Genomic DNA, 132,933 nt, shown 5'->3' with positions numbered 1-132,933 from the left:
AACTACGCTCGACCGTAGGGGGGCTGGCCGGGAGGGTAGCCCAATTAGAGTCCGATGTGGGACAACTGCGTACTGGGGGAGGGAGAGGGAGCGGACAGGGGACCCGCTACGTAGCCGCCCCCCCTCCCCGGGCATGTTATATGTGCGACCGCCGAGGGCATCTAGTGAGAGACTGTCCTGAAATCACCCGAGCTAGGCAGACGCGGGGGTTAAACTCCAACGCCCCCTAGAAAGCGGACCAACTAGGGGTGCAATTGACGGGGTCCCGATACAAATAGACGATAATGAGAATAATGGCGAGCGAGTGATCTCCACACAGGTTCCAGCAACAACGCCCACGGAAACGGTGACTCCTGGCGACTGGCTACGGGAGCTGGTGGCGGGGATCACGGGGGCCACGTCGCTGGTGGAAGGGGAGGTAAACGGAGTGCGTACCCGAATCCTGCTGGACACGGGGGCGGTGGCCTCGCTCGTGAGCGCAGCGCACTGCAGCGCGATCGGGGTCGACGTGCGTCACCTGCAGGCACCGGACCGCGCGCTGCACACGGCGAGCGGAGCCGGAATGGGGCTGCTGGGGAGAGCCACCTTAGAGGTCCGCATAGGCAGCCAGGTGTGCACCCAGGAGTTCTACGTGTCGAGTGCGTTGTGTCACGAGTGTATCGCAGGTACCGACCTCTTAGAACAGCTGGGACTCAATGTGCAACCCCGCCAGCGATGCGCCACCATGGAGAGCAACGGCAAGCGGATACCGTTCCTGGGACGAGAACCAACGCGCCCCCGCTTCGCACCTGTGGCCGCTATCCTGGCGATGGCAGTCACCATCGGGCCGCTCACCGAGATGCTGGTGCCGGTGGCAACATCACCCACCGACCCCGCGCTCCGACCATCAGGAGAGGTAATGCTAACTCCTCACCCAGAGTTGGCAAAACGGTATGGGGTCGTGGGATCCGCCACGTTGGTAAACGCAGATGGGGACCGATTGTTTATGCGGATGTTTAACCCCCACAGTACCCCAGCGATACTGCGACGGCGCACCCCGATAGCCACCGTACACCCCCTGCACGCACGCCACTCTAACGACTCGGTGTACGCACTCTGGGCTGAGGACCCCGGTCGTCCTGAGGGTTACCAGGACCTGGCCTGGCGAGTCGGCCCGACTCCCCGAGCCGAGGTCATTCCCCTGCTCGACGCGTTACATGTACCATGGGGGGATTTACCTAAGGGAGAGGCCGATCGGCTGCGCGAGTTACTGCGGGAGTATGCCGACGTATTCAGTGAACGCGACTCGGACGTGGGTCGGACCGATCTTGTTAAGCACCAAATTGACACCGGTGCAGCCCGACCCATCAAACTCCCTGCGTACCGAGTGGGCGCACCCGAATGCGCCCAAATCAAAGAGGCAGTTAAGGACATGCTTCGCGATAACATAATTCAGCCCTCGGCGAGCCCCTGGTCAGCCCCAGTGGTACTAGTAACGAAAAAGGATGGGTCAACCCGGTTCTGCGTCGATTACCGTAAACTAAATGCAGTCACGCTCGGCGATGCCTTCCCCATACCCCGCATCGACGACACCTTCGACAGCCTCGCCGGAGCGCGATATTTTTCCACCCTCGATCTCGCGTCCGGGTACTGGCAGGTGGAGATGGCGGAGGAGGATCGGCCGAAAACCGCATTCACCACCCCGATGGGGCTATTCGAGTTTTGAGTTCTCCCGTTCGGACTCACCAATGCGCCCGCGACGTTCCAGCGGCTGATGGAGTTGGTGATGCGGGGCTTGCAATGGGAACAGTGCCTGATTTACTTGGACGATGTGATAGTGTTCAGTAGATCTTTGTCTGAGCATTGGTCCAGGCTTCGAGAGGTGTTCCAGCGACTGCGAGCGGCTCATCTCAAGCTAAAGCCACGTAAGTGTTACATCGCACAACGCGAGGTGGGGTACCTCGGGCATCGCGTCAGCAAGGCAGGCGTGCACACCGATCCGGGGAAGGTACGCGCCGTAGTGGAGTGGCCACGGCCAAGGATTCTGACGGAGATCAGATCATTTTTGGGGCTCGCCACCTATTATCGTCGATTTGTAAAGGGATTCAGCGAGATTGCACGCCCTCTCACCCAACTCACCTCCCCTAAGCACCCCTATCAGTGGACGGGGGCCTGCCAGACGGCCTTCACCACTCTCAAAGATCACCTCACCCACGCCCCCACCCTCGCTTTCCCCGATTTTACCACCGATTTTATTTTGGACACCGACGCCTGCAGCAGCGGGCTGGGCGCGGTGTTGTCACAGGTACAGGATGGGACGGAACGAGTCATCGCGTACGCCAGCCGGACCTTGAGTGGGGCCGAGTTGAACTATTGCGTGACCCGCCAAGAGTTGTACGCCGTGATTTTCGCATGCAAACAGTTCCGGCCGTATTTGTACGGCAGGAGATGTCGCGTACGCACTGACCATTATGCTCTGCAGTTCCTTCTTACATTCAAGGAGCCGCGGGGGCAGATGGCCCGGTGGTTGGCGCAGTTGCAGGAGTACAACCTGCAAATCGAGTATCGGGCTGGCCGGACGCATGCAAACGTGGACGCCTTGTCGAGGCGACCCACGGTGTACGCCGAGACAAGGGCGGAGGAGGCCTGCCCGTGTTTCACGGGGGGACGCTGCCGGCAGGCAACGGACCCCCGAGAGGCCGCGGCCACTGACCCCCCCCCAGCGAGAGAGAGTGCAGTGTGCACCACAGAGACCCTCACAGGTGGCACCGAGGATCCCGTCGACCGCCCGGCAAGCGCGGGACCCGCGGCTCGGGACCTGATCGGACGGATCCAGGAGGACGTTGGATGCGCCTTCGCGGGCCTAAACGACGAGCAGCTGAGACAGACCCAGCAGCGAGATCCGGATCTGGCGGCAGTGGAGGCGGCACTGCGGGAGGAAAAGAGCACCCTACCAGGACCCTGGAGCGGTTTGTATGCCCGGTTGTGTGTGCAGAACGGAGTGGTACGGGAGTTAACCGAGGCCGGCCAGCCGGGGTGCATCTGTGTTCCTGCCCAGGTGCGACCCCAGCTGCTACAGCTGGTGCATGACCACCCACTCGGGGGCCACGATGGGGAACGACGCACGCGAGAAACCCTGCGTCGCCAGTATCTCTGGCCCAAATTGGCACAAGACGTGGCGGCCTGGGTACAGGGCTGCCGCGCCTGTCAGCAGTGCGGGCCAAAACCGGCACGATACCAGGTACCCCTAAGGCCGTTCCGCGTCAGCCGCACGAATCAGCTGGTCGGGATCGACCTACAGGGGCCATTCCCGCGATCCCATCGAGGCAACCGGTATATCCTGGTCGCAGTAGAGTATTTCACCCGCTACCCCGTGGCAGTGGCCATCCCTGATAAAACGGCCTTGGTGGTGGCCCGGGCATTTGTGGAACATTACGTACTGAAGCACGGGATCCCAGAACGAGTCCTCACTGACCAGGGTAGCGAGTTCGAGGCCGAGCTGTTCCAGGCACTGTGCCGAGAATTCGGAATCCAGAAGGACCGAACCACAGCGTACCACCCCCAAGCGAACGGTATGGTAGAGCGCATGAATCAGACCCTAGCGGGGAAACTTAAACGTATGGCGGCCGCAAATCAACGGGATTGGGACGAACACCTCCCCTATGCCCTTTTCGCCTACGCCACCACCGTACACACGTCGACGGGACAAACCCTGTTTTTAATGATGTTCGGCCGCGAGTCTCGTTTACCCGCAGATCTGCTATTCGGCGTCCCTTCCCCCCAGCCGGAGGAGGGAAGCCGCCCCGTGGAACACCTGTTGGAGACCCTGCGAGAAGCCCGAGGCCGAGCATACCCACAAGGAGAAGCCGCACATCGGCGGCAGGAACAGGGCACCCGACCCCGTATGGAATCCCCCTTATTCCTGACAGGCGCTAAGGTGTGGCTACACACCCCTCGCGTTGGGGCCGGGCAGGTGGGGAAACTGACGACCTACTGGCGGGGACCCTGGACCGTGGTGCGACAGATCTCCCCCTGGACGGTACTAATTTATGGCGGGGAGAGGGATCGAGAGACGGTGGTCAACGTCCGCCGCTTAAAACCGTGGAAAGCGGCCCCGGCGAGAGAGAACCCCGTCACCCGAAGGCCCCGAAATCCCGGAGTACCCGCACCCCTCGTGTTGGGGGGCCTCGCACCCTACATGGGCCTCGCCTGGCCCCCGAGACGCCCCGATCCAGTCAGGAGATGACGCGGACGACGGCCCCTAAACCCTTCCGCTGCTGAGTTTGTGCCCCAGCCCACAGGTGCCGGAGGACGGGGAGAGCCGCTGGAGTGGAGGAGGAGGCCGCCGCAGGAGCTACAGAGGACGGAGCCACCCGCCCCAAGACCAGCCACCAGGTCCGGACGGATCCCCCGGACCCCACAACGTTTCCTCGTGGGCGCGGCCCAAGCAAGGTGCTCCAGTCAACCAGGGACGGGGATTGGCACCTCGGGGGGCTATGTGATGCCGCCACCACGAAGCCGTTCAGCAGGCGCCCCATCTGCGGCCTCGCCACCACCAAGCGACGGAGCCGACCCCACGTCCCCCTCACCTCACCTCACATGAACACACCCGCACGCATCCCCCCCCCCCCCCCCCATAGAGCGGGAAGGGGAGGACACCTGATCGACCGGTTTTTATCCGAGAAACCCTTATCGGGATTAACTCTCACGGTTTCCGGCGATCAGGGAATTGGATGACCTCCCCCGACGCTACGTTGCACCGCGGCGCTGCGACCGCCTTAATATGGTGTGGCCGCGGCGAAGGGCATTCGGCCACCATGGTTGAAACGCATCCCCCACACACACCCCCCCTCCCACGCGTCGACGAGGCCAGCAGGGGAAGGACGGGACAGCATGAGTAGCAGGACCGCAGGGGCTCTTGCGCATAGTCACGGAAGGTTAGGATGGTTGCGCTTGAGCGCGCAGGCACAATTGTTGGGGAGGGTAAATGATTGAGCTGAAGGTATGAATAGATCGGGAGAGGGGAGGCGCGCGGGGAGCCCGTGCACAGATTCCCACGGCGAGCCTTTGTGACGGACGCCGCCGCATGAACTGCAATAATGGGGGGGCCTGCGTGAGAAAGGGATTGATTGGAATTTGCGCCGCGCAGGTTGAGCATTAAGTAGCATATCAAAAGCGCCCGGAACTGCCGTACGCGTGCCAGAGGGTCGCGAGCCTATTGTTCAGAGCCGCATTCCCTTTGAGGTAGGCAGGATAAATAGGGAGCGCAAAGGGGAAATCACTCTCTTCTCTCCAGCGCCAGGCGACAGGACGCTCTGCAGTCCAGCGACCCGAACGTCCGTGAGACGCATCGAGGCACGCTGCGAGTACGGGATCAACGAACCGCCGTGGGCATCTAACAGGGAGTAAGAAGGTGAAGTAGGATAATAGCCGATAGATAAGGAATAGGTACAGGTTTAGTGGAATAGGCCAGCCTCGTCGACTCACTGATTCAACATTAGTTACCAGGTAGCGAATAATAAATCATTAATAGCGAAGCGTGGCCTCGCGTGATCTTGTCGAGCAGTGGGAACGTGTGGGTGCGCGTTGTGTACACAGTGGTTCGCCACGTGAGTGAGCGCTGCGTAGAGCGGCGCACGAGTGGGTGTCGCGTGTGTGCAGGTGTGTGCGCTCGTAGTGTGGGGGAAGGGGTCGGTGCGTCCGCAGGCCCCCGCTCCGTCTGTCGCCGCCGGGACTCGCGCAGTGTGAGGGCAGCGTCGTTCGCCCTCCGACCCCTGACCCCCGTTTAATAGCGCGTGATCCGTGGAGAGACAACGCAGCGTCTGCAGGTGAACGAGGGCGTGCGGCGAGCTATGCCTCTCACACGAGCTCGCGGAGGGACGGACCAGGGAGGGGAGCCGTCGGGCGATGAGCCCAGCGACGGCAGCAGCTGCTCGCAGAGCAGCGAGGGGTCAGCGCACGGCAGAGCCCCTGCCATAGGCACGGAGCAGGGAGGGACTTCGGGGACCAGCGGCCCCAACATCGGCTCCCAGCTCTGCCCTCCGGACGTCCGCGTGACGTGTCCAGACGGGCATAGAGGAAAAGCCACAGGACGCCGAATACTTCGAACCGTGAGTAGCAAGGTGAAAGGGTATCATAAGCAGATAAATCGGGAATAGGCATAAAGGTATCAGCGTAGGCCAGCCTCGTCGATTCAGACTGATTCAACAACAATTTCCAGGTAGCAGACAATAAATCATTAATAGCTGATCGCGGCCTCGTGTGATCTCGTCGAGTGGTGTGAACGTGTGTGGTGCTGTGTACACAGTGGTTCGCCACGTGAGTGAGCGCTGCGCAGAGCTGCGCGTGTGGGTGCGCGTGTGTTCACTACGTGTATGATACAGGTGCGCGATCACAACGTGAGTGCTCAGTGGTGAGTGAGTTCCGCGGGGAGCTGTGTGCGTGAGTGCGCGTACGTTCGCTACGTGTCGGATACGGGTGCGCATGGGTCACGTGGTTATTCGACGTGGAGGCGAGTGCCGCACCGGGCTGTAGACGGGCACACGCTCGCAGCGTGCGAGAGCTGTACGTAGCGGTGTAAAGAGGGGGAGTATGGCGTTTGATTGATGATGCTGTGCGCACGTATGCTCCCAGCGTGGGAGCGCAGCGCGAGGCTGTAACAGTAGGGGCGTCGCGTTCGAATGCCGGCGAAACCTTAGCGGGTAATAGGGAGGTGGGGTAACGTAAACGGAATAGGGGATGATGGCGGGGGGGAACCCGGGGGCCAACGGCCCCCACACATGCAGCAAAGTGGTAGTCACTCCCTGTCCAAGGCTTGCAAAGAACCACCAACTTGTCGGTTCTGCCACCTTGGTTAACACGGACCAGGGCCAACTGTTCATTCGTGTCTGTAACCCCAACGTGAGCGCGGTTAAGTTACACACAGGTACTCACGTGGCAGAGATAAATAACCTATCCCAGGGCCATGATGCAGCTTCGGTCTTTGCCCTGTGGGATGAGAACACCCTGGGGCCTGAAGTGGAGGGAGAGGACCAAACGTGGAGGGTGGACCTCCCTGCACCAGAAAATGAGGTATCCCTGCTTGAGGCTGTCCAGGTGGCATGGGACGGGTTAGAGCCAAGGGAGGAGTCCCAACTACGACAGCTGCTGGAGAGCTACTCCGACGTGTTCAGCCGTCACGATCAAGATGTAGCTCAGACACGCCTCGTCACCCATGACATTGACACAAGTAACGCACGTCCCATTAAATTCCTGGGTATCGAGTGGCGACCCCTGAGCGTAACCGCATAAATGAGGCTGTAGAGGAGCTGCTGCAGCAAGGGGTGATTCAACCCTCTTCAAGCCTGTGGTCCGCGCCGGTGGTACTCGTCACGAAAAAGGATGGGTCCTCCCACTTTGGCATGGACTACCGGAAGCTGAATTCAGTGACGCTGGGGGACGCATTTCCGATCCACTGTATTGACAAGACATTTAATAGCCTGGCAGGGGCTCGGTATTTCTCTACCTTAGATCTAGCCTCAGGTTACTGGCAGGTGGGGATGTCTGAGGCAGACAGGCATAAGACCGCGTTCACAACACCCAGGGGACTGTTTGAGTTCTGAGTCATGCCCTTTGGGTTCATGAACACCCATGCCAGGTTCCAGTGACTCATGGAGCAGGTTCTGAGGGGCCTCTAGTGGGAGCAGTATCTAATCTACCTGGACGATGTGATTGTGTTCAGCAGGACATGGATAGGTTGCGCGCTGTGTTTCAGAGACTGCGAGAGGCCAAGCTCAAGCTAAAGCCCCCGAAGTGCTTCTTGGCACAGGAGGAGGTGGTGTTGTATTTGTCCCTTTTTCCAAAAATTTATATTAAGAATAATTAGGCCAATATATATATATTTTGTTTAATTAACTAATGGAAACAACCGCTACTCCTCACAGGCCACGCCAGGCATCTGGAAAAACGTGGAATGCCATTAAAAACTACAAACGTCAGGACCTCCCCCAGCTACCTTTGTCTTCCAACGGTTCGGCACAAACACATACCAGCCATAAAATCCGGAGAGGGGTCTGGCCTCGGGATGACCCACTCAGGGGGAGGAGGGGTCAAAGGGTCGCGAGGGGGGGTCTGTGCCTGGCATTCCTAGCGTCTGTTTTTTCACGTTTTTGGGTTTTAAACACAAACGCACATCACGCAGTGCAGTCTGGTTCGAGTCACGCTCAGTCTTGTGACTCGGCTTGCGACACGGCGTTGCGAGGGAGGCTCGTAAGGGAGTTGGGGCGGAGGCTTGCCAAGGCATCAACACCAACCATGGGTGCCGTGCCTCGAGGGGAGATGGGACGAGGAGGGGTCGTTAGGGGCTGAGTTCGGTATGAGCCGACAGAGTTGCGCTGATGAGCAATCAGCCGCGAGGAAGGGTAGAAACGCAAAAGTGTCAGCGCCACCGAGCGCCACCGAGCGCCACCGAGCGCCACCGAGCGCCACCGAGCGCCACCGAGCGCCACCGAGCGCCACCGAGCGCCACCGAACGCCACCGAGCGCCACCGAGCGCCACCGACCAAAGGGTGTCAGCCATCAGCGGACAAGTGGCAAGCGTCTTGTCGACCCATCATCCAACAGGGGAAAAAGCCTGATCGGCCGCCCGTGAGGAAGAGGAGAGCGCCATCGAATGCGCCGTGTGTTTAATACACACACACATCGACCAGCACCCGCTGAGAACAGACAAGACGTCCAGCAGTGGAGGAGCTGCGTGCTATCTGATGACGGAATTATCGCGCACCACGACGGCGAGCGTCGTGCCGACGCCACTCATCTAGCAGTGGCGAGAGAGAGTGCACGAGCAGCACCACCCGGGCGCCACCGAGCGTCAAGCGACCGAGCCTCTTCGAGGACATCGTGCCAACGTCGCTCAATCTAGCTGCGGAGAGAGAAAGCCGGCGACGGGCTCGCTGCGGCCACGCCCAAGCGAGAGGGAACCTCTGAAGAGCTGGTTGTATACCCCTCCCCCACCCCACAAGCTCCGACACAGCGCCCTGCCTCTGCTTAAAACAATAATTATCAAGGGAACAATACAACGCACACACAACACGCACACGAAGAATACTATTTCAAAAAGTTATCTTTGTGTTTCGAAAAGGGTTGCCATTTCAAGGTGGTGCGTTCAATATCAACTGATCGTGCAAAGCAGTTGCTGCCGTCGAGTTACATGAATAAGAAGTATTTTAGTCGGTTATTTTCGTTAATTGCATAATCTTGCCGATGAATCTATTGACGTATACGTTTGCCTTTGCATATTAGAGTGTCATATGTTTGTTTAGAATAAAAATTGCTTAACACAAAGTGGTTGAGTGTTTCTTTCCAAGTCCATGCAAAACTCTTATTTATAAGAACTGTATCCTGCATTGAGATATGAATTTGGAGACCTAACATAACACAAACACACTAAGATAATCAATAAATGTTTAATCAAAGATACTCGTTTTATCCTGATTGATACACCTCTGGATAACGAAGCTAAGCCTAATTATCATAACTGCCCACATTAACATAATCGCAAGCATTCGCATAAATTAATATGACTATCTCCGTGATTATCATAATTTATGCAGATACTTATATACATTAGCATAATTTCCGAGATTTACGCATTTTCCCAATTTTTATTAATTTTTATCAAAATTTCATAATCCAACATATACAACAGTGGCCTACCTCAGACATCGGATGCGAGTGTGAATGTCAAAGCAGGTCGATGGACAGTGAAAGAGGCATCGGTGGCAGGCGACTTAGTGGGAGATGTGAACTGTGCCTTCCCAACTTTGACCTTGGAAGAGCTGCGCCAGGAGCAACTCCGGGATCCCGAGCTGGATGCGGTGCTTCAAGCACTGCGCAGAGGGGAGGCCGAAGTTTGGAACCACCCATGGCAGTTCCTGTACTCGCGGATGACACTGGCAGATTGGTTCGCTTGGGAGACACCATCCGAGGCCAGCAGAGCAGTCGCAATATGTGTGCCAGCACAAGTCCGCTCCAAGTTACTGTGGCTGGCCAAAACCGCCTACTGGCGGGGCACGAGAGAGCGAGCGCAGGGCTGCAGCGTCGGCGCGGTGCTGGTAATTTGAGCGTGTGTGTGAGGCGCACGTGTATTAAAACAAACACGGCTGCCAGCGCTCGCGTGTGTTTTCACACGCGTGTGTGAAAAACGAGCGCCTGCAGTGTGCTGCATGACTAATTAGGGCGGGGGCAGGGTGCGATAAACCCGCTCGCCGGCGTTTACACAGCGTGTTTACACAGCGACAATAGCATTAATGGCGAGGCGTGTGCGCATATTCATACCGCCGCCATTCCTTTTTGTTTAGCACTAGCCTTTGTGTGCAACGGATTCAGGCTTAACCACCCGGAGGTGCTTCGCGCATATTAACAGGTCCCTGCGGGGTGGGCTGGTAGGAACGAATAACCAAAGAATATAAACATAATGTATTATTACACTTGTTTAGCCAGGAAAGCCTCACTGAGTGTAAAGGTTTTTGTAGGGTCCTGCTAAGTGTTTGCAGTAGGGGGCGATGTTGCTACACTTAATCTGACGATACGAAGGGAGAGTTTGAGGCCTAGTTCTAGGCTTTAGGCCTAGCTGTAGGCTTTAGGCCGCTGTGAGTTAATTTTTAATTTAAATGTTTTAATTAAAAGCTATCTCAGGGAATTATAAGGGAATGTTACACTTGTTTAGCCAGGAAAGCGTCACTGAGTCTAAAGGTTTTTGTAGGGTCCTGCCAAGTGTTTGCAGTAGGGGACGATGTTGCTACACGGACGGACGGACGATATAATCTATTAGGCTGGTTCACTTCGTTCCTACCAGTAATACCACCGCTAACCTTTGCGCAAAATACGCGCCTGCAGGGGGCGCGCGCGTGCACACCTCCGCGTTCGCTTTTGTGGTGGTGTATGTGGGAGTGTGGGGCCTGGCGAGAGGCGGCCGACGAGGAGGGGAGTCAGAGGCGTAGCTAGGGGGGGGCAGGGGGGTACATATGTCCCCGGGCGCCATGGTAAAGGGGCGCCAAAATGAGGCTTACAACGTTACATTATAACTTATTGCGGCGGGTGCGGCAGCCTGAAACTACTGCACAAATATACACCTCAACCTAAAAGTTTATATATCCCGCCACACACAGCCTACATGTCATGTAATTACATTTTGTTACGCGCGCCTATTAAGAACTTACATGGAAAAACGTCCCAAACAACAGACAGGCGCAGTCTTTCAACCTTAGTCACTGGCCTGTTTTTTGGTGGCGGAAACTACGACGGCCTGAAACACGCTGGAGTGCACGATCAGAAGCTGTTAAAGCTATCTATGAAGGACTGGATGAACTAGTAGGACTGCTAGACACATTATCGAAGGACGTAACTATGACGCCTGAAACCAGAAGTGATGCAGAACAGTTACAGGCATGCGTTTTAAATTTTAACTTCATAGTTTTATTACATTTCTGGAATGTCATTCTTGGAAAAATTGATCGTGTTCAGAAGCGCTTACAGGATCCTACTATAAATTTAAAGGAAGCAGCAACTGATCTTAAATCTTTGGAGCATGAATTTGTCAAGCTTCGTGATGATTTGAGCCAAGTTGCTGTATAAAACGCCAAAACAAGATGCACAGCCTGGGGGATCGATGTGGACAGAAGAATTAGGCGACGTCGGAAGATTCCAGGAGAACTGGCAAGAGATGCAGGATTTTCAGCAGAAGAAGAAATTGTGCGCGTTATGAAGAGCGTATTTTATCGACTTCAACAGGAGATGTCAACACGGTTTTTACGACTAAAAGACCTGAACACAAAATTTGGATTTCTGCTGGACGTCAAAACTCTTCTATCTGACACAGATGTCGATGCAATTCGTCGAAATTGCACAGATTTTGGAAATTTCTATGACACCGACATCAATGGCCACGAACTTTTCACAGAAATTGGAGATTGCAAAATGCTGCTCAGTAACCGGAATGAAGTTCTACCAGAAACTCCTTTGGATTTTCTTGGTTTTATTGTGTTTTATGGAGACGACATATTTCCGAATTTGCGAATTTCACTGCAAATTTTATTAACAATTGCAATTTCAATTGCAATCTGTGAGTGGTCGTTCAGCAAATTGAAACTTATATTGTCGTATGTGCGTGCTTCAATGGGACAAGATCGTCTCAGCGATCTTGCTCTTCTTAGCGTTGAAAGAGAAACATTGGAAAAAACTGAATTTGATTACGTGATTGACCAGTTTGCGACAGTGAAATCAAGAAAAAATAATCGTTTGTAGACTATGTCAACCAGTCTACGACAGTGACTGAGTGAGCCATGTAATACAATTTCTATAAATTTGCTTCTTTAAATACAATGTTTAATACAAATTTTAATTGTTATTCCTTATTCGATGTAATAGGAAAATGTGATTACACGGGGGGAGGGGGGGGCGCCAATATTATAGTTCGTCCCCGGGCGCAAAATATCCTAGCTACGCCTCTGGGGGGAGTGGAGGGGGGAGTGGAGGGGAGTGGAGGGGGGGGAGTGGAGGGGGGGGTGGAGGGGGGGAGCGGAGGGGGGGGGGGGCGGAGGGGGGAGAGCGGAGGGGGAGCGGAGGGGGGGGGAGCGGGGGGGGGCGGAGGGGGGGGCGGAGGGGGGGGGGGCGGAGGGGGGCGGAGGGGGGGAGAGCGGAGGGGGGGGCGGAGGGGGGGGAGCGGAGGGGGGGGCGGAGCGGGGGGAGCGGAGGGGGGGAGCGGAGGGGGGGGACGTCGCGCCCCGACCGCTCACAGGGAGCGGGGAGGCGGATGTCGGCCCCCCCCACAGCCTCAATGCAGAACCCATTGACTACCCGAACGACGACCTGTAGTGCACATAAATGCACGAGATTGCGACTTATCGCCACACCACTAACCCCTCACCCCTAGCATAACCTTAAAAGCCCTAACTCAACCCTAAACCTCACCCATAACCCTACCATCACCACTCGTCCTCCAGAACTCGCAGTTATACAATGCAGTAACTCCGCTGTACAATACGATATATGGATACGTGATGGCCTCTGGCCAGTACTGCAAGCTATACAACACATGGTTGAATGTATTCGAGTGCAGCGTAGTGCGTTTATTTGGGAATTGGCGACAAATGTGTACAGTGCAACACCTGCGACGATTGTGGGCATGAAAAGTGATCGGAAAAACGCGAAGTTCACTCAGTGCGTTACATGACGTGAGCAATACGTCGCAGACAATTGTCACCATGAAACGACATACGACGACGTAATCAAAAAGTCGAGTCGATTCCCCCTGGCAAGCGGGATCGATAGATTCCCACCTCCGAGCACGACGTTGTGTGGTGGAGTCGCCGACCTCTTTACTTGCCGATTCGATCCCCGCCGGCGGCTTCCTGGCGGCGCGGGGCGGGAAAGTTGAGCGCGAGACGCGGCGATGGCGGCGCAGGAGCAGCAGCAGCAGCGGCGGCTGTTTTGCAGCGCCGTGTCGCTCCTGTTGAGGGCCAAGGACTACGACGACAGGTAAGGAGAAGGAGGAAGAATGACCGACAGGTAAGGAGGAGGAGGGGGGAAGAATGACCGACAGGTAAGGAGGAGGAAGAATGACCGACAGTCGATTTTCAACCGTTTCGAAGCACAAACGGGCGGCATGCCGGTGGCGCAGGGCAACACTCGCGCATCTCAGCAAGAAGACGATCGTTGTGTGTTCCCTCCCCCCCTGGTGTGCACGATGCGGGTGGGATTTATTAAACGGAACTGAGTGAACTTGCCGATGTCTGGTTTGGCATCGGCTGCGTAACTCTGCGTTTAAGCTACCTGGCCTGTCGCTCATTACAAAGCTTTGGATTTTCTCGGCAACAGCTGGGCACTCACTTTTCTACTCCTGCGAGACTTGGAGCTGAGTGGGCTTGCCGACACCAGCGGTACCAGCGGTACCAGCGGTACCAGCGGTACCAGCGGTACCAGCGGTACCAGCGGTACCAGCGGTACCAGCGGTACCAGCGGTACCAGCGGTACCAGCGGTACCAGCGGTACCAGCGGTACCAGCGGTACCAGCGGTACCAGCGGTACCAGCGGTACCAGCGGTACCAGCGGTACCAGCGGTACCAGCGGTACCAGCGGTACCAGCGGTACCAGCGGTACCAGCGGTACCAGCGGTACCAAGATCGGCCTCTGTGGAGGAGGAGGAGGCTCGTGAAGGACGCAGCTGCTGCTGCTTGGCGGGTGGAGGCAGCAACAGGGGGGGAAGGGGGCGACGCCAGAGGTCGCAAACGGGTTTTAATTCCTTTACCCGATACCCGGCTACCCTCACAGCGAGTCGAATGGCGGGTGGATGAAATACAGCAAATTGTCACAGTAGGGGGCACAGGTGGTGTTGCATCTACCTGCGTTTAGTTCTCCTCCCCCGGCACCTCCGAGTTGCACAGTTGGTTACGTACTGTGCCTGTCATCTTAGTCAACCCATGCCACCTTGGGTCTGTCCGGTGACCTGTTCGCTAGCCTTCGACACCTGCCGTGGCCCCAAAGTGCGCCTGGCCTGGCACAGGCGCCGTGGTCACGTCACCATCATCACTTCGTGACGAATGGCGGCTGGTTTTTAGTAAATTTTATCTCCCCCTGTTCTGCATGGGTGTGATCAAAATTATCCGGTTTCCTCCAATATCTAAAAAACTATGTAATTGGTATTGTCCAAACAACCAAATGCTGCAAAATGACCTGCAAATTACTGTACTGTGAAAACTCATTAGGCAGAGGACAAGTTTCTTACTAATAACTGAGGTAAATTTAGCAGTAATTATTGGTCTTGGCTCCATTGTTATTGCCATTCGTTTGTTTTGTAATATCAGTGTGATTATGTCAGCCTGTATCTGACGCATCTATACGTTCTTGGCTGATATAGTTATTACAGTATAATAATGTTAGCAAAAGTTTACGTCATTTGTTCTTAATATTAACATGCCATTGATGATGTCATTTTTGTAGTTGATATATTTTCTGATTTATATGTTATGGTTTATATTTAAGTGCAGAAGATTGCGAGTCTTTGGATCTCTGAATATATACCTGAGGCCGTTTGTGATTATATGATGTTACGTTGATTTATATAACAACTAAATGTGACCGCATCTCAAGACTGCACAGAAACACTGAACATATGTATTTTATCTAAATAAGAAGTTAGTCAAATGCAGAGGAGAAGAGTATAACGTCTTCAGCCTGGACTTGAATAGGAGAAAGGGATTCAGGAGCACCTTGCCATCATTGGCAGCATGAGAGTACTGTTACGTTTGTAAGACAACATTGTTGTCTGTTTGGTGTTGCATTCACGGCCCACGTCCGGCATGTGTAGATTTGATTGATTCTCATCACAGGGGTCTCAAGTTCAAATGTAACCTCGTCAACCGTGTGGACGGTGAGCGGTGCAAATAAAACACCCATCAGACACCGCTGTATCACGCCCTACGACCAAATCATGATCCACAACCACTCCTGATGGTCCATTATTCTGCACCATTTTGGATGGAGAATATTTGTTTACAGGTCTAAACCAGGTGTGATGGCAGGGTCAAAGCTAGCTATAGGGCAACCTCTGTTGGAAGTAATATCAATTGTATCGACCCGAAAGTGATAATGGGCTGAGTCAACACCCAACGCTGAACCACCTGGCAGGACCGTGGAGATGGCGACAGCCAGGGGAGGCATTCGTCTAGCAGTGGATTGAGTCTGGCTGATGATGGTGTAATAAAGGTTCAATTATATGTTTGCTTAATTTTCTCGTGTAAACAAAGGAAGCTTTTACTGCTTTTCAAGAACAGTCAAAGTTCTTCTTGGTTCTTTCGGTAAAGTCACGTAGAAGGGAAGTAATACAATTATAAAAATAAAACATAATAAAATAATTCTCACGTTTCGGCCACAACGCAAGCAGCCATCCTCAGGTGAAAACCAGGTCTGTCGTGGAGACAGCGTTTCACCTGGGGACGGCTGCTTGCGTTGTGGCCGAAACGTGAGAATTATTTTATTATGTTTTATTTTTATTATTTTATTACTTCCCTTCTACGTGACTTTACCGAAAGAACCAAGAAGATGAATCCCTGCAGTCACGAAAGCTTTAAATCGAAATTTAACAGTCAAAGTTGTCCAAGTGGTTTAGGAGTGCTGCTTTGCCCCCAGTCATGGCTGTCGACCTTCAATACAATCTGGGGAGCTGCCGCCTTCAGGTTGTGTATTTAAGGAGTACAAGTTGAATGTGTGCACCCATGCAATTAATTTATGGTTTTGATTGTGTGTCCACTTGTGTCGATATGTACGTGTATCATTTGTACAAGTGTGTTCACGCGTGTTGTTGATTCATGTTTTGTGTGTGTGTAGTGGTGATACGCGCTGGTAGTAAGGATCGTGGGGTAGCGCGTGGTGATTGGCTGTGGGTTGGTGACGCGCGCTGACGGTGAGGGATCGTAGGTCAGCGCGGGGTCATGGGTTATGTGATGGTGATTGGCTGTGTGTTGGTGACGCGCGCTGACAGTGATGGATCGTGTGGCAGCGCGTGGGGATTGGTTATGTGCGCTGGCACAAGAAGGGATCGTGTGGCAGCGCGTGATGATTGGTCGGTTAGGGTGGGTGCTCGCATCGCGGTCCGCATAGGCTCCGTCTCCTTGGAGCGGAGGGTTATATAAGGCGGTGCGCGCGGGCGCTCGAGAAGTGGGTGATCAGTGAAGACGGAAGACGGAGGAGGAAGAGATAGGGCCCTGAGACACCTAGTCCCGCTGTCCTTGTAAGGACCGGGGCCCTGTGTGGCTCAGAGGCGGGACCTTGGGACCCGGGGGCCGGACGTCCGTGTGAGGACCGGGCCACGGGACCCAGTGGTCGTGATCCGTACCCAAGCTGGGGTGGGCCTAGAGGTTCCCCCGGATGCTACGGGGCTGGAATGCCCGTGTGTGTGTAGCCGGGTGGAACGTGTAGCGTGAGCAGTAGTTACCACCCGTGTCAGGTGGAACGTGTAGCGTGAGCAGTAATTACCACCCGTGTCAGGTGGAACGTGTAGCGTGAGCAGTAGTTACCACCCGTGTCAGGTGGAACGTGTAGCGTTAGCTGTAGTGTCAACACGTGTTATTGTGACAACCCAAGTGTGAATAAAGTGTGCTACCCGTCAAGTGGTTTCCCGCCGTAGTTTACTATACTTCATGTGGATAATGTCTGTTTTATCTCCTGCATTTTGTGTGTATCGTGTATATCTATTGTGTAACGTTCGCTCTGTCATGTCCATTTCTGTCATTTGCTTTATGTTCACATGGGTGCATGTGCGATTTAGGAGAACAGACATCAGAGTAACAGTTGAGCTGCAGTCCGTTGCCAGCCCAATCATCAAGAAGGTGGGTAGGGGATCTGGACTGTGAATCGTGGTTCGTTTTTTTGTACTGTTTGCTGTAACATGCTGACCAGCCCCTACTGGACATCTGTGAAGAAGAGCTTAATAGCTCTTCGGATTCCTCCAGTCTAAATAAAGATCCTGATTAAGTTTATTTTGTTTAACAGGTTGAGATTTCAATCTAGATAGTCTAATTTGCAAGTGACAATCAGACCAAAAACAACCTAATTAAATCAGAACAAAATATAAATCAGCAGAGCATACATTTTCTGCCACAAAACTTCGTGGACAAATTACTTTGAAAAACCATAGTCAAATGAAGTTATAGAAACATTAAAATGGAAAAAGGGTGATTATTACACTAGCTTGTAAACAGACAAGGACATCTAATGCAACTGCCAAGTGAACGTTACAATTACCCAAGGGGGGACTCAAATCCACAAACCCTGGCATAGGAGGCCTGTACCTTATATTTTAGGCCAATGTGACTTAACACCCTCTGGTCCACAAAGGCCTGTTTTGATGGCCTGTCATTAAACATTTACAGTGACAGAGTGATAATTTTGAAACAAGTTAATTGGTGCACGGTGGTCAGCTAAACATATTTCAGGGTTTATATTGTCCGTCAATTCAGAAAGTTTGGGAACCACTGGTCTTGTCGAATAAACGGTATACTCTGTGTTATGAATCTGCCCCCTCTATGGTTTTCTCCTATAAAATAGAATATATTCTGTGTAAGGTAATATCTCCCCTTGGGACCTTGCATCTTCTATGTAAGAGGGTATCTCCATTTCTGAATCCTGAAGTTATCCCCTTTGTAAAATAGTTAACTCAAAGCAATGTCCTCAAGTTATCTGGATTGCAACTCATTTTATTAACCCCAGAGGGATGATGGGCTGAGTCAACCCCCAACCAGGCTGTGGACTCATAACTTTCTGGTTTTAAGCTGCTTGATCTACCATTGAGCCACCTAGCACAAGAGATTATTCCATAAAAACTTAATTTATTCATAATATTTTACTGCCTTTGTAATTACAGTGCACCAGGTCTCCCCTGAATCTGTCAGCTTAAATCGAGGATGCTGTTTAACAAAAATGTGAAATATTTCGTGTCATGCATCGCTTGTGACCTGATGCGGTTGTGACCTGCACCCTCACAGGATCTCACAGTGAGGCTAACAGATGACACGGACCCCTTCTTCCTCTATAGCCTCCATCTTGGAGATGAAGACTTCCAGAGGTACCTCACCACACACTCTCCTCACCCGATCCCTCACCCCTATCCCTTAACTCCTCACCCCTATCCTCTGTTTGTTGCTCTGGTCTCTATTTGTTCATTGCGATATTTTATGCTATGTTATTACACGATTTCTTTTAACTCACTCTGTATTGTTGTTGTCGTTGTTGTATCCTCAAATCGTGTAACTCAATTTTAACCCACTTCCCAATGTGGTATCAACTGAAAACTTGGTATACTTATGTCATACTGATGACAATACTATATTTTATCATAAAAAAGAAAAAAAATATTTTAAAACATTATTTTTTATATGTTATATTTCGGCTTGGGTCTAATTGTCCACGGTCAACTGACGTTGGCTGTTATTGGCCACGGTCCCTTACGTTATGGCAAGCTTCGGGGCCACTTCCTGGAGTCGTGGAGTTCTTCCATTACTAGTACATTTCATAAAAGCGTGCAAAAAAAGTAAAATATATATTATTTATTTATTTGGTAATTTTGGTCATCCAGGTTCATCTTGCAAATTAGACTATCCTGGTCTCTTGAGTTTTCATCTGGTTTAACAAAATCAACTTGAAACTTAATCCAAAATCAGAATCTATATTTATCCTGGATAATTCCGATTAGATATGAAGCTCTTTTTCACAGATGTCCAGTAGTTGTAGGTCAACAATTTACAAGATACAATACAAAAAACGATAGGAGTGCAAAGTATAGGAAAGGTATGCAAATCACTAAAAATAAATAAATTAGATAAAGTACATAAGTTCAAATTACATAATTACACCAATTCCCAAACTTGGGCAAGGCAGCAATAGAACAGCAAAAATAGTCCCAGACCACACGAAGCCATCATACAGTTTCTCGACAAAATTGCACATCATAATTAAAATGAATAATACTTTTCAAATGCAGTTGTATCCAGCACTAATCTTCTGCTTCAGGATATTTTTTGAAGGAAGATTTACGATGTTAAGGGAAGAAACAAGGTTGTTCAAAAAGTGGGGTAGGAATAGTCTGTGTGCTTTATTATTTTGGTGTGTATTTTTGCCCATTGCGTGTTGGCAGCTCACTGCAGTTGCTAAGCGACAGCCTGGTCACCAATAGCCCAAATCCTTGCCCTTATGAACCTGCCCACACAACCACAACTTTGCTCAGTGATGCATAGTTCACTCCTCAGTTTTTACATGAGCAGGCATCCATTGCACCCGGCTGTGGCTGACCAGCATGGTGAAGTATAAGAATAAAACTCAATGCATTCGTCAACAATACTGCTTGAAAGAGTATATATATTTATTTTCAGGAAGTGTTGTTGAAAAGTGTAATGTTTTATTTGTTGTGCTTGTGTACCACTGTCAGCGCAGCATAATTAAGTAATTTATTTCGTGGTGAAGTGTGGTCAAATAATCCCTATGACCGATATAATATGGGAAGGCCTCCATCCAGCAATAGATTGACAAAGGGATGCAAACTCTAATGACATCAACAGTAAATTTGACTGGCTGGTCCCTGGGCATGCACAGAAAGGACGTGGTGACCATTAGCGTGCAGGACAAAAAGCGGGTTGCCGTCATTTCTGTGTAGTATACTGCATTTTTATTCTCTTTGCGTGTGTGGGGTTTATAGAATTTGTAATTCGCACGTGTTTTGCACAGAGGTTCTGGAAACCACAGACAAGTGAGAAGACAACCAGATCCAGTGCCAATAAATATCCAAGCTCTGTGGTCCTATATTAGGATGTTTGGCCAACTCCATGAAGTAATGTTTATATGCCTTGGAGGAAACCCATGCATGTGAGTGGGGGTAACACTCAATCCCCGTGCAGATGGAAATGAATCCACCTGTTATATTGCCATCGAAAAGAAGTGAGTTTCACAAAATGTGATCCACTAACCCTCGCCTGCAAAATGTTGTACTACAGATGAGTTTGGTGACTTCTCACAGAAAAGTGCCTCCAAACCGCTGCATGGTGTGATGCTGGGCTTTGTGTGTATGTGTATATCCGTGCGGGCATGTGTGAAGCCTAAAGAGCCAGCAGGGTCTGCTCGTGGACTTCACATCCTTCCCGCAGAAGTTCATTGACCTCCTGCAACTCTGCATCCAGGAGCAGGACAAAGATGTGCCTCGGTATGTGGTGATGATGGCATATTGTGTTGATGGTGGGTGGTGGTAGTATATGATGTTGCTGGTGGTACTGATGGTGACGTGGTGGTGGTGTTGAACGATGCTACAGCTCGTGGTAGTGGTGCTCATGGTGGTAGAGATGGCAGTGATCGTCATGGTAAATGGTGGCTTTTTTATTTTAGTATGCATGTTTACCCAGGAAATCTGCATGGTGGTGGTAATGCCAGTGGGTGGTGCTGACAAATCACTAGCAGCAGTGGTGGATATAGCAAGGCTGGTTATGGTGTTGCTGCTGGTGGTAGTACTTGTGAAAGCGTTGACAAACCGTTGTTGTACATGTGGATGTGCTACGCTGGTGACATTACGAAGGCAGCAGTGGTGAATGCAATGGGGCTGGTCGTGACACTAGTGGTTGGTGGCTGTGATTTTCTGGGAGGTGCGTGCGTCTGAGTCAGTGTGTTCACGTATGTGTGTGTTCACATTCACACAGGTTCCTTCTGCAGCTGCAATGCCCAGGTGCAGCAGACCGTGGCAGCACTGCCTGCCTCTCAGTGGTGGAGACGAACCCTTTCAAGCACTTGACGCACCTCTCTCTACGTCTGCTCTCGGCCTCCGACGGCGATCTTAAAAAGTACCTGGCTTCCTGCCTGCGCAGCCTCAAGGTGAGTTGTCTGCAAGCTGGGCAAACCCTTTCACTGGCCAAGCCCCATTGCTACAGCCAGGCCGCTTGGTGGTTTTATAAGCCAAGTGGGTATGTCCATTGAGAGAACCTTAGTGTATTTGTACATACAGTATATACAGCACTCTTTGTCGGAGATAAAGCACCCTGGTGGTTTTAAGCTGGATAGGTACATCCACTGAGCAAGCTTCAGTGATTTCTTTACCAGTTGATACAGCGCTTTGTGGTGGTTTTACAAACTGCATCGGTACATCCACTTAGTGAGCGTCAGTGTTTTTTTTTACCAGTTGGTAAAGCACTGTAAAGTGTGTTTACATGCTAGGTCAAATGACGTATAGTTCACCGACATGGCACCCCCTTCTACCGTGTTGGGCTTCATAAGTGTTTGCTAACAGCACTTGCCCGAACAGTGTGTAAGCTACATGGGAGATATTGGCTTTTGTTTATGAGTGTAGGTGAGGATGTGGGTCTATTTGAGCAAGTGAGAGTGTATATGTGTACATTGGGAGTTATAGTGTAGTGGTTGGCACACTACGTAACGGACTTTGTGACAAGTAGGCAGTTTTGTCCAACCCGAGTTTGATTCCACCTCAACCCACATCGGTGACGAATTTGTGAATCGTTTTTTAACCTTCCCGAGGTTGACTCAGCCTTAAATGAGTACCTGGTGTGGTGTGTGAACATCAGCAATGGGGATACAAAGGTGGCCAAGTGTTGTCTGGCCACACCACCCCCTCGTGTGCTGTGCTAGTCTTAATAGGTGCTCACGAACAGCACGTGCCCCAGCAGTCTGATAATAGTGGGTTTTTGTTGTAAGTATTGGTATATACTCGCAATTACGTTTATTAGACACCCTTGTAAATAAGATGTTTCAACTATGTGTTTGCCAGTGAAACATTGTAAGAATAATGATTTTAACGTGCTTTGTTGCCTTTTAAAAGTTTTAATTATTTATTGTTAAGAATGAGAATGCTGCGCTGGAGACCAGGTTACAGAAAACCGAAGAGGACCTAACAAAGAGACTCGCCTATGCCCAGCAAGTGAGTTCTGTGTGTGTGTGAGGGTATATTGCCTTTCAATAAATAGTTGCTTGCCAATGTGTTTATTATGCTATTTCGAACAACAAATATTTGCGTTTTCATGTATTGGCTATTCACGTTTGTTACTCATAATTGTCTCACTGATTATATTATTAGGACTTTATCAGGAGTTTCCTGCAAAGTTTTCGAAGAAGAGGACAATGTTTCTACGTGTAATTCTAGTTTTATTTGTAAGAAATGTTTCAACCCGCAACGAGCGGAGCACCGAGTAGCTAAAACAAAGTGGCACAGTGGGAAGCACAGGTGGTACATCCGCTAGTCATCCAAGTTAATCAACACATGACACCTGTGTCTGCCCCATGACCCCTGTCAGCGAAGCTTTGACACTTGACGTGGCCTCAAAGTACACCAAGCCTGGCACAAGTGCTGTGTTGACATCACTGCAACTTAATGGAAAAATGGCGGTTGTTTTTGTATGTCACTGTGCACACAGACCCTGGCAGAGCGGAGCCGTGAGCTGGAACGCGTGCGAGCTGAGTGGTCGAGCCAAATGAGCGAGATCTCCTCGCAGCATGGACGCGAGATTGCCACACAGAGAGACAAATTCCAGCAGGTAAGTCCCGGGCAGCACCCTACATCCCCTTGCCTCTACCCATGTTCCTGCCTCTGCCTGTGTAGTACTGAAGGCGATCCGGAGTCTGAGACCAGGAAAGGCACCGGGCAGAGATGATCTCCCAAGCGAAATGCTGAGGGAGGGTGGCGCTTGTGCACAGACTGCCCTATATGACATCATAACAACAGTCTGGACCGCTGGACGGGTACCGCAGGATTGGAAGGATGCCCTGGTGGTCCCCCTTTTTAAGAAGGGGGACCGCACAGACTGCAACAACTACAGGGGCATCTCACTCCTCAGTGTGCCGGGAAAGGTCCTGGCAAGGATTATTCAACATCGCCTTGCTAGGCACGCTGAGGAGAGGCTTGCGGAACCCCAATGCGGTTTCAGGAAAGGGCGGTTCTGTACAGATGCCATATTTTCTGTCTGTCTGCTACAGCAGAGGTGTAGGGAATTCCAACAAGACCTACATCTCTGCTTTATTGACCTGGTCAAGGCCTATGATACCATCAGTAGGCCTGGGCTCTGGGTTGTTCTTCGTGATTTCGGAGTCCCTGACCCTCTGGTCACGATCATTAAGGACCTTCATGATGGTGAGCGGGCCCGGGTAAAACTACGTGGCCGGGAGTCTGAGCCTTTCCCTGTACACCTTGGGGTGCGACAGGGATGTCCTCTGGCTCCCACATTATTTAACATCTATTTCGACTGCGTAGTTCGTGAAGCCTTCAATAGCTGTATTGGGGGAATTTCCATTTGGTACAGATATAATGGGAGGCTGATCGACGCCCGGGTGCGATCAAGGGATGGCTCCCTATTGGTCAACCACGTTATGTATGCCGATGATTTGGTAATAGCTGCTCATTCAGAAGAGGAGACGCTGCTGCTGAGACTGAAGCGTGCCACTAAGAGGTGGGGCCTTACCATCAGCCCCACCAAAACTAAACACCTGCCTGGGTATTTTGTACCATCGGACACTCCACTCCCACAACTCCCAATCGGTGATGGGGCAGTTGTGGAGAGGGTGGAGAGTTTCCCATACCTGGGCAGTGTGCTTATGACCGGCTCCAGTTTATCAGCAGAGATCTCACTCCGAATCAGTCGAGCGGCAATATCTTTTCATCGGTTGCGTAACGCTGTGTGGAAGCTACCTGGTCTGTTGCTCCGCACGAAGCTGCAGGTCTTCTCGGCCACGGTCATTCCCTCCCTTCTCTATGCTTGCGAAACGTGGACCCCCCTAATGGAGCATCTTCATCGGTTGGAAACATTTAGGCTGGCCTGCCTACGATCCATCCTGGGTTTAACCAGGCTGGATTGTGTGAGGAGCTCACACATCCTTGAAAGATCTGGGCAAAGTCCCATCGGTGAGCTCCTCCGGCAGGCAAGGCTGCGTTGGCTGGGTCATGTAGCCCGCATGCCCAGCTACCGCATGCCTAAACAGCTTTTGTTCGGCCGTATTGAGGGGGCTAAACGGGCGCGGCACGGGCTAGAGAAGAGATGGAGTGATGTGGTACAGGAGGACGTGGAGCTGAGTGGACTTGCCGATGACTGGTACCAGCGGTGTCAAGATCGGCCTCAGTGGAGGAGGCTCGTGAAGGACGCTACTGGGCATTTGGAGGCAGTCGCCCTCCAACAACAACGGAGGGCGGAGGAGCGATGCTCACAACAACGAGCGGAGCGCCGGGTGGCTAAAGCACCGCGAGTTGGTACAGTAGGGGGCACAGGTGGTGCATCAGCCAGTCATCTCGGTCATCTCGGTCAGTCGACCCATGGCACCTGCTGGGTCTGCCCCGTGACCTCCTGCCAGCGGGCGTTCGACACTTCACGTGGCCTCAAGGTGCACTTGGCCTGGCACAAGCGTCGTGGTGACGTCGCCGCCACTTAGTGGCGAATGGCGGTTGTTGTTGTTGTAGTGCTAATACTTGATCCAAGGGTAGAAACACTCACGTGATCCAAGGGTACAGTGTCAGGATAATGTCACGAGGAAAGGGGGTGAGAGGTAACGTCACTGGGAAAAGCGGGAGATCGGGACGCTTCTTGGAGAGGAACGGAGGAGGGTGGACGCGTGCGGCGTGGGCCTGCACAGAATAAAGAAAAGTGCCGACTCTCAATCTTCGTCTGGTGGATTCTCTACATCTTTATATTTTGCCCATATGCCTGTATGCCTCTGCATGTGTCTACCTCCCTGCCTATCTCCTTGCTTCTGCCCACCCGCTCATCCAATGTCTTGAGTAACCAAGTAACTGAACTGGCACCCCCACCTCCACCACCTCTCATTGCTAGGTGGAGGAGGAGGGCCGGCGCCGGCACGAGGAGGAGCGGCGCGAACTGGAAGCCGAGCAGCGGCGCTTACGCTCGCAGCTGCAGCAGCGGACGTCGCAGGCTGAGGCCTCTGCACGGGACGCTGTCGAGCGGCACCGAGCAGCTGACACGGCGCTCAGGGATGCACGCACCAGGATCGGTGCCCTCGAGGAGGTGAACACGGGAAGGGCATGGGGGACATGGGGTTGATAAGTGGACCTTTCGTGACACATTGTCATTTTGGTGACTCGGGGGTCACGCTTGCAAATGAGGCTATCCTGGTCTCTTGAGTTCTTACCTGTTTTAATTAAAATACGTTTGAAACTTGGAAACCACACTTGTCGGAGTCTCTAGTCACAGCCCAGACCCTCACCCACGTGTTGTTGGTTGCAGCCGTGACAATGACGACGCTGTCCCATTTTCCTTATTATCGCCGATGCAGGAGAGTGCTCGCGTTCAGCAGGAGGCAGCGTCGCTGCGCCGTGAGTCTGGCGCACGTGAGTCTGAGCGTCGTGACGCCGATGCAGCGTTGGCGGCCCTGCGCTCGCGTGTGAGCTCACTCGAGCAGGAGGCGAGAGACAAAGAGCAGCTGGTGCAACGCATGGGGCAAGCGCTCGACACCACGCGGCAGCAGCAGGTGGCGTCTCACCCACTTTACCTATACACGGCAGGGTGGTGCAGCAAGATGTCTTGGATTCAATTCCCGACTCGGGCGCCTTTCTGCGTGGAATTTGGTTGTACAGGCATACCTCCTATAGCGCTCAGGATGCGCTCTTGGTAAACTGAGCACTATGGGAGGTCATTATAACATTGTTCAAATGGAGATGTTTCTGTCTGCTATTTTTTACCTATGACCGATATGAGGGTAATACAGTATCGGTAATAACCTTAATGATACTGTATTCTTTGGGTATTTCGGTAAAGTCACGTAGATAGGTTAAAAAAAAAATGCAAAAAACTACGACGTTTCTATTGCAACACAAGCGTTCGTCATCAGGAGGAAAAAAGAGAGCAAAGCTGCTGAGGCAGACTGTTTTGCCTCAGCAGCTTTCCTCTCTTTTTTTGTTATTTTCTTTGAACCTATCTACGTAACTTTACCGAAAGACCCAAAGAATACTGTATACATGATATATTAAAGCATTCTATCAATTAAAATAAAAACTTTTCATGATTACATGAAAAAAATACAATAAGTTCTGTACTCGCCAGTGCATTCTATCAGAGCTTGCTTAAGATTAACTACCATCTACCGTAAACAGGTTCTGCGGGAAGCTATACAGGACTAACCAATGGGATTACTAGATCCATGGATCACCAATTAATCGATGCAGTGATTAACACTCGATGAATGGATACTCTAGCGTGGCTTTCGGATCGACAGAATTTACAATAGACACCGATTTAGGTTCCGCAAGACCACATATGGGCAAAAACACATCTACTTTATTCCATATATGGGCTGATCCGCACAGGAATTTTCATCCAGGCCAAAGCGTTGAAGGAAATAGCGTTATAGGAGGCAGCACTATAAGAGGTATGCCTATATGTTCTCCCATTGTCCTCTAGTGAATGTGCGAGTATAAAAGTGTGAGTGGGTCCTTTCTACTGACATTTCCTTTTAAATATTCAAAATGATTTGCTGAAAAAAATATCTGCCCAGATGAACATTTCCACAATCAGCCCTGAGCTAATGGTGGGAATTACATATTTCTATAGCAAGGGTAAGTATCCATGATATAGCAACTTGTTCCAGAGGAGCCCTCAATGTTTTGTGTAACAAGCCTCTCACTCGATAGACAGAGGGAAGGTTATTTGTACTAAACACGTTGTTGTGTCATGCTCAGAAAAAGCTGGAGGAGAGTTTGGATGAGAAGCAGGCGCAGGGGGGAAAGCTTGAGACAACCATCAAATCGCTCTCCGAGGAGCTGCTCAAGGTACCTTCCTGACCCTCTGCTTCTGTTTCCCCTCCCTTATCCAAAAAATGTTCACCCGATCTGCCCACATTGCTCTGTAAAAGGGTTGATATGTAATTTGTGTAGAAATACAATGATAAAAACAGTTGACAAGCCAGCTAATGCGCGTCATGTTGCAGTCTATGACGACGTCACATCCCATGCGCTCCCTATTCACTCACTCACTCGCTCACTCACTCATCCGTTCACACACCCACTCATTCAATCACTCACTCATTTGCCCACTTGTTCGCTCACTGCTCACTCCTTCCCCCAGGCAAATGACATCATCAAGCGTCTACAGGCCGAACTGAAGGCCCAGGCGGGCAAAGTGCGCCTCAAGAACGCCGTCACCACACAGCAGGAGAAGCTGTTGGCGGAGCGTGATGCCGGCCTCCAGCGCGAGCGTCAGGAAACCGCTGAGCTGCGTATCGCGCTGTGCAACAAAGAGGAGCAGGTGCAACCGTGGGGCGGGTGGGTGGTTTTGTGGGAGTGGGGGGCATGGAGGGATGCTGACCAAAGTGTAGGGCACATTGTGAATCAACTACATTCAGCAGGAATGCAGCAACAACTCATGCAGCTCTCACCTCAAGCCATCACGTGGTTTTAAATGTTTTATTAAGTTGCTATTCATTCTGCCATAAGCAAGTGGAATAAGAAGCACAATGGATTGGGCATTGCTGTTACCATTGAGCCAGTTGAGCATAGCCCTGAGCAATGAGTGGCACAGGGTGGTGGCAGTAGTTGGGAAATTTTTAGGCACTGCAGGATCAAGGGGGGCCTTACAATGGGGAGTCTTGGCATATGAGTGGGCGACAATGGCTTGACACTAGGATATTATCAAGGTAGCACATGAGGCATCGCCATTAGGGCAGCACGAGGGAGATAGATGCTCATGAGCTGATGGATGTTTGTGCTGAGGGTCGATGGGGATGATATGTTGTTGACAACCTCTTCCGTGATTGTGTGATTGTTGTTGTTACCCCTGTTCGTGTGTGTGCATGTGCGCTTGTGATTAGGCTGCAAAACTGAGCGAGCAGTTAGAGGCGACAGTGGAGAAGTTGGAGGAAAGTAAACAGCTACTGAAAACCAACGAGAATGGTGAGGAGAGTGCCCCAGACATACCAAAGAAACACGCTGTCGCCTGTCATGTAAAACCCTCGCACACGAGTTTATATATAAAACAAGACCCCCCCCCGTATCGCCTTAACAGACTTTTTGGGCAAGTGCTGCTAGCAAGCACCTAATGAAGGCCAGCACGGCACACGAGGCGGTTGGGTGGCCAGCACCACGCCCCAGTACTGATGTTTACACACCATACCAGATACTAATTTAAGGCTGAGTCGACTTAGGGGAAGCCCAGGATAGATTCAGATAATCGTCACTGTTGATAGCCGAGAGCAGGAATCGAACTTTGGTCCCCGGGTTTGCAGCTCAGCGTGCTAACCGCTATACTACCGCTCCCCACAAGTGGGAGCTGGACTAACGCACACACCATTTACTCACATGCAATTAACCACGCCTTAATACAACAGCCACCGTTCACTAAGTGGCAGTGACATCACCACAGCACTTGTGTCAGGCTGGGGCATTTTGACGTGATTACATGAAGGATTAAAGGCTTGCTGGCAGGTCATGAGACGGACCCAGGTGTTATGGGTTGACTGACTGAGGTGACTGGCAGATGCATCAACTATGCTACCCACTGTGCACCTTGCTCCATTGAAACCACCCAGTGCTCTGCTCGTGAGCATCTCTAACACACACTTGCACAAAATCACACAAGCGCATATGCATGTGTGCTTCGTATCACATTATACATTGATCGGGTGCGTGTGTTTGCAGTCGTGTCGCGGTTAGCGTGCTCTGCTATGAACCCAGCGACCCTAGTTCGATTCTGACTCATGTTCAACACCAGTGACGATTATCTGGAGCAGATCCTGGGCTCCCCTAGTTCAACTCAGCCTCAAATGACTACCTGGTGCAATGTGTCAACATCGCTTCTTTTGAGTAAAAGGCAGCCGGGTGTGGTTTTGGCCATCTGCCTCATGTACTGTCCCAGCCTTCATAAGTGCTCGCTAACAGCACTTGCCTCAAGAGTCTTAAGGCTTTATGGGGGATCTTTTTATTTGTTCCTGCTGAGATTCATGCCCTGTGTCCCCCGGCAGTGATTTCATGGCTCAACAAGCAGCTCAATGAGAACCAGAGCACTGGCGTGGGGGGACGGGCTGGGGCCAGGGAGCGGCAGAGAGACGACGACACTGCCCTGGTGTACCGCCCATGCCACCCAGCTCAGCCCCCGGCCACTTCGGTGAGACAAAAACACATGACGTAAAATCAACCATGTCAAGAGGTGGTCGTGTGGCTGGGAGACTCTTGAGCTGAGCTGGCACTGCTGAGGTCCTGGCTTATACAAAATGCAACAGACTTCCACAAACACCTGGTTTTTATTTCACTGTCAAAATCCTCTGGCGAAGGGTGTGTTTGATGTTTGTTTGGGCAGAACGTGTTCATTATATTATGGTATTAATTAGTATGTCTGATGGGTGCTTGTTCCAACCTCCAACTAATTTTCTTCCTTTGTGAATGTGTCTTTTTATAAAGATGGGGTCTCCACTCACAGGCTTCCAAATGCGGAACTTCACCGTCAAACACAGGGTAAATACTGCCTGCTGCAGCGTGAACCAACTGTGCTAATGACTCCTCCAGCACGATGTTGGTCCTGTCAGTGATGGTAGTAGTTATATTGATACAACTAGTAGGGCTGTGATGCTATTATTGAAAGTAATGGTGATACTTGCTGTGTGTGCAGCCTGGCGCCCAGATGGTCACCACAAGCACACCACTGTTGGAGGCGCCTTCTCACGGAGGCAGTGGGGGGGTACTCCCTCTCACAACGACGGCCCCCCTTTCTGCCTTCCCTAGCCGAAAGTGAGACATTACCCCCATCCAGCCAACCAGTCATTAAATTGAAAAGTCAGTCTGAGGAACCGAAATTATAAAGACAATAACATAAAATAATGTACAATCATGAAATAAATGTATTCAGCAAAAAATCAGCCCAATAGAAATCTGAGCAAAATCAACCAATTAGAAATAGACGACAAAATATAAATTAATATTAAATCAAACACATTTCCTGTAACGAATGTTGACTCAGACAAATAACTAGAAAACCATTTGAAGTAAAATTAAGGGACAGAAACATTTAATGTTATTAGGGTGGTTATTGCACTAGTTTATGAATGTAGAGACAGGTAAAAGTCCAGATGATGAATTGTTTATCCTCATTCCCTATGTTCTCACTCCCCCTTGTCCCATTTTCTCTCTCCACTGCTAAGCCTGAGTGACCCAGTCGGCCTCGATGCCAAGTATCTACAACGACGTGACGGTTCTATTCCTGTGCGGGGGGTGACTGGTGGGTGTCCTCCTCTATTTACCCATCTTTATTTTTTCATATCTCTCTCCACATTAAAGCAATTTTTTAAACACATTTTATACAGTGAGACAATTATGGGAAGGATGCGTATTGCCCATTTATTTTGTTATATTGTCCACAATGACACTCAATGATTATATTGTCATGTATTGTACGGTTTTGCTTCAGACTGGGACACCCATTTACGACAGTGAGGGCCTTTGCCTATATAGTTCACAATTCCTTCAAGAAAACCTGACTGCTTATGAGACACTAAATGTCAAAATCGGTCCAGAGTTTGTCAAATCAATGTTGCTGAAATTGTTGCATTTCTTTCGTACTGTATCTAGCCAACCATGCTAATCGTAGCCAACCGTGCTATGTGGAGAGACTCATATGGGAATTAAACTTATATTCTTTACAAAGATCCTTTTCTCCCTCTGGCCCTTCACCAAGGTAAACCTTTTGAACTTCTCATGTCATCTTTCCCTTTGTTGTGCAGGTTTGGCCATGACCCGTCCAATGGCTCCGAAACCAGGACCTCCTCCACCTTTGTCTTCCTATTTCCCAGCAGCAGCTACCACCACCCAGCAGCAGCAACAGCTACATTTGCAACAGTCAGCATCCTGACATCTCTGTGCCACTGACACATAATTGATGCACAATCTCGCAACTGGGTGCTGTGTTGGCTCGCTCACTCCATCCATTCCACAAGTTGGAGAATCGTCGTCTCTATCGGACACTAATGTGTTGCTGGGAGAATTTTTCCGGTTTTTGTTTTCAGTTGGCTCTGCCAGTTGGTGGTTGTTTATTGGTCGCCCGGAGTGAGACGTCCGTGAAGGAAAGGAATGCCTGAGGAAAGAGCAAGTGTCGGGTTTTCAAGTTGTAGGTTTATTTTGTTTTATCAGGCGATAACTCAAGAGTGACTGATGAAAAGAATTACATAAAAAATACAGCAGAGCAAAAACAACCAAATAGAAATGACAACAAAAACCATGTTGCAGAATAAATCAAACAGTGCACAAACAAAAATTGTTGGATTGGACAAGTTATTTTTTAAAACACTCAAGGTAAAATTGCCCAATGCTGACTTTGTGTACATCCTTAGCTTGGTGAAAATCTGAGCAGTACTGGTTGAAACAAGGAGACACGAACCTTCCTGGGATTGAGAATTCCGGTAGCGGAAGAGGGTGGTGCGTTGCTTAAATTGTGAGTGGATGATTCGTTGACGGGTTTTGTTTTATGTTAAATACCTGGCAGATACAGTATATCCCATAACTACATAGCCATCCTTGCACCACTATTCATGATGTCCACAATTCTAGGCGCGATTATTTTGCCTGCATTTATAATTAAACATAATTTATACAAAGTACACTACTGGGATTCATCTTCTTGGTTCTTTCGGTAAAATCACGTAGAAGGGAAGTAATAAAATAATAAAAATTAAACAAAATAAAAAATGTGCATTCTTCATATGCACATTCTTTTTGTTAAGGCGCTCTTCCACCTCCAACCCAGCTTATATATAAGCTCCTAGCTTGGTAGTGTCTCATTCTTCACCTGAAGACGGCTGCTTGCGTTGTAGCCGAAACGTCGTGAGAATTATTTTATTATGTTTTATTTTTATTATTTTATTACTTCCCTTCTACGTGACTTTACCGAAAGAACCAAGAAGATGAAAGTACACTACTATCAGAATTTATACGGTGTAATGATTATAAAGCCTAAAAGGTAGTAAATTCCTCCTCGCGTGAGCAGAGGCGGTGCGCAACTCCTGTTTCCAGTCCTGAGCAAGCTGTGGAAGTTCCACACTCCTATGGCAAAAGAGATTCCATCTGACAACCACTGTTGCTGTCCCCAAAGAGTGGTACTCATTTTATAGACAACGGAGGGAAGATGCGCGAAGTCAACCACCAACCTGGATTTCCACTCGCAAGCTTCCAATTGCGAACAGCTCTACCACTGAGCTACCTGGCAAGTTATACATAGTATAAAAAATGTTCACGACTATACGTATGTGTGATTTATTTAAAGATCACATCTTTGAGATGCACTGTAGGCATTTTAACAATACTGTACTAAGGTTTTAAATATTTACCCAAGAGAGACGCAAGACTTTTTAATATTCCACTTGTTAGCTTTCTGGTGTTTAGACTTTATATCCGAACACTTTTTATTTTAAGAAAGCTGGTATAGCCTGAGAATACCCACATGTACCAGAGTAGGGCACACTCAATTTGGCTGCCCCAAAATCTGTCATTAACCTGTGTGCTGTATTGCCTCCATCATGCACAATAACAAAAAAAACTAAGTGTACATGAGCATCTCGCCCTCGTTGTGTCCATGTTTTTCACCATGTAATTGTACCGCTTGTGTAATGAATGCACAAGCCGTTCTACTTTTTTTTTTTACAAAAACCCTGCACATTTCACCCGCTGCCATCCTTCAAATAAGATTACGCCTCCACATTTATCCATTATTAGGCTTCAGTTCTGAGCTTTCTTGCATTTTTCAAAGTTGGTAGCTGTAGCTGAAGGAATTAAGCAAAATAGTATTGTCTCCTGGCAATTGGTGTCGACTTGTGTGCTGTATGGAATATCACTTGGCTTGTAACTGCTTTATTTTGAAAATATTTTTTTGTCAATATAAAAGTGTATCGTTTTAATAATAAAGCACAACTGACTTATGAAAACTAAAGTAACCCTGGCTGAATGTTTCAAAAACAGTAAAACTATGAAATCTGTAATGAGTGCCATGAAGAATAATTAATATATCGCAAAAAAACTCGGAAGACAATACGCCTCTTTCCGGTATCCACATAAAAAGTACTATATGGGGCCGACCCAAACAATCGAGCCAATGCCGCCTTCATCTAACGGAGTCTTTACCGATAAACATCTGGCAGTTCAGCATTGGTTCAAAAAAGCCTGAATGCTAATGGGGCACTGAAATATCGAAGCCAGTCCAGAGTTTGTGTTGAAAGAGTGCTGACTAATATTATGCACTCCCAGGCGGCCGTGTCGCCAATGAGTTGTGTAACAAAGAATTGGTTTGTTTTATGCATAGACACATGGGCAAGAGACATTGTCTGCGTATTTATTTTAAAGCCATAAATGCTTTTAAGGCGTGGTGTTGCCATGTGGCTGGCGTGGCGTGTGTTTGTAAAGCAGCTGATCGTGTTCAATGTAAGGCAGGTCTTCGCGTTTCTTTGAACAAGGCGAGAGCACATGGATATGTGAGGTTTATTACCTGTGTTGCAATGGAGATCGGGGAAACCCATAGTTACAGTGAAACTTACAGGCGTAGTGCTGTTGCATTGGGAGGATAAGTAGGCTTAAAGGTTGGATGATAATTCTTGAAGATCGGTCTTCCGGAACGTGTATGCGTCTTCTTTGACAGGTAAATATTTATGTTTTAATTTATTTTACACTGAAGCAACGAGTTAAATGGCATCGAACAATATTATTTCTAGAAAGACTAAAACAAATGACAGAAAACAGAATGCCCATAGGCTATAATGCAAAATAAATGCGCGTAGAACATAATGGACCAAAAAGCATTTCGATATCTCTATTAGAGTCTGTGGACATTCGTTTTTCTGTAAATAGTTTGGTTTTTCCTACGTATTTTAATGGGATTTAATTTGACTAAAAAGCATAGACGATTTTCATTTAAATGTCATTGTGTACATTAACGGCTCTACCCTGGTTAAATGAAAGAAATACGAATGAAAATGTTCGTGAGCTCTCACGTGACAACTGCAAATTAAATTATTTAAGTGTCGGCTATGAATATGATTACGCCCTTATGCAAAGTACATCGGTCAAAACAGACATTAACGGCTCTACCCTGGTTGAAAGACTGTCGGCTTATATTTTTAATATTGGACAACCTTTTTTTATTTAAATTTTTATTTTACCAGGTAAGGCTCACTGAGCTATTTACAGTGATTTTGTACGTTTGCCCACTGACAAAGAAATGATCAGTCTATAATTTTAATGGTAGGTTTATTTGAACAGTGAGAGACAGAATAACAACAAAAAAATCCAGAAAAACGCATGTCAAAAATGTTATAAATTGATTGGCATTTTAATGAGAGAATTAAGTATTTGACCCCCTCTCAAAGATTTCTGGCTCCCAGGTGTCTTTTATACAGGTAACGAGCCGAGAATAGGAGCACAGTCTTAAAGGGAGTGCTCCTAATCTCAGAATTGTTACCTGTATAAAAGACACCTGTTCACAGAAGAAATCCATCAATCAGATTCCAAACTCTCCACCATGGCCAAGACCAAAGAGCTCTCCAAGGATGTCAGGGACAAGATTGTAGACCTACACAAGGCTGGAATGGACTACAAGACCATCGCCAAGCAGCTTGGTGAGAAGGTGACAACAGTTGGTGTGATTATTCGCAAATGGAAGAAACACAAAAGAACTGTCAATCTCCCTCGGCCTGGGGCTCCATGCAAGATCTCACCTCGTGAAGTTGCAATGATCATGAGAACGGTGAGGAATCAGCCCAAAACTACACGGGAGGATATTGTCAATGATCTCAAGGCAGCTGGGACCATAGTCACCAAGAAAACAGTTGGTAACACACTACGCCGTGAAGGACTGAAATCCTGCAGCGCCCGCAAGGTCCCCCTGCTCAAGAAAGCACATATACATGCCCGTCTGAAGTTTGCCAATGAACATCTGAATGATTCAGAGGACAACTGGGTGAAAGTGTTGTGGTCAGATGAGACCAAAATGGAGCTCTTTGGCATCAACTCAACTCGCCGTGTTTGGAGGAGGAGGAATGCTGCCTATGACCCCAAGAACACCATCCCCACCGTCAAACATGGAGGTGGAAACATTATGCTTTGGGGGTGTTTTTCTGCTCAGGGGGCAGGACAACTTCACCGCATCAAAGGGACGATGGACGGGGCCATATACCGTCACATCTTGGGTGAGAACCTCCTTCCCTCAGCCAGGGCATTGAAAATAGGTCGTGGATGGGTATTCCAGCATGACAATGACCCAAAACACACGGCCAAGGCAACAAAGGAGTGGCTCAAGAAGAAGCACATTAAGGTCCTGGAGTGGCCTAGCCAGTCTCCAGACCTTAATCCCATAGAAAATCTGTGGAGGGAGCTGAAGGTGCGAGTTGCCAAACGTCAGCCTCGAAACTTTAATGACTTGGAGAAGATCTGCAAAGAGGAGTGGGACAAAATCCCTCCTGAGATGTGTGCAAACCTGGTGGCCAACTGTTGGGGCCGCTGGTCCCCGAAGTCCCTCCCTGCTCCGTGCCTATGGCAGGGGCTCTGCCGTGCGCCGACCCCTCGCTGCTCTGCGAGCAGCTGCTGCCGTCGCTGGGCTCATCGCCCGACGGCTCCCCTCCCTGGTCCGTCCCTCCGCGAGCTCGTGTGAGAGGCATAGCTCGCCGCACGCCCTCGTTCACCTGCAGACGCTGCGTTGTCTCTCCACGGATCACGCGCTATTAAACGGGGGTCAGGGGTCGGAGGGCGAACGACGCTGCCCTCACACTGCGTGAGTCCCGGCGGCGACAGACGGAGCGGGGGCCTGCGGACGCACCGACCCCTTCCCCCACACTACGAGTGCACACACCTGCACACACGCGACACCCACTCGTGCGCCGCTTTATGCAGCGCTCACTCACGCGGCGAACCACTGTGTACACACGCGCACCCACACGTTCCCACTGCTCGACAAGATCACGCGAGGCCACGCTTCGCTATTAATGATTTATTATTCGCTACCTGGTAACTAATGTTGAATCAGTGAGTCGACGAGGCTGACCTATTCCACTAAACCTGTACCTATTCCTTATCTATCGGCTATTATCCTACTTCACCTTCTTAATCCCTGTTAGATGCCCACGGCGGTTCGTTGATCCCGTACTCGCAGCGTGCCTCGATGCGTCTCACGGACGTTCGGGTCGCTGGACTGGAGAGCGTCCTGTCGCCTGGCGCTGGAGAGAAGAGAGCCCGATCTCTCCTTTGCCCCCCTTTTTTATCCTCCCTACATCAAAGGGATGCGGCTCCGCGCCGGACGGTGGCCCTCAGCTTTTCCTTAACAATGGGTTCGCGTCCTCTAGCACGCGCACCGCGGTTCCGGACGCCTGTGATATGCTAATCAATGTGCGGCGTTCCGCGGCGTAAATTCTAATTAATCCCTTTCCCTCCCTAACAATCGTGCCTGCGCGCTCAAGCGTAATTATCCCAACCATCCGTGACTATGCGCAAGAGCCCCTGCGGTCCCGCTACTCATGCTGTCCCGTCCCTCCCCTGCTTGCCCCGTCGACACGTGGGTGGTGTGTGTGGGGGATGCGCTTCAACCGCGGTGGCCGAATGCTCCTCGCCGCGGCCATGCCATCTTAAGGCAGGTCGCAGCGCCGCGGTGCAACGTAGCGTCGGGGGAGGCCGTCCAATTCCCTGATCGCCGGAAACCGTGAGAGTTAATCCCGATAAGGGTTTCTCGGATAAAAACCGGTCGATCAGGTGACCTTCCCTTCCAGCTCTATGGGGGGGGGGGGGGGGGAAATGCGTGCAGGTGTGTTCATGTGAGGTGAGGTGAGGGGGACGAGGGGTTGGCTCCGTTGCTTGGTGGTGGCGAGGTCGGGGATGGGGCGCCTGCTGAACGGCTTTGTGGTGGCGGCATCACATAGCACCCCGAGGTGCCAGTCCCCGTCCCGGGTTGACTGGAGCACCTTGCTTGGGCCGCGCCCACGAGGAAACGTTGTGGGGTCCGGGGGATCCGTCCGGACCTGGTGGCTGGTCTCGGGGCGGGTGGCTCCGTCCTCTGTAGCTCCTGCGGCGGCCTCCTCCTCCACTCCAGCGGCTCTCCCCGTCCTCCGGCACCTGTGGGCTGGGGCACAAACTCAGCAGCGGAAGGGTTTGGAGGCCATCGTCCGCGACGTCTCCTGACTGGATCGGGGCGTCTCGGGGGCCCGGCGAGGCCCATGTAGGGTGCGAGGCCCCCCAACACGAGGGGTGCGGGTACTCCGGGATTTCAGGGCCTTCGGGTGACGGGGTTCACTCTCGCCGGGGCCGCTTTCCGCGGTTTTAAGCGGCGGACGTTGACCACCGTCTCTCGATCCCTCTCCCCGCCATAAATTAGTACCGTCCAGGGGGAGATCTGTCGCACCACGGTCCAGGGTCCCCGCCAGTAGGTCGTCAGTTTCCCCACCTGCCCGGCCCCGACGCGAGGGGTGTGTAGCCACACCTTAGCGCCTGTCAGGAATAAGGGGGGTTCCATGCGGGGTCGGGTGCCCTGTTCCTGCCGCCGATGCGCGGCTTCCCCTTGTGGGTATGCTCGGCCTCGGGCTTCTCGCAGGGTCTCCAACAGGTGTTCCACGGGGCGGCTTCCCTCCTCCGGCTGGGGGGAAGGGACGCCGAATAGCAGATCTGCGGGTAAACGAGACTCGCGGCCGAACATCATTAAAAACGGGGTTTGTCCCGTCGACGTGTGTACGGTGGTGGCGTAGACGAAAAGGGCGTAGGGGAGGTGTTCGTCCCAATCCCGTTGATTTGCGGCCACCATACGTTTGAGTTTCCCCGCTAGGGTCTGATTCATGCGCTCTACCATACTGTTCGCTTGGGGGTGGTATGCTGTGGTTCGGTCCTTCTGGATTCCGAATTCTCGGCACAGTGCCTGGAACAGCTCGGCCTCGAACTCGCTACCCTGGTCGGTGAGGACTCGTTCTGGGATCCCGTGCTTCAGTACGTAATGTTCCACAAATGCCCGGGCCACCACCAAGGCCGTTTTATCAGGGATGGCCACTGCCACGGGGTAGCGGGTGAAATACTCTACTGCGACCAGGATATACCGGTTGCCTCGATGGGATCGCGGGAATGGCCCCTGTAGGTCGATCCCAACCAGCTGATTCGTGCGGCTGACGCGGAACGGCCTTAGGGGTACCTGGTATCGTGCCGGTTTCGGCCCGCACTGCTGACAGGCGCGGCAGCCCTGTACCCAGGCCGCCACGTCTTGTGCCAATTTGGGCCAGAGATACTGGCGACGCAGGGTCTCTCGCGTGCGTCGTTCCCCATCGTGGCCCCTGAGTGGGTGGTCATGCACCAGCCGTAGCAGCTGGGGTCGCACCTGGGCAGGAACACAGATGCACCCCGGCTGGCCGGCCTCGGTTAACTCCCGTACCACTCCGTTCTGCACACACAACCGGGCATACAAACCGCTCCAGGGTCCTGGTAGGGCACTCTTTTCCTCCCGCAGTGCCGCCTCCACTGCCGCCAGATCCGGATCTCGCTGCTGGGTCTGTCTCAGCTGCTCGTCGTTTAGGCCCGGGAAGGCGCAGCCGACGTCCTCCTGGATCCGTCCGATTGGGTCCCGAGCCGCGGGTCCCGCGCTTGCCGGGCGGTCGACGGGATCCTCGGTGCCACCTGTGAGGGTCTCTGTGGCGCACACTGCACTATCTCTCGCTGGGGGGGGCTCAGTGGCCGCGGCCTCTCGGGGGTCCGTTGCCTGCCGGCAGCGTCCCCCCGTGAAACACGGGCAGGCCTCCTCCGCCCTTGTCTCGGCGTACACCGTGGGTCACCTCGACAAGGCGTCCGCGTTTGCATGCGTCCGGCCAGCCCGATACTCGATTTGCAGGTTGTACTCCTGCAACTGCGCCAACCACCGGGCCATCTGCCCCCGCGGCTCCTTGAATGTAAGAAGGAACTGCAGAGCATAATGGTCAGTGCGTACGCGACATCTCCTGCCATACAAATACGGCCGGAACTGTTTGCATGCGAAAATCACGGCGTACAACTCTTGGCGGGTCACGCAATAGTTCAGCTCGGCCCCACTCAAGGTCCGGCTGGCGTACGCGATGACTCGTTCCGTCCCATCCTGTACCTGTGACAACACCGCACCCAGCCCGCTGCTGCAGGCGTCGGTGTCCAAAATAAAATCGGTGGTAAAATCGGGGAAAGCGAGGATGGGGGCGTGGGTGAGGTGATCTTTGAAAGTGGTGAAGGCCGTCTGGCAGGCCCCCGTCCACTGATAGGGGTGCTTAGGGGAGGTGAGTTGGGTGAGAGGGCGTGCAATCTCGCTGAATCCCTTTACAAATCGACGATAATAGGTGGCGAGCCCCAAAAATGATCTGATCTCCGTTAGATTCCTTGGCCGTGGCCACTCCACTACGGCGCGTACCTTCTCCGGATCGGTGTGCACGCCTGCCTCGCTGACGCGATGCCCGAGGTACCCCACCTCGCATTGTGCGATGTAACACTTACGTGGCTTGAGCTTGAGATGAGCCGCTCGCAGTCGCTGGAACACCTCTCGAAGCCTGGATCAATGCTCAGACAAAGATCTACTGAACACTATCACATCGTCCAAGTAAATCAGGCACTGTTCCCATTGCAAGCCCCGCATCACCAACTCCATCAGCTGCTGAAACGTCTCGGGCGCATTGGTGAGTCCGAACGGGAGTACTCGAAACTCGAATAGCCCCATCGGGGTGGTGAATGCGGTTTTCGGCCGATCCTCCTCCGCCATCTCCACCTGCCAGTACCCGGACGCGAGATCGAGGGTGGAAAAATATCGCGCTCCGGCGAGGCTGTCGAAGGTGTCGTCGATGCGGGGTATGGGGAAGGCATCGCCGAGCGTGACTGCATTTAGTTTACGGTAATCGACGCAGAACCGGGTTGACCCATCCTTTTTCGTTACTAGTACCACTGGGGCTGTCCAGGGGCTCGCCGAGGGCTGAATTATGTTATCGCGAAGCATGTCCCCAACTGCCTCTTTGATTTGGGTGCGTTCGGGTGCGCCCACTCGGTACGCAGGGAGTTTGATGGTTCGGGCTGCACCGGTGTCAATTTGGTGCTTAACAAGATCGGTCCGACCCACGTCCGAGTCGTGTTCACTGAATACGTCGGCATACTCCCGCAGTAACTCGCGCAGCCGATCGGCCTCTCCCTGAGGTAAATCCGCCCATGGTACATGTAACGCGTCGAGCAGGGGAATGACCCTCAGGACGACCGGGGTCCTCAGCCCAGAGTGCGAACACCGAGTCGTTAGAGTGGCGTGCGTGCAGGGGGTGTACGGTGGCTATCGGGGTGCGCCGTCGCAGTATCGCTGGGGTACTGTGGGGGTTAAACATCCGCATAAACAATCGGTCCCCATCTGCGTTTACCAACGTGGCGGATCCCACGACCCCATACCGTTTTGCCAACTCCGGGTGAGGAGTTAGCATTACCTCTCCTGATGGTCGGAGCGCGGGGTCGGTGGGGGATGTTGCCACCGACACCAGCATCTTGGCGAGCGGCCCGATGGTGACTGCCGTCGCCAGGATAGCGGCCACAGGTGCGAAGCGGGGGCGCGTTGGTTCTCGTCCCAGGAACGGTATCCGCTCGCCGTTGCTCTCCATGGTGGCGCATCGCTGGCGGGGTTGCACGTTGAGTCCGAGCTGTTCTAAGAGGTCGGTACCTGCGATACACTCGTGACACAACGCACTCGACACATAGAACTCCTGGGTGCACACCTGGCTGCCTATGCGGACCTCTAAGGTGGCTCTCCCCAGCAGCCCCATTCCGGCTCCGCTCGCCGTGTGCAGCGCGCGGTCCGGTGCCTGCAGGTGACGCACGTCGACCCCGATCGCGCTGCAGTGCGCTGCGCTCACGAGCGAGGCCACCGCCCCCGTGTCCAGCAGGATTCGGGTACGCACTCCGTTTACCTCCCCTTCCACCAGCGACGTGGCCCCCGTGATCCCCGCCACCAGCTCCCGTAGCCAGTCGCCAGGAGTCACCGTTTCCGTGGGCGTTGTTGCTGGAACCTGTGTGGAGATCACTCGCTCGCCATTATTCTCATTATCGTCTATTTGTATCGGGACCGCGTCAATTGCACCCCTAGTTGGTCCGCTTTCTAGGGGGCGTTGGAGTTTTAACCCCCGCGTCTGCCTAGCTCGGGTGATTTCAGGACAGTCTCTCACTAGATGCCCTCGGCGGTCGCACATATAACATGCCCGGGGAGGGGGGGCGGCTCCGTAGCGGGTCCCCTGTCCGCTCCCTCTCCCTCCCCCAGTACGCAGTTGTCCCACATCGGACTCTAATTGGGCTACCCTCCCGGCCAGCCCCCCTACGGTCGAGCGTAGTTCCCCCATCTCAGACTGGAGGGTCTTCATATTTTTAATCGCTTCCTCGCGTACCTGGGTTACCCTCTCACCTACGTGGGTTATCCTCTCCCCTACTTGGGTTACCTTACCGTCCATTCGGTCTACTCGGCCAGCAATATCTCCCATGCCAGTCTGTAACCCAGCTACCCAACCCGGGGTTTGTCTCGCGGGGTCTCTGGGCCTCTCTTGCCCGTCTCCCTATGGGGCTGGCGGGCTCATCCTCATCCTCCTCCTCGTCAGGGATCAGGCTCGCCACGGTGTACTCCTGTCCCGACCCTCGGAGCTGCGCGCGTTCGCTGGAGAGCTCCTTACACTCCAGCGCTTGCTCGACTAGGGTATCGAAAGGGAGGCCTGCGCTACTCTTTTTGGGCTGCCACCACGCGGTGCGAGCTAGGTACCTGAGTAGCTTGTCTGCAGCTAGCGCGTCAATGACCTCCTTCGAGAACTCTGGACGGGCGATCCGGGTTAGTGATCGCACGTCCTCAGCGTAGTTTCGGAAGTCCTCGCCAGTTTGACGTCGGCGCGCCTCTAAGGCCGTCTTCGCCCGTATCGCGTTGCGCGTGCCGAAACGCAGGTCTAATCTACGCATTAGTTCTTCTAGTTGGGTTTGCGCGCTTTCGGGTAGTGCCTCTACAAAGTCGGCTGCCCGCCCATCTAAGTTTAACTTAAGATGTCGCAACGCCTGCGTGTCCGACCAGCCATTAAGCTCTTTAGCCCCTATGATATTACGGGAAAACGCTTTCCATGTAGGGGTCCCCTGGCCGGTGAACACATGCCTTACCTTTGCGTGGAGTAGCGCGCCACCTTCCCGTGAAGATGTGAGGGTTCGTACGACTTCTTACACCATGTTGTTGGGGCCGCTGGTCCCCGAAGTCCCTCCCTGCTCCGTGCCTATGGCAGGGGCTCTGCCGTGCGCCGACCCCTCGCTGCTCTGCGAGCAGCTGCTGCCGTCGCTGGGCTCATCGCCCGACGGCTCCCCTCCCTGGTCCGTCCCCCCGCGAGCTCGTGTGAGAGGCATAGCTCGCCGCACGCCCTCGTTCACCTGCAGACGCTGCGTTGTCTCTCCACGGATCACGCACTATTAAACGGGGATCAGGGGTCGGAGGGTGAACGACGCTGCCCTCACACTGCGCGAGTCCTGGCGACGACAGACGGAGCGGGGGCCTGCGGACGCACCGACCCCTTCCCCCACACTACGAGCGCACACACCTGCACACATGCGACACCCACTCGTGCGCCGCTCTACGCAGCGCTCATTCACGTGGCGAACCACTGTGTACACACGCGCACCCACACGTTCCCACTGCTCGACAAGATCACGCGAGGCCACGCTTCGCTATTAATGATTTATTATTCGCTACCTGGTAACTAATGTTGAATCAGTGAGTCGACGAGGCTGGCCTATTCCACTAAACCTGTACCTATTCCTTATCTATCGTCTATTATCCTACTTCACCTTCTTACTCCCTGTTAGATGCCCACGGCGGTTCGTTGATCCCGTACTCGCAGCGTGCCTCGATGTGTCTCACGGACGTTCGGGTCGCTGGACTGGAGAGCGTCCTGTCGCCTGGCGCTGGAGAGAAGAGAGCCCGATCTCTCCTTTGCCCCCCTTTTTTATCCTCCCTACATCAAAGGGATGCAGCTCCGCGCCGGACGGTGGCCCTCAGCTTTTCCTTAACAATGGGCTCGCGTCCTCTAGCACGCGCACCGCGGTTCCGGACGCCTGTGATATGCTAATCAATGTGCGGCGTTGCACGGCGTTAATTCTAATTAATCCCTTTCCCTCCCTAACAATCATGCCTGCGCGCTCAAGCGTAATTATCCCAACCATCCGTGACTATGCTCAAGAGCCCCTGCGGTCCCGCTACTCATGCTTTGCCGTCCCTCCCCTGCTTGCCCCGTCGACACGTGGGTGGTGTGTGTGGGGGATGCGCTTCAACCGCGGTGGCCGAATGCCCCTCGCCGCGGCCATGCCATCTTAAGGCAGGTCGCAGCGCCGCGGTGCAACGTAGCGTCGGGGGAGGCCGTCCAATTCCCTGATCGCCGGAAACCATGAGAGTTAATCCCGATAAGGGTTTCTCGGATAAAAACCGGTCGATCAGGTGACTTTCCCTTCCAGCTCTATGGGGGGGGGGGGGGGGGGGGGAATGCGTGCAGGTGTGTTCATGTGAGGTGAGGTGAGGGGGACGAGGGGTTGGCTCCGTTGCTTGGTGGTGGCGAGGTCGGGGATGGGGCGCCTGCTGAACGGCTTCGTGGTGGCGGCATCACACAACTACAAGAAACGTCTGACCTCTGTGATTGCAAACAAGGGTTTTGTCCCCAAGTACTAAGTCATGTTTTGCAGAGGGGTCAAATACTTATTTCCCTCATTAAAATGCCAATCAATTTATAACATTTTTGACATGCGTTTGTCTGGATTTTGTTGTTATTCTGTCTCTCACTGTTCAAAACAGGACCCTGCGGGGTGGGCTGGTAGGAATAATACTTAGTACCGGTACAGGGATATCGACCGGGCTGGGTGGGGAGGGGCTGGGTGGGGAGGGGCTGGTCACCCCGTGGTGTCCTTATAAAACTCAACGTTTAACCTACTCACGCCGGCTTGTGCCCGCCCTCACAGTCGGGCATATTTGCGGAATAGACCACGCCGCCGTTGACCCTGGCCATTGACCGAGCAACCCAACGTTCCTACCAGCTCCCTCCGCAGGAATGTGTTCTATGTGCCACTCAGTCCGTATTTAGCCGCCTATTCTGTTGTTCCACTCGGTCGACTGAACGGGTTTAAGGCAGTGACTGGAGAAAATGTGTTGCCCGTAGTGTGCAAAAAACTCATCTTGCTGTGATTTGCTTACTAATGTAAAAGCGGGGGTGCTGCATCATTGTTTTTAATTATAATATCACTCAAATATTGGTGGGGGGAGAGGGCGGGGGGGGGGGGGCAGGGCTGGGTGACGCGTCTTACTTCTCGGTGGTTTTGTTTGTGTGCAGATAATAAATCGCAACAAAATTGAAGCAGAGAAGTGCACCGCCTCCTACACCAGTTGACAGCCCCCCCCCCCAACACCCCCCAACACCACCCTCAACACCACCCCTCCCACCAGCCCTCATCACCCCCCCACCACTCCCCACCACCACCTTCTGCACTAAGCCTCGCGAAGCCTCCCGCACTAGGCCTCGCGAAGCCTGCCGCACTAGGCCTCGCGAAGCCTGCCGCACTAGGCCTCGCGAAGCCTTCTCTGCAGTAGACTTAGCGAAGCCTTCTGCACTAGGCCTCGCGAAGCCTCTGCAGTAGGCCTCGCGAAGCCTTCCCTGCAGTAGGCCTCGCGAAGCCTTCTCTGCAGTAGGCCTCGCGATGCCTTCTCTGCAGTAGGCCTCGCGATGCCTTCTCTGCAGTAGGCCTCGCGAAGCCTGCCGCACTAGGCCTCGCGAAGCCTGCCGCACTAGGCCTCGCAAAGCCTTCTCTGCAGTAGACCTAGCGAAGCCTTCTGCACTAGGCCTCGCGAAGCCTTCTCTGCAGTAGGCCTCGCGAAGACTTCCCTGCAGTAGGCCTCGCGAAGCCTTCTCTGCAGTAGGCCTCGCGAAGCCTTCTCTGTAGTAGGCCTCGCGATGCCTTCTCTGCAGTAGGCCTCGCGAAGCCTGCCGCACTAGGCCTCGCGAAACCTTCTCTGCAGTAGGCCTCGCGAAGCCTTCCCTGCAGTAGGCCTCGCGAAGCCTTCTATGCAGTAGGCCTCGCGATGCCTTTTCCGCAGTAGGCCTCGCGAAGCCTTCCCTACAGTAGGCCTCGCGAAGCCTTCTCTGCAGTAGGCCTCGCGAAGCCTTCTCTGCAGTAGGCCTCGCGATGCCTTCTCTGCAGTAGGCCTCGCGAAGCCTGCCGCACTAGGCCTCGCGAAGCCTTCTCTGCAGTAGGCCTCGCGAAGCCTTCCCTGCAGTAGGCCTCGCGAAGCCTTCTCTGCAGTAGGCCTCGCGATGCCTTTTCCGCAGTAGGCCTCGCAAAGCCTGCCGCACTAGGCCTCGCGAAGCCTGCCGCACTAGGCCTCGCGCCGTGCTTTTCGTGCACAAATAAGGCGATTAAATGTATCTCGTCTCTGTGTTAATAAATGTATCTGTGTTAAAAAAACGTGCTGCGTTTCAGTAAAGTAAATTTGAAGCGAAGTTTAAAAGTTTCGCCGTGAGGCGCCGGAAGCGATGGCCATCTTGTTTAGTTCACATATCGCAGGGGGAGCGGGCGGCCATCTTGTCGGACAGGGTCATGCCAAGTGTTTGCAGTAGGGGGCGATGTTGATACACGGATGGACAGACAGACACATTAATCTATTGGTGGTCTGGTCCACTTCGTTCCTACCAGAATAAACCTACCATTAAAATTATAGACTGATCATTTCTTTGTCAGTGGGCAAACGTACAAAATCAGCAGGGGATCAAATACTTTTTCCCTCACTGTAGCTCTTTTGCAGAAGTGATATGGATATCACAAATTATTAGCTCAACAAAGTGGCGTATCGTGTGAATATTTATAGGGGCCAAACACTATTAAATGCATGGAGGGAAAACCAGGAGGACCCTGAGAACTTAATCCACGAGACCACGGGGAGAACATGTACATTTAAAATACTGGACACTTTACAGAGGCGTCAGGGTCCGGGACACCAGTCGATGGAGTTAACGTCTCGCCACCGCGGCGCCCCACAGTGATGTACTGTCATAAGTTAGCAAGCCACGTTTGTTAACACTCCCCCCCCCCACGGCTTCTCCTCTGTCCACCCAGCAGCAACTATCTAACTGGGTGCACCACAGTTGACAGGCAGGTCGCCTGTGCTGGAGGGGGGAGGTAAAGTGTTGGCCCTCCACGGCGTCCTGTCGGCGTACACGAGTTGGCTAAAATACCCTCCCCGAGTGGGGCTGTCGTTCTCGCCCCGATGGAGCAGCACCAGTGCAGGCCTGCGCCTCGACCTTCATTGCCAAACTCTTTGGTTATTTCGGTAAAGTCACGTAGGTAAAGAACCAAAGAGTATGGATCCCTGCAGTCACGAAAACTTCAAATCTTCATTGCCAAGTCGCGCCTACCCGGGGTGACGTCACTCGCATTTTATGAATTAAACCGTCGTGAAGCTCCGCGTCCTGCGATTGGCCTGTTGTATGTCAGGTGACCTTCATTACATTTCGTAGCGCAGATTAGCCACCGCTGGTGATAAGCATGGCCCCGACGTGTCACGTGATATTCGTTGCAGCCAATCGAGTACGCGCGGGGGACGCCGATACATTGTGGGAAATACAATCCCCTCCTCGCGCCGTTGCCAGGGGCGAGACGTCAAACATGGCGGCGGCGGCGCTGCTGTAATTCGCTTTTCTAACGACGCAGTCGGGGACGTTCAACTTGTCCTGTACCATTACCCGAGATGTTCTAGCGTCGCCGGGAGCGCGGGGTAGGGAGCGCGGGGTAGGCTTCGCGAGTCGCCGCAAGCCAAGCAGACCGCGTGAACCGGTGCGGCCAAGGCGTACCCACAGTTAACGGTTGTCGGATAGGTTTCTTAACCCAGGCAGGGGCGACCTCGGCCGCAGGGAAAAGAAGGCCGCAAGAGAGTCGGTCTTCGGACTCTGAGCTTCACTGACGAGGTCGAGGAAAGGAAGACGACGAGGAGGAGCCATGGCTGATGAAAACGAGCTCATCAGCTCAGCGGAGATCATTAAAGGTGAATTGAGTTGCGCTGCATTGTTTAGAAACGGTCGCAGAGGTTCATGACGTCAAGTGGCCAGCAACAAGCAGCATTATCAATGTTGTAATAGATATTAGTTGACGCGTGTCATGAATTGAGCAAGGCTATTGTAAGAGATTGGGGAAAAGAGATGATAGGATGGAGCATTGCGAAGGACAAAGTGGAAAGAGAAGTGATGTGACTGCAGTGTGATGAGTTCGGTGGGTGAGCGAGTTGTTGTGACCTGCAGTGTGGATGAGATGATGTTGAGCTTCTTTCGCACCGTACGTAGCCAACTGTGCTAATCGGAGGTGCAGCCATTACAACAGTATTCCAACATCGTAATACAGTATAGCCATTGCATTATATGCCGGATGAGATTGTTGTGCAAAGCAGATTGATTTTCTGTATTTAAGAATAGCATTGTTAAATATAACGTGAGGAACTGTGGAATTCCCAATCTTGCGTGATGCTATGTAGGGGCGGTGACATGGTACTGCAGTAGTTCACCGCTTTTTGCAGAGTTTCACAGGTCGATTCCAGTGGCCGCCCTAATAATTAATGTGGGTGTAATAACCATAATGGTACAGGACATAATTTGCAAGAGTAGCCTGTTTTGTGTCGCTGTTTATCAACACGTACCAAATTACCTGCATATTACAGTACTAAGTTACAATTATGCATAGCAATTATTGCTTCCTGCTGGCAGACAAACACCCCTGGTTACTTTTTAAAATGACTATCCTGATATATGATTGTCCTTGTCTCTTGAGTTACCACCTGGGTAAACTTAAGAAATCAACTGATATCATTGGCTGGCGTTTTTTGTATAGAACATGACCAGGATTTATTGTCACCACAGTCAAGTGGTGGTTCACAGTGAACATTCTACATTAATTCAACATGAAGCATGACGTTTACTGTCAACTACAAATGAGTGGGACCATATTTTGAGTGGAAGATAATAATTAATAAACAAGAAATTACGTGCATGGAGGAGAGTGAGGGGAGAGATAGGAGAGCGTATGAAGGGGAGTAGAATGAGATTAGAGGGGGGAGCTCGGAGAGTGCTTGGACGGGTAGAGAGATGCTCGGGGAGAGAGATATGAGAGGGGGAAAGCAGGATAGTACGTGGAGGGTAGTTGAGAGATATGAAGGGAGGGGTAGGAGAGTGAGTTTGCCTGTGTGTGTATAATTTGTGTGCATATGTGTACAATGAGTGTGTGCGTGCGTGCGTGTGTGCGCGCGAGCAGACCGCCTGTACTTCAGCACGCTGCGTAGTAAGCCGCGCAGCACGGCGAACACACACTACTTCAGCACGGACGATGAGCTGGTCTACGAGAAGTGAGTAACTACTACGCCCCGCCCAAGGTGGAGGTGGTGCAATTGCACTGGAGCCCAGGTGCTGGCCTTCGGAGAGAGAGGAGGCAGACAGTGGTGTGGGTGGGGGAAGGGGTGTGGGGGGGCAATAAAAGTTGGGATGACTGAGTGGAGGTAAGGGAGTGAGTGGAGGCTGTAGGTAACAGTGTGTGTTGTTTTTGCAGCTTTTATGCAGATTTTGGGCCCTTGAACCTGGCCATGCTATATCGCTTCTGTTGCAAGCTCAATAAGAAACTCAAGGTATTGACCGGCACCTGTACATACATGTATACACACAGATGCACACACAAAGAAAACAAATATCCTTCTATAGCTTTAAAATACTTTTGGGTGCTGTTTATGAGCACCCATCAAGGCTGGTACTATCTTCTAGATTTGAAGCTTTCGTGACTGCAAGGATTCATACTCTTAGGTTTTTTCCGGTAAAGTCACGTAGGTAAAAATAAAACTAAATAATAAAAATAATATAAATAATAATAGAAATACAATAATAAATCACGACGTTTCGGAGGCAGCACAAGTCTCCGTCATCAGGTGGGACCGTCACAGCTAAATTTACTGTATAAAGTGAGGAACAATCCAAGAGACAAGCTAAGAGTATGCTGGTACTATGCACGAGGGGGTGGGTGGCCAGCACTTTGCCCAAATGAATTGACTTTCTGGATGCCCTGGAATGGTTCAGATATTCATCACGAATGTTGGCCCTGAGCAGGAATCAAACTCGGGTCAGCGGTTTCCCAGCACAAAGTGTTAATCGCTGCGGCACCATTCCCCACTCTCCACATACATGTGTGTGTATATATGTGGGGAGCGGTGACGCAATGATTAGAATGCGCGATGAACCCAGCGACTCGAGTTTTATTCCTGCTTAAGGCTACCATCAACAGTGGCTGTTATCTGAACCAGTCCTGGGCCTCCCCAAGTTTGAATCAGATGCGGTCACACTCCAGCTCTTATGTGTCGTTATGTGCTTGTCTGTGCATGTCTTTGTCTTTTTTGTAGTCCTTCTCTCTGGCACGCAAGAGGATCGTGTACTATACGGGGCCTGACCAACGCAAACGAGCCAATGCTGCTTTCCTCATCGGCTCTTACGCAGTGAGCTTCCCCCCCCACCCACCCCGCAGCACTCTCTAACAATTATATTCCCTCCGGTGGGCGGTGTGACAAGGTGTGACGCAGTGGCTATATGCCTGGTGACGCATTGATTTGGTGATGGAAGTTTGATTCATATACATGTCACATTGAGCGCCTAAAAGTTGGTTATGTGCGATGTATATAGCCGATTCGTTAACGTATGTTTTTACTTAAAATTTTCGTGACTGCAGGAATTAATATTCTTTGGTTCTTTCGGTAAAGTCACGTAGATAGAAAAAAATAATAATAATAAAATAAAGTGAATAATTTTTTTTTAAATAAAATAATAAATACCAAAAAACATTCATGTAGACTGTAGCCTGGTTCTTAATCGGAGTGAGTGTATTGGCAATCTATAATGTAGACTAGCCTGGTTCTTAACCTCGGTGAGTGTACTGGTAGTCTATAATGTAGACTAGCCTGGTTTTTAAGCTGGTGAGCGTATTGGCAGTCTATAATGTAGACTGTAGCAATTGTTATTATACTGAGTGTACTGGCATTCTATAATGTAGACTGTAGCCTGGTTCTTAACCTGAGTGAGTGTACTGGCAGTCTATAATGTAGACTTATTATTGGTTATTTCAGTCATAAAAATAAATATTAAAATAAAACAAAAACCACTACGTTTCGATCGCAACACAAGCGGTCGTCATCAGGAAAAAGGGGGGTTAGCCTCTAAAGGCAAACTGTTTATAAAGGTTTAGAGATGGGCATCTTCCAAGTGTGTCAGCAGCATGGGCAGGGCAGCTAATGCTAATGTAGGAGAAAAGACAAGCTACTACACCAAGCAAAGGGCGGTCCTGGCAATCATTGCACCTCGCTGCACACACCCATACTGCTGACAGTGGAGGTTGACAGGAAAGATGTCATCAAAGTGGTTGATGACATCTTTCCAATGATTGCTGAGGTTATAACCATCCTCTTGGTTGAAATTGTGTCTGTGTCTATATATGGATGGCTTCATGAAGGAATGTTTGTTGATAGCCAGTAGGCTTGCAAAGTACCATCGTCTTCGAGAAATCTATTTCGTGTGAGCCAGCTGCATTAACATAATGATCAGCCACGGCAGAAGTATTGTACCTACCGTGTTTCAAATCTGCCTTGTGCTCACGAACACGGTCCGAGACATGTTTAGTTTCCCCAATGTAACTGCTGCCGCAGGTACAGCTTAATTTGTATGTCAGGAATTTTGTCCTTCACAGATGGGATCAGATCACGAATTTTATGTACTGTAATTCAATTGGACCTGGATCTTGTGTTTGTTCATGATTTTGGAAATCGTTTTGGTTACCCCTGCTATGTATGGCAAGATGATGGTTTTGATTGAGTCCTCAGATGGCTCCTTCCTCACGGTTTTTTATTCACTTTATTTTTTATTATAATTTTTCTATCTACATGACTTTACCGAAGAACCAAAGAAAACGTTGTTTTTGTTTGTGTACACAGGTTATCTACTTGAAGAGGACACCTGAGGAGGCGTACCGCCCTCTAGTGGCTGGTAACACACCCCCTTACCTGCCCTTCAGGTGACAACTTCACCCTGCAACACAGTCTGTCATTGTCTTTGTGTCACCGTGTCACTGTGTGTACCTCTGTATGTTTCTCTGTGCATGTGTAACTGTGTGTGTACCTCTCTATGTATATCTGTATAGTTGTGTTTATCTGTGTGTATTTGTAGTTATCTGTGTGTTTGTGTGGTGTGTGTATCAGGAAATACTTTTTGTGTGAGGTGCTCGCTAACAGGACTTGCCCCAACAGTCTGTTAAAGGCTATACGAGGGATCTTTGTAGTTGTATAAATCTCTGTATCTGTGTGTTTAGCTGTATATGTGTGGAGCTGTGTCTATGTCTAGGTTTATCTACATGTGTATTTCTAAGTCTACATCTGTGTACATCTTGTGTGTATGTTTTATGTGTCTTTTTTTTACTCATCCTTGCTACCATCACCCCCCCCCCCCACCAGAGATGCTTCATTCGGACCATGCAGCTTCAACCTGACCCTCCTTGACTGTCTGCAGGGGGTCGGCAAGGTAAAGACACAGCCTGCAATGGATTGCTTATGCCACTTCTCGCAGAATGGCCTCCACTAGAGTGACCTGTAGAGGATATTTTGGTCAACTCTTCCACGATGACCAAATGTCTTAGAAGAGGTGGGCCTACCTACATTTAACCCCACCATCACAGGCGGCTATTTTTCAGGAGGGTCCTGCTACATTGGGATGTTTGGCCAACGTTGATGGCATTGTATGTTTTTAGCTATGGAGGGATACTGGAGAGATTAACACGTAGGCTTTCGCGACCAATATTATTCATAATCAACGTTTTTGGGTTTAGATCGCGTTATTTATAAATGTGTCGTAACCCTCCACCACCCGACACGGCCAATCAGTAAAAAAGTGTCACGTTGACAAAAGATAAATTAGTTCACTGCTTTAGCCCACCGGTGTGTTGAAGCGCGAAACCACAACATTTACAATTTGAGTACGACGTTTCGCTGGTAATTGCATCCAGCATCATCGGGCAATTCGCCAGAATGGTGAGGCTCTGCTGTGTCTCCCGTTCTTATATAGAGCAGCAGCAGGGTGACGTCATCATTAACTCATTAACTCATCAGGTGCAAAGATTTGAGGGGGGAGTTATTGTAATTATATACTAGATTAGTAATCAGGCTATTGTTACGATGCGAGTTGTAGATTAGTAATCATTTGGAATGTGTTTTATTGTGATTATGCTACATTAGTAATCAGTTAGTGTTTGTTTCCCTTATAAGGAATTGTAATGTATCTTATTTAATAATACGCTTCCAGGCCGCACTAAGCCTGTAGCTGTCTGAGCGATTAAAGTTATTTCTGTTTCTCTCAATTTCAATCGATTCTCTAATTAGTCTTTGCCAGTAGTAACTAGTTTTACACAGCACTTCAACGTTGTCAAAATCAATTGAGTGTCCCTGTTGGCATGCATGTTCTGCCACTGCCGACAGTTGTGTTTGTGATAATTTAATATTTCTCTGGTGTTCTTTTAGTCTTACACTAACGTTACGCCCTGTCTGTACAGAAAGCAAACGCACACTGATGCCTATCTGAATGCAGATTCGCATCATCACCCAGCTCAGAAATCCTCTCTTATCAAGACGCTCATACATCGGGCTAAAACAGTGTCAGATGGTGAAAGTCTAGTGAGAGAGATTAAACATGTTAAAGAAGCACTAAGACAGAATGGCTACAATAATGCTCAAATTAACAGAGCACTAAATGCCAAATCACGATCGCAAAGCAACACTGCTGAAAGCGATCAGATTATTAAAACAATAAAAATACCATTTATCTCAGGAGTAACTGACAAATTAGCCCGTGTTTTGCAAAAGCAAAACATTACAGTAAGATTTGGTACAGTACACAAAATTCAACAAATAGTAACGTGCACTAAAGACGAATTACCTAAATTATCAACAGAAGGTGTATATCGGATTAATTGTGTATGTGGCAGATGCTATATTGGACAGACAGGGCGTAACGTTAGTGTAAGACTAAAAGAACACCAGAGAAATATTAAATTATCACAAACACAACTGTCGGCAGTGGCAGAACATGCATGCCAACAGGGACACTCAATTGATTTTGACAACGTTGAAGTGCTGTGTAAAACTAGTTACTACTGGCAAAGACTAATTAGAGAATCGATTGAAATTGAGAGAAACAGAAATAACTTTAATCGCTCAGACAGCTACAGGCTTAGTGCGGCCTGGAAGCGTATTATTAAATAAGATACATTACAATTCCTTATAAGGGAAACAAACACTAACTGATTACTAATGTAGCATAATCACAATAAAACACATTCCAAATGATTACTAATCTACAACTCGCATCGTAACAATAGCCTGATTACTAATCTAGTATATAATTACAATAACTCCCCCCTCAAATATTTGCACCTGATGAGTTAATGAGTTAATGATGACGTCACGCTGCTGCTGCTCTATATAAGAACGGGAGACACAGCAGAGCCTCACCATTCTGGCGAATTGCCCGATGATGCTGGATGCAATTACCAGCGAAACGTCGTACTCAAATTGTAAATGTTGTGGTTTCGCGCTTCAACACACCGGTGGGCTAAAGCAGTGAACTAATTTGTCTTTTGTCAACGTGACACTTTTTTACTGATTGGCCGTGTCGGGTGGTGGAGGGTTGCGACACATTTATAAATAACGCGATCTAAACCCAAAAACGTTGATTATGAATACTGGAGAGAACCCATGCAGAACCAGCGAGAAAACAAATGCCACAGAAGGAGTCAAGAAACAAACCCAGGCCCTTCTCACTGTGAGGCACAAGTGTTACCACTGTGCAACTGGTAGATCAGTCTGCCAGTATCCGTTATATAACCTGGACATGAAATATTGCCATTGGGATACATGAAACATCATTGCTGCTTTTGAAAGGGTGACCTAGGTGAAGATGAAACAAATACGCATACAATACACCACCTGATTAACATATCTGCCCCTCCATATACACAAATACATTTTTACACATCCCATCAGCCACATGGACTTATGAGAGCATTTTACCAGCAGCACTGGTTCAACACAAATAAAACTCTGGACTGGTTTCACATTGAGTTTCTCATCAGCAGTCAACTCATGGTGATGAAATTGCCAGATGTTTACAGGTGTAGTGAGTCCAACTGAATCGCAGACGTTCTTTAGAGGCAACACATTTATTGTAACATCAACACGTAACAGAAAGGGGTAACTGCCCCTTCACCAGATACAGCCTAGGGTGGTGGCCACCCAGCTAACTACCCTATACGGAGGAGTTACAGCTATGAAGGGTCTGACCCTCACTCGGGTCCCAACCACGTGTTGATGCCTGTAGAACTTCCAGCTTGTAGGACGTAGAGCTTCCAGCTTGTAGAATGCAGCGACCCCGGTCCCCCTCAGGGACCCGCCTTATATCCTCCTGGGTCAGGACCGCTCCGCCCGCCTTCTCGAGCCTTCTAGTTCCGTTTCGATCCCTCTCGAGAGCTCTCCCCAGACACATGATCGCCCCCTAGCCCCCCCACCTGGGGCCCCCTCTGTGGACACTGGATCACGTGTCTACGGGGTCAACCAGAGTGCCATGGCCTGGGGCAATCCTGCCCCTGGGCTGACACTCTCCTACTCCCCCTTGTGGGAGCTCGCATTACACGCTATGCGTGGTGCACGCGCGATCCCAGCGCATACCAAGCCCCACTAGGGCTGGTACTACACCCGCCTACGGGGTGTACGCGATGACAGTGCATCGCGCGCCACGGCCCTCTCGGGCCGGCACCATACAGTGACATCCCTGATGTCACTACACAGGCAAGGAAACGATTATATACTAGCTTTTTTGCCCGTTCAATAGAAAAATTGGTCAGCTCATGATTATTAATGAGGAGGGGGGGGGGGTTGCCCCATGTTGAGTGACGTCATCCGGTAATGGTTATAATAATGAGTGGAGGGGTGCGGTATGTGGAGTAACGTCACCCACTCATGATTATTAATGAGGGGAGAGGTGCGGCATGTGGAGTGCGCAACCTTCTTGTGCGTGAGTGTAAATTTCCACCTGGGCATGAATCTTAATGAGGGGGGGGGGGGGCCTCTTTTGCAGTGACATCATGTACAGATGTAGCACTGCTGTGTAGATTTATTTTTTACCGTCACTTTCGATAAAGAAATGTAATTTGAAGCAACTTTGCGTAAACAATTATTTAATTCAGCTCGACGTTCCTCTGCGTTCGTGTAAAAATTCACCCACTCGTGAATATTAATGAGGGGGGGGGGTGGGCCTCATGTGGAGTGACGTCTCGCGAGGGGTTGGGCCTCATGTGTTGACGTCACTCGCGAGGACACACATTCTTTGATTGACAAAAAACATAACTCTGATTTTGTTTGCATTATGGCTACAGGTATTGTGGTCTATGCAAACATGACTCCTTGTAAAAAAGGTGTCAGTTTTATTGCCAGATAAAAGGGTAAAAAAACAATTATCATATTTTTTACTGGCAAATGAGGTTCCAATGGTGTAAATGCTTATCCCGAGCTCTCATACTCTGATGGGGTGCATTGTCTTTGAGTTGTGCGCCTTTTGGCGTCATCTGGTCCAACCCATGTGAGACTAGGCTCTAAGGAAAGCTGTCTCGGGTGGGAACCAATCAACTTCAAGGACAGTGCATATATTATTAGAGTTATGTGTTTTGTTTGCATTATGGCTGCAGGTATTGTGGTCTATGCAAACATGACTCCTTGTAAAAAAAAGTGTCAGTTTTGTTGCCAGATAGAAGGGTAAAAAAACAATTATATTTTTTACGGACAAATGAAGTTCCAATGGTGTAAAGCTGTTGGGAGGCTCTTTTCCTATGGAGTGCATTACATCTTGGTTAGGTATGACTGACTTATTTCGCCTTTAATTCTTCTAGATGACCCTTTGTCTAATACTTCGTAATTATTATTTGGTTTGTGTTTATTCAAGATTTGTGATTTAGCATTGTTATCATTACCGCGTATTTCGTAGGGTTTTACTAACCTTCGTTCCACCACCTGTATCCTGGGTTTGTGCTGTTTGTTCTCGAGTTATTATGTTATCTGATATCCCGAGGTTAGAGAATTCGTTTTGGCTTGGTCGCGTAGATAAAGAAAAATAAATGACATTTGTATTAAAATAATGAATGGGAAATAATAGTAACTGATGTAGATTTTAGCCTGGTTTTGTTTACTTGGAGTGAGTGTGAGGCGTTCTACAATAATGTTCACTTAATCTTTGTCGCTAAGTTTTGGATTTTTTGTTAGCTAAAATAGCCTCCAAAACCCGTCTGTTTGCTTTTCGCTGCCCGTTTTACAACATCCCCTCTCTCTCTCCTTTGCAGGGGGGGGGGGGGGGCTCATTATCTTTATGGTTCACCTCCGGTTCCCTGTTGCGAGCGTGACAAGGCAGCTGCTCGAGAAAGGGGGGGGGGGGGTTCCGTTTTTTTTCGCTCCAAGTGACCCCGCGATTGATTATATGAAAAAAAAAATTGGCTGAATAATTCTTAATATGAATTTTGGAAAAAGGGTCATATATCCAACACGTTGCCCGGGTCAAAAACATATTTCAAAACTACTCTTAAAAATATAACAGCAGTGTGTACTGACTGTGGTGGTACCTGCTATGATTACAGCAGTGCATACCGACTGGTGGTACCTGCTATCACTACAGTAGTACATGCTGACTGTATAGAAGTATTTATCGACTGTATAGCACAAAGTACTCACCTGACAGAGTGGCGTGGTGAGGCCTAGTCCCGTGCAGAGCCTCCGTCCTCACCTAGATTGTCCAGCTGGCCGAGGTGGCACCTTGGCAGGCTGGGGCTGGGCTGCTACACCTGACCCCCCTCCCCCCCAGCCACGATCTCCCCGGCCGCTCTGCAGTAATATGTACGGCCTATAGTGGTAGCATTTAGCGACTGTATGGTAGTAATAACTGCACACATTGGGGTCGGGGGGACATCACACAGTGAAGATTTACCTGAGCGTTTAGTGTATTTTTATAGCATTTTTAACGTGAAAGAAAATGTTCCCCTCACTCGCACCAAAGGCGTGCGACTTGGCATGGGCCATCCCCCCCACCAAAGGCACGTGAGTTGGTATGGTCGTGCATGCGTCATAAATAAATAAATTAAAGGGAAGCACACAGAAATCACACTAAATCGCTAATTAAACTAATTTTAAGTTGACGGATGTGAAAAAAGAATAGTGCTTGCTCACCACGGGGCTTCCGGCGTGGTACTTGGCTATTTTTTTTTACGTAAACCCCACTGTTGGAGAGCCAAGCGCGCGGCCACACACAAACTCACACACAAACCCACACACAATTTTTGACTTTTATATATATAGAAGAGAAGAAGAAGAAGATTGGTTAAGATAAGTAGGGTAGCCACTGTTCCACCTGTCGGCTGTATCGCCTTCTATTCTTCATCCTTTCTTTCCTCTTTATTCTGGCTAAAGGGATTATTATTGTTATAATGTTGACATTATTGTGTTGTCGTGTGTCGATGTGTGTGTCTAAGCTCTTGTGTTGTTGCTGCTTCTGTTCGTTTGCAGGCACTGCAGACTGGCTTCCTGGACTGTACGCGTTTTGACTTAGAAGAGTATGAGCATTACGAGGTGGGTCACCTCCCCTCCCTCCCCTCCCCTCTTCTCATCCTTAACAGTGAATGACAGCTACTATTGTTGTTGTGTGTGATCAGCACGTTGAGAATGGAGATTTTAACTGGATCGTACCCGAGCGGTTCCTGGCATTCAGCGGTCCCCACCCAAAAAGCAAAGTGGAAAACGGTGATGATGCACACACATAAACACGCGCTTGCATGCACATATGGGGAGTGGTAGTGTAGTGGTTATCACACTGCGCTGCGAACCCTGATTCCCAAGATCGGTTCCTACTCAGGACCAATAACAGTAATGATTATATCTGAAATGGTTATGGGTCTCCCAATAATCGACTCAGCCTTTAATGAGTACCTAGAACAGTGTGTAAACATCAACACTGGGGAATCAGGCATGGTGCTGGCCCCCTATCACTTCATGTGCCGTATTGGTCTTCATAGGTGCTCGCTAACAGCACTTCCCCCATCAGTCTATTAAAAGTCTACACGGGGGGGGGGGGGGGATATGTATTTTGTGTGCACGTGCAGGCTACCCGCTACATTCCCCAGAGTCCTACATCCCGTACTTCCGTAAGAATGGCGTCACCACCGTCATCCGGCTCAACAAGAAGGTGTGAGCGAACACACCGTCAGCAACATGCACCTGGTCGGGCACTTCTTGCCTTGGCCGCTGGATCCGTTTGTAACGCTTTAAAACTGGACGAGGGTTGAAAGTGTCGGTGCACTAGCTGTTTGTCCGGCATGGGGTGAAAAAAACTGTAAAAGAATATAAAATACCAGGTAAAGCCCACTGAGCTATATAGATAATTTTCAGAAGCGATCTGGCCACAAATGATCACTCAAAGAAGTGGCCTATCATGTCGAAATATATAGCAGCCAAATACTCTTAAAACGCGTGTTTCTAAATGTGTAAGGAAACACTAGAGGACCTGGAGAAAAATCTACGTGGCCACGGGGAGAAAGACATGCAAACTCCAAATATACAGTCGTCAGGGTCGGGATCAAACTAACGACCTATATACCACTCAAGGTAGTTAACATCTCGCCACTGTGGTAACAATGGCTGAGCGATGATGATGATGATATGTGTTGCCGCGCGCCGGGGTAGATCTACGACGCGCGGCGCTTCACGGACGTGGGGCTGGTGCACCACGACCTGTTCTTCCCGGACGGCAGCTCCCCGAGTCCCGATATCGTGCGCAAGTTCTGTGAAATCTGCGAGGGCACGAGGGGCGCCGTCGCCGTGCACTGCAAGGGTGCGTCGCGAGTGGTGGTGGTGTGAGTGGTGGTTATAGTGGTGATGGTAGTAGTAATGTGAGTGTTGGTCATTGTGGTGGCGCTTGGTGTAGTTATGACAGTCGTGGTGGAGGGCGATGCTGCTGGTAATGGGGAGATAGCGGATGCGTCAATAGTGACAAACGTTGTCGTGTGGTGATGGTGACACTGTGTGCGTGCAGCGGGGCTGGGCCGCACAGGCACGCTCATCGCATGCTACCTCATGAAGCACCACTGCCTCACGGCTGCCGAGGCCGTCGCTTGGATCCGCATATGTCGGCCGGGCTCCATCATCGGGCCCCAGCAGCACTTTCTGCTCGAGTGAGACCCACACCGATACAACAACAGCTGCCATTCGCCACTAAGTGGCGGTGACGTCACTACGGCATTTGTGCCAGGCCAGGTGCACTTCGAGGCCACGTGAAGTGGTGAAGGCTTGCTGGCAGGCGGTGACGGGACAGACTCATGTGCCATGACAACACCTTCACCCAATCTGCTCCACTGCCTGCTCCCCGTTTGCCCCCCTCGGCAGGAGGCAATCCGGCCTGTGGGCTCAGGGGGAGGCGTTCCGTGCCAAGCAGCAGCGTGTGGGCTCGGGCCCCACGGGGCGCGAGGGCACGGCGCTGGGCGTGTCGCGGATCTTGGCGCGTGTCGATGACATCAGTCTACGCGACCCGCTCGGCCCCATCTCCCCCTCATCATCGCCATCACTGCACGCCACGCAGATCGAAGACGTGAGTATCACAAACGTTGGGGTCGGGGGTCACGGGGAACTAATGAGATGTGTGCGTGTGCTTGTGTGTGTCTCCGTTTGTGTGTCTGTAGATGGGTATATGTGTTTACATCTGGTCCATGGGAAGTGGTGGCGCAGTTGTTAGCACAATACGCTAAGAACCCCCATGCCCGGAGTTAGATTACTGCTCATGGTCAACATCCGTGACGAATATCTGAACCGGTCCTGGGCCTCCCCGAGGTCCGCTCTTTGACAAATTAGATTATCCTGGTCTCTTGAGTGCTTGCCTAGTTCAACAAATAATCCTGACTCAGCTTTAAATGAGTATCGAGCATGGTGAGACAATAGTGTTAGCTACAAAACCCTTGTGTGCCTTTTTGGTCATAATAGGTGTTTACCTTAATCGATTCTCTTTAACAGAACTTGCCCCAACAGTCTCTATAAGGCTACACAGGGGATCTTTGGTTTTGTGTGCACATGTGTGCACATGTGTGTGCATGTGTGTACCTGTGCAGTATGAGGTGCAGGTGGAGGGCATGGGCCGTGGTGGCCCCACACAGGGAGACAAACTCCGCGCTCTTAAAAACCGGCGACACACTCGGCATGCTGCCACCACTGGCCCCACCGCCACCAGCAGCAGCAGCAGCAGCAGCGCTGGCAGTGGCAGCAGCAGCAGCGGCGTCACCACACGGCACTCGGCAGCCTTGCTCACCAGTGGAAACTTGAGGTGGGAGGAGGCCATTTGTCGGGTGGTTGAGTTGCATATTAACCATTGGCAGTGATGCACAAATAAGACCTATCGCTCGGTAACATTACCACATGTGCATACATGCATGCAACAACAACATCCGGCATTCACCACGAAGTGGTGGTGATGTCACCACAGCGCTTGTGCCAGGCGAGGTGCACTGAGGCCACGTGAAATGCAGAAGGCTTGCTGGCAGGAAGTCACGATAGAGACGCAGGTGTTATGGGTAAACTGACTGAGGTGACTGGCAAATGTACCACCTGTGCTCCCTTCTGTGCCAACGACACGCATGCATTCACTCACGCATACACTTGGGCACGGTCAGGCTCACACACCCACGCATGTGTGCGTGATGGGGTGTGTGTGTCGTTGCGCTCCAGGCGGGGAGAGACACGCATGAACACGCGCTCCTCTTCCCAACAGCTGAGGTCCGTTCTACATTGACACAACCATCTCTGTCTGTCAATTTGTGTGTGTTTTTCTATTAATCTGTAAGTCTGTATATCTGTCCATCAATGTATGTCGGTGTGATGCATTAAACAAATCGAGTAACTTTGTGAATATTACTTTAATAATGCTCTTTTTCGCTGGCCGTTTGTCGATTTGGGCCTTTGGGCATGTGCTCGGCAACTGTGTTTCAAAGAAAATGCCCTTATGATGTATTTGCAGGCAAATAATGACAACGATTCCCCATATAGCCTTAACAGACTGTAAAAGCAAGTGCTGTTAGCGAGTAGCACTTATGAAGGCCGGTAAGGGGGTGGGTGGCCAGCATCATGCCCGGCCGCCTCCATCTCCCCAGTCTTGTTGTTCACACACCGCACCAGGTACTCGCTTGAGGCTGAGTCGACTTAGGGGAGGTCCAGGACCGATTCAGATAATTGTCACCGGTGTTGGCCATGAGCTGTTATAGAACTCGAGTCGCTGGGTTTGTAGCGCAGCAGGTTAACCGCTACACTACCGGTCCCCAATAACAACAACTACCATTCACCACTAAGTGGTGGTGACATCACCACAGCGCCTGAAGCAGGCGATGTACAACATGAAGTGTCGAAGGCTCGCTGGCAGGTCACGGGACAGACCCAGGTGCCATGGGTTGACTGATGGAGATGACTGTCACATGCACCATTAATCCTCAGACACATACATGCATTCACTCAATCTGATTAATTATTAAAATAATATTTCACTTGCTTACCATGGAAAGCCTAAATGAGTCTCAAGATGATTTTTCAGCTGACTCTTACTAAATTTTCACTGTCGAAATGACAATTGCTGCTTCATAGCTTTATCCAATTAAGTGTGTGGTGGTTATGTGTGGGAGTGGACGCGCTTGCGGGTGGATACGTGTACAACCGCTCAACACATGCGCCGCGCCTGCATCCCCCGCAGGACGGCGACGGTGCAGGGCGCTGCCGCCGCTTCCACGTCATCATCGTCACTGTCGCCGTCGTCTCCGGTGAAATCGGCAAAGTCTCCAGCATCGTTGGGCGTCCAGAACAGTGCCCGTGTCACCCGGCACTCCACCGGGGGAGGGGGCCACTCCGCCCTCAAGAGGTAGCGCTTGCATGATGGTGCCTGATGATTGCCTGATGATTGTATTCATTGGTAGTGTATTCGTGTGTGCGCCGGTGTGAGTCAGTGTGTGTATTTAGTGATGTTAGTGTGTGTGTGAGCTGTTGGGTTAGGGCAATGGTTACAGAAGATGATGTATGCAGTTTTTGTGTTGAAGGCATATTAATTAATGTAGAGGTGCCGGTGTGTCTGTTGTGTGTGTGCGGTCTTGTGTTAGTGGGTGATGATGTGAGTGCATGTTGGTGAGATATACGTGATGGCAGTATTTATGCGTGATGAGACATGATGGTGTGTGTTATTGTATGTTGGTGCATTTGTTAATGCATGCCTGTGTTTAATTGTTTTTGTGCATGTGTTTGTCTATACGTCTGTGCATGTTTTATGAATGTGGATATGCGCGTGTATGTGTGCCATGGTTTAGTGGTGGGTGTACACCCAAGACCCCATTCCAACCTATGGTGGCCTGGTCTCAGCTGATGAAAGTTGCTAGCGAGAATTTCATCATCGCTTGCGACTGGGGTTGGCATCGTCCCCCACTCCTCCTGATGTCGAGGGTAAATGGGCGAGGTTTAGGACTGTGACTCATGCAGCTGCAATGGCTGCTTTGGGTACGCGGTCCAGACCTCCCCAGGGACCCTGGTTGACAGAGGAGGTGTTCAGGATGGTTGAGAAAAAGCGACAAGCCCACTCTAACTGTCTACAGCATCCCACGTCAGAGAAAGAGGCTTAACGCAGCCTTATCGCAGCCTTCGCTCGGAGGTTCGGAGAGCCGTGAGGCGCTGCAAGAGATGGAGTCTGCCTCAGAGGCCCACGATCACAAATCCCTAGTTAACTCCATCAAAAAAGTAACCTGCAGCGCCACACCTATTACCAACATTAGGTGAAAAAACGGCGATCCAATCTCCGACCCCCAGGAACAGGTTTGCAGATTTGCTGAGCATTTTTGTGAGGTCCTGGGGGAGGGGAAATCTCTCAGCCAGGAAACCATCGTGGCACAAAGCGGGGATGACCCTGCTGAGGCTGCGGTGCTTCAAATATTGGAAGATGAAGTCTCACCCCCTGTGAGTGGCTGGCTGAGGTGCCATCTGTTTATGAAGTACTGAAGGCGATCCAGAGTCTGAGACTAGGAAAGGCACCGGGCAGAGATGATCTCCCAAGAGAAATGCTGAGGGAGGGTAGCGTTTGTGCACAGACTGCCCTACATGACATCATAACAACAGTCTGGACCACTGGACGGGTTCCGCAGGATTGGAAGGATGCCCTGGTGGTCCCCCTCTTTAAGAAGGGGGACCACACAGACTATAACAACTACAGGGGCATCTCACTCCTCAGTGTGCCGGGAAAGGTCCTGGCAAGGATTATTCAACATCGTCTTGCTCGGCACGCTGAGGAGAGGCTTGCGGAGCCCCAATGCGGTTTCAGGAAAGGGTGGTCTTGCACAGATGCCGTATTTTCTGTCCGTCTGCTACAGCAGAGGTGTAGGGAATTCCAACAAGACCTACATCTCTGCTTTATTGACCTGGTCAAGGCCTATGATACCATCAGTAGGCCTGGGCTCTGGGTTGTTCTTCGTGCTTTTGGAGTCCCTGACTCTCTGCTCACGATCATTAAGGACCTTCATGATGGTGAGCGGGCCTGGGTAAAACTACGTGGCCGGGAGTCAGAGCCATTCCCTGTACACCTTGGGGTGCGACAGGGATATCCTCTAGCTCCCACATTATTTAACATCTATTTTAACCATGTAGATCGTGAAGCCTTCAATAGCTGTACCGGAGAAATTCCATTTGGTACAGATATAATGGGAGGCTGATCGATGCCCGGGTGCGGTCAAGGGATGGCTCCCTATTGTCAACCATGTTATGTATGCCGATGATTTGGTAATTGCTGCTCATTCAGAGGAGGAGTTAGAGATTCTTCTGCTGAAACTGGAGTGTGCCACTAAGAGGTGGGGCCTTACCATCAGCCCCACCAAAACTAAGCACCTGCCTGGGTATTTTGTACCATCAGACACTCCACCCCCACAACTCCCAATCGGTGATGGGGCAGTTATGGAGAGAGTGGAGAGTTTCCCATACCTGGGCAGTATGCTCATGTCCGGCTCCGGTTTGCAGCGAAGGCCTCACTCTGAATCAGTCGAGCGGCAATATCTTTTCATCGGTTGCGTAACGCTGTGTGGAAGCTGCCTGGTCTGTCGTTCCGCACGAAGCGTCAGGTCTTGATAATTGGTTTTTTACCCTTCTATCTGGCAACAAAACTGACACCTTTTTTTACAAGGAGTCATGTTTGCATAGACCACAATACCTGCGGCCATAATGCAAACAAAAAACATAACTCTCATAATATATGCACTGTCCTTGAAGTTGATTGGTCCACACCCGAGACAGCTTTCCTTAGAGCCTAGTCTCACATGGGTTGGACCAGATGACGCCAAAAGGCGCACAACTCAAAGACAATGCACCATCAGAGTATGAGAGCTCGGGGTAAGCATTTACACCATTGGAACCTCATTTGCCAGTAAAAAATATGATAATTGGTTTTTTACCCTTCTAACTAGCAACAAAACTGCCACATTTTTTACAAGGAGTCATGTTTGCATAGACCACAATACCTGCAGCCATAATGCAAACAAAATCAGAGTTATGTTTTTTGTCAATCAGAGTTATGTTTTTTTTTGCATTATGGCTGCAGGTATTGTGGTCTATGCAAACATGACTCCTTGTAAAAAAAGGTGTCAGTTTTGTTGCCAGATAGAAGGGTAAAAACACAATTATCATATTTTTTACTGGCAAATGAGGTTCCAATGGTGTGAATGCTTACCCCGAGCTCTCATACTCTGATGGTGCATTGTCTTTGAGCTGTGCGCCTTTTGGCGTCATCTGGTCCAACCCATGTGAGACTAGGCTCTAAGGAAAGCTGTCTCGGGTGTGGACCAATCAACTTCAAAGACAGTGCATCTATTATCAGAGTTATGTTTTTTGTTTGCATTATGGCTGCAGGTATTGTGGTCTATGCAAACATGACTCCTTGTAAAAAAAAGGTGCCAATTTTGTTGCCAGATAGAAGGGTAAAAAAACAATTATATTGTTTACTGGCAAATGAGGTTCCAATGGTGTAAATGCTTACCCCGAGCTCTCATACTCTGATGGTGCATTGTCTTTGAGTTGTGCGCCTTTTGCGTCATCTGGTCCAACCCATGTGAGACTAGGCTCTAAGGAAAGCTGTCTCGAGTGTGGACCAATCAACTTCAAGGACAGTGCATATATTATCAGAGTTATGTTTTTGTTTGCATTATGGCTGCAGGTATTGTGGTCTATGCAAACATGACTCCTTGTAAAAAAGGTGTCAGTTTTGTTGCCAGATAGAAGGGTAAAAAAACAATTATCATATTTTTTACTGGCAAATGAGGTTCCAATGGTGCTTCAGGTCTTCTCGGCCACAGTCATTCCCTCCCTTCTCTATGCTTGCGAAACGTGGACTCCCCTAATGGAGCATCTTCGCCGGTTAGAAACATTTAGGCTGGCCTGCCTATGATCCATCCTGGGTTTAACCAGGCTGGATTGTGTGAGGCGCTCACAAATCCTTGAAAGATCTGGGCAAAGTCCCATCGGTGAACTCCTCCGGCAGGCAAGGCTGCATTGGCTGAGTCATGTAGCCCGCATGCCCAGCCACCGCATGCCTAAACAGCTTTTGTTCGGCCGGATCGAGGGGGCTAAACGGGCGCAGCACGGGCTAGAGAAGAGATGGAGTGATGTGGTCCAGGAGGACATGGAGCTGAGTGGACTTACCGATGACTGGTACCAACGGTGTCAAGATCGGCCTCAGTGGAGGAGGCTCGTGAAGGACGCTACTGGGCAGTTAGAGGCAGCTGCCCTCCAACAACAACGGAGGGCGGAGGAGCGACGCTCACAACAACGAGCGGAGCGCCGGGTGGCTAAAACACAGCAAGTTGGCACAGTAGGGGGCACAAGTGGTACATCAGCCAGTCATCTCGGTCAGTCGACCCGTGGCACCTGGGTCTGCCCCGTGACCTGCCAGCGGGCGTTCGACACTTCACGTGGCCTCAGGGTGCATATGGCCATGGCACAAGCGTAGTGGTGACGTCACCACCACTTAGTGGTGAATGGCGGTTGTTGTGTTGTTGTTGTATGTGTGCCTTTATGTACGTGTAGAAAACTACATACGCTTCATTTCATTCCCGCTTGATTCTCTTTTTAACCCAATGACTGTTTCCATCATTATGGGAACCTCATTTGCCAGTAAAAATATGATAATTGGTTCTTTACCCTTCTATCTGGCAACAAAACTGACACCTTTTTACAAGGAGTCATGTTTGCATAGACTGCAATACCTGCAGTCATAATACAAACAAAAGAACATAACTCTGATAATGTGCACTGTCCTTAAAGTTGATTGATCCACACCCGAGACAGCTTTCCTTAGAGCCTAGTCTCATATGGGTTGGACCAGATGACGCCAAAAGGCGCACAACTCAAAGACAATGCACCATCAGAGTATGAGAGCTCGGGGCAAGCATCTACACTATGGGAACCTTTTTGCCAGTAAAAATATGATAATTGGTTCTTTACCCTTCTATCTGGCAACAAAACTGACACCTTTTTACAAGGAGTCATGTTTGCATAGACCGCAATACCTGCAGTCATAATACAAACAAAAGAACATAACTCTGATAATGTGCACTGTCCTTAACGTTGATTGATCCACACCCGAGACAGCTTTCCTTAGAGCCTAGTCTCATTTGGGTTGGACCAGATGACGCCAAAAGGCGCACAACTCAAAGACAATGCACCATCAGAGTATGAGAGTATGAGAGCTCGGGGCAAGCATCTACACTATGGGAACCTCATTTGCCAGTAAAAATATGATTACTGGCAAATGAGGTTCCCATAGTGTAGTAAAAATATGATTACTGGCAAATGAGGTTCCCATAGTGTAGATGCTTGCCCCGAGCTCTCATACTCTGATGGTGCATTGTCTTTGAGTTGTGCGCCTTTTGGCGTCATCTGGTCCAACCCATATGAGACTAGGCTCTAAGGAAAGCTGTCTCGGGTGTGGATCATTCAACTTTAAGGACAGTGCACATTATCAGAGTTATGTTCTTTTGTTTGTATTATGACTGCAGGTATTGCGGTCTATGCAAACATGACTCCTTGTAAAAAGGTGTCAGTTTTGTTGCCAGATAGAAGGGTAAAGAACCAATTATCATATTTTTACTGGCAAATGAGGTTCCCATAGTGTAGATGCTTGCCCCGAGCTCTCATACTCTGATGGTGCATTGTCTTTGAGTTGTGCGCCTTTTGGCGTCATCTGGTCCAACCCATATGAGACTAGGCTCTAAGGAAAGCTGTCTCGGGTGTGGATCAATCAACTTTAAGGACAGTGCACATTATCAGAGTTATGTTCTTTTGTTTGTATTATGACTGCAGGTATTGCGGTCTATGCAAACATGACTCCTTGTAAAAAGGTGTCAGTTTTGTTGCCAGATAGAAGGGTAAAGAACCAATTATCATGTTTCCATCATCATCATCATCAGCAGCTGCATTTATTTTATAACATCTGCATGAACAAACACGCGGTCATTTACTTTGTAAAATAATTTCACTGCATGAACATTCATTCATTGTGTCTCCCCTCTCATCCCTCCCTCCCCCCACCTTCCTCTCAACCTCCTGGCTCCCGCCAAGTTTTGTACTCAACCCGCGACTGAGCGGTTCCCTTGGGAACCTGTCCAACGATCGCGATGTCACCATCACGGTTTCCAATTCGTCAAGAGCCTCGGCCAATCACGTGTCGACGCTGCGCCGCTCGGCCAATAAGTTTAGCTCCACGGATCGTGATGACTGGGGAATGGGCGGCGTTGGTGGATTTGGTGGCGGCTGCGTCATCTTCTCGCGCGACACCCGTGGGAGAATCTCGGGTGCTGCTGACACCACCCATAATGCACCGGGGGCTGTGGCACTTGCCCCTCGACAGCTCGGCCGCTACTCTTCAGTAAGTCGGCGGAGAGAGTTTGGCCGGCCTGCTCGTTGGTTCATTAGCATTCCAGCCTGTTAACCCACCAGACGTTTAGCCCGCTGGTCAGACCGGTGGGAAAACCCCATCCCAAAACTGGCCATAGCACTGAGTCTCCTAGAAGGTGAGGTCAATTGGTCAGTTGGTCAGTGAAGGTGGGGAGCGAGCATAGACGTGGGAGCGTAAAAGTACAGTACAATAATAGCTATGGCATCATTGTACTCTGCTGTCCACAATGTCGCCCATCAGAATTTGGAATCAATCAAGGTGGACCCTTGGTAGTGAGTGCTTTGGTGACCAACGACCATCTGTAGTAACAGGTAGTATAGGCTATAAGGCTGGATGCTTGTACTTCCATCATTTGTTATTTTCACAAAAACCTGGTGAAACCTCTCAACCCCCATTCTCTCCCAATCCCATAACCACAGTACCTACACAGGTTCTAGTGTGTGTGCGGTCGATTGTATTTGTGTATAAATGTGCCTGCAGGTGTATGTTTTATGAACCTCTGTGCAGTGATGTATGTGTGCAAAGCTTTGTGCACCATGGTGTTTGCATGTGTGCAGTGAGTGATAAAGGCATGCATATGTGTGTAACTCTGTTGTCTTTTGTATGTATGTGTCGACTTAGCCTTAAATGAGTACCTGGTGCAGTGTGTAAACATCAGTACTTGTGAGACAAAGGTGGCCAGGTATGGTGCTGGCCACCCACTCCTTTATGCTGTGCCGCCCTTAAAAGGTTTTTGCTAACAGCACTGTTCCAAAGGTCTGTTAAAGGTTATATAGGAGATCTTTGTATAGATATGTGTGTGTTTTAGTATGTGTGTGCAGTTGTACGCGTGTATCAAGCTGTATATGTGGTGTGTGCATATAGTGTTGTGCATATGCACCCAGTTACAGTGCCAATACTAATCCCGCAACTTTGCAAGGGCTCATGCTACTCGACGGCCTCTCTCCCGTTACCTCCTTCACGCTTTTCTCTTGACTCTGCCGCCATGCCGTCTCTTCTCTTCTGCTCCCCCACTCCCTTAACTGCACCCCATGCCGTCCTCCACTACAATTCTCCCCCCACCACCTGACCCCCGACCCACCTGGCGTGTCGGCTGACGCAGCAGAGGCCGGCAACGGAGGAGGGAGCGGTGTGGGAGGCAGCTGCCCCCGGTCAGCCATGCGCCGGTATCCATCCTCTTCTTGGTTCTCTCTCCCTTCTCTCTCTTCTATTTGCTCTATGACACACTATTGCTGCATTCCCATACCCTACTCACACCCTCCCCTTTATTTCTCCAGGATAAATAAAGATTCTGATTCTGTGTGACCAAATCACCCGGAATGGTGCCCGGTCTCGCTGGATCTGGAAAGCTAAGCTCTGTTGGACCTTGTTAGTACTTGGATGAGTAAGCCACCAGTACTGGCCAGATATTGTAGCTGTGTGGCCAGGAGGTAGCAGTGCTGAGTATCACACTCGTAGTGTAATGCTGGCTTTTCTCCGGTTTCTCCAGTTTCCTCTCACATGAAGCCAAACTCTCATCACTAATGGAATTGACCAAACATCCTATTGTAGCAGGACCCTCCTGAGAAAGAGTTCTGAGACTCGGTGAGGCTTTCCTGGCATATTTGGTATCAATTCGAATAGTCAAAAAGATTTCCTAAAATTAACGTTGAGGCGATGCTCTTCTGTTTACAGCTCTGAGCCAGCGGTGGCAATTCCACATTACTATGACTTTGGCAAGTCCCTCCATAGGACAACTGCTGTCAACTTATCCACGCCATGCAACGCATTCTTTGGTTCTTTTGGTTAAGTCACGTCTAAAGATAAAATAATAAATTAAATAATACCATATTACGACGTTTCGATTGCAACACAAGCAATCATCATCAGGCATAAAAGAAATAGCAACAGAAATCTAACTAGAAAACTATAGACAGACATACAAGCAGACAGACATCACAAGGACACACAGAGAGAGAACACATCGGCGCAAAGAGAGAGGTCGTTTCTGTGACGGTGCCTTAAATATAGAGAGGGGGGCGGGGGCGGAGAGAGGGAGGGGGCAGAGAAAAAATTAGCATATCAATGAGTGGACGGCAACGTGATGCTGCAAGTTAGACGACGACGCGGCATGGCAACGCAAGCTTGAAAATCAGGAGAAAGACACACTAAAATTAAATAACCTAGTAAAATATCGAAATATAATGTAATGCAACACAGAGAGTCGGTCAACACACAATTAACGCATAGCCCGGTTGATTACGTATTTCAAAGATTGCTAAGTTAGAATTTAAGTGTGAAAATTCCAAAGAGAGGACACAGACAGAGAGAACAAATAGCCAGAGAGAGAGAAAAAAGATGAGCTTAAAACTTCCCCGTAGAAGTGGTTCAATCTTAATTTTGGAGCTTTCGTGACTGCAGGAATTATTCCTGCTTTCGTGACTGCAGGAATTATTCCTGCAGTCACGAAAGCTCCAAAATTAAGATTGAACCACTTCTACGGGGAAGTTTTAAGCTCATCTTTTTTCTCTCTCTCTGGCTATTTGTTCTCTCTGTCTGTGTCCTCTCTTTGGAATTTTCACACTTAAATTCTAACTTAGCAATCTTTGAAATACGTAATCAACCGGGCTATGCGTTAATTGTGTGTTGACCGACTCTCTGTGTTGCATTACATTATATTTCGATATTTTACTAGGTTATTTAATTTTCGTGTGTCTTTCTCCTGATTTTCAAGCTTACGTTGCCATGCTGCGTCGTCTTACTTGCAGCATCACGTTGCCGTCCACTCATTGATATGCTCATTTTTTTCTCTGCCCCCTCCCTATCTCCGCCCCCGTCCCCTCTCTATATTTAAGGCACGGTCACAGAAACGACCTCTCTCTTTGTGCCGATATGTGTTCTCTCTGTGTGTCCTTGTGATGTCTGTCTGCTTGTATGTCTGTCTATAGTTTTCTAGTTAGATTTTTATTGCTATTTCTTTTATGCCTGATGATGATTGCTTGTGTTGCAATCGAAACGTCGTAATATGCTATGATTTAATTTATTATTTTATCTTTAGACGTGACTTAACCGAAAGAACCAAAGAATAATTCCTGCAGTCACGAAAGCTCCAAAATTAAGCCATGCAACTCATTTTATTGACCCCTCAGGATTTGAACTCGCAGCTTTGTGATTGCGAGCTGCCCACTCTACCGCTGAGCCACCTGACCGGTTATTAATATTGTTCCGACAGCAAAGCTTATCGTTGTTGTTTGTATAAAATCTATTTAGTGTCACCAGAGTTTGCGTTCACAAAAGAAGGGGAAAAACCCTATTATATTTTGGTACTGGCAAAGGAGGCCTCGATGTAGATGCTTACCCCGAGCCCTCATTACTCTGATAGTGCGTTGTCTTTGAACTGTGCACCTTTTGGCGTTATCTGGTCGAACGCTGTATGAGACTAGGCTCTAAGGAAAGCTGTCTCTGGTGTGGACCAATCAGTTTAAAGGACAATGCATAAATTAGAGTGTTTTTTGTTTGCATTCTGACTGCAATAATTGTGGTTAATGTAAACATGACCCCTTGCAAAAGGTTTCAGTTTTGTTGCCAGAAAAAAGGGGAAAAACCCTATCATTAATGGATGTTATGTTTCCCAATTTCCCCCTGCCCCCCCCCCCCTCCAGTCTCTACAGCCATCACGGAGCCAGTACTAACGACCCCTGAACTCCCAAGATGCTTTGCGGTGGAAGGGGCTACAGTTGGGCCTGGGGTGCATGCGAAGTGACATCATCGCATACTCCGCCATCAACTCTCGTACACGTGTGTGTACCCATGCGTGTACACATACCTAATGTGTGTATATGATACATATCTGTGGACAATACAAAGCTTTGTATATGTACATACGTGTTTATACTTACATCTATACACGTGTGCGTGCATACACACCTCTTTGATGTATGTGTATGGTACGTATCGATGTATAGTACATATTTCCCAGTATGTGTACGTACGTATATGTATCTATGTACGTACTAGGGTTGTTAAGATAGTTTTTTTACTTTACTGGTAATCGCATGAAATAAAATGGTTACCGGTTTGCGGCACATAGAAATGTCAAGAGTTAAGGACACAAAATGTGTTTAGTTTTTTAACCCTTTCCCGTTCTGAGATGTCTGCAAGTTGCAGCATGGGTTCTGTTCACCGCTGAACCTCGGAACACGCAAGTGGTTCAACGTTACTTTATTTAGAGAGGCATAGCACCGTTGTTTTTCAAGTCGTGCTCTCCGCAGAGAGAACTGTAGTGACATGACCTCACTGTATTATAGCTGGTGCCAAACTGCCACACCCCCATGATCTTGTGGGATCCTCGATATGACAAAATTATTTTATTATATGTGTATGTCTCGGAAGCAAAACTGATTACTTACACCTACGTCATTGGAATGGGAAAGGGTTAATTGAGAAATGAAGGCAGCTTCCACCGGGGTGGTGTAGCAGTCAGCACACTGGACTTGCAATGCAGAGATCGCCAGTTAAATTCCATCTCGTGGCACGGCCGTTGAAACAACACCCCCCCCCCCCCCCACAATTTATTATGTCCACCCACCAGTGTACATGAGTGCACCACAGTCGATCGGCAGGTTTTGTGTGGTGGGGTAAAGTGTGGGTACGTCCACCTTTTCGAGTACGACTGGTCAGTGAGGAATAGTAGAACAAATACCACTAGAGGTACTTCAAGTGGAGGCCCTTCTGCCAGCAGTGGTGTGAGCGGACACCTGCAGGGCTGCACCTTTACCTCTTAACTGAGAAACAAAAGCAACGTTCCACGCGGTGACTAAGGCCTGCCACCATCCTTTCCATATGTCCGCCGCCCTCTCCTTACGTCAGTCCGCACGTGCCAATCAGTTGATTACAAAAATTCTACTGAAATGCATTACGGGTTCTGATATTCGTAACCAGTTACCGATTCCGAAAACGGTTCCCAGTTTACCGGTTACTGTTTGACAACCCTAGCACATACACACACACATGTAGGTCAGGCATATAAATATTCCCCCCCCGGGTATTGAATGAAGGGTTCAGGTTTGATTTAAGAATAGATTATTGTTTGTCTCGTTTGTATTGTTTCTCGTTTTGTCTCATTTCATTAACCTGTATGAAAAATTAGCAGATAATTTGCATCGTATTTTTATAATGAATTTTCATGAACTTGAGAATGGATTTTAATTGGTGAATCGTTATGTGCCTAATCTATACTCCTTCGTATATATACACACACGTACATACGCTAGCACATAGCTATAATGTATATACATACATTTATACACGTACACATTACACACTAGCATGGCTGAATAATCCCTGCTGTTGTATAAATTATAGGATAGTGCCATTAGTGAGCATCTATTTAGAGTGACAATACTCGAGGGAGTGAATGCAAAGCCACGTATGTATATGCATAGCTCATACGTGCAGAAACAGCTAGTAGGAGTACTTGGGATAAGTCCAGACACCAATCAATGTTCTTTACTATCGATGATCCCCACCTACACCAACCCACAATGACTTGCACGGTAAAGTATGGTTAAACAACCCACCGTGGCCCGCACAGTGTGCTGAAGGCACTCTTTAATCAGTGGATTGACACAAGGGCCGTCCGCGTTTATACACATTTACAGTTTGTAAAGTTGAAATGGGTCAAATATGGCGATATATAAGGTGGGTTTGGGATCTAAGTATAATTGTTTTTTAACGAGCGGGAGTATTCTATGCAAAAAAGCTAATGAAGTTTAGAAGTTTGTGGCCGGTGTTCGTAGGTCTAACGTAGAAGTTAACCAGGCCCAAAGAACCTGATTCACAAACGACGCGACACATCGACCCTTTTAAATAACGCGCCAAAATTGTATCAACCCTGGTGGGTGGGTTAATGGGCTATCAACCCCCCCAACCAACATTTGTACAGTACTTACAAACTTCAAATTGCGATCCATTCTACCACTGAGCCACTCGGCCAGATTCTAATCTTGTGATATATTAAGCAATGTCGACAAACAATTAGTTAAATTATACGTTCAAACTTTGTACTAAAGCATAACTGAGTATCTGAGTGAGCACTGCTCTCAAGATCGCTTCACCTGCAACACAAGACGTTGTAGAGACATCATCGCATTGACGACAGCAATAAGAACGATAAAGTACCAACCATGAATAAAGCAGCAGTACACAACACGCTTTGCACTACCACAGTCGCGATTACCGTTGATGTTTTAAAGTACACTAACATATATATGTAACACGCATGTACACGAGTTTTCAAGTGCACCTGAAGGCGGAGTGAGCTTTTGACACTGAACTAGCCAATAATGATTATATTTGCGAATTAATTATTTTACAAAAACGTGTGTGCAGCATTCAGTGGGAACGTGACGTTTAGCATGTATTGTTGGGATATGCTAATCATGTTTGCGAGAAGCTTTAAAAAAAAAAATCATTTTTCGTTTAAAATCCGAAACGTCACGACCACGACGGTATTGTCTGACGATCACGTGGGGCCACGCGTCTGGACGTCGCCGCGAGATTGTGCGTCAAGCCGAACATGGTTATATTTTTATACCCACGTACAGTAACCATATGCAAGTCTTTCTTATCCCATTTATAAAATGTAAAAGTAACCACCACAAAGGGCGGGACTGTGCACAATATTAGTATTTTTATATTGTCACCACCGGAGTAACGATTGCGAGATTGTTCCATGTTTAACGTCGATCGACCGGAATATTCACTGTCGAATTGTCCCTGTTGATCATCTGGACGCGTTGAGCCCAATTTTTGTGCAATGTGAATGGGTCTGATGGGGCTGAATGTTCTATTACTTTGGCGGGAAGAAAATAAGGGGGGCCTCTTTCCACCGTCCACCTCCCTTTCTACCCTAAGTGTAGGGTGTAGCAACCAATGTGTATTATTAAACCTCTCGAGACTGTATTATGCTTTTGTTATTGCTGGGTGTTTGTGCATGGGGAGTTGTGGCGCAATGGTAAGTGTACTATGCTTTGAACCTGGTGATGAAAGTTCAATTGACTCATCAATGACGAATATCTGAACAAATCCTGTCCCCAACACTATCGGTATACGTGGGATATTTGTTTCACGTGCAACAGCAGGTTCTGTTTGGGTGGATAGAGGGGGCTGAACGGGTCCAGCACGGGCTAGAGAGATGGGCTGATGTGGTATGGGAGGAATAGGAGCTGAGTGGCCTTGGCCTGCGGGTACTTGTGTCTTCACAAACATTTACAAAACCTTTATTAGTTCTGACCGGAATTAATGATACTCTTTTTGGGAAAAAGAAACAACACAAGCGATATACTCTACTAAATAAATCTGTTGTATGGAAATGGCAACATTTGCAAGGGTAGTTTCATTTTGATATCTAGTTAAAACATCGTACATGGAATCCGTCATCTCGCCTGGAAGTGAATATAAGGGATCGATTGTTCACAATGTGTTCCATTGTTTGCCACAGTTGCTGTGCAGAATTTCTGAATCAACTGGTGCATCAGATATCCACATCGCCCATGAGAAGAAGTCCTGATGTGGTTTATAATTAAGCACCTGCCGCTCAGACAGTGCGGAGCAAGTATGTTCGGCCGTCGGATCTTTTATTCGGCTCATTTTTTAGACAAATGTGCTGCCTTATTGGTGCCGTCACTTTTCTTGAGTGATTTTCGATTCCAGGTCCTCTGCTGCTGTCCAGAACCGTTGGCATGTGGTCGAGATCTTCGTAGATGGGTAGCGTCGTGTTTGAGGGTCGTTTTGTATGCTCGCGATGTGGCATTTGTTCTCTTGTTGGACTGTAGGAAGATTTAGTGCGCAAGGCACTCGTGTTTCGCACTTCCGATTAGCACGGCTGGTTACGTACGGTGCAAAAAAAGTTATATATACACGGGCCCAGGGATGCTGTTTGCAGGTGTCTTTGCATCGCAACCTCAGCCCAGTACAGGTTTCCCTCGCTTCATGCGATAGATGCTGGAAGAAAAAAGTGCGCATAAATCGAGATCGCACGAGACAGCTGCCTGCCGTACTGTATGCACTACTCCAAACACATACCGTACAGCAAATTTTGAGTAGAAATAGGCTAGCTGCTTATACATTGCAATATTGTATAAACCGAACCCCCATAAAGTGAGGGAAGTCTGCCTGTTAGCTTTTGGATATTTATTTTGGACATGGTGTTCGTCTTCATTTCTTTGAGAATAAGTGAGGCCTCTGTCCAACGTCAAACCAATATATCCTGGGTTTGTGTCGGGAATGATCTTAGAAATGCACGTTCATCATCCTGTTAGCTTCTGAGTTGGAAAAATGAAACAATGATACCACAATTTTCACAAGGTTAGGTTTGAGGCACCAGTGTTTGGAAATATTGTTCCATCTAAATCAGCGGGGGGGCTCTCTTCTGTTTCTTTGTCACTCCCAGCGCCCCCAACGAAAAATTGTCAGCATAAATGAATTTGTGGCCTGGTGTTGTTGGAGGCAAAAACCAGTGTTCATGGCATATTTTTGTTATATATTTGATTATGAAAAGTGATTATCAACAATGTTTTCTGTCACCTAATATTTGGCATTCAAACATTTGGAAAACATTACAAAACGTATATTGAAAATAGGCCATAGTTATCACTTGTTTATTACCTATATTCCTAGGTTGTATAAAAAAAAAAGTACATGTAATTAATGATCAGCTTTGCAACTTAGTTTGAAAGTTTTGATGCATTTATTCTACGTGCAACGTGGGGTCACAATAGCTCCTAAACATGATCCAATATGAACAAAGATAGTATAAAGTCGTGTTGCTATAAGGTACTGATCAAAGGGTTAACCAAGTCAGCGTTCCAGTGTTTACATTTGCCTCCTGGCTCATTGCGATGGTGATTGGTAGCCGATATCGACTGCCTGCTTGTGATTGGAATACTGGTGAATGCTTGATCCTGATTGGTCAATATTAAGGTGACGCGTACACACGCAACAACCTGAGGACACGGTGAGAAAAGTAAAATTCATGTTTTATGCACAATTTTTTTTACATTGCACATAAATAAAATGTGTGCAAATATTGTTTTTGACAATTAAATCCATACATTTCAATCATCGTTTAAGCAACACGTCCACAAAACTATACCGTACGCGATCGCCAAACATAACACTAATTGGCTTCGTTTATTGCGCTGGGTAGCTACGAATATTAATAGTGTTTGCAGTGTCTACATTCCTAACATTCAGGCATTGGCGTTGGAATTGTAATCCACCTTAAGTGGTGTTCAGACTATACCGGTGATTATCACATTACCAAAACAACTATTTCACCAGCATTGGTTTAAGCAAGCATGACTGCTGATGTAGAAACCAGTTTTGAGGTTTGCTTGTGTTGAACCAATTCTGATCATATGCACTTCCAGAAGGCCGTGGCCAATGAGATGTGTTATGTGGAGGGGCAGATATGAGACGTAGTGTCTGATTATATATTTTATTCTATTTTCCACGACGACGCTAAGGATTCAATCTTGACTTAAAGCTTTCGTGAATGTAAGAATTCATATTCTTGGGTCTTTCGGTAAAGTCACGCAGATAGATTCAAAGAAAATAACAAAAAACTACGACGTTTCGATCGCTTGTGTTGCGATCGAAACATCGTAGTTTGTTCTTTTTTTTAAAAAATTTCTTTGAACCTATCTACGTGACTTTACCGAAAGACCAAATAATATGACGCTAAGGATTATTTTGTGTTAGATATCTTAATCGGCTTTTTACGAATATTCGAGTTTGCTGATCATTTGTAATTCTGTAATCTGAGAAATCGATTTGCCAAACGGAAGACTCACCTAGGCCTGGTGTATAACTAACGAGCGAGTGTGCAGGCAGTGCAATTGCACTGGGGCCCACCACAGGCCGGGGGGACCAGGCGCCTGGACTCGTGGGGAGGATGGGTGACTCATGGTGGGGATCTCTGGGTGGCTTTGCCACCCTCACAAGCCAAACGGGTTACCACCAAAAGCATCAGAACCTGTTGGCCCCTGCTGCCAAGGAACCTGTGGTACCTGTGGGTTGAGGGAGGTAGAGGAATAGAGGAAGAGACATTAACATCACAAACTTCACTCTGCTATGCTGTGTAGTGGTATGAGCAACGAATGCTGGCAGAAGCGCCGTGGTGACGTCACTGCCGCTTATTGGCGAATGTTGGTTGTTTAATATGATGCTAATTTGGTACATTGACACAGGATCTGCCACAGTGGTGTAATGTTGCCACACTGGGCTTTGCAATCCAGAGGTTACCAATTGGATTTGATCTTCTGGCACAGCAGGCAGTTGCGACAGCAGGGTAAAGGTTTTCAAATCCCCCCCCCGCACCGCCTCTTTCCACCCAACAGTCAATCTGTAGATCGTGTCCGGTAGGATAAAGTGTGGGTAGGCCCACCTCTTTCAGCATGTCTTGTCAGCATGGAAGCGCAGACTACATACCCTCTAGAGCCCCCTCTCATAGATGGAGCACCTGCCAGCAGTGATGTAAGCAATTGCAACGCTGCACCTCTACCTTGTAACGTGCGTGTGCAAACTATGATTTGTAATGTGAAATGTATATGTGAATGAGTGTATCTGCATTTGGAATACAATGTTCTGCACTCCTAATGATTATTTTGTGTTGTGTATTGCAGGGGAACTCCTCTTAGCCATGGTGATATGGGTAACCAATATCACAGATCCTGTTATCTGCGGGGTAACCTGGATTTTACTCTTGTTATCCGTGGGGTAAAATATTGTGGATAACCACCAGATAATAGGATGAAGTTGCTACACAAATCTTAGCAGTGAACAGAATACAAATGAGTAATGAGGTAATGCCCATTACCCACGGATAACCCGCAGGTGAATAGAAGGATTCGAACAAAATTACAGGTAGCAGGAGTTCTTAAAGCACAGCGGGAAGCATTGTTTACACGTGAATGCCAACACGTTCTTCATAGCCATGTGTCTGGCACTGCGTGAGTAATATAAACAAGAGAGAGACACGGAGAGAGACAGACAAATAGACACGGAGACATTTAATTTTGTATGTGCAGGGACAGATATGGGAAGGAGAGGAATTGCCTGCTCATTTGTGACATGAACTCTGGGTCCAAGCCACGTCAGCCACACAGAACCCACCAATGAAGGAGCTCCGAGGATGGCCCCTGTGGGGGTGGGCTGTGCCGGCTGATGCTGATTGGCTGTGGGGAAGGCGGTTGTCCCTGCAAGGCTCTGCCCAGGCCACTGCTGATTGGTCGATGGCATGGTTGCTCCTGTGGAACCAACAGCATAAGCATCACCATCAACTTACCACTACCATGATTATAACCACATCACCATCTCCAACAAACCATTATCGACACATCACATTCCTATCGAACACACCACCATCTACACATAACCATCCTCTCTAGCACATCAACATATCATCCTCATGATCACCACCATCGACGTCACCATGTTTTTTAATACACCACCATCACTACCACACACCCGCACCGTTCTGCATCTGGCTGAGTGACGGTTTCGCCGGCTGTGCCATCTTGAACATCTCCTTCCCCCACGGCACATCAGCCCCGACACCGGCCCCAGCGCCACCACTGCCCAGCGGGTCCAGCGTCTGGAACGCGTCCGTCTGTGATGGCCTGGGCCTCTCCCCGTGCACTGCAACACCACGTACCGGCACCGCGACCGGCATCGCGACCGGCGGCGTCAAAATTGGCGCGACCTGGAAGTGATTGGGCTGATAGGACTGAGCCGCGGCTTGAGCTATCGCCGCCGGCTGCACTGCACCCCACGGCGATGGCGGCGGCCCGCACGGCGGCCACACACCGGCGCCGATGGCGGGCGACGTGGCTCGGTAGGCCATGCCAGGTGGCGAGGCCCACGCCGATGCCGGCTGTGACTGGGCACCGAACGGAGCCTGAGCGAGGCCAAATGCTCCGGCTATCGCCAGTACCGGAAAGGCCTGGGGACTGGGGATCGCGGTTGGAGGCTTAGGGAGGTGGGCCGTCGGCGCCGCCTGTGAGAAGCCGGAGGGCCTCGGTGGGTACGGCATTTGGGAGCCGAAGGTGACGGCGTTGGTGATGGCGGTGTGTAGGCCTTGCAGGGCGGCTATATTGGACTGTGTTGAGGCGGCGGTGTACAGGCTCGGGCCTGTAGAGAAAAGAGACGCAAGTGGTTTTTGTGAGTTGAGCTGCAAGCAAAAGACGTTTAATGGATTTTTTTTTTTTACAAAATAAGGCAGGCAATGCGCCTCCTTATATCAATCCCTCCAAATAAAATATTTTATGCTAATAAGCCAAAGGGCCTTCTGGAAGTGCCATAATTTCAGCAATGGTGGTTCAACACGATAACAATACAAGCAACCACGCATTGGATGTATAAACAATACTTTTTGTGGTGGGACAGATAAGTGAAGAAGGCATGTTTGTCTGGTTATGTATTTTATTACATTCTCCACAACGATGCTCAAAGAGACATTAGACCAGATTCATCCACAACATGACTCATCATTACAGGACACTCCTACACAGAGTCGCACACCCCACGTCTAAGACACACCAGTCGAGGAGGCGTCAGCTGAGGAGAACAGATCTGAGCCAAAGAGCTCAAGTGATCCCGGAGTCTGAAACGGAATCAATTAAAACATTAACACAGCAATAGAACATAACATGAAAATGATTTCCGGTTCAAATTAGCATTTACGCATTGATGCTCATCTCTCTACAGCCAAGCCAGTGGTGGAAATTCCACATTCTTATGGCGGGGGAGAATCTCTCAAAAAGACAACCGCAGTTGATCTTCCCCACAGAGTGGTAATCATTTTAACCCCACAGGGTGCAATGTTAATGGACTGGATAGGAACTCGCAACATTCGAGTTGGAAGCCACTTGCACTGGGTCCCCTGGCTGAATAACAACACAAAGTCTAAGAAAAAGGTTTCCCCCAAATAAATTGAGATCTGTGCAATAGTTGTTCAGCACATCATGGCGCCAGCAACAAAACATCACTATTACAGTTGCAAAAGTTAACACATTCTTGAATAGAGCGCGGTTAATGTTGTAAGAGTTGGAATTCTTCCAAAGTGGAGCAATACGAGGGAAGAAACATAAGAAGTGAGGTGACTTACAGTGTGGAGAGCGGGTGGGTGGGTGTGGTGAGTGGGTGGGTGAAAAGGTTATTGAGTGAGTGGATGAGTGAGTAGCTGGGTGAGTGGATTATTCTGACCTGCAGTGTGGTGGTTGAACACACTTCAGATCGAACAAATCAGGCAGAACCGAGTCCTCAACCCGGGTAGAGGAATCAATGTGTGAAGTTCATGGAAACAGTGACCATGGTAGTGGCGATAGAAGAGTGACAAGGAGGTGACTGACCACCGGTGCGCTACTATAGAGTGACTGGAATTAATTAGTGAATTACTGTAATAAATCATCATTCACACTGACTGCTCTACTCTATTGGTTAGTCACGTGAATGAATCACAAAACGTAACCTGCATGTGTTGGGAGCCGGCTGCTCGATTAGACACGTTGTTCTTGTTCCTGGGGGGTGGTGTGATGATAGCGGCGGCAGCGGTGGCCGGAAGAGCTGATGATCCGTTACGCAGCGAATCCATGTATCCGTGCGCAAACGGGTTCCCCGGTGCCAATGATGAAAGTGATGATGACGGTGGCAATGATGATGTTGCGTGTATGTCGGCAAAGGGGTTTACTGCAGGACTCGTAGATGAGGGAGTGGTTTGGGGGGGGGCGGACCCCCACGGGCTTGGTTCGGAGAGATGAGAGGGGACGTGGTTGTGGTTATCGTTGAAGGAGAACCAAGACGGTGGCTGGGATGAGGCCCTCTGGACAGTGGAGACACGAGCGTTACCACATAACTGCCCCCACCACTGCAGCCAGAACCACAACCAGGCAGCAGTACTGGTGGTGATAGTAGTAGTTAGTAATGGCACTAGTCGTAGTAGTTGTGGAGGTAGTTAGTAACATCAATACCAAGAGTAGTAGTTGCTAGTTATGGTAGTAGCAGAAGTAGCAGTGGCAGCAGTTGTGAGTAATGGTAGTCGCAGCAGTTGTGAGCAATGGTAGTTAATAGTCGTTGTGAGTGATGGTAATAGTTGTGAGTTATGGTAGTAGTAGAAGTAGTAGTGAGTAATGGCAGTGGTAATAGTTGTAATGTTAGTGGCAGTAGTGAGTAATGGTAGTAGCAGTGGCAGGATTAGAAGTGGCATCCGCACTGGTAGCTCAGCGGTAGAGCGAGGAGTCGCAGGAGGTTGACTGGGGGTCGGTAAAATGAGCACCGCTTTGTTGTTGTCCTGCTGCTGCTCAAGTGAGCATTGAGGCGTTGGTTCTCATCTCCTGTTTACACCCTGTAGAGCCAGTTGTGGAAATTATACGTTCCTATGGCAGGTTCGAGTTTACCCATATGACAACCACTGCTGACATCTTCACAAAGCAGTACTCATGTTATGATGGGCTGGGTTAATACCAAACCAAGACTTGAACTCCCGACTTTCCGTGCTCGAGCTGCTTGCTCTACCCTGAGTTCCTGCGTCTCGTTTTCACGATGTCGGTCGTAATTGTGATTAGCAACACTGTTAGTGCAAAACTCGTAGTGGCAGGACGTTATTCTCTTACTGTTACAGAGTTATTGTTATTGTGTAGACTATGCGTGCATTCAAAGCAAAAACAATGAACACAAAACTCATTACGACACAATTAGTATTTTTTTCACATGCCATCGTCACACGTCCTTCTGGGAGTCTATTGTTTCAGCAGCGTTCATTCAACACGAGCAAAACTATAGACCGGTGTTGACATTAATTGAAATAATAAAACAATCCGTTATTCATTACATTAACGACTGATGCACTTAACCAGGTGGGAGCCCATCCAATGGCAGTGTCCAACATTCAATCAACCGTCCCAAATCAATTTGCAAAGTTATCTAGTTGCGCCGTGTGCTTTTATGTGCGTGCAAAAATGTGTGTCTATTAAAGAGTTTGTGCGTGTGTAATTACGTGGGGATGTGTGTGTGTGGAGCAACGATTAGCATACTACGCCACCCCAGTTTATTTCCTGTTCACTGTCAACACCAGTGACCATTATCTGAATCGGTCTTGGGAACTCCCCTAGGTCGACTCAGCCTCAAATACGTAACTGGTGTGATGTGTAAACATTGCCATTGGGGAGACAAAGGCAGCCTGGCGTGGTGCTGACCACCCACGCCCAACTGTCTGTTAAAGGCTATACAGGGGATCTTTGTCTTTGTGTGTGTGCACGTGTATGTGCGCAAGTGTTTGTGTACACGTGTGTATGTGTGCGCATATGTGTGCGTGTGTGTGGAGGAGGCTCGTGAAGGACGCTACTGGTAAGTTGGAGGAGTCCACCCTCCAGCAACAAAGGAGGGCAGAGCAGTGACGCTCACAACGAGCGGCTAAAACACAGCAAGTTGGCACAGTAGGAGGCACAGGTGGTCCATCGGCCAGTCATCTCAGTCAGTCGGCCCATGGCACCTGGGTCTGCCCTGTGACCTACTGCCAGCGGTCGTTTGACACTTCACGTGGCCTTAACGTGCACATAGTCTGACACAAGCACCGTGGTGACGTCACCATCACTTAGTGGCGAATGGCAGTTGTTGTTGTGGCTGTACAGAACACATGAACTCACAGTCGGGCTGATGCTGATGTCCGGCTGGGTCGACATGACCCCAAACAGATCCAGCTGATCCAGTCCCTAGATTGGTGTAACACGACATCATTAAACAAGTGCAACCCCTTCTAACTTCTCTCACAAAGGGATTCCAATTTTATAATAATTTAATAAGAATAAAAATCTCTCGATTCGCTGGAATCCCATTGGGGCTTTAAAAAACTCACATTCGTGATTTTGTTGGTGTCTTCGTCACGTCCAAACAGTGTCTCTCCACCCTAAGTGCACGGCGCAGGGGACAAATCACAATAGCAGCAGCCACCCAGCAGTAACATGACTACTGATGTTTTACTTAGTCACGCCGTACACACAGCGTTTTCCACGCACACAGCAGAGATCAAAACACTGTTGTAGAATCTGTGGTGCCGTGGCAGCTTTTGCACGGAGGCGCCGACAACCAGACAGGCAGGAAGGCAGTCAGGATAGGCGCCAGCAACTGCCCAAGCTCTGTGGTCCTATATTTGAACATTTGGCCAACGCAATTAAGAATCAATGTTTATACGTGGTAGGAAACTGGAGTTCCTGGAGAAACCCACCCGTGCGAGGGGGCAACACTCTACCCAACATTAATGAGCAATTGCTACCACAACCTTCTGATGGCGATCTACTCGCTCGTGACCATTTGAAGCCACCAGGACTGTCTTGGCTAAACCAGGGGAACATTGGTTAGGAATACCTACGCCACTCACCTGCATTGTGTCTCCATCATGACTCTGTTCGTTTGGTGTTATCTGGAAAGAAAAAACGAACAAGTTGTGGTCAACGCCCGAAGCGACACGGCTCGTAATACAGTGGATTCAGATTCACCACACGGGTCAACTCTCGTCCTACAAAAAAACTAATCACATGAACTTCACGTTAATCGGGCATTCCAAGTGGGCACAAACACGTTTGTGTTTGCGTTGCCATCGGGTCACGGCTCTTGCGCTGCAGACTCCACAGCTTCTTTGTGGCCGACAACCGACCATAAGTGTTGCTCAAAATAAGAAGTGGAAAACGGCCGTCTGGCAGATACGACGATATCTCTTACAGGTTGGTTACGCGGTCAGACTCTTGGCACTTGAGACGACGCTGCACTGTATACAGACATCTGTGCAGTTCGGTGACCTTCCAGAGTGTGCTTCCCATGATAGCGTGGGTAGCCTATACTGCGTGTTATTCACGGCCCCAGACACCCGCGTTGTATCCAGCTTTGACTGCAACATGTCTCCTCTACGCGGCTTCACCACGGTTGTGATATCATCCACACACTGCCTGACAATAAATAGTTAAAGGCTATTGCCTGACATGTCAAACTTATACTATATTTTTGTATCTAAAAGGCAGTGGTTTTCCCCCAATGTTACCCTGATCGTGGCATTGGCCTCGCGTCAAGACACAAATAATCCATGCGGGTAGCTCCATGCAGATAGCTCCACGTGGATAGCTCGATGCTGGGTCAGCATCTGTGCCCTCCGAGCAATATAGCCGCCCAGGAGGGCCACAGGTTACACTGTACACAAGGCCGACAGTACAGCAGCCCTGGCTCCGGTGCCCTTCACCTGTTGGAGCCCAGGTGGAACACCTTACCTGCTCAACCCCAGGGTCTTCAACCTTGACCCTCATCTTCAGACCCTGCACGACCTGAAAGAGATCCCTCAAGTCTGCAACCACCGTCTCAGCCTGTCGGAGAGAAGGGGAACAAGAGGACAATACAACAGATGGAGAAACGAGGAGGACACAATGGATGGAGACATGACAGAAACACGAAGTTTAGTGAATATCAATGGTGCTGCTGGCAACCCCACCCTCAGCTAACTCCACCCTCTCAGCTACTAGCCCCGCCCACTTGTAACACAGCTCCTCCCACTCATCCGGTAGCTCCGCCCACTACTCATGCAGCCTCGCCCACGCCCATGTAACGAGTCCAGGACATTTTAACTGGCGACAAAATCCTGATTTTCACAAAGAGTTTCGTGGAGAACATGGGAACATGGCCACTGTGACACCACCGGGACTGTCTTGGCCTAATTGGAGAGACGTGTGCTGAGCTCACGCACCTGGACACTGAGCCCGTAACTTTCAACCCACCAAACCATCGCCAATGGCCCAGGGCTCCTCACCAGCTGCGCCGTTTTGATTGCGTAGAACCGGTGCTGCCCCTCGGCTCCGCACACGAAACCGAACGCACGCGTATCCGTCGAGTCCTTCGCTATGAATGAGATCTTCTCCAGCACAGACTCGTGCTCCACCACCTCTCGGGGGCAGAGGCAGCGGAGCATGGGGGCAGGGTCATGGGGGGCAGGGTCACAGGGGGCATAGACACAGGGGGCAAGACACGGAGCGACAGGCAACGAGCAGAACATGTCCTAGAGGGCGTCCACGAAGGAGATGGAGCGATGACATCGGCTCCTCTTGTGTAGAGAAGGAGCTAGATGGATCGTGAGGGGACGGCGCATCCGCAACCCACCCCAGCAGCGGCCCACTGCCAATCTCCACAGCCGCGGCTCGTTAGTGCTAATTGGTGGGACGAGGGCTCGGCGTGTCGATGGCCGTTTCGTAAAGCAGGCGCCACGCTGTTTATCAGCGAGTCCATTAACCACGTCATAAGTAAAGGCGCAGCACTGAAACTGCTCGCTCACTTTATTGTTGGTGGAAAGGTCTCCACTAGAGGGAGTGCTAGTGTATTGGTTTATTCTTCCACACTAACCAGAAGTATTCAAGAAGTACCTACGCTTTGCCCCACCACAAGTGACCTGCCGATTGACTGCGGTGACACCGGGAGATGGAGTCGAACTGGCCACCTCTGGATCATAAGACCACTGCGTGGATCATTATACTGCTATGGTAGCCACATTTCTGATGTAGCAGCCTTTTATCTAACCACGTGAGAGCAGCGGGGAGAGGGCATTAGTGGGCATATTGTGTTGAGTGGACCTAGGTGAGGTGCTAATTTAGGGCTGAACAGATCTAGGGGTGGCGCGGACTCACGGCGGACTTGTCGTCGGAGATTCGGAGTCCGCTGAGCGACAAGTGGATCACCACCCTCTGTTTGTGCTCCCCGCGGGAGCGAGCGGCCGCGGCAAAACCCTGGGGCCACCACCACCAACACAGCCACACCCGGCAACAGTCAACCACACCAAGGGTCAACCACAGCGAAGGTCAGTCAATAACAACCAGCAACAAGCTGTCGGTCTCTGTGTGACTCTGTGGGTATCGGTGGGCCTCTGTGTGACTCTGTGGGTATCTGTGGGCCTCTGTGTGACTCTGTGGGTATCTGTGGGCCTCTGTGTGACTCTGTGGGTATTTGTGGGCCTCTGTGTGACTCTGTGGGTCTTGTGTGACTCTGTGGGTCTTTGTGTGACTCTGTGGGTATCTGTGGGCCTCTGTGTGACTCTGTGGGTATCTGTGGGCCTCTGTGGGTCTTGTGTGACTCTGTGGGTGTCTGTGTGACTCTGTGGGTATCTGTGTGACTCTGTGGGTATATGTGGGCCTCTGTGTGACTCTGTGGGTATCTGTGGGCCTCTGTGTGACTCTGTGGGTCTTGTGTGACTCTGTGGGTCTTGTGTGACTCTGTGGGCCTCTGTGTGACTCTGTGGGTATCTGTGGGCCTCTGTGTGACTCTGTGGGCCTCTGTGTGATGCTGTGGGTCTTGTGTGACTCTGTGTGCCTCTGTGTGACTCTGTGGGTATCTGCGGGCCTCAGTGTGACTCTGTGGGTCTTGTGTGACTCTGTGGTTCTCTGTGCGACTCTGTGGGTATCTGTGTGACTCTGTGGGTCTTGTGGGACTCTGTGGGTGTCTGTGTGACTCTGTGGGTCTACATGACTCTGTGACTCTGTGACTATGGTTGACTCACCTTCAGCTTCATCATGGAGTCCTGGCAGAGCTTCTCCCCGCGTGAGTCACTCACGTCATCCACCCCAATAAGCTTGGCCTTGTGTCGCACGCCGTCGTCACGGAAACGCTGAGCCCTCTCCTCCAGGCCTTTCTCCTGGGCTACTCACAGCAACATGAACACCATCAGCATCAGCAGCCTCATCACCTAAACCATCATCCATACCTTCACCACAGTGATTCTGCATCTCATAATTACAATGTTTCTGAATAGCATCATCATCAATATTATAGATATCATGATTATTACCATCATCATGATGTTGCTGAGATGATTATTAGTGACTCGAGATAGAGACAAGGAGAGAGACAGTGATATAGAAACAGAGACACACACGAGAGAGAGAGGCAGAGAGAGACAGAGAGACCCCGTGATTGTCTCGGAGTGCTCTCATCACCCACAGGTACCACTCAAAGATCACACTGTGGTAAGCCGGCCATTATGTGCCTCTTCTCATGGGACAATTGCCCACTCAGCCTCGAGCTTTGGACACTAGAAAACAGTATTTTTGAAACAAACGCGAGAGCAGGCAGATGAGGAGCAGCAATCTGGAGAATGTAAAGAGGGAACAACCATTCCTACTGTATTGGGCTTAATCAAAACACTGTCTCCAGGAGACACAGGGTGGCCTCGGCTTAGACACCAAGCCAGCACCGCTGGGAGCATGAGTTCAAGCCCCGGGTCTGGGTGTCTCTGTGAATCTTTGGTTGTCATTGACGACGACGATGCCAACGATGCCGAGGAAGACATCATCTGCAAGTTCACTCACACTTCTTCTTCGCCGACTTTCTTGCAAAGAACCCGCCCTTCTGATCCGTCTCTCCGGCTGTTCCAGACCCTGCAGCTGAGATTTCGGTTCCTGAAGGCGCGATTCCAGATCCTGGGGCTGGGGCTCCAGACCCTGGAGCCATTGATTCTGATCCAGGATTTGTTCCATATCCATCTCCTGGGTTTTCCACTTGGGCTAACATAACTGGTATTTAAATAAGCGTGTAATTTTTGTTGTTGTAATAAAGTGAATGTTCTCGATGATAACAAAATAAAAATTTGTTTGAGGTTTTGATATTTTAAACACAGCTGCTGACCACAGACTCAAAGGGCCAAAACGTCAAGCGGCTTGCAACAAACAGCGCTACCCACGATGTACTCGATATGAGCTTTATTTAACGTTTGTTTTATGTTGAATTAAGCCACTAATCTGATTTAAACTACAAATGCACACGTAACAATTATATGCTGAATGCTATCTTTGAAATGACCCTGGTCATTATTTGAAGCTCCCGTCTGTAATGAAAAAAGATAAACACATGAACATTGAATTTATATTCATCCACTTTGTTGAGTGACATCTATCAAAGCAGACTCAGTACATATTAATATCATTTAGCAAACATGACCAATTAGGCATTGCTGCTCATCTCATGTTTACAGTGCTGCACAGCCACTGGTGGAAATTCCACATTCCTATGACAGGGGTGAGTCTATCAATAAGACAACCACTCTTGACTCCCCCACAAAGTGGTACTTCCTTATCGACCCAGGAGGGATGATGGGCTAAATCCACATCCAACCAGGATTTTAACACAAAACCTCCCACTTGTGAGCCGCTCCCTCTACCGCTGAGCCACCTGGCTGGATACACCGACAGCACAGACACACCTGACTCACCTGGAAACACTCTCACCTGCCTCACCTTCAATAAACACACACCTGTCTCACAGATGACGTTAATTACTGATGAGCGATTAATTATACAAGTGGGTGGAAACTGGAGCCCCTGGGGAATATTCAAGCGCGCGAGTAGGCAACGGTCTATCCCTATACCGACGGAAACAGATGGCGATGAGCCAACTTGCTACACTGCCTTCAATTAGAGGGCCAGGGTAGAGCACCTCCTCGACACCCACGGAAAGGGAGTTTCACAACAACATCTGTGTGCGATCCACCAACCCTCGCTGCTGCCTCCAGTGCTGGGTTATTACTTCAGAAAGCCGCGTCGTGTAGCAGCGTAGCCACCACCGCTGACCACCTCAAGTCTCATCTCGCTCGGGCTGTCTACGCGCGCCTGAGCTCTCTGAGCGCGCTCACAGCGTAACATACTAGCAGGTTCAACTCAAGTCCCTCTAGAACCCGATCAGCGCGGCCGCGGGACGCGTCAATCGGACTCAACATTAAGGAATAGGAGGAATTGCCAAGGGTGAGAGTACTTCGAATGAGTGATGTAATTTATACAGTTGAGACTGACACTCGTAATTAGTAGAGATTAGAATAACGAGAGTGGCGGTAATGGAGATTCACTCACCTCTCTCCTGCTCCATCTCCCCTCGTCGTTACCGCTGGAATTTGCCACTCGAAGCGGCACGTGATGAGGGGGAGGGGATCAGTGGGGGCGGGAGGAAGTGTGGGAATGAAGGCGGGAGATGGGGGAGGGAGGTGGAGTTGAATGGAGGGAGATGATGGGGTAGAGAGGTGGAATTGAATGGATGGAGATGGTGGAGGGACGTGTAGTTGAATGGAGGGAGATGATCGGGTAGGGAGGTGGAGTTGAATGATGGGAGACGTCGGTGTCGTCAGGTAGAGAAACCAAGCTCGGGGCTCCTCGAGACAAGACGAACCGTGTTGATCATTAACCACTCAGCATCAACCTGCCGCCTCCATAATCCAGTCAATTATTGATCCTGGCCACGTGGGTGATACTCAGATCACTGTCTGCTCCGATATCGTCCGTGGCCGGGAACCCATGAGCTCTGCGCGTAATTCTACTGTCCGTGAAGATGTCTCCAGCCGTCTCTGTGACGATTACTGTAAGGATGCCCCCCCCCCGCCATAGCAATGTGGAATATACACCACTGGCTCTCATGACTATATACCGGGCAAAAGCACCGCCCCAATGCCCGTTTAATATACAAAATAAATTATCACAACTTCAACTCTTCCCATCGCTGTTTGCACGTAAAAAATAAAGTATTGCTTTACACATCTCATCCACATGGCATTCTGGGAGTAGTGCATCTTATCAGCAGCATTGCCACAATACCAAATAAACTCTGAACCTGCTTTGACATTCAGTGTTGCATCAGCAGACATACTTGCTTAAACCAATCCTGATAAATTGCCAGGATGGTATAGGCAAGGGTCATCTCTGTTATATATGGGCCCTAGTTCAACAAACATGTGCCCTAGTTGGACTCTGTTGATGAGACAATGAATGTCGAAACCGGTCTAGAGTTTGTTGGTATTGAGCATATTCTGCTAAGATACACTCCCAGAAAGCCGTGTAGCTGATGGGATGTGTTAAACAATACTTTTATATGTATATCATGAGTTTGTGTTGAGGTTGAGAAAAGAGACTAAGGGACCGGTTCAGATGCCTCTGAGCATCATCATCAGGGTGCAGCCGGTGAATGTTTGCGCCTGGTGTGTTTTCTGTAGTTAGGCATTGCTGCTGATAATGATGATGATTGTTGTTGGAGTAGAGATGTTTGTGCGCCCCAAAGGAAATCAGCTGATCGCCACTTCCTGCGTCGCCCCTCAACCCCTGAGGAGCACAACAACATTAATTAATAATTAACTCAGGAATTGGGGGGGGGGAGCGGTGGCGCAGTGATCAGTGCGCTGCGTTATAAACCTGGCAACCGGCGTTTTATTGCTGGCCACAGCCGACATCAGTGGCTGAGAGTGGTCCCGCACCCACCACAGCAATCGCCGTCCCATCACTAAGTGGTGGTGATGTCATCACGGCGTTTGTGCCAGGCTAGGTACACTTTGAGGCTACGTGAAGTGTCGAAGGTCCGCTGGCAGGACACGCTACAGACCCAGGTGTCATGGGTTGGCTAGCTGAGAGGACTGGCAGAAGCACCAACTGTGCTCCCCACTATGCCAACTCTGCGTTTTATCCACCGGGCAGTCCGCTCGTTGTGAGCGTCGCTCATCTGCCCTCCGTTGTTGCTGGTGGGCGACTGCCTCCAACTCCCCAGCAGCAGCGTGCTTCACGAAACTGGCTGGTACCAGGTCAAATCAACTCCACATCCTTCTGTACCACATCAGTCCATCTCTTCTCTAGCCTGTGCCGCGGCCATTTAGCCCCCTCTTTCCAGCCAAACAGAAGATGCTTGGGCATGCGGTGGCTGGACCCCCACCATAACCACCAATCACCAACTCGCACTGGCCAACATAGTGAAGTATGGTCAAGAAACCAACACGATCTTCGCACACTCATCCGTGCTGTCGACTCCCTTGCCTCATGTTCAAATTAAACCTGATCTTTCTTGCTATCGCATGAAATGCGATTTTTTTTCTTTTGACGATTTCTATTCGGTAGTTTTTTTCTGGTCACACAAAATCAATTTGAGACTTAACACTAAAAGTCAGCTCGTGCCACGAGTGCTCGGGAACGCGTGGGCTGTGCTGTTAGCTTAGCCAGATGTCTCTCTTTTTTTACGATCAGTGGAAACAAGAAGATGCTCGGTGTATTCGACACTTTGCTTCGTTCATTTCGTAATTTTTTTAATTTAAATGTAAATTTTAAAACTTTGCTTTATGTAAACCCCCACCTCTCGCTCACTCTCTCTCTGGCGAGAAATCTCTCCGTAACACCTCTCTTGGTGAGACATCTTTCTCGTCTGAATTAAACGTTGAACTTTGTAACGCGCCAGACGCACAACGGGGACACGAGGATGACTGGATGAAACAAATTGTAAAAGTTTTAACCACTAAAATATTAACTGGGTTAAGAAGCGATGTGAGCAATGAGTAACCTCGTAAGAGAGCCAATTAAACACAAAACTCTGGTTAATCGGTAACGTCAGCCCGTGCCCTACTCATACGGGTGGCGGTAGTGGTGATGAGTCAGTCTGTGAAGTTGTGTGTTTGTGCTTGGCTGGTTGGGCCTGCGCTCAACAACCGTGAAGTTCTGTACAGTCGTAATCATAAGTGGAGAGGTTTGAGCTTGGATAGTCCCTTGCATGGGCACCCCCATCACTCATAGCACGTGCTACAGGATACGAGGCTGTGCTGCAATGTGGGCACAGCAGCAAAGGCCATTGTTGTACTGTACGATGCTCCCACGTCGCTGCTTCCCCGCTTCACCACCAACCCGCACTGACCAGCGTAGTGACGTATGGTCAAATAATCCTGCACGGTGTGGAGAGGCCCTCATCCAGCAGTGGAAAGGCAGAAATATAAATCGGAGATGTCACACTGACATTAACTTATGAGTTGATAACTACTGGGTTTAATTGCAGTTGCTGGACATAGACCCAAATGTTCATAACGCAAAGCGGCCAGCAACAGGCAGCATTAAGTGATATCATGGCATTCACCCGTTCATAGACTTTAAGGTTTACGGTTCAAATTTTTTACCAAATTTGAATGACTGTAAAATAGACTCAGTTGGGAACACTACACACAGCAGCAGATTGTAGCCATCCCGCTAAATCTTGGCAGGACCCTGTAGCCATAAAACGAAGACATTATAGGCACCGTCTTTGGGAATGGCCCTTTTGCATAGCACAGAGATTGTTACCCTTGCGGTGTTGGCCGTCGGTAACATTGAGGTGGTTATACAAATATTTTCAACAAATGTTTTGTTGTTTAAAGGAAAACTCGACCGAGAAGACACACAGGGTTATCGTGGCGTGGTCACGTGCCACCACCAAGCGACGGAGCCGACCCCGCGTCCCCCTCACCTCACCTCACATGAACACACCCACACGCATTTCCCCCCCCCCCCCCCCCCCCCATAGAGCTCCGAGGGGAGGTCACCTGACCGACGGCGGGGAGAGGGGTCGGGAGACGGTGGTCAACGTCCGCCGCTTAAAACCATGGAAGGCGGCCCCGGTGAGAGAGAACCCCGTCACCCGAAGGCCCCGAAATCCCGGGGTACCCGCACCCCTCGTGTTGGGGGGCCTCGCACACTACATGGGCCCCGCCGGGCCCCCGAGACGCCCCGATCCAGTCAGGAGACGACGCGGACGACGGCTCCTAAACCCTTCTGCTGCTGAGTTTGTGCCCCAGCCCGCAGGTACCGAGGGACAGGGAGAGCCGCTAGAGTAGAGGAGGAGGCCGCCGCAGGAGCTACAGAGGACGGAGCCACCCACCCCGAGACCAGCCACAAGGTCCGGACGGATCACCCGGACCCCGCAGCGTTTCCTCGTGGGCGCGGCCCAAGCAAGGTGCTCCAGTCAACCCGGGACGGGGACTGGCACCTCGGGGGGCTATGTGATGCCGCCGCCACGAAGCCGTTCAGCAGGCGCCCCATCTACGACCTCGCCACCACCAAGCAACGGAGCCGACCCCACGTCTCCCTCACCTCACCTCACATGAACACACCCGCACGAATTCCCCCCCCCCCCCCCATAGAGCTCCGAGGGGAGGTCACCTGACCGACCGGTTTTTATCCGAGAAACCCTTATCGGGATTAACTTTCACGGTTTCCGGCGACCAGGGAATTGGACGACCTCCCCCGACGCTACTTTACACCGCGGCGCTGCGACCGGCCTTAAGATGGTATGGTCGCGGCGAAGGGCATTCGGCCACCGCGGTTGAAACGCATCCCCCCACACACACCCCCACGGGTCGACGAGACAGGCAGAGGAGGGACGGGGCGGCATAGTTTAGCGTGCCAAAGCGGGCTCGAGTGCGTAGGTGCCATCGTTAGGGAAGTTAAAGGATAGGGCGGGAATGGCAAATAATCAGAGAGGCGACTCGGACGCATAGTGCGCAATTGATGGGGCAGGTGGTGGAGACATGCGGAGGCTCCGTGCTTAACTTCCGCAGCAGGCCGTTGTGATGGACGCCGCTGCATAATGTGCATGACCAAGGCGCCATGCATGAGAAAGGGATTAATTAGAATAAACGCCGCAACACGCAGCGCATCTGATTAGCATAGCAAGGGCGCCCGGAACCGCCGTACGCGTGCTAACGGACGCTCGCCCATTGTTAAAGAAAAACTGGGAGGGGGCCGCCACCACGCTCGGAGCCGCATCCCTTTGATGTAGGGAGGATAAAAAGGGGGCGCAAAGGGGAGATCGGTCTCTTACTCCAGCACCAGGCGACAAGACGCTCTCCAGCCCAGCGACCCGGACGTCCGTGAGACGCATCGAGGTACGCTGCGAGCACGGGATCAACGGACCGCCGTGGGCACCTAACAGTGAGTAAGAAGGGGAATTAGGATCATAGCCGATAAGTAGGGAATAGGTCCCGGGGTAGTAGAATAGGCCAGCCTCGTCGACTCATACTGACTCAACAACCAGTCCCAAGTAGCAAACAATACATCCTTAATAGCTGACTGTGTCCCGTGTGATCTCGCTGAGAAGTGGGAACGCGTGTGGTGCTGTGTACACAGCGGCTCGCCTCGTGGGAGCGCTGCGCAGAGCGGCGCGAGAGTGGGTGTCGCGTGTGGAGCTGCGTGTGTGCGCGTGCGTTCATTCCGTGTATGATACAGGTGTGCGATCATAACGTGAGTAGTCAGTGTTGAGTTGGATGCACGGAGCTGCGTGGGTGTGTGTGGCTGTGCGTACGTATGCTCACAGCGGGGGAGCGCTGCGTGAGGCTGGATGGGTATGGGCGTCGCGTTCAAATGCCGGCGACACCCTAGCGGGTATTAGGGCGGTGTGGCCACGCGAACGGAATAGGGGATGCGTGAGGGAGAGACCCCGGGGGCCAACGGCCCCCACATATTTGAGCAGCCAGGAGGGACCGCGGGGGCCAGCAGCCCCAACACACACACCCGGGCCGCACGTCTCTGGGCCGCTGTCTCCAACACAGAGGCTGAAGCTCGTCAATGATAAACAGGGCAGCTGCGACCACGGCTGTGCAACGGGTCAGCAGCAGGGCACTGGACTTGCAATCCAGCCATCGGGTTGATTCCATCTCCCGGCGCGCCAGTTGAAACACTGGATATTGTTTCTTTAATTCCTCCCCAGCCCCACCCCAGAGAGCCTCACTGAATACAAAAACTCTGGTACAGGAGGGTCACGCCCAGAGGCGTAGCTAGGGGGGGGGCAGGGGAGTACATATGTCCCCGGGCGCCAAGGTAAAGGGGCGCCAAAATGAGGCTTACAACGTTACATTATAACTTATTGCGGCGGGCGCGGCAGCCTGAAACTACTGCACAAATCTACACCTCAACCTAAAAGTTTATATATCCCGCCACACACAGCCTACATGTCATGTAATTACATTTTGGTATGTGATTAAACGGGGGGGGGGGCGCCAATTTAATAGTTCGTCCCCGGGCGCAAAATATCCTAGCTACGCCACTGGTCACGCCAATGTAAATGGGCGCACCACAGTCGATAGGTGAGCGTAAGCGAGCAATTGCAGGCATGTGCCTAAAGCCTTTTAAATGCGAAACTCTCTCCATTGACTTTGACGTGGACAGATGGACAGGAATACGGACAAACAGACACACCAGTGAACATAGAGAAGGACGGACAGACATCACCATCATCATTACCACAGCAACCGCCACTACCACCGCCATCATCACCACGAAGACAGAGATCCACCGTATAGTCTGAACAGATTGTTGGAGCAAGTGCTGTTAGCGAGCACCTATGAAGGGCGCAAAGGTACATAAGGGGGTCGGTGGCCAGCACCACGCCTGACTGCCTTCGTCTCCCTAGAGGCGATGTTTCACACAGACCCGGGTACTCATTTGAGGCTGAGACGACCTAGGGGAGGCCCAGAACTGGTTCAGATAATCGTCACTGGTGTTGACTGTGAGCGAGAATCGAACTCGGGTTGCAGGGTTCATAAGCACAGCACGCTAACTATTACACCACCGTTCCCCACTTCATAACCATTGTGATGCCACAGCGGCAAAGCCGCTCTGCCGGCGCCGCACCCATGATGCCCTCACCACGGAGCGGCCTGGCCGATGCTGCTCTTCCCTCACCACCCCCCACATGAACACACGCACCCACCCCCACATAGAGCCTCGCGGGGAAGTCGCCTGGCCCACAGGTTTTCACCCAGGAGCCCTCCTCGTGGTTGGACATTCTCCACGTTTTTTCCTGAGGCCAGGGGATTGACCGAGGCTTCCCCCAGGTTAAATTGCGCTGCGGCGCCGTGAATTAACGTGGAATTACACGGTCACGACGAGGCTACTCAGCCCCCGCGGTTAAAACACACGCAACACAGAGGGGTTAGCAGGCAGGTAGGGGGCGGAGCCACGAACGGCGGGAAACCAGGGCAGGCACTCTGATTGGTTGGGAGCTTAGTGGCATTCCCTTTGATGTGGAGACCTGGATGCAGACGGCGCTGAAAGCACCGGTCCGAATAGAACTATGGTACAGACGAGCAATTTGATTGGCTGGGAAGGCCATCGGATCAGCGACGACTTTTCTTTGATGTGAAGCACAATAAAATGTGAGGGAAGGTGGAGATAGAGTGAGTTTGTGTCCAGCACAAGCCAGCAATCGGCCGACTCTCCAGCCACTCGAACGTCCATGTGACGAGTCGCAGTGCAGCAAGGACTGGCCCGCAGGAGCGCCGCACGAATTGAACTGTGAGTGCGAGAGAGAGAAGTAGAGAACGGCGCGGTAATTCCTCGAGAAGATAAGTCGAAAAGGTCGGGAAAGATTGGGTTTAGACCATCGGGAACCAGTTAGTAACCCCACTGATTTCGCCGAGAATAAATTGGTAGTGACCTACAACAGTGTCATGTGGTTTCACCGAGTGTGGGGAGAGCGTGTAGTGGCGTGTGTACGTTCGTCAGGATGCGGAGATTGGCGCGTGCCCAACTATATCGGGGCAACCATCGTGCAAGAGCCTGACTCGCGCATTCGGTCGAGTACCGCGACCCGTCTAGCCGAGTTTGCGCACAAATCCTGTCTCCAGCCTTCATTATTGTGTGGAAGAGCCGGGGGACGAGTAAACCATTTATTAACTTCCCCAGGGTGCAGTAATACTCGTGTTGTGGCCGCTGGCCCCCGAGGCCTCTCCCTGGTCCGCACCTCCGCGAGCTCGCGTGAGAGGCATGGCTCGTCGCCGGCTCCCGTACGTGGTTAGATGCCCACGGCGTTCCGTTGATCTCGTCCTCACTGCACACCTCGACGCGTCACACGGACGTCCGAGTCGCCGGGCTGGAGACCGTCCCGTGGGCTGACTTTGGAGCAAGAGCCCTCTCCCTGTTTGTGTTCCCCTTTTATCGGTAATCTACATTAAAGGCCTCCCCCCCCGGGGCCCTCTCGGCCAATCACGTCGCCCCGCCCGTTAAGCCGCATTCCAAGGTTTCCTTAACAATGGGTTTGCCTGCTGGCCGTGGCGCCGGCGGCGGCCCCCGGGCGCCTTTGTTATGTCAATTAGCTGCGGCTTATCGTAACAAGGCTCGCTGCGTGCTGCGGCGCGCCGGCAGTTCCCGAGCACACCGCCACGCCAATCAGCTGCCCACCCCCCTCTGGCTTCCTCTTAGTTCATGGTTGTGGACCCCTGCCTGCCTCGCCAATACGTGTGTGTGGAGGGTGCGTTTCAACCGCGGTGGTTGGGCAGCCCCCCGCCGTGACCATGCAATCTTAACACCGGTCACAAGGCCGCGGTGCGAATTAGCATCGGGGGAGGTCGTCCAATTCCCTGGCCACAGGAAACTGTGAAGATTATCCCTATGAGGGCTTTTCGGGTGAAAACCTGCCAGCCAGGGGACCTCCCCTCGGAGCTCTATGGGGGGAAATGTGTGAGGGTGTGTTTATGTGGGGAGCGGTGAGGGGGAAGCGGGGTCGGCCCCGTCGCTTGGTGGTGGCGAGGTTAAAGATGGGGCGCCCGTCGAGCGGCTTCGCAGTGGCGACATCACAGTTGCGAGGTCGAAGATGGGGCGCCCGCCGAGCGGCTTCGCGGTGGTGGCATCACACTCGTTCTAAAACTAATCCTGAATACCAGCCCCACAGCCCTTTAAATCCCCAGTACCCACCCTCGGCAGCAACGCGTGTGCGAGTAACGTCCCTGCCCTTTGACCCCTGACCCCCCCTCCCCGTTCCATGTGTGCGATTGGTGTGTCGCTCTAAAACCAACTCCGAATACCCACCCCACGCGTGTGCGGATGCCGTCATTGCCCTCTGACCCCTGACCCCCATTCCACGCGTGTGATTGGTGTGCGGGGTTGTGTGAGCGGGGACGTCGCGTTTGAGTGGCTGAGAAGTGACGGATTGATTCCAGGCAGCCGAGTGCCAGCCCCGAGCTATGCCTCACAAACAAGACTCGGGGTCGCGGCACGGGGAGAGGGGCCGGAGAGTGGCAGCCCTTCCCCCGTGGACGAGGAATCGAGCAGCGGCGGCTCTCACACGAGTGAAGTGGTACGAACCCCCACATCCCCACGGGAGAGAGGCGCGTTACTCCACGCGAAAATAAGGTATGTGTTCACCGGCTAGGGGACTCCTTAATGGACAGAATTTGCCCGCAACATCACAGGGGCTAAAGAACTTAATGGCTGGACGGACACGCAGGCGTTACGGCAACTTACTATGAATCTGGATGGGCGGGCAGCTGACTTTGTGGAAGCTCTACCCGCAAGCGCGCAAACCCAGTTAGAAGAGTTGATCCTCCGACTCGACCTACGCTACGGCACGCGTAATGTGAGGCGGGCAAAGACGACCTTAGAGGCGCGCTGCAGCCAACCCGGCGAGGACTTTCACGATTATGCCGAGGACGTGCGATCGCTGACATGATTCGCGATGGAGGTAATTGACGAGCTAGCCGCCAACAAGATCCTCCGGTATTTAGCTCATACCAACGTGGTGACAGCCCAAAGTGGGCAACGCAAGCCTCCCCTTTGACACCCTTGTCGAGCGCGCGGTTGAATGCGAGGAACTCTCCGGCAAGCGCACGCAACTCCGAGGGTCGGCACAAGAGTGAGCCATCGCGAGCCTGCTCCCAGATGAGGAAGAGGAGGAGGAGCTCGCCAGGACGATAAGGGGATGGGCAAGGGAGCCTCCGGGATCCCGCGAGACAGCCCCGGGATGGGTGGCAGGGCTACAGACCGGCATAGGGGACATAGCAGGCCGGATAACCCAAGTTGACGACAAGGTGACCCACGTACGCGAGGAAGCGAACCTAAATATGAAGCCCATCCAGGCCGAGATGGGTGAGCTACGCTCCAAAGTAGGGGGCCTGGCCGGGCGGGTGTCCCAGTTAGAGTCAGAGTTTGGGCAGCTGCATACTGGGAGAGGAAGTGGGCAGGGGGCCCACTATGGAGCCGCCACCCTTCCCCGGGCATGTTACCTGTGCGACCGTCGAGGACATCTCGTGAGAGATCGCCCGCGCTAGACATGCGCCAGGGTTAAACTCCAATGCACCCTAGAGAGTGGACCAACTAGGGGTGCAATCGACACGATCCCGACACAAATAGACGATAATGAGAATAATATAATGGTGAGCGAGTGACCTCCACACAAATCCCAGCAACAACACCCAAGGGCGTGGTGACTCCTGGCGACTGGTTGCAGGAGCTGGTGGCGGGAATCATGGGGGCTACGTCGCTGGTGGAAGGGCAGGTCAACGGGCGGCGTACCCGGATCCTGCTGGACACGGGGGCGGTGGCCTCGCTCGTGAGCGTGGCGCACTGCAGCGTGATCGGGGTCGACGTGAGCCGCCTACAGGCCCCGGACTGTGCACTGCACACGGCGAGTGGAGCCAGGATGGGACTACTGGGGAGGGCCACCCTGGAGGTCCGCATAGGACGCCAGGTGTGCACCCAGGAGTTTTATGTCTCGAGTGCGTTGTGCCATGAGTGTATTGCAGGCACCGACCTCCTGGAAAAGTTGGGGCTCAACGTGCAGCCCCGCCAGCGATGCGTCACCACGGAGGGCAGCGAGAAGCAGATTCCGTTCCTGGGACAAGATCCGAATCGCCCCCGCTTTGTACCCGTGGCCGCTACCCGGGTGACTGCCATCGGGCCGCTCGCCGAGATGCTGGTGCCAGTGGCAACACCATCCACCGACCCCGTGCACCGGCCATCGGGTGAGGTAATGCACAGCTGATGTCCTCTTGGATCCAACCAGGCGGGATCAAGTGGCCCGTCGGGCACCTGGGTGCGGGCTCCGTGCCCGCCGGGCGGCCCACCGGGCCCCCGGCACCTTCCGCAGGGACCTTTGTGGCACACAAGGTACTCTCTCTCAATGGAGAGGGGTTAGTCTCAGAGTGTTCCAGGGGGGCCGTTGCCTGTCGGCAGCATCCCCCCGTGAAGCACGGGCAGACCTCCTCCACCTGCGTCTCGGCGCACACTGCTGGTCGCCTTGACAATGCGTCTGCGTTTACGTGTGTATGCTCAGCCCTGGAGTAGTTTGTACGCCCGGTTGTGTGTAAAGAATGGGGTGGTGCGGGTTATACTCCTGCAGCTGTGTCAGCCACCGGGGCATCTGCCCTATGGTTCCTTGAATGTGAGGAGGAACTGCAGAGCATAATGGTCAGTGCGCACGCGACATTTCCTGCCGTACAGATACGGCTGGAACTGATCACGGCCGACAGTTCCTGACGGGTCACGCAATAATCCAATTTGGCCCCGCTCAGAGTCCAGCTGGCATATGCTATGACCCGCTGCGTCCCATCCTGCACCTGTGACAGCAACAGCACCCAGCCCACTGCTGCAGGTGTCGGTGTCCAGGATAACATTTGTGGTGGTGGCCCTTGAGGGTGGTGAAGGCCGTCTGGCCGGCCTCCGTCCAATGATAGGGGTTCTTAGGGGAAGTGAGTTGGGTGAGGGGGCATGCAATCAATGATAATAAGTGGCTAGCCCCAAAAATGACCTGATCTCCATCAGGTTCCTCGGCCGTGGCCATTCCACCATGGCGCGTACCTTTTCCGGGTCGCTGACGCGGTGTTCGAGGTACCCAACCTCGCGCTGCGCAATATGACACTTACGCAACTTGAGCTTGAGATGGGCTGCTCGCAGTCATTGGAACACCTCCCGTAACCTGGACCAGAGCTCAGACAGGGACCTACTAAACACTATCACGTCATCCAGGTAAATTAGGCACTGTTCCCATTGCAAGCCCCGCATCACCAACTCCATCAACCGCTGGAATGTTGCAGGCGCGTTAGTGTGTCCAAACGGAAGTACTCGAAACTGGAACAGTCCCATCGGGGTGGTAAATGCGGTCTTTAGCCGATCCGCCTCTGATCCCCCGCGAGGCCGTCAAAGGTGTCGTCGATGCAGGGGATGGGGAAGGCGTCGCCACGGGTAACCGCATTCAGCTTTCGATAATCAACGCAAAACCGGGTCGACCCTTCGTTTTTTGTTACCAGTACAACCGGGGCAGACCAGGTGCTCGCTGAGGGCTGGATTATGTTATATATCCGCGACTGGATATATATTAATGGGTCAGGCTGCACCTGTGTCAATTTGGTGCATAACGAGGTCTGTCCGGCCCATATCTGAATCGTGCTCACTGAACACGTCGACGTACTCCCACAGAAACCCTCACAGCTGATCAGCCTTCCCCTTGGGTAAATCTGCCCAGGGTACCTGCAACGCGTTGAGCACGGGAACGACATCTGCTCTTGGAGTCGGACCGACTCGCCAGGCCAGGTCCTGGTTATCCTCGGGACGGCAGAGGTTCTCAGCCCAGAGGGCAAAACACCGAGCTGGTTAGAGTGGCGTGCATGCAGAGGGTGTACGGTGGCTACCGTGGTGCACTGACGCAGCATTGCTGGGGTACTGTGGGGGTTAAATACCCGCATGAACAGTCGGCCCCCATCCATGTTTAATAGCATGGCTGACCCCACAACCCTGTACTGTACCGCCAACTCCGGGTGAGGAGTCAGCATTACCTAACTCAATAGTCGGTGTGCGGGGTCGGTGGAGGGTGTTGCCACCGGCACCAGCATCTCCGCGAGAGGCCCGATGGTGACGGCTGACACCAGTGTAGTGGCCACAGGTTTGAAGCGGGGGCGATCCGGCTCTTGTCCCAAGAACCGAATCCGCTCCCCGCTGCCTTCCAGGAGGTCGGTACTTGCAATACACTCGTGGCACAACACGCTCGACCAATAGAATTCTTGGTCACACACTTGGTGTCCGAGGCGGACCTCCAGGGTGACCCTATCCAGCAGCCCCATCCCAGCTGCACTCGAAGTGTGCAGCGCGCGGTCCAGTGCCTGTAGACGGCCCATGTCAACTCACGAGCGAGAATCCGGGTACGCTGCCAGTTTACCTACCCTTCCACCAGCAACGTGGCCCCCGTGATTCTTGCCACTAGCTCCCGCAGCCAGTCCTCCGCAGTCGCCGTGTCATTGGGTGTTGTTGTCGGCATCTGTCGGGATCGTGTCGATTGCACCCCTAGTTGGTCCACTCTCTAGGGGGCGTTGGCTAATAACCCTGGTGCGTATCTAGCATGGCTGATCTGTGGACAGTCTCTCACGAGATGCCCCCGACGGTCGCTTAGATAACACGCCCGGGGAAGAGTGGTGGCTCCGTAGGAGGCCCACTCCCCCTCCTCCTCCCGATACGCATCTGCCCGAACTCTGCCTCTAATTGGGACACCTGCCTGGTTAGCCCCCCTACCGTGGAGCGTAGTCCTCACACCTCGGACTGGATTGTCTCCACTGTAGACTGCAGCTTGGTCATATTTCGGATCACCTCCCCGCATACTTGGGTCACCTCCTCGCGTATATTGTGATGCCACTGCCCCGAAGCCGTTCAGCAGGCGCCTCAGCTACGACCTCGCCACCACCAAGGGACGGAGCCAACCCCGCGTCCCCCTCACCTCACATGAACACACCCGCACGCATTTCCCGCCCCCCCCCATAGAGCTCCGAGGGGAGGTCACCTGGCCGACTGGTTTTAATCCGAGAAGCCCTTATCGGGATAACTTTCAAGGTTTCCGGCGACCAGGGAATTGGACGACCTCCCCCGACGCTACTTCGCACCGCGGCGCTGCGACCGGCCTTAAGATGGTATGGTCGCGGCGAAGGGCATTCGGCCACCGCGGTTGAAAGGCATTCCCCCACACACACCCCCACGGGTCGACGAGACAGGCAGAGGAGGGACGGGGCGGCATAGTTTAGCGTGCCAAAGCGGGCTCGAGTGAGTAGGTGCCATTGTTAGGGAAGTTAAAGGATAGGGCTGGAATTGCAAATAATCAGAGAGGCGACTCGGGCGCATAGTGCGCAATTGATGGGGCAGGTGGTGGAGACATGCGGAGGCTCCGCGCCTAACTTCCACAGCAGGCCGTTGTGATGGACGCCGCTGCATAATGTGCATGACCAAGGTGCCATGCATGAGAAAGGGATTAATTAGAATTAACGCCACACACGCAGCGCATCTGATTAGCATAGCAAGGGCGCCCGGAACCACCGCACGCGCGCTGACGGGCGCGCGCCCATTGTTAAAGAAAAACTGGGAGGGGGCCACCACCACGCTCGGAGCCGCATCCCTTTGATGTAGGAAGGATAAAAGGGGGCGCAAAGGGGAGATCTGTCTCTTACTCCAGCACCAGGCAACAAGACGCTCTCCAGCCCAGCGACCCGGACGTCCGTGAGACACATCGAGGTACGCTGCGAGCACGGGATCAACGGACCGCCGTGGGCACCTAACAGTGAGTAAGAAGGTGAATTAGGATCATAGCCGATAAATAGGGAATAGGTCCAGGGGTAGTAGAATAGGCCAGCCTCGTCGATTCATACTGATTTAACATCAATTCCCAGGTAGCAAACAATAAATCCTTAATAGCTGATCGTGGCCTCGTGTGATCTCGTTGAGAGGTGTGTCGCGTGTGGAGCTGTGTGTGGGTGTGGAGAGGGTGTCGCGTGTGGAGCTGTGTGTGGGTTACAGGTGCGCGATTAGAAAAGGGAGGTATCGTGGTAGCGTGAAGGGGGGCATAATACTACTCGGTAACTAACCATGCCTACTACGTGGACCCGCGGTGGAGGGGAATCCTCGAGCGACGTCTCCACACCATGGGCGAGGAACCCAGCAGCGGTTCGCCTAGCAGCGGGGGGATGAGTGATGATGTTAGCCCGGCCGTTAGCATGATCGAGGGAGGGATCTCGGGGACCAGCGACCCCGACAATATCCCCTATGTCAGTCTGTATCCCTGCTACCCATCTCGGGGTTTTTTCACGGGGTCCTGGAGCTCCCTCGCGCCCCCTCTCACCGTCCTGGCGAGCTCCTCCTCCTCCCCTAGAAGGAGGCTCGCGATGGCACGGCAGCCCTGCACCCAGACGGCCACGTCCTGCGTCAGTTTTGGCCAGAGATACTGGCGACGCAGGGTCTCCCGAGTACGCCGTTCCCCATCATGGCCCCCAAGCAGGTGGTCGTGCACCCGCCGTAGCAGCTGGGGCCACACCTGGGCGGGAACACACATGCACCCCAGCTGTCTGGTTTCGATTAGTTCCCGCACCACCCCATTCTTTACACACAACCGGGCGTACAAACCACTTCAGGGTCCTTGTATGGCGACCATTTCCTCCCAAAGGGCCGCCTCTACCGCCACCAGGTCCGGATCGCGAGCTCATTATCGAGTCTCTCGCATGCACGTGTGCGCTCAACAAGGGCGTTAAATGGGATGCGCGCGCAGCTCACATCTGGCTACCACCATGAGGTGCCAGTCAGATATCGCCGGACTGTCTCGGCGGCGAGGTCCTCAGTAATTTTCGCAGCATACCCCGGGCGTGCGCGCTGCGTAGTTGCGGAGTTCATTGCCGGGCTGGCGGCGGTGCGCATCGAATGTCGCCTTCGCTTTCTCCTCATTGCGCGCGCCGAAGCATTGGTCAATTTGGTGTATTAGTGCCCCCCACTGCGCTTGCGTGCTTGCGGGTAGCACTTCTACAAAGTCGGCCGTTAATGTCTTTAGCGTACGTGAGTTTCCGGGCAAACGATTTCCATGACGGAATCCATTGTCTGGTAAATACGTATCTTACCTTCACTTGAGGTGTGGCGCCTCTCTCCCTTGGAGGCGTGGGGGGTCGTCCCACTTCTGACACCAAATTGTGGGGGCAGATGCATGCCTCCCCGCTCCCATCCACCCCCTCAGCCGCCTCTCACCGGGCCCCTGCCGATTGGGTGATCGGCCCCCCTGCGCCAGCGCCCTCTCTGAGAGACATAGCTAAGTGACTGGCTCACCACCGCCCGGGGTTATCTCGCACACGCCCACGTACACCACCACTAATATAAAGGCGGCTGAATGCACACGCGCGCCCCTGCAGGCACTCGTTTTACACAAAGGCTAGCGCTAAAGAAAATGGCGGTATGAATATGCGTGCGCACCTCCGTTGGTTAAGCCCTAATCCGCTTGAACACAAAGGCTAGCGCTAATGGGCTGCGCGAATTTGCACGCGTGCCTCGCCGTGAATGCTATTGTTGTTGTGCGAACACGCACGAGCGCTTATGTTTTACTACACACGCGCGCCTCGCATACACACTCAAATGACCAACACCACACCGACGTTGCAGCCCTGCGCTCGCTCTCTTGCGCACACCGTCTCCCCGCGCAGTCGCACCACACACAAATCGTAGACACCACGCCGAGGTTCTACCCACACACAGAAATCACACTGCACCGATACTCTGCACTAAAGTTTATTAACGGCGCAAATACACACTACCTGGAGAGGGAATATTTCACAAGGGCTGAGCCTGACTCTGCCTACGAACCCAGTCACTCAATCATCCTACCACGTAGCTCGAAGCTGGACTCACGGCGTCGCACGGACGCTGTGAGAGTCGGAGGGAGAACAAGAGAAAACTTTACCTATCAATGCTTCATAGCAGCACTCTCCGGCATCACACGGAGACTGCGAGCAGCTCGAGGAGGCAAGACGGCAAGGAGTGGGTCTTGATGGCCTGGCGTTTGAAGACAACTGACTCAAATCGTCCCGGGCTACTCTTTTTATTCTCTTAACTTCAAAGGCCCGGGTGCCATTGTACTGCGTGGCAAAACGTGTGCCTACCTGCGGTTACTGGCCCCCCCCACCCCCGTTACCGTGTCTTCCTTCTAGTGCTGCGCGGCGGTAGCTGTGGGCGGCGGGCAGCGGCGGCCACCCACTGTCCCTTTGTCTGGAAGGGCTCTCGCGCTTATGCCACCCTCCGTCTCCCCTCGTGTTGAACCTCATTGCGGTTGGCATAGGGAACCTTCTCTTTCTGCGCCCATACTATTTTACCCAATTTTAGGGGCATCGCAATGTAACCTGTTTTGCGAGGGTCGGCCAATCCCCTGGCACTGAGAAACCGTAGGACTTTCCCTCTAGGGGCCCTTCGGATTAAAACCCGATGTGCCAGGCAATCCCCCCACCAGGACACTATGTGGGTGCGCTGCATGCGGGTGTGTGTTTAGTGCAGGGGCCTGGAGGAAATCGCGGCGCTTGCTGAGTTGCTCTGTGGTCGCGGCACCACACACGCTCTCACACACAGCCACCACTCGCCACCAAGTGGCGGTGGCGTCAACACAGTACTTGTGTCAGACTAGATGCATCTTGAGGCCACGTCAAGTGTTGAAGACTCTCTGACAGGGGATCACGGGACAGACACAGATATACCAGGAGTTGACCGAGACGATTTACATTGCACAACCCCTCAACACACACACGCAGCCACACACCATCACAAATATACACGCAGACACACCATCACCAGTACAATTACAAATTACAACCGCTGTTCACCACCAAGTGGCGGTCACGATGAAAAAATGCCTTTTGGGTGATTCGGAGACCTGCTTCCAAATCGCAACTTGTCACAAGCACACTGCCCGGGTACGGAAATGTCTCCCACTCCCTGCACAACTGCCCCATTGCTTCTGGAGAGTGGAGGCAGTATTTGATGACATAGGGTACTCAGGCACGTGATTTATTTTTATGAGGCTGATGACAAGGCCAGATTTAAGGCATGGGCTTTAGGGGCTGCAGTCCAGGAGCTTCCGCCAGCTGGAGGGCCTCCAGAGATTAAGTGAAAAGTTATTTCATTTGAATGCTAAATTGTATTTGTTGTTAGCCTTGTAAAAATATTTTTTTCTTTAACTTTGTTTTCCTTTTGAAAATATTACTGGGGGCATCACAGTACCTGTAGCCCAGGGGCCTACAAAATCTTAATCTGGCCCTGGGCAGGTTAAAAAACAACTCAGAATCAGCAGCATTTACAAGATCATCCACAAAACAATGGTCGGGCAATCGGGAGCCATCTCTTGATCGTACAAATAAACACGCTGCGACTCAAAGATTCCCCGTGTAGCCTAAACAGACTATTGTGGAAAGTGCTGTTAGAGAGTAGCACCGATGAAGGCTGGCACGGCACACGATAAGATACAAACTCTCTCACAAGCTTGAAGACAATTACATGCCCTCACACACTTGCACAAATATGTGCACGAAAAAACAAACATACACACACTCACGTTACTTTAAAATCGTAAATCACAAATACAAGTTACCTCAGCCACAGACCGGAGCAATGACATCACGACAGCTATGTTGCGTCAGGTTTTTTGTCCTGGCAGCTGATTGGCCGCTGTAGCGGAAGTGATGATGTAATCCGGAGCTGCTCCTGAGTGCCTGAGACAGACGCGCAATCCGTGTTTCGCGTTTTGCGGGGTCTGTGCGCGCATCGCGGGCTCATGCGAGGAGGATTTACGGCATCTTTCTGTGTTCAAGCCGCAAGCACATGATAAAACGCTTGTGTCCACCAAAGGTGACACGGCCACTGTGAACCCACCGGTCCCGTCCCGGCTTTAACTCGAAGGCTAGCAATGCTATTAAGTGCAGAGCATTTGATTACAGAAACAAGATTACGTTTTAAAATAATTATAACCATAATAATACATGTTCCGATATAATACAACACAGGTTATCAGTCAATTGAGAAGACAACTCCATCTCGTTTGTATTGTTTCTCATTGTGTTCATCTCGTTTGTATTGTTTCTTATTATGTTAATCTCGTTTTTATTGTTTCTCATTGTGTTCATCTCGTTTGGATTGTTTATCATTGTGCTCATCTCGTTTGGATTGTTTATGATTGTGTTCATCTCGTTTGTATCGTTTCACTACCTCTCCTTGACATCCGTCATGGTTGGTGGTGGCAAAACCACCATCGCCACAACCATCCGCTTGCGCCACAGATGTCCAACAAAGAACACTGGCACAGGCGTTGATGGCACCGGCGCGACCACAACTGCAAACTCTACAACCACGACTACTGTTGGTGGTGGCACAACCACCACCGGTACAACCACAACCACCACCATCGTCCTCTTGCACTGCAGCCGACCGGCGAGGAACACTGACAGCACCACAATCTCCATCATCTCCACCATCACCATCGTCGCCATCCCCTTGTACCACGGACATCCTCCGGGAGACGCTGGTGCCTCTGGCTCGGCGCTGCGTGACCGGCGTGCGTTTGCGCGTTAGTCGCCGGCACAGGCGCACGAGTCGGCCCAGCAGTCCCCGCCGGCACAGGATGTAGACCCAGGGGTCCAGGATGGGGTTGAAGGACGCAAGACGGATGGCCAGGATGTCGCGGTTGTGCGGGATGTGGCGCTCCACCGGTGGGCGGTGCAGCTGGTTCACGAAGATTCGCACCTGCGAGTCGTGGTGATGGTGGCGAGTGTTAGGAGTCAGGGTGGTGGTGATGGTGAAGGTTAAGAGTGTGGTGGTGGTGGTAGTGATGAGGGTTAGAAGGCAGGATGGTGAGAAAGGTGGTGGTGGTGGTGGTGGCGAATCAGGGTGGTGGTGATGGTAGTGAAGGTGAGGCCGGTGGGGGAGGCATGGGGCAGGAGCGGAGAAAATGGGGTTAGACGTGTGCATAATGGACATCAGGGAGACCACAGAGGGAGTCACAACAGTTGAGTCGAGATGTCATGAAGGTGCAGACAAGCATCTCAGTAACAGTAAGGACGCCTCTTGTGGGTGATTCTCCATAGGTGAGAATAAGCATTTCTACAAGGTGGGAAACGTGAAAGTCTGGGGTGGATTGTGCAGCCGAGGTCGAAAATTGTGGGGGCAAGGTTCAAGTCCAGGTCGAGAAGGTGGATGGTGGGAGTGGGAGGAGAGTAATATTATTCCCAAAGCTTCGCACCTCGATTATTTTGATACCGAGTTTGGAGAAAGAGATCCAGCAGAAGACAGCAGCATCACAAGGGTCAAAGAACTGTAGGACTGTGTGTCGTCAGCATAGAAGTGATGAGGGATGCTAATGGATGAGCTGAGTTTGCTAAGCGGAAGGAGGTAGATGGAGAAGAGGAGACTGAGAGCAGGACTTTGGGGGCCACCATGGAAAGGTCTCGGGATCGGAGATGTGCTTTGGATAGAGACGAAGGAGCGGTCAGAGCAGTCGAAAATGAACCAAGAGAGAGATTTAGAAACAAGACCGACCCGAGTGAGACGACAATCCAGAGAAGCTGTGCAATCAACGGTATTAAATGTGGCAGAGAGATCGAGGAGAGCCAAGAGAGACATGAAACCACAATCTTCTTTTTGTTTGTTGTATCTGATGTATGTATAGTTGCATTTTCTTTGATTTCTATTTTCTTCTTGTTGTGCGTTATTTCTCATGATTACATTCATCACTTTGATAACCCAGGTCAGTCACCCGTGGACAAACAAAATAAGTGGTTCCTTACACAGGAAGCCGCGGACTCACCACAAGGGGAATGGAGCACACAAGGAAGACCACCGTCATCACCAGAAGGAGCCACAACATCTGCACCTCAGCGGCCGAGGGACCCAATGCCCGGAGGCCCCTGCGGTGCCACCGGCCCCTCCGGCTCGACTCCAACAGCCGTCCATCACTGCAGCCGGTGGCCTCACCACGAGAGCTGGCAGTCTCCTGGGTTGTGTCTTGCCTTGACTCCCTCTGAGACTCGCTCATCAACTCCTCTTTCTCCTGGGTCTCCTGGATTTCCACGTGATCCGCATCCACCCCGGACACCTTCGCCAACTGCTCCTGCTCCAGGAGACCGGGTGGCGTCCGGCTCAGCGGCAGACAGCGGCTGAGAGACACTGACGTCACGGGGTCAGGCTGCGAGGCCATGGGGGAGGGGTGACGCCGTGGTGGTGTCTGGACCGACGATGGAGAAGCCAGGAATGGCACCGTTCGGTCAGCTTGAGGTCGCGTCGAGAATCGGGGCGACCGCACCGACGCCGACGACCACCGAGCGTGGACGAGCATCGACGAACGACAACATCGGCGGCACGAAGATGCTTCGCCGACTTCACAAGCGCTGCTTGGAGCACATGAACCGCCACGCTCCAACTCCGGACAAACCAAGGGCGAGCCAGCGCCACCGCCGCTGCTGCCGCCACCGTCGTCACCGCTACCGCCCCTAACGGACGACCGAACCGTTCGAGCAAACGCAGTGGCGACAGATGGGGACGAGGAGGGACCGGCGGAGACGCGTGACGTTCTAGTGCATGCCGAAGAACAGGAGGACAGTGGCGGTGGCACCACAACCGACACAGACGCCACCGACGAGCGCCAGAAAGTGCGACGCTTCATGCGCAGCAGCGCGCGGCACACGGCAATGTTGCAGAAGACGGTGATCGCGATGAGCGCCGCGCTGTAGCCACCGTACGCAAAGTTGTAGGCGGCGTGCGTCGGCTCCTCGCTGCGCCAGTCCAAGAAGCACCAGGTGCCGGGGAACTGGGCCACGCTGCGGCCCACGCCAGCGCAGGGCAATGCGCAGAGGCAGCCATTGATCACGTACAGCGCCGCGAGCGCCGCGCGGGCACGCCGGGCATCCACGTAGCGGTTGTACACGTACGGGTGGTTGATGGCGAGGTAGCGCTCCACCGACATGGCGCACAGGATGCTAATGCCGGCCGCACCGAAAAACAGCAGTGTGAAGGCGAAGAAGCCACAGAGCGCGTCGCCGCCGGGCCAGCCACCCCGCACGTAGCCGGCGATCACCACCGGCGAGCTCAGGCACGTGCCGAGAAGGTCGGTGACCGCCAGACCGCACACCAATGCGTAGAAGGCGCCGTCCTTGCGGCCCCGCGGTGTCTGGGCCAGGGCCGCGATGGCTACGGCGTTGCCCAGGACGCCGAGTGCAAACATCGATGCCGGGGTTAGGACTGCCGACAGTGGCACGCGGGCACCGGAGCTGCCACCGCGGGACGATGAGGGTGTCAGTGGTGTCGGCGATGACGATGATGATGTTAGTGGTGGTGTCAGCAGAAAGAGTGAGTTGGTGTGATTTGGAGAACCAGCGATCGTGAGGGCTCCGCTGGCGTTAGCCATGATTATGTTGAGCACAAGAGACGATTCTGTGCTTTACACAGGCTGTACGCGCCGGTCATGAAAGGTTTTCGTTAATTGCTCTTGTTAATTAGAGTGCGGTGTGTGTTCACTGTCTGGAAAGGTGCTAATTGTGTGGGAATGTCCTCGCCAAGAGAAACGCAATGCGAGATACAAAGCGTAAGGGACTCTCGCTTGCTCATTGTGCAGAGACAGAGACATTTCGACACCCTCGGTGTTGCTGTTGGACTCTCACATCAACACCGCTGCCCCATAATGTTAACTCTGCTAAGCAAATGTGTGTGCTGAAAGTCAAAAACCATCGTAATTTCAAGACACACAATACACGTGGCTAGAATCTGAGATTTGTTAAATAATCTTAGAGGACTACTTTGCTCACAATGAGACAAGACATTCAGAGACTGCTAGCCAATGGTGGACACACACAGACAGAGCCAGGGCCAAATCCCTCACTCACTATTTTCCGGGTCCCTGTGAGACTCGAGTACTTGACTTCATAAAAAATTGTTCACCTGGAAATTCCTTCAGTTGGAACATCTCGTTTATAAGGTGTCCAGAGTAGTTGGCATGCGACAAGTAGCAGTAACCACAGCCATAACAATAGATATACTCGATGTGGTGTGCCGGGTGCACAAATATTATCTGGGTTGCCAACCAAAACATACCTGGCCAAAACGAATCCCCGAGGGGACGTGCGTGTGCGTGTGTATGTAGTATGCGTGTCTGTAACTGAATACTATTTGTGACGAGGTGTGGAGAGATGGTGTAGAGCCACTCAGTGTGACGGCTGCTTTCCCCGTGCTAATTCACACGTCGCACTATCGTCACCGACTGCCGCGCCCCAGTTTCAGGAGCCGGCTGCTGTGCGCCGTTGCTACAGCCCAAACGCCAGACGAGAAAAATCACCCACGGGTAAAACGACAAAATAATCCTTGTATTGAATCTCCAGGCTTTCTTGTGTTGTCAATGTTCAAATAAAGGTTATGGAAGTAAATTGAGAATTTGTTTTAAATCAATAGTAATATGTCTCCACACAATTCCAAGCTCCCAGTTCTTACGGTGGACGTGTTCACAGTGAGGGCAGTGAATTCCTGCTACTGTCACTGCTGTTGCCGCTGCTGCTGCCGCTGCTCCTGCCACTGCCACTGTTGTTGCCGCTGCTGCTGCTGCCGCTGCTCCTGTCACTGCCGCTGCTGTTGCAAAAGCGCTGTGGCTGTTACACTCCTCCTTGGTTTATTTCACCTGAGCTCAATGGATTCTCTGGAACGCCGATTAGATTTTCATTCTGAATTAATATTTATGGACATACGCATTCGTACGTTGTATGAATTGCGTTTTTTTGTAAATGAATGTATTGATTTGATCTGTGCGTCTGTGAGCTACAGGCGAAGAGCGGCCGTGGCTTTCGCCAATATTGTGTGACGCTAGTTAAATAGCGAGCTCGTTAACTAGACGGCTAGATTGTTAGACAGCTAGTTCATTAGCTGGCTGCTGTCACGCTGAGAGTGCTTGCATATTCTGTGCCATTGTAATTCATGTTTTGTTTCGCGCAGTAAAAATCGACGCGAGAATCATCCCTGGCGATGTCAAACAATGGCACGGCGTTTACTCCGTGGGGCGACGATGAACGCTAGTGCCTCGGTGCGCCAGCGATACCAATTCATCCTACCAACGTGATCAAGCGGCCAGCAACAAACAGCACTATCAAAGTATGGTAGTTAAGAGTGTGTGACACGTGTCTAGAATAGAGCAGGGCTGTTTATGTGCTTGGGAAAAGAGACAATGGGAGGGAATCCCAAAGTTGGGTCCGTAACGTGATCCCCGGAATGATGGGCTAACTGAGAAGGCAGTCTCGCTAACGGTCAAAATGTGTGCATCTATACTACAGAGTAATATTTACTATTTGACTTGTGTTTAACAATGGGCTTACAGCGCCCGAACGCGCCGTCAGGACTAAACGAATTAACAAGGTATGCATAAGTGCACTTTAATGGAATTGGCCAAATGTCTCAATATAGGACCACAGAGCTGGACATTTGCTGGCGCTGTTTCTGGCTGTCTTCCCACTCGTCTGCTTTCTTGAGCATACGTACGAAATAAAACTGCGCGTTACGAATTCTACAGCACTGAGGCACAAAGTGGCTTCAAACATGCTGTCAAAATTTTACGCACGTCACAGGATTGGAGAATTCAACAGGTCTCCCACCCGTGAAATAAAAGTGGGCAATTACGTATGTATAATCAACGCTCAGCACATGCGCTTACGGTGCGTGTCGTCTTTTATGTTTAAATAAGATTAACCCCGAGGCTGCCTCGACAGGAAGAGGTAATGCATCTCAAAGTGCTCCCAATTATCAGAAGCGCTTCAGAGACAAAGATCTCCGTATAGTCTACAGAACCTGTTGGGGCAAGGCTGTTTGCGAACACCTAAGAAGTCTTAACACCACGCTTGCCCTGCAGCCTTTGTCTCCCCAGTGCTGTTGGGTACTATTTCTGTTTGGTACCTTGGGGAGGGCCAGAATCGAGACCGGTGAAGATATTTGCGACTGATCTTGGCCATCAGCAAGAATGAAACTCGATTCACCGGGTTCGTTGCGATCTAACCACAACGCTACCCCACCCATGCACAAACACACGCACGCACGCTGTATTATTCAATCAAGGAAGTGTGTATGTGTCTGCGTGCGAGCCATGTGAAGTGCTGTCACACCTGCCTAGAAAAAAACGCGACATCATAGGCGATGGTTCCCTACGTGGGGTCGGTACTGGTGAGTGCTGGTGAGGATATTGGTGAGTTTCTACTGGTGAGTGTACTGGTGAATGTGTGCTAGTGAGTGCCGGTGACTGTACTTGTGAGTGCTTGCCGAGTTCATAAGAGTCAGAGTTGCCGGTTCAATCTGTGGATCAAAGACAAAAACACAAGAATGTTGAATACAAACAAAGACAAAGATCCTCCATATAGCCATTAACAGATTAACGGGTCAAGTGCTATTAGCGAGCACCTATTCAAACTTTAACGAAACACGAAGGGGCGGGTGGCCAGACCTACGACCGGCCGTCTTTGTCTCCCTAGTGGCGACGTTTACACACCGCACCAGGTACTCATTTGAGGCAGAGTCGACCTACACACACTCAACACGACGCAATAACAAACACACACACTGCCACTTTGTGGTGACAGGAGAGTCAGTCAATGGCATGATTGAGGCTGGCATCAGTGTGTGAGCAGCAGACCCCATTGTGCATCACAAGTTGTGTTTATGAAGGCGCAGCTCTGCAACTGCTCGTTCAAGCCACTGTTGGTGGAATGGGCTTCCACGGGAGAGAGCCAGACATGTTGGAAAAAGGTATTATAGTGTATTCACATGTGACCTCGCCACAGGAAACTAACACGCCCATCGACTCCAGTGTGGCGGTGTTACCCTTTAGTAATGCTGGGTGGGTGGAAAGAGGGGTGGGTTGAGCTCCCCCATTGGGAGAACTGCCGCGCCGTGAGACCGAACCCAAGCAGCCGGCACCGCTCCCTGTGGAGTGCACCGCCGCTGCCAATGCCGCTGCTGCGTCCCCTGACGATTGCCCTCCAGGAGTACTGAGAACGTAACCCAGAGATTGAGATGGCGACTTCGTCTTACAAACTTGCTGAGCATATGCTCAATAGGCCCCTAAAACATCAAGCGGCTAGCAACAAACAGTACGTACTATCAACATTTTTAGTGGATAAGACATACACATTTTTTTTGCAGATTTCTTGAATTGAGCACTTATTATTAAGAGCATGGGTAAAAGAGACGATGATGGGAGGGAATTCCAGAGTGAAGCAGTGCGGTGTGGTGATGAGACGAAACCGTGAGTCTGTACTCTTTGGTTATTTCGGTAAAGTCACGTAGGCATAAAATAATTTATATTTCACGGATCCCTGCAGTCACGAAAACTTCAAATCTAGGGTGAGAGTCTGGTCGATGCGAGTCCTCGACACGGGTGGAGGAATTGACGAGAGACGTTCACGGGAACAGTGACCACGATCCCGGTCCGCAATCAACAACTTCCCCAAGAGCACGTCCATCGTGGAGATGGAGCGATGAAGTCGGCTCGCGCGCAGGAGCGACACGAGTTAGACTGGAGATATCTCAATCCAACAGTGGAAAGATCATAGCTGACGATTTGACGACAATGACGACTAACCAGGCACGACCTGCTTAGCTTCGGTTCATGTGCACCCGTACGACTCTTAACGCAACTGCCGCATCGCACGGCCCGCGTAGCTGCTGCCACCCTCAGCACCGCAGCGTGAGCACACAGAGGGAGCGTGGTGCCGCGAATCGGTAGTCCAGTTCACACCAACACCGCTTGTTCATTTATTTCGTCGTCGCAGTCACAATATTACAAACCCAATTCATTATCATTAATCGTGCTTATAATTAACGCTATAATATACAGTAGTTAGGTCAATTAGTATAATTAGTGCATCAATGGTAATAGTCGGTCACGTGATGCGTTCTCACCTGAGTTCGCTCTCCCCTTGCTCTCCTCTCGCATTCTCTGTCCCACCGCCTCTCCCTCTCTCCCACCTTCTGAAGCGCTCGCTCGTCACCGTGGCGTGCGCGATGACCACCACCACCACCACGTGACTTTTCTTTCGTGTTGTGCGCGCTGCATTTAGCGCCATAGCGCGTGGATTTGTAGCGTTTATTTTATTTAGTTTGCTGGTGACTGTGTATTTCATATTGAAATCGCATCCAGTGCTTTTGCTGCTGGCGGCAATAAAAGTTGTTTAAAAGTCAAAGTCTCCCACTCCCTCTCTCCCTCGCAGCGCTGCGCGTGGACTGAACTCAATTCATCCGTGCCGACGTCACCACCTCCAACGGCCGTGCTGACGTCACCACACCCACCAGCGTGCTGACGTCACTACACCCACCAGCCGTGGTGACTTCACAAAACTAACACCTGTGCTGACGTCACGAGCGGCGCATTGCAATTTTAATATGCGGATTAAAAAAAAAAATAATCGATTATTTGCGACCGCGTTCCAATGATCCGCGCGAATCGTGAGCGCAAGTGTGAACCATAACTACCGGTGAATGGTTCGGTAACAGTAGTGGAGGTGTGGGGGCCGTTGGCCCCCGGGGTCCCTCCCGCCTGCATCCCCTATTCCGTTTACGTTACCCCACCACCCTATTTTCCACTACGGTTTCGCCGGCATTCGAACGCGACGCCCCTACTGTTACAGCCTCGCGCCGCGCTCCCACGCTGCGAGCATACGTGCGCACAGCATCATCAATCAAACGCCATACTCCCCCTCTTTACACCGCTACGTACAGCTCTCGCACGCTGCGAGCGTGTGCCCGTCTATAGCCCTGTGCGGCACTCGCCTCCACGCCGAATAACCACGTACCAATGCGCATTCGTATCCGACACGTAACGAATGTATGCGCACTCACGCACACAGCTCCCCGCGGCACTCACTCACCACTGAATACTCGCGTTATGATCGCGCACCTGTATCGCACACGGAGCGAACGCACGCGCACACACGCAGCTCTACACGCGACACCCACTCTCGCGCCGCTCTGCGCAGCGCTCCCCCGAGGCGAGCCGCAGCGCTTCACGCGTTCACACCGCTCACGAGATCACACGAGGCCACGATTCGCTATTAATGATTTATTTGCTACCTGCGAATTGATGCTAGATCAGTATGAGTCAACGAGGCTGGCCTACGCTGATACCTTTCTACCTATTCCCGATTTAGCTGCTATGATTCTAATTCTCCTTCTTACTCACTGTTAGAAGTATTCGGCGTCCTGTGGCTTTTCCTCTATGCCGTCGGGACACGTCACGCGGACGTCCGGAGGGCAGAGCTGGGAGCCGACTTGCACGCGTGTCTCTTGAAGAGCAGTGAAGAGAGCGGCTCCCTACCTTGCTACGCTCCTTTTTATCTTAATTCCCGGACTCGGGCCCCTACCCCCTTCCCACGTACCGTGCGCCTTCGATATGCTAATTGGATGTGCCGCAAGTGCGGCGTTCCGCAAGTTAATTCCTTTCTCACGCATGCCTTTGTTATTGCAGATTATGCGGCGGCGTCCATTACAAAGGTGCACCGTGGGAATTTGTGCACGGCTCCCCGCGTGCGTCCGCCCTCCCGATTATTCATACCTTCAGCTCAATAATTTACCCACCCCAACAATTGTGCCTGCGCGCTCAAGCGCAACCATCCTAACCTTCCGTGACTATGCGCAAGAGCCCCTGCGGTCCTGCTACTCATGCTGTCCCGTCCTTCCCCTGCTGGCCTCGTCGACGCGTGGGGGGGGGGTGTGTGTGGGAGATGCGTTTCAACCGTGGTGGCTGAATGCCCTTCGCCGCGGCCACACCATATTTAGGCCGGTCGCAGCGCCGCGGTGCAACGTAGCGTCGGGGGAGGTCATCCAATTCCCTGATCGCCGGAAACCATGAGAGTTAACCCGATAAGGGTTTCTCGGATAAAAACCGGTCGATCAGGTGTCCTCCCCTTCCAGCTCTATGGGGGGGGGGGGGGGGGAATGCGTGCGGGTGTGTTCATGTGAGGTGAGGTGAGGGGGACGAGGGGTTGGCTCCGTTGCTTGGTGGTGGCGAGGTCGGGGATGGGACGCCTGCCGAACGGCTTCGTGGCGGCGGCATCACATAGCCCCCCGAGGTGCCAGTCCCCGTCCCGGGTTGACTGGAGCACCTCGCTTGGGCCGCGCCGACGAGGAAACGTTGCGGGGTCTGGGGGATCCGCCCGGACCTGGTGGCTGGTCTCGGAGGCGGGTGGTTCCGTCCTCTGTAGCTCCTGCGGCGGCCTCCTCCTCCACTCCAGCAGCTCTCCCCGTCCTCCGGCACCTGTGGGCTGGGGCACAAACTCAGCAGCGGAAGGGTTTAGGGGCCGTCGTCCACGCCGTCTCCGGACTGGATCGGGGCATCTTGGGGGCCCGGCGGGGCCCATGTAGTGTGCGAGGCCCCCCAACACGAGGGGTGCGGGTACTCCGGGATTTCGGGGTCTTCGGGTGACGGGGTTCTCTCTCGCCGGGGCCGCTTTCCATCGTTTTAAGCGGCGGACGTTGACCACCGTCTCTCGACCCCTCTCCCCGCCATAAATTAGTACCGTCCAGGGGGAGATCTGCCGCACCACGGTCCAGGGTCCCCGCGAGAAGGTCGTCAGTTTCCCCACCTGCCCGGCCCCGACGCGAGGGGTGTGTAGCCACACCTTAGCGCCTGTCAGGAATAAGGGGGGTTCCATGCGGGGTCGGGTGCCCTGTTCCTGCCGCCGATGCCCGGCTTCCCCTTATGGGTATGCTCGGCCTTGGGCTTCTCGCAGGGTCTCCAACAGGTGTTCCACGGGGCGGCTTCCCTCCTCCGGCTGGGGGGAAGGGACGCCGAATAGCAGATCTGCGGGTAAACGAGACTCACGGCCGAACATCATTAAAAACGGGGTTTGTCCCGTCGACGTGTGTACGGTGGTGGCGTAGGCGAAAAGGGCGTAGGGGAGGTGTTCGTCCCAATCCCGTTGATTTGCGGCCGCCATACGTTTGAGTTTCCCCGCTAGGGTCTGATTCATGCGTTCTACCATTCCGTTCGCTTGGGGGTGGTACGCGGTGGTTCGGTCCTTCTGGATTCCGAATTCTCGGCACAGTGCCTGGAACAGCTCGGCCTCGAACTCGCTACCCTGGTCGGTGAGGACTCGTTCTGGGATCCCGTGCTTAAGTACGTAATGTTCCACGAATGCCCGGGCCACCACCAAGGCCGTTTTATCAGGGATGGCCACTGCCACAGGGTAGCGGGTGAAATACTCTACTGCGACTAGGATATACCGGTTGCCTCGATGGGATCGCGGGAATGGCCCCTGTAGATCGATCCCGCCCAGCTGATTCGTGTGGCTGATCCGGAACGGCCTTAGGGGTACCTGGTATCGTGCCGGTTTCGGCCCGCACTGCTGACAGGCGCGGCAGCCCTGTACCCAGGCCGCCACGTCTTGTGCCAATTTGGGCCAGAGATACTGGCGACGCAGGGTCTCTCGAGTGCGTCGTTCCCCATCGTGGCCCCCGAGTGGGTGGTCATGCACCAGCCGTAGCAGCTGGGGTCGCACCTGGGCAGGAACACAGATGCACCCCGGCTGGCCGGCCTCGGTTAACTCCCGTACCACCCCGTTCTGCACACACAACCGGCCATACAAACCGCTCCAGGGTCCTGGTAGGGCGCTCTTTTCCTCCCGCAGTGCCGCCTCCACTGCTGCCAGATCGGGATCTCGCTGCTGGGTCTGTCTCAGCTGCTCGTCGTTCAGGCCCGGGAATGCGCAGCCGACGTCCTCCTGGATCCGTCCGATCGGGTCCCGAGCCGCGGGTCCCGCGCTTGCAGGGCGGTCGACGGGATCCTCGGTGCCACCTGTGAGGGTCTCTGTGGCGCACACTGCACTCTCTCTCGCTGGGGGGGGGTCAGTGGCCGCGGCCTCTCGGGGGTCCGTTGCCTGCCGGCAGCGTCCCCCCGTGAAACACGGGCAGGCCTCCTCCGCCCTTGTCTCAGCGTACACCGTGGGTCGCCTCGACAAGGCGTCCGCGTTTGCATGCGTCCGGCCAGCCCGATACTCGATTTGCAGGTTGTACTCCTGCAACTGCGCCAACCACCGGGCCATCTGCCCCCGCGGCTCCTTGAATGTAAGAAGGAACTGCAGAGCATAATTGTCAGTGCGTACGCGACATTTCCTGCCGTACAAATACGGCCGGAACTGCTTACATGCGAAAATCACGGCGTACAACTCTTGGCGGGTCACGCAATAGTTCAGCTCGGCCCCACTCAAGGTCCGGCTGGCGTACGTGATGACTCGTTCCGTCCCATCCTGTACCTGTGACAACACCGCGCCCAGCCCGCTGCTGCAGGCGTCGGTGTCCAAAATAAAATCGGTGGTAAAATCGGGGAAAGCGAGGGTGGGGGCATGGGTGAGGTGGTCTTTGAGAGTGGTGAAGGCCGTCTGGCAGGCCCCCGTCCACTGATAGGGGTGCTTAGGGGAAGTGAGTTGGGTGAGGGGGCGTGCATTCTCGCTGAATCCCTTTACAAATCGACGATAATAGGTGGCGAGCCCCAAAAATGATCTGATCTCCGTCAGATTCCTTGGCCGTGGCCACTCCACTACGGCGCGTACCTTCTCCGGATCGGTGCGCACGCCTGCCTCGCTGACGCGATGCCCGAGGTACCCCACCTCGCGTTGTGCGATGTAACACTTACGTGGCTTGTGCTTGAGATGAGCCGCTCGCAGTCGCTGGAACACCTCTCGAAGCCTGGACCAGTGCTCAGACAAAGATCTACTGAACACGATCACGTCATCCAAGTAAATCAGGCACTGTTCCCATTGCAAACCCCGCATCACCAACTCCATCAGCCGCTGGAACGTCGCGGGCGCATTGGTGAGTCCGAACGGGAGTACTCGAAACTCGAATAGCCCCATCGGGGTGGTGAATGCGGTTTTCGGCCGATCCTCCTCCGCCATCTCCACCTGCCAGTACCCGGACGCGAGATCGAGGGTGGAAAAATATCGCGCTCCGGCGAGGCTGTGAAAAGTGTCGTCGATGCGGGGTATGGGGAAGGCGTCGCCGAGCGTGACTGCGTTCAGTTTACGGTAATCGACGCAGAACCGGGTTGACCCATCCTTTTTCATTACTAGTACCACCGGGGCTGACCAGGGGCTCGCCGAGGGCTGAATTATGTTATCTCGAAGCATGTCCCCAACCGCCTCTTTGATCTGCGTGCGTTCGGGTGCGCCCACTCGGTACGCAGGGAGTTTGATGGGTCTGGCTGCACCGGTGTCAATTTGGTGCTTAACAAGGTCGGTCCGACCCACGTCCGAGTCGTGTTCACTGAACACGTCGGCATACTCCCGCAGTAACTCGCGCAGCTGATCGGCCTCTCCCTTAGGTAAATCCACCCATGGCACATGTAACGCGTCGAGCAGGGGGACGATCTCGGCTCGGGGAGTCGGGCCTACTCGCCAGGCCAGGTCCTGGTCCCCCTCAGGACGACCGGGGTCCTCAGCCCAGAGTGCGAACACCGATTCGTCAGAGTGGCGTGCGTGCAGGGGGTGTACAGTGGCGATCGGGGTGCGCCGTCGCAGTATCGCTGGGGTATTGTGCGGGTTAAACATCCGCATAAACAATCGGTCCCCATCTGCGTTTACCAACGTGGCGGATCCCACGACCCCATACCGTTTTGCCAACTCCGGGTGAGGAGTTAGCATTACCTCCCCTGATGGTCGGAGCGCGGGGTCGGTGGGGGATGTTGCCACCGGCACCAGCATCTCGGTGAGCGGCCCGATGGTGACTGCCGTCGCCAGGATAGCGGCCACAGGTGCGAAGCGGGGGCGCGTTGGTTCTTGTCCCAGGAATGGAATCCGCTCGCCGTTGCTCTCCATGGTGGCGCATCGCTGGCGGGGTTGCACGTTGAGTCCCAGCTTTTCTAAGAGGTCGGTACCTGCAATACACTTGTGACACAACGCACTCGACACGTAGAACTCCTGGGTGCACACCTGGCTGCCTATGCGGACCTCTAGGGTGGCTCTCCCCAGAAACCCCATTCCGGCTCCGCTCGCCGTGTGCAGCGCGCGGTCCGGGGCCTGCAGGTGACGCACGTCGACCCCGATTGCGCTGCAGTGCGCTGCGCTCACGAGCGAGGCCACCGCCCCCGTGTCCAGCAGGATTTGGGTACGCATTCCGTTTACCTCCCCTTCCACCAGCGACGTTGCCCCCATGATCCCCGCCACCAGCTCCCGTAGCCAGTCGCCAGGAGTCACCGTTTCTGTGGGCGTTGTTGCTGGAACCTGTGTGGAGATCACTCGCTCGCCATTATTCTCACAGCTTGTTTGTGTCAGGGCTACGTCGATTTCACCCCCCGGTGGTCCCCTCTCTAGGGGGGCCTTAGTGTTTGACCTTAGCTCTTGTCTAGCTCGGGCAACCTGAGGACAGTCCCTCCTGAGATGCCCTCGCCGATCGCACACATAACACGTCCGGGGAGGGGTGGCGGCTGCGTAGTGGGTCCCCTGCCCGCTCCCTCTCCCTGTACGCAGTTGTTCCAACTCGGACTCTAATTGGGATACCTTCCCGGTCAGCCCCCCTACTGTGGAGTGTAGCTCACCCATCTCAGACTGGATGGTCTTCACATTTTTATTTGCTTCCTCGCGTACTTGGTGTACCTGGCCAGCAATATCTCCCATGCCGTAACCCGGCCGCCCACCCCGGGATTGTCTCGCTAGGTCTCTGGAGCTCCCTTGCCCGTCCCCTTACTGCGGTGGCGAGCTCTTCCTCCTCGTCGGAGAGTAGGCTCGCTACGGCGCACTCTCGTCCCCTCCCTCGAGGCTGCGTGTGCTCACCCGAGAGTTTCTCGCATTTGCGCGCACGCTTGACGAGGGTGTCAAAGGAGAGGCGTGCACTGTCGACATTTGGCTGCCACCACGGGGTTTGTGCCAAATATCGCTGGACCTTCCCGGCGGCGAGGCCCTCAATTATTTTTGACTCTTACTCCGGGTACGCGAGCTGGGTCAGCGTGCGTACGTCCTCGGCGTAGTCTCGCAGATCCTCGCCGGGTTGGCGGCGGCGTGCCTCTAATGCCGCCTGCGCCTCCTCCTCATCCTATTTGCCGAAGCGCTCTTCGAGTTGGCACATTAGTTCCTCCCAATGAGTTTGAGCGCTTGCGGGCAAAGCTTCCACAAAGTCAGCTGCCCGCCCATCTAAATGTAGCTCTAACTGCTGCAACGCCTCCTCATCTGACCACCCATTAATCTTTTTAGCCCCCTTGATGCTGCGGGCAAACGATTTCCATGATGGAATCCCTTTGCCCGTATATGTGCCTTTTATTTTAACTTGTGTCGGGGGGCCTCTCTCCCTTGGGGGCGCGGGGGATCGTCCCGTTTCTGACACCACTATGTGGGGGCCGTTGGCCCCCGGGGTCCCTCCCGCCTGCATCCCCTATTCCGTTTACGTTACCCCACCACCCTATTTTCCGCTACGGTTTCGCCGGCATTCGAACGCGACGCCCCTACTGTTACAGCCTCGCGCCGCGCTCCCACGCTGCGAGCATACGTGCGCACAGCATCATCAATCAAACGCCATACTCCCCCTCTTTACACCGCTACGTACAGCTCTCGCACGCTGCGAGCATGTGCCCGTCTATAGCCCTGTGCGGTACTCGCCTCCACGTCGAATAACCACGTACCAATGCGCATTCGTATCCGACACGTAACGAATGTATGCGCACTCACGCACACAGCTCCCCGCGGCACTCACTCACCACTAAATACTCGCGTTATGATCGTGCACCTGTATCGCACACGGAGTGAACGCACGCGCACACACGCAGCTCTACACGCGACACCCACTCTCGCGCCGCTCTGCGCAGCGCTTCCCCCGAGGCGAGCCGCAGCGCTTCACGCGTTCACACCGCTCACGAGATCACACGAGGCCACGATTCGCTATTAATGATTTATTATTTGCTACCTGCGAATTGATGCTAGATCAGAATGAGTCGACGAGGCTGGCCTACGCTGATACCTTTCTACCTATTCCCGATTTATCTGCTATGATTCTAATTCACCTTCTTACTCACTGTTAGAAGTATTCGGCGTCCTGTGGCTTTTCCTCTGTAGTGACATAAGAAGGGAGGGGCTGCTGGGGGCTCTGGGTTCCCAGGTGGGTCCAGACGCTTAAGCCTCTGGGCGCCAGGCGTTGAGTTCCCAGGGGGTCCAGACGCTTAATCCCCTTGGCGCCGCCAAAGGGGGGGGCTGTGTGTGCTCTGTGGGATATCTGGGGGCGCACACGGCCCCACCCCTCGTTGTACCAGGCATAAAAGGAGAGCTCCCTGGACGATCGGGGCCCAGTTGTAACTCAAGACCCAAGACCCACGACCAGCCATCTGAAGACCCGGGGATGCTGTGAGAGCCAGCGCTGGGACTCTGGAACTCCCGACTCTACGACCTTGTGAGGGCGAGTTCCGGAGCGTAGCCAGAGTAGAGTATCTAGGCTGTGTAGCTAGGCTGTGTACCTAGGCTGTAACAGAGTATCAGGACTGTTGGACTGTTGGAGTGTTGTATTGTAATAAAGAAGTTACCTCTACAAGTGTCTCCGGAACCTGTTACATTTGGCGTCAGAAGTGGCAATGGAGACAAGAAGTAAGCCACGTACCTTCAGTCCTGACGGCGATGTTGAGGAGCAAGCGGCGACGGGGCAGCCAACTCGGGCCGACAGCGACGCTGCACCGCCGGCTCAGCAGTCGTCCACCATACCTGCCGATCTTCCTCCAGCGTCGGGAGCAGCAATGGAGGAAACGCTGCTTCGCCTCACCGAGCTGCTCCACGCCACCGTCTCCATCCTGGACGACATGCGTCGCTCACAGGCGGAGACAGCAGGGAGAGAGGAGGCGCAGCGGCCGCACCATCCCGCCGGCTCCCACACAAAGATGGCGGCCGTTCCCGCCGCAAATACATCCGGGTGTGTCGTCACTTCTGCGGGGGGAGCAGTGGCCGCTGGGAGCGACGTCACTTCCGGGCCCAGCGTGGGCCAACCCGATGACGCCGCGTCATCAGCGCTGCGTCCCTCACCGCCGGGTGACAGCGCTGCGAACGCGAAGCCAGCTTCAGCCGGGTTGCCAGGCAACGAAAGCTTGGCTCACGTCCAGCAACGCCTGCCGGCACTCAAGGCATTTTCTTCAGAGGGGGGTGAGTGGGCAGCGTTCGAACGCCGGTTCGTCTCTCTTATAGAGACGTCCGGCTGGTCGGAGTATGAAGCGCTCCAAGGCCTCCCGGCCATGCTCGACGACGACTCCCTCGCAGCACTCCTTACTGTGCCACGCGCAAAACGTGCCACGCTCACGGATGCCCTTCATCAGATGCGGCTGATTTATGGACCCCCATCCGAAGCACGTCACCGCTTCGATGCGAGGAGGAAGAAGGCCTCCGAGTCGGCGATGGGGTACCGCAGCGCGCTGCTGGCCATGGCAAAGGTTGCCTACCCTCGCATGGATGAAGACGCTGTGGAGTCACTCGTGCTGCAGAAGCTCATGAGCTTGGCCCGCCAGCTTCGAGTTGCCATGCCGACAGCCGACGACGACGACGACTTCACGTCGCTACGTGCTGCCAGGTGCATCCAAGCACACCTACATTGCGATGAGGACACGACCATCGCCGCCTGCGCAGGCCCACCTGATGCACAAGCCTATGACGTGCATTCGGGGCCTCATCAGGCCTTCGCAGCAACAGAAAATCGCGGATCGTCCAACTGGCGATCCCAGCGAGATCACCACCAGCGGGACCGGCCAACCTCGCGCCAGGACGGAGCGTCCATCGTCTGCCACAACTGTGGCCTTCGGGGCCATGTGGCGTCCGGCTGCCGGGTCCCCCGACGCCGGACTTCAGGACCTCCGGCGCCTCGGCCACCACCGTATCCTCGGCATACCCAGGCGAGTCACGACACCTCGCACTCTCGGCCCCCACTTACAACAAGCACGCACCCTCACACCACACAGGGGGGTCATGCTTCTGAGGAGGGGGATTCGGGCCCATCATTGAACAACCGGGCGCTCGGACCGGGTCAATGGTCCGAGTTGGCCCATAGGGTCGTTGCCGCTGCGGCAGGGTCCTCTGCCGTAGTGGGTTCCATCGAGGGCGTTGATGTTCGTATGTTGATCGATACGGGTGCGTCGGCGACCATCATTTCAGACATAATTTATAACATTTTGCCCGATATATGCCGTCCCTTGCAGCCAGTTGATGTGCCATGCTATGCCGCAAATGGGGGTTCGTTGGGCATCACCGGACGGATCAATGCTCAGATCCGCATTGCTGACGTCCAATTAGTTGGGCCCATTTTGGTCTCATCAACCCTCGCCGTTCCGTGCCTCCTCGGAACAGATTTCTTGGGGAAGATGCCCATTAAAATTCTCATTAACAAAGGGTGTATTGAGCTCCCCTCCGGCCGACGCATGGCCTTCCTACCCACACCCACTCGGTTGCACTCCGCATCTACGACGGTGCAGGCGTTGGCGGCGTGCACAATTCACATTCCTCCTGGCTCTCAGATGTTAGTTCCCCTCCGGTTTCGTAAACCCCTTGATTACGACGCGTTCATGGGGGGTGCTGTGATCGGGCCTTCGCGTTCAGCTGAGCGGGTGTCGGACCTCGTGTGTGCACAAACGCTCGTGCGAAGCGACCACGACCCCTTTATCCAGGTCCTTAACGCGGGATTGGAAACGGCCGTTATCTGTCAGGGAATGGTGCTTGCTCACGCGACGCCAGCCCCGCCAGAAGATGTGATCGTGGGTCACGTAGGGGGCGAGTTCTCTTCCGTTGCCAAGCCAGGTCCTGACACAGGATGGCTCGACGCGCTTTGCTCCACTTCTGCCGATTTGTCACCATTACAACATGCTAAATTACGCACGCTGCTGAGCGATTTCGCCGACGTTTTCAGTCAAAGCAAATTCGACATTGGCTGCACTAAATTGCTAAGCCACCACATCGACACGGGTGATGCCGCTCCAATTCGTCAAAACCCATTCCGGTTGAGCCCGGCCGAAAAGGAACATGTACGGGTGGCCGTCAACGATATGTTGGCGGCCGATGTCATTGCGCCATCAAATAGCCCATGGGGGGCGCCGATCGTTCTTGTTAAGAAGCACGACGGGAGCCTCCGCTTTTGTGTTGACTTCAGGAAACTTAATAAGATTTCGGTGGCCGACGCCTACCCGCTTCCCAGGATGGACGAGTCGCTCGATGCCTTAGCAGGTGCGCATTACTTCTCCACCTTGGATCTCCTCTCGGGGTTTTGGCAGCTACCCCTTGATGACGCATCCAAACCAAAGACGGCCTTTCGCACGCCGCAGGGACTGTTCCAATTCAACAGACTTCCCATGGGTCTTCACTCGGCCCCGGCGACGTTCCAGCGCCTGATGGAGCTGGTCCTCGCTGGGCTCCAGTGGGATTCTTGCCTAATCTACCTCGACGATGTAATCGTGTTCAGCAAAACTTTTGATGAACACCTCACGCGATTGAAGGCAGTTTTCCTTAAAATGCGAGCGGCTAACCTCAAATTCAAACCGCAAAAATGCCACCTCATGAGGGATTCGGTTCGTTATTTGGGCCATATTGTCAGCCGCTCGGGAATTGCCACGGACCCCGAAAAGACAAATTGCGTGCGCTCATGGCCAACTCCTACCTCTGTTGGGGAGGTGCGGAGTTTTATCGGCTTCGCCTCATATTATCGACGATTTGTTGCGGGATTCGCATCTATTGCGAAGCCCCTCCACGCATTAACGGCCAAAGGGGTCAAATTCCGATGGGGAGAGTTAGAACAGGCATCATTCAATGCCGTCCGAAAAGCACTGGTCGATGCTCCTACCCTGTCTTATCCAGATTTTACCACTCCGTTCATTCTGGATACAGACGCCAGCAACACCGGAATTGGAGGGGTGCTGTCGCAAATTGTCAATGGAGTGGAGCGCGTCGTCGCCTATGGCAGCAGGGTGCTGTCGCCCGCGGAGCAACGTTACTGCGTGACGCGCCGCGAATTGCTTGCTATCGTTTTTTTCATAAAGCAGTACAGGCCATACGTGTATGGCAGGCATTTCACAGTACGCTCCGACCACGCGGCGCTACAATACGCCTTGCGAGTGGACCAACCATCTGGACAGCTCTCGCGTTGGCTCGAGATCCTCCAGGACTTTGCGTTCACTGTCATTTACCGCAAGGGGATTCAACACGGGAACGCCGACGGGTTGTCGCGACTGCCGAACAATGGGCGCTGTGCTTGTTTTTTGGGTGCGGGGCGTTGTAGGCAGCCTGACGGGGTACCGCCCCCATCCCTTGCGGCCGCGGCCGGGGATGGGGTCGGGGACCACGGGGCTCCCTCCACGCAAGTTCCGCAGGACGCATTGCTGGGCCTCGGGTTGGACGACTGGGGACGTCTTCAGATGGAAGACGTCTCCCTCCTCAAATTGAGACGCCGCGCTAGGGATGCCGAGGGTCACAGGGGGCAGGGGGGCCCCGTATCATATGTCATCCGGGAAGGCGTCCTCATGCATTGGGATGGGGGGTCCCAATCCCACACATTGGTGGTGCCCACCTCCCTGCGGGGGCGACTTGTGTGGGAAACCCACAGTCGCCTCTTGCACTTGGGTGTTCAGAAAACACTAGCTAAAATCCAATTGGAATTTTTCTGGCCGGGCATGGCAAACGATGTGGCTGACCTTGTGCAAGGTTGCACAGAATGTGCACGGCGGAAACCACCTGCTAGGCCGTCCTGCCCGCCGCTCCAATCCATTAAAGTTTCCCGGGTCAATGAGATCGTCGCATTGGATATTTTGGGTCCGTTTCCCGCTACTCCTCGGGGTAATAAGTACCTTTTGGTTGGGGTCGAATATTTTACCCGATGGGCCATGGCCTGGCCACTCCCCAACCAGTCTGCAGCAGCCATTACAGAGGCCTTTTTCCAGGGCTACGTCCTGGACAAGGGTGCTCCCGAACGCCTGCTGACCGACCAAGGGAAAAATTTCTCTTCCACCCTGTTGCGGGATGTGTGCAACCTGCTAGGGACACACAAAATTCGCACCTCGCCATATCACCCCCAGACTGACGGTATGGTCGAGCGATTACATAGGACACTTACCTCCATGCTAAGCCACCAGGTGTCTGAGTCACAGACTGATTGGGATCTCCACATACCTGGTGTCTTGGCCGCCTATAGAATGGCGCCCCATGCTGCCACGGGGTACTCGCCATTCTATCTAATGTATGGTAGGGAGGTTTGCCCCCCAATCGACGTACAATTGCACATTAAACAGCCCGCACCTAAGGCTAAGATTGCCGACCACATCCGTGCTAATGTGCGTCGTCTCGTAGATGCCCGGGAGGCTGCTCAAAATAACTCAGAAGCCCGTCAGCTTGCCAACGAGCGGTTGCGGAATCTCCGCACATCCCGCCACGTTTGGGTAGAAGGGGACCGCGCCTGGCTCCACTGCCCGCAGGTACCATTGGCTACTTCCTCAAAACTGCTTAAGCCTTGGAGAGGGCCGGTTGTTATTATTCGCGTTCTCCGCCCGCAGTGTGTCAGGATCCAGCATGGCAAGCGACGTTGGTTCGTGCACCCGTCACGTCTAAAACCTTACATTCAACCCTACACACCTCCTTCACATCTCCGGGGCCGAGAGCGCGACATGTCTGACGAGTCGCGCCGCGATGATGCTGCTTCTAACTCTCGGGCAGGTCCCGCTGCCCCGCCCTCAGGTGCCTTGGGAATGAAATCCGCCACGGCCGACCCAGCGGGAACAAGCTTGCCCGCGGGATCAGCGACCCAGGACACAAGCGCAACAGCGGGTCGTCGGTCCCCTCCTGCCTCCGTCGCGACCGATGGACCTGCCACTCGGACTCGCTCAAAACTCAAACGATTTTCATGACCCCCGCCCACGAACTCTCGTCCCAACGCGACGCCACTCACTTTTCCATCATGTATAGTGGGCGATTGGGGCGTGCGTTCATCCTGCATATATGTGTTTATACAGTGTTGTTCTGCATCGGTGACCACAGGAGGGGGAGAGGCGCTTTCTTCTCATTTTTTTTCTTGATTTGTCACACACTCATTCTGATGGTTAACAAATAATTTCTTGTACAATTGTATTTTTTTTTGACAGCCGGGTCGGCTGGAGGCTACGTAGAGGGGGGTAATGTAGTGACATAAGAAGGGAGGGGCTGCTGGGGGCTCTGGGTTCCCAGGTGGGTCCAGACGCTTAAGCCTCTGGGCGCCAGGCGTTGAGTTCCCAGGGGGTCCAGACGCTTAATCCCCTTGGCGCCGCCAAAGGGGGGGGCTGTGTGTGCTCTGTGGGATATCTGGGGGCGCACACGGCCCCACCCCTCGTTGTACCAGGCATAAAAGGAGAGCTCCCTGGACGATCGGGGCCCAGTTGTAACTCAAGACCCAAGACCCACGACCAGCCATCTGAAGACCCGGGGATGCTGTGAGAGCCAGCGCTGGGACTCTGGAACTCCCGACTCTACGACCTTGTGAGGGCGAGTTCCGGAGCGTAGCCAGAGTAGAGTATCTAGGCTGTGTAGCTAGGCTGTGTACCTAGGCTGTAACAGAGTATCAGGACTGTTGGACTGTTGGAGTGTTGTATTGTAATAAAGAAGTTACCTCTACAAGTGTCTCCGGAACCTGTTACACCTCTATGCCGTCGGGACACGTCACGCGGACGTCCGGAGGGCAAAGCTGGGAGCCGACTTGCACGCGTGCCTCTTGAAGAGCAGTGAAGAGAGCGGCTCCCTACCTTGCTACGCTCCTTTTTATCCTAATTCCCGGACTCGGGCTCCTACCCCCTTCCCACGTACCGTGCGCCTTCGATATGCTAATCGGATGTGCCGCAAGTGCGGCGTTCCGCAAGTTAATTCCTTTCTCACGCATGCCTTTGTTATTGCAGATTATGCGGCGGCGTCCATTACAAAGGTGCGCCGTGGGAATTTGTGCACAGCTCCCCGCGTGCGTCCGCCCTCCCGATTATTCATACCTTCAGCTCAATCATTTACCCACCCCAACAATTGTGCCTGCGCGCTCAAGCGCAACCATCCTAACCTTCCGTAACTATGCGCAAGAGCCCCTGCGGTCCTGCTACTCATGCTGTCCCGTCCTTCCCCTGCTGGCCTCGTCGACGCGTGGGGGGGGGTGTGTGTGGGGGATGCGTTTCAACCGTGGTGGCCGAATGCCCTTCGCCGCGGCCACACCATATTAAGGCCGGTCGCAGCGCCGCGGTGCAACGTAGCGTCGGGGGAGGTCATCCAATTCCCTGATCGCCGGAAACCGTGAGAGTTAACCCAATAAGGGTTTCTCGGATAAAAACCGGTCGATCAGGTGTCTTCCCCTTCCAGCTCTATGGGGGGGGGGGGGGGGGAATGCGTGCGGGTGTGTTCATGTGAGGTGAGGTGAGGGGGACGAGGTGAGGGGGACGAGGTGAGGGGGACGAGGGGTTGGCTCCGTTGCTTGGTGGTGGCGAGGTTGGGGATGGGACGCCTGCCGAACGGCTTCGTGGCGGCGGCATCACAGAGGCACCCGCACCGGGATCCCCTCCACGGGTCCCGAGAGCCACCGCCGCGTCTTTCACGGGCCACGGCCCCGCGCTTACACAACGAGGCCTCGCGACCGCTGTTGCTCCCGCGAGTATGGAGGCATCGGCGCTCCTCTCCCGATTGCAACCCTGCTGTGGAGCCAATGGTGGAAATTCCTCGTTCCTATGGCGAGCGAGAGGCTATCCATAAAGAAGATCCCTGTTGACTGTTACCCATCTTATCGACCCCCCCCTCCACAACGAGGATTTGAATTCGCAACCATCCGACTGCGCCGCTCGCTCGACCACTGAGCCACCTGTCCCGAGTATCACGGAGAGGCCATTAGGAACAACCTCGCCTGGCATGTGGTCACGTCGGCGCTGGGGGATCTGCGGATCGCACAGAGATGTGGCCAGCTAGCCGTCGGGGTATGCTGCCACACCATCTCCTCGTGCGCTATTCCAGCCCCAACACCCGGGCTGATGCTGCTAATGATGATGACGGTCGTGATGAAGGGAGACGTCCCGAGAGGAACC

At 52.0% G+C, this 132,933-nt stretch overlaps 5 protein-coding genes across 20 annotated transcripts; 3 read left to right on the top strand and 2 right to left on the bottom strand.

The window, feature by feature from the left end:
- The first annotated feature begins 13,330 nt into the window (after positions 1–13,330).
- SASS6 (SAS-6 centriolar assembly protein) lies at positions 13,331–33,396 on the top strand. 3 transcript variants are annotated; one of them, XM_078618888.1, is made up of 17 exons: positions 13,331–13,494; positions 17,282–17,342; positions 18,498–18,577; positions 20,600–20,704; positions 21,192–21,363; positions 22,343–22,420; positions 22,914–23,033; positions 25,314–25,505; positions 25,774–25,968; positions 27,176–27,265; positions 27,561–27,740; positions 28,303–28,384; positions 29,452–29,594; positions 29,888–29,941; positions 30,096–30,214; positions 30,625–30,701; positions 31,204–33,396. In XM_078618888.1, exons 1-17 carry the CDS (start codon positions 13,409–13,411, stop codon positions 31,329–31,331), a joined length of 1,962 nt encoding a protein of 653 aa, XP_078475014.1. In that variant the 5' UTR covers positions 13,331–13,408; the 3' UTR covers positions 31,332–33,396. The 3 variants fall into 3 exon arrangements, 2 of the variants coding, with proteins under 2 accessions (XP_078475014.1, XP_078475007.1); XM_078618881.1 differs by lacking the exon at positions 13,331–13,494 and having other exon boundaries at positions 15,938–17,342; XR_013588746.1 differs by lacking the exons at positions 13,331–13,494; positions 30,096–30,214 and having other exon boundaries at positions 15,932–17,342; positions 31,204–31,272.
- Positions 33,397–46,898: 13,502 nt separating this feature from the next.
- LOC144736204 (dual specificity protein phosphatase CDC14C-like) lies at positions 46,899–75,495 on the top strand. 9 transcript variants are annotated; one of them, XM_078618819.1, is made up of 18 exons: positions 46,912–47,501; positions 48,758–48,848; positions 49,049–49,124; positions 49,887–49,979; positions 51,465–51,544; positions 51,981–52,047; positions 58,119–58,181; positions 58,265–58,352; positions 58,712–58,794; positions 59,292–59,439; positions 59,641–59,779; positions 59,991–60,192; positions 60,707–60,918; positions 61,320–61,367; positions 62,332–62,496; positions 68,217–68,523; positions 69,659–69,719; positions 72,195–75,495. In XM_078618819.1, exons 1-18 carry the CDS (start codon positions 47,456–47,458, stop codon positions 72,293–72,295), a joined length of 2,070 nt encoding a protein of 689 aa, XP_078474945.1. In that variant the 5' UTR covers positions 46,912–47,455; the 3' UTR covers positions 72,296–75,495. The 9 variants fall into 9 exon arrangements, with proteins under 9 accessions (XP_078474984.1, XP_078474995.1, XP_078474992.1 ...); XM_078618810.1 differs by having other exon boundaries at positions 69,656–69,719; XM_078618833.1 differs by having other exon boundaries at positions 46,913–47,501; positions 69,659–69,704.
- Positions 74,094–91,262, bottom strand: LOC144736181 (uncharacterized). 6 transcript variants are annotated; one of them, XR_013588731.1, is made up of 15 exons: positions 90,456–91,262; positions 88,923–89,437; positions 88,115–88,254; positions 87,249–87,347; positions 86,381–86,512; positions 85,848–85,940; positions 84,968–85,009; positions 84,446–84,496; positions 84,237–84,302; positions 82,064–82,414; positions 81,133–81,196; positions 80,068–80,724; positions 79,708–79,841; positions 78,387–78,602; positions 74,094–76,536 (listed from the first exon to the last, which is right to left on the bottom strand). XR_013588731.1 is itself a non-coding variant. In XM_078618770.1 (14 exons), the coding sequence occupies exons 2-14, from the start codon at positions 89,122–89,124 to the stop codon at positions 78,531–78,533; spliced, it is 2,103 nt and encodes a 700-aa protein (XP_078474896.1). In that variant the 5' UTR covers positions 89,125–89,437; positions 90,456–91,262; the 3' UTR covers positions 77,554–78,530. The 6 variants fall into 6 exon arrangements, 3 of the variants coding, with proteins under 3 accessions (XP_078474896.1, XP_078474912.1, XP_078474922.1); XR_013588728.1 differs by lacking the exon at positions 74,094–76,536 and adding an exon at positions 76,557–76,856; XR_013588727.1 differs by lacking the exon at positions 74,094–76,536 and adding an exon at positions 76,901–77,537.
- A 15,385-nt stretch (positions 91,263–106,647) lies between these two features.
- On the bottom strand, positions 106,648–117,874 carry LOC144736159 (uncharacterized). Its single transcript, XM_078618748.1, has 3 exons — positions 116,832–117,874; positions 110,716–115,226; positions 106,648–109,655 (listed from the first exon to the last, which is right to left on the bottom strand). The coding sequence occupies exons 2-3, from the start codon at positions 112,309–112,311 to the stop codon at positions 109,017–109,019; spliced, it is 2,235 nt and encodes a 744-aa protein (XP_078474874.1). The 5' UTR covers positions 112,312–115,226; positions 116,832–117,874; the 3' UTR covers positions 106,648–109,016.
- A 7,088-nt stretch (positions 117,875–124,962) lies between these two features.
- On the top strand, positions 124,963–131,497 carry LOC144736170 (uncharacterized). Its single transcript, XM_078618757.1, has 2 exons — positions 124,963–126,771; positions 130,589–131,497. Exons 1-2 carry the CDS (start codon positions 125,473–125,475, stop codon positions 130,601–130,603), a joined length of 1,314 nt encoding a protein of 437 aa, XP_078474883.1. The 5' UTR covers positions 124,963–125,472; the 3' UTR covers positions 130,604–131,497.
- Positions 131,498–132,933: the final 1,436 nt, after the last annotated feature.

Source organism: Lampetra planeri, chromosome 3, assembly GCF_965212315.1.
Source record: "Lampetra planeri chromosome 3, kcLamPlan1.2.h2, whole genome shotgun sequence".
NCBI lineage: Eukaryota > Metazoa > Chordata > Hyperoartia > Petromyzontiformes > Petromyzontidae > Lampetra > Lampetra planeri.
Note: the sequence above shows the minus strand (reverse complement) of the source record. Positions and strands in the feature narration are given on the sequence as shown.

Bases quoted from the DNA above. Each gene is read 5' to 3' on its own strand.
- SASS6 (XM_078618881.1), top strand. From the start codon at position 17,154: ATGTGGATAATGTCTGTTTTATCTCCTGCATTTTGTGTGTATCGTGTA. The intron at 21,364-22,342 runs GTGAGTTGTCTG...TTTATTGTTAAG, and splicing joins CCTGCCTGCGCAGCCTCAAG to AATGAGAATGCTGCGCTGGA. The intron at 28,385-29,451 runs GTGAGGAGAGTG...GTCCCCCGGCAG, and splicing joins ACTGAAAACCAACGAGAATG to TGATTTCATGGCTCAACAAG.
- LOC144736181 (XM_078618770.1), bottom strand. From the start codon at position 89,124: ATGTTAGCCCAAGTGGAAAACCCAGGAGATGGATATGGAACAAATCCT. The intron at 86,513-87,248 runs GTGAGTCCGCGC...TGCCCCCGAGAG, and splicing joins TCTCCGACGACAAGTCCGCC to GTGGTGGAGCACGAGTCTGT. The intron at 79,842-80,067 runs GTGCGGGTGTGT...TTGGTTCCACAG, and splicing joins ACTCAGCCAGATGCAGAACG to GAGCAACCATGCCATCGACC.
- LOC144736159 (XM_078618748.1), bottom strand. From the start codon at position 112,311: ATGGCTAACGCCAGCGGAGCCCTCACGATCGCTGGTTCTCCAAATCAC. The intron at 109,656-110,715 runs GTGAGTCCGCGG...CACGACTCGCAG, and splicing joins TGTGCTCCATTCCCCTTGTG to GTGCGAATCTTCGTGAACCA.
- LOC144736170 (XM_078618757.1), top strand. From the start codon at position 125,473: ATGGAGACAAGAAGTAAGCCACGTACCTTCAGTCCTGACGGCGATGTT.
- LOC144736204 (XM_078618810.1), top strand. From the start codon at position 47,456: ATGGCTGATGAAAACGAGCTCATCAGCTCAGCGGAGATCATTAAAG. The intron at 51,545-51,980 runs GTGACAACTTCA...CCCCCCCACCAG, and splicing joins CCCCCTTACCTGCCCTTCAG to AGATGCTTCATTCGGACCAT. The intron at 69,720-72,194 runs GTATCCATCCTC...CCCCCCCTCCAG, and splicing joins CCCCGGTCAGCCATGCGCCG to TCTCTACAGCCATCACGGAG.